The 121,896-nt window shown below is 39.7% G+C and overlaps 1 protein-coding gene across 1 annotated transcript; it reads left to right on the top strand.

The window, feature by feature from the left end:
- The first annotated feature begins 10,990 nt into the window (after positions 1–10,990).
- Positions 10,991–106,415, top strand: CRLF2 (cytokine receptor like factor 2). The gene is made up of 8 exons (XM_080375353.1): positions 10,991–25,943; positions 32,749–32,860; positions 33,593–33,765; positions 35,344–35,483; positions 36,217–36,379; positions 38,376–38,490; positions 39,540–39,624; positions 40,841–106,415. Exons 1-8 carry the CDS (start codon positions 25,868–25,870, stop codon positions 41,111–41,113), a joined length of 1,137 nt encoding a protein of 378 aa, XP_080231479.1. The 5' UTR covers positions 10,991–25,867; the 3' UTR covers positions 41,114–106,415.
- The last annotated feature ends 15,481 nt before the right edge of the window (positions 106,416–121,896 follow it).

Raw genomic sequence — 121,896 nt, 5'->3', positions numbered from 1 at the left:
GACAATCACTACATTTGGGTCTTTTTTATATTATTTAGTTTGTTTGATCTCACATCAGGGCTTCAGTACTTTTTTTTCTGGTGATGGGAAGAAACAGCATTGAATTACTTCTTCATCTATGTACCCGTCTTCCTACTGTGATCACTTGGTCATTCTTTCTTATTCCCTTTACTTCAGGGTAATTTTGCACCTGCACATCATCATTATGATTACGACAGCCCCTCAGATCAATACAAACTAGACATATTTGTATGGCAAGCCTTCTACCAAGACAAAGGCTGCCTTGTGTGGAGAAATATGCAAACACCTGTACCCAGATTCATTCCACTTAAGTGAGGTGCCTCTGTTAGAAAACCAGAACCCCTCTGTAGCCCATGGAGAAAGACAGACACCTCCAAAGGATGTTGCATTTCACCTGAGGATGTCTGTTTCCTTCTACTTTTCTCCCTGGGCTTGCAAGAACTCCCTCCCATGCTCCCTCTTACTGCAAAGCCTCTAGTTCAGCACTTATGTTGAAAAGAACTGAGGAAAAAACTTTATCAAAGATGTAGCAGCACAAATAGAAAACATAGTTAAAAGGTAGGAAATGGAAAGACAGGGAAAAGCAGTGTAGTGGTGAATAAGAAAATGGCTCTCAGGTGCCCTGTGTTCTCAGACTTGTCATCAGAAGGTGCCCTGTCTTGACCATGTATATCTGCTAATTTGAAAGTTCTGTCATTTTTATAATTCTTCTTTTGAGCAGATGCAAGACTGATAACCATCACTGAAAATGTCCTCTTCTTTGCTTGAAATAGCCATTTATGCACCCTCTAAAGTCATTTCAGAACAGTGGGATAAATTTTGGACTCATTAGCTGCTTGAAGGCTGATTGACCTAGTGTCACAAATACTGTCTTTGCCTTACTCTAAACTGGAGCTCAGAACATGAAGCATGTGATAGTAAGCTGATTTGATCTGTGAGATACAGCCATAAGCAAAAAATTATATCCTTCCAAATTATCATGTGGTTTTTTTTGTTCCAGACTGGTTATATGAAGCTGAATTTGGTGTTTGACTGCTGAAGTAAAACAAATGAGCACTGGAACAAAAGAACTCTATGTCCTTCGCCTATGGGGATCCTTTCATGGCTATGAAGGTTGAATGAATTGGCCTGACACAGACTCTGCCCTCTCCCTTGATGACTACTTCTTTAATGTTTGTGAACACTGAATATTTATTACTCTTTTACCTTCAGCCAAACGCTGGCTGAAGCTGGCTAGCAGGATTAAAAGGAAAAAAGAAGAGGTGGCTGAGAGGTGTAGGTCCATATACACACACAGTATGATCAGTCCAACCTCATTTACCTACTAAATCAGGCTCAGAGTTCTTGAAGATACACTACTACTCTAAAAAGTGAAATTATCAAAATACTAATACACCATGCATAAGATCTGAACTTCAATGAAGATAGATAAATCTATTGAACTAAATTAAATTAGTCTCACACATACTTAGAAAACTTCAGCTAATGTGCTCATTGATATCGTTCATATTTAATAATAACTTTGAAGACTAAATTATATTTTTGTAATCAATAAGGTGTAAAAGAATTCACAGACTCAAAATGCAGAAGATTTTTTGCCTCTGTAAAAGAAAGCCTGTTCTTAAGTGAAGCGGATTGAAAAGGGTCTCTAAAAAAAAATCAATTGTTTTACAATGCACATAAAAGCATGACATTATTTGTCAAAGAAACCAAGTGAGATAAACACTGAGATGTTTGGTAATAATACAGGTTTATTAAATATCTGATTGAAAAAGCATAGAACTCATAATTGTGGTTGCACACATCCTAAAGAGGTGTTCAGTTCTCTGCAATTAAAATACAATTTTTGCACTTGCGGTGAATGCGAATCAAACTGTCACGTAAATGTTATGAGTGCACACCAATCTTGCTCCAAAACAAATCAATAGCAAAGTTCTCACTGAGTATATGGAATTTCTTTATTCTATTGAAACACTGGGAAGTGCATACACGTCTTGCACAAAACCTGGGTGTTTAGCACAGCAAGGTAGAGATTAATTTCAGAGTCCATGTCATTCACAGAAGAAGGTAGAGGTAGATGCCACCAGAGTATCACATCAGGATGAAGATTTTTTCCTTGGCTTAAAAAACCATTACAATTATGCAAGCAGGTACTATTTCATAACAAATTTGAAGCTTATGAAAAAAAATATTATTTCAATATTACAAAAATCACATAGGAGACAAGATTAAAAGATACTAGTTTTGGTTGGGTGGCTGGGGTTGTTTGTCTGGGGTTTTGTTTTGTTTCTGCTTTGTTTAATTTTTTTTTTGTCAGAGCCAGATGACACTTGATATAAAGCAGCAATTTGATCTGCTGGATCACAACACAAACATCCTGTCAAGGCAAACTGATGGTCTATCTAGTTTTTTCCTATGTAACATGTGGGTGTGTTTTTATCTGTTTATTTATTGGTTTCAAGAATGCTTGGAATTAATAAGAAGGTAATAAAAAGCAGTAACCCCCAGAAAATATTATAATGACATTGTAAAAATTCCAGGTGTATCAGTGGCTCAAAAACTGCATGCAGGTCTGCTTGTCCAACCTAAAAAGAATACAATGAATCGGGACAGCAAAAGACAAGAGTGGTGAAAGGTGTGAAATAGCTTTCACCTGGGAAGGAAATAGGTGGTCTAGGATCCTTCAGCCCGGAGCAGAGGTAGTTAAGGGAAGGAATGATTATACTGGTTATAAACTAAGCAAATCAGATAAATCTTTTCCAACAAAATACATTCTTGGGCTGTAAAAATCTTTGCCAAGGAGTGCTGTGGATGTTGATGATCAACATGGGTTCAAAAAGTGATTAAAAATATCTCGTTCATTAACCCTTGATTCATCAAGAGCTATCAAGTGACGTCTGTGACTCAGGAAGCCCCTGAGCTACAGACAGTCGGAGAGGGGAAGGCTGCATGTTACACTTGTCCCCTTATTACACCCTTCCCTTGGCCTCTCGAGGTATGCCAGCTGGCGGAATGGTGGGGTTGGCAGTGCCAGGTGCCTTCCCCACCTGCCCTGGGACCTCGTCCCTGGCATGTAGTCCTCCAGACTGGATATGGAGGGGTTAAGGGGCCTCCCTGTCTTCCTAGGGAGGAGTGGTCTTTGGGAGACCAAGGCATGCTCTCCCTGGGAGAGGAGGTTTAGACCTGAGCTTCTGCCTCTTCTTTCTTGTGCATCTCTTGGCAAGGGGAAGAGAACATAGCCTTTGAAGTGTAGATAAGCTCATCACCTTTGATAGGGGTATGACCCATATCTTCTTTCTGGTATCTGTTCACTAAAAAGGCTATAGAAAGCTCCTAAAAATAGTGAACAAGGTTAAAAAAATAACCTGGCACAGTAACAATGTCCTACAGAACAGCCACCCATGATTTTGGGCAGGTGGGCATGACCTTCTGGAGGCACGTTTTAATGGCCATACTGGCAGAGCTATGACCACTGGATTGTGGGTGCAGGCACAACACAGGTTACCACAGCCCCCATCTCTGTATGAGGACACATGCCATACAAAAGTGTCATCTACAGCTGGTGGGCACTTCTCATGTTTTGACTCCCTCCTTCATCTTCTTCCTCCCCCCTTGGACAGAAATACGCTTGTCCAAAGATGCTGTCTGAGCATGGATGTAGAGCACAGAAAATTCATTTTGTTCAAAACAAAACTTTAAACTTGCTCAGTGTGTTTTGCTATCTCTGCTTTGCTGCCTGATAAAACAGATAATGAAAATGGAGATAAGAGAAAAGAGAGGCCTATCTTGATGTGTTTGTTTTTTCCCTGTAAGTAGTATGTATTAGGTGTCACTAAACTTTGTTTCTCTTGCTTAATGTGACTTTGACTTCAGCAGAAGTTACTAGTCGCTTTTGTTACTTGTCCATTTTATCATCTCTACTAATTTGGATTTGTTCATCCCTAATTTAAGTTTGTATTTCAACACAGAACTGGGACAGAGTGTGAGTCTGACTGACAATTTGCTTCCTATGGTGAGAGGGATGGCAGAGATGGGCTACAGCCTGGGCTGGCTCTGCTGGCACAGCTGCCAGACCATAGCTCTTCTTACAGAGTAAGGTGGGCTTCATCCTTCAGTGAAAGAGTGAAGAAAATCTTGTCTTTCATAGTTTTGTGGTTGATAACTGTTAGATGGGGAGAAAACCTGAAAAATTCCATTTCACAGGCTCACACTGAAGACACCAATTTACACCAGGGGAAAGCAGGATAAACCCTAGGCATTCTGTTAACAGTGATTTCCACTTATGCAGAAGAGTGGTGAATTAACGCCTGTGTTACCAGGCACTGAGCATTCAGTCTGTCCCATTCTTAGCTGTGTGTGAAGGTTTTCCAGCTGGGTCCATTTGGCACACAGGTGAACCAAGAAAGCTTCTGCTCTGAAAGCTACACAGTTAAAACAACATTGGTGGGTTTATATGGGAGAGGGCCAGTGCAAAGGAGGAGAGGTGGAAGGAGGTAGGAAGCTTGTATTTATTACTCTTAAATCACTTAAAGATAGAATTTGCTCCGTTTGGAAGTGCTTTTCATCAGCAATGCAAATTGATAGAGATGTGACATACCAACCTCTTGTGAGTGTATGATCCCAGGAAGTCCTTTTTACTTGGTTTCTCCAAGACTAGTTTTTCTGACTACTCCGTATCACTGAAGCACCTTCTGTTGTAAGCATGTAACTCAGACTGAGCGATGAGTTGGCTCAAACATTATTTCACTGCAGTTACTCATGAATTGCTGAAATTCTCTGTAGCTGAAAGGACTTCAGAAAAGAAAAGCATGGAATATAACTGTGTAGCTATGAAATGTCAATGTAGCATAAAAACTACTTTGCTTACTTTCCTATGCACAGGAGCTCTGTCACACCTAAACATCAAGTCAAGGAGAAAATTTTCAGAGAAAGCAGATACAACTTTTCACCATGATTTTCCACACCGGTGCTACATTTTAAACTGAAATAAAGAGAAAAGGTCATCTTGAGAAGAAGTTCTTTTAAAAAAGCAGAATCCTCTTTTCCAACCAAAACAATATGATCTTTCTATGAGCCCTCCCAGCCTCTTGTTGCCCTTTCCAAATTGCCTTCTAAAAAATACCAAGAACAAAAAAAAAAAGAAAAAAAGAACCTAAATACATGTTCTTCCCCTTTAGATCTAATTTGATAAAACCAACCACCCTCCATTCCCCATATGCCTGCTGGTCATGGCCATCACAAAGTTAATACTGTTACCAGAAATGAGCTCAACTTAACTCAAAACATGTGTTTGCCTGTATAACAGCATTTTAGAAAACTTTGCTTATTTTCCCCATCCTCAGCTTTTCTATGGTTTGTTTGTTTGAAAACAACATTTGAAATTCAATTACATTTACTGCAATTCTGAGAAGGGCCCCTGCTTCCTTTTTAAAACAACTCACGGAGAAAACAAAGAAAACAAAATGGGGGCTGTCAGGAAAAAACACAAGCTGCTGCTGGTGCAAGAGACTGTCTGCAAAGGTTTTCCCCTTCTTCCTTTAAGCAAATTTATCTATTTAAGAATATTATCTTGTGCACACCTCACTTCCAGTTAGTCTTCTACCAAAGGGTCCTCTCAGTAGTCAATAATAACTGCAGCTGAATTGTATGGGAACAAAGCAAGATGTCCTGGCTGAAAAGTTCCCCCCGCAGCCCAAAGGAAACTGATATTTGTGAAAAAAGTACAGATCCAAACTCTACCTAGACACAGTGACCTGAGATATCACATGGCTTTGACCATGAAGTCTTGTTTTAGAGTATTTTTGTATGATCATTCTTCCAGGTACAGTGAATTTTCTGTGTAATAAGTCATTAAAAGGCACAATAACTTTTTGGTATTAGCTCAAGACAGCAAAAGATGAATGACATGAACCATATTCCCTGATGCAAAATCCTCTTCCCTGAGGGCAAAGGATTACCAAATGTCCAGAGTCTAGCACTGCACCTCCAACCCCTTTACTGTAGGATCTTCCACAGAGTATATAAATAAGCCTCTGAACTCTCTCCTCCACACATGAGCAGCTCTCCCCTCAAGACCTGCTTTAAAGCTTCAGTACTACTTGGGGCACAAATAATATAACAGTGACAGAACAACCACCTTCTGAAATTTGAGGTTCTGATACAATCTTCCAGAAATATGGTATATTGGGGCCTGAGGGAGGAGAAACATCCTTAGCTAATTGTATGATGGGCAGCCATTTGGTCAGTGCAAGGGAATATCATTGAAATGTCCAGTGCTTGCTTTCCCACTATGAAGTCTGCCACAGTTGCAAAGAGCCTAAGCTCTCCCTAGGCCAGTATCTCCCATTCTGGTATACTGGACTAAGCTAACGGCAGGCAGGATAGAAAACTCACACAAAGCTCTGTCTGTTAGGTGTTGTGACAACATCACTTTCAGGAAGACCTCAAAATTTCAGATGGATGAACGTGAGATGGGAGTTCTTAGTAAGTCATGGTGGGTAGATGTGTGTATGTATTCACATCTACACATATACTAGAAATTTACCTCTAATCAACATGGGAAAGAAAACAAAGAAATGAAATCTTATTAAATAAAGTATTTGGGGAAATAAGATAATTTAAAAAAAAAAGAGGCATAAAATACAAATCCTGAATTCCAGTCTAGACTTTAAAAAAATACATCAGATTACTCTTACTTTTTATGGCAATGGAAAGAAAAAAATACGTAAAAGAAAAAAATGCTGGTGTTGAAATTTCATCACATTTTTCATCTTCTGTAAAAGTTTAATTTTTCTATTATGGGCTGAAACAAATAGGCAAATAGTTCAGGTTACAATTAGTTGAGGGATTTTTTGGTTCAAAACTCAAATCAGAAGAAAGACTGAATGTGTCAAGTTAACTTCCCTTTGCAATTTTGTGTTCCTAAACTTTTACATATATAGGTTCACTTGAGAAGAGATGAAAGAAGTAAAACACCACAAGACTGACACGTATCAATATAAATCTGCATTAATTGGTAGCATATAAAAGAGAAGTCTAGGGCTTGTGAAACCTCGACACTGAAAAAAGTAAGTTTCACTAAGCATTTCAATTTTCATACTCTCTTTATTACTTTAAATAACACTTTTTAACCATTTAGAACTAATTAAAATATATGACTATAAATAGATATGCAGCACTAAACCAGAGCTCTTCATCAAACAAGACACAGATACACAGAAGTTTATGTGTAATCCTTGCACATTTTCATGAAGGCAACACTGCTAGGTAAATATAGATGTCTTAGATGTCTGAACTTCTCCAGCCAAAACCCAGTCTGGAAAAGCTGTCAAATAACAAACCCAAAAGCTGTAGCTGTGTATGTACACTTACCAGGGTGGCACTTTGCAAGTGTTCAAAACATTTACCTGAGATCAGATCGATCACACTTAAAACAATTCTTTCTTTGTGAAAAACACAGCAATGAAAAATGTTGTAAAAATTTTTTTTAATATTAAATTTGTCATTTTTCTACACAAAAATTAAGAACAATGGCAGTTACCCATGAAAAAAAAATAATTTCTGACATACTCCTATTTTTCACAGGAACATTTTAATATTAAAAAAGCTTTGCTAGATCGATGCACAAATACACACTGACACGAAATTTGTCAGGAAAAACATCGTCTTTTATGAAAGCAACTCACAGACCTGGAAAAAACTCTGGGAAGCTTTTAAGCACACAAACCTTTTACAAGACTGAAGTGGATTCAGCAGACCTGAGGCTGCACAGAGGCTGCAAGTAAATGCTATGGGTTTAATGTAAGTACATTCATGAGAAAGTTATAGTGAAATGAGATGTACCACAGGAGGAAGTGATAAGGTCTTAAACCTTGTCATACAGAGAAGGATCTGATGTCAAATATGAACTTGAAGGAATAAACCAGATTGACTGTTGAAGAAATTAAAAAAAGATGACTAGTCTTTTCTAAAACCATGATAAACCAGGGTGACTTATTGTTTCCTTTCATTTGCATACAGATGAAATTAGGATTTCTGCTAATCAGACCCAATATGTTTTCCTTGGGGGATAGGGGAGGGCAGAGGAGAATAAAGAAGAGGGGAAGGCAGAGTAGTTTAGGGGTTTTGCTTTGCTTTGCTTTGTTTTGCTTTGTTTTGTTTTGGTTTGGTTTTGCTTTGTTTTGTTTGTTTTGTTTTGTTTTGCTTTGTTTTGTTTTGTTTCTTGTTTTAGATCATTTCCACATCTTTGGGAGCTCACCAGCATTCTGAATATGATTATGCAACATGAATCTCAAGAGCTGAAACGCTGGAGTATATGCTGTCAACACCTGGGGCAGAAAGGAGGACAGTTTAGGTGACATAGTTCAGGCCTCCTCTGCTGAGTTTTCCATGGGGGCTAAAGGATTGGTTCCAAAGCCTTCTACCTTGTCAGATATTCAGGGGAGTTAGTTTTTGCCAACATATTCTCTTGGTTTTACAAACACGAAGAATGTTAACTTCTAAGAGCCAAAATAATTCAGCTTTAATCAGGACCTCCAGGCAATTTCCTAAATGCATGACTTATCCTCCTGACTTGCACACACAGCCTTACTCATGCAAGCAGTTCAATTGAAAGTAATGATATATCCTCAGTGGGAAAAACCAAGTTGGCAAGATTGGGTCTGGAAGAGATAGCTTGCTAGTACTGTGGACTTGATTTGAAAGTTCTTCAGAATACTATATTATTAACGTTATCACTTGGAATAGTTATAAATGTTTATAAAATATCTAATTTATCATTTGAAACAATTATAAATAACTTCTATAAAATATGGTATGCAAATAGGTTTTAGAGTTATGAAATAAGTTGGTATGGATCTTCTCTTTATATTAACATTTCTGTTTAAGAATTATCAATACCTAATCAGAAGTGGAACTACAGATGAAGCCACCACCAGGAGCAATTAAACGCAAGCTTTTGCTTTTCAAGCTCGCAAGTGCATATTAGAGCTTCAATTATAGCAGAGGTTATAACAGAATTGAGGTTTTACATATGCATGCCATTTTGAGACTTAGAAATCACCATCAGTCCATCCAGTCCATCCAGTGGTCAAAGCACTCTGAAAAGCTCTGGATGATCCAAGATTTATCGCCACTGGGTGGGTGACGTTGTGGCACCAGCTGACAGCACTTCTCAGATCAGGCATAAAAATGCAGCCTGGCAGTCTAAGGCTGCCAAGCACCCAGAGGTAGAAAGCAGCAGGCATCACTCTGGCTAAAATTTTGGTTTCAGTGTGTTGGGTCTTCATGCCCTCTTCCACCCTACAGTATGTGGGACTGCTTAATCTACCAGTGGGGCAACCAAAGTTCAGTAGAAAATCAAGAGCTCTCCACAGATAACTCTCCTTCCACAATATTTGCCCACCAAACTCGAAGAGTGCCAAAGTAATCAAAATGACTGTTCGTATGCTTAGCTAGGCACGTGTCTTATTTTATTGAGCTAATTTAATTTTCTAAATCACTTTGGGGCATAAGCTGGTATAAATGCAAGAAATTCATATAATGAAACTAGAATTTTCTGCCTAGGAAAAATGCCAAGATTCATAACCATTCCCCCAGCTAAATTCTACTTTGCCTGATTTTCTGAATTAAGTGGTGGTAATTATGTGCCTAATATGCATTCCTAGTTAACATGCTTGTCTCTATAAATTCAGTAATTGCTTATTCAAACAAGGCAACAGGCATGTAACACATAATTGGCATGCACAATTACCTCATTTGCATCAGCAGTCACTGTAGTTTCATGTCACACTGATTATGCATGAAATCATGAGTGTATTTTGGAAGACATTTGAGACCCAAATGCAAAACAGAGACACAACATAACTTTCTAAATCAATAATCTTTTCCTCTCACCTTTGAAAATATTTTCCTTCCATGGCACTATTCCTTATTTTTGTGCCTTTACTTGTGTTTGTTTATTTAATTTTTCTTTCTGTAGCTCACTGTCCTGTAATCAGGTCTGTAGAAGATTGTGAACAGCTAGTCCCATGAGAGGGACAGAGCTCCTGTGTCCCCCTGTGTCAGCTAAATGGTGCTTATGTTCTTCCATGTGTGTTCGCAGAGGCCTAACATTTCCAATAAGCAAAGGCTGAAGCATTTTCATCCAGGCATGGCTACCTTCTGAAAAGGAAAGTTTTCTCTGAACATAGTTGATATTTATTCATGGCTGTGTATTTGGCCCTCCCAGTTATTGACATCCTTATTGCTATTTTTGATTAAGCCTCATTTAAATACGTTGTTGCAATTATGATTTAATTTTTCATTTAATGAAATGGTGTCTTTGGAGAAATTACCATTTTCACTTCTGAAAGCTTTAGAGTTGGAAATTTAAATACTTTAATAATTTCAATAGATATAAGTTTAAATAATGTTTTGCATATAAATTTTGTTTGCTAACTGAATAAATATATTAAAAAAAAATAAAAAGACTGAACCCCTTGATGGAAGATGTGCTCCATTTTTCACTGTGAAATGTAATACAGGGGGAAAGTAGAGCACTGAAGTAATTTAACAAGGTGAAACACAGGTAACTGTAGCCTGGCTGGTGTCTAGGATGGGAGAGCTGGAGCTGAGTCAGCTTTTTCAATACCTGTGCCTGGCTGTATCACACTTCTCGGTTCAGCTCTGCATGAACTTAAATGTTCATTTCTAAAATGTAGCTGGTTTTCAACTTTTCAGTTGTTCAGGCATTCAGAGCCATTTTTCCCACTCAGTATTCCCCAGAATATACCCATTTGAGATCCATGAAGCTGCTAATCATTAGTTCAACAGCATCTTACCTTAACTAGTGATGGAAGAGTATTATAAACTTAAGTAGATGCTATTTTCTCTAAAGAAGTGGAACACTTTATCCCCTCGCAGTTCATCCCCATTCTCATACTTGAGATATGTCTTCAAATGGCTGTGTCCTGCTGCAGAAGAGGCCGAGCTGGAGCTCTCGCCCTCCCAGAGCTGCTCCTGGCCCCACCAGGGATGGGGTCCTGAGGAGCATTGGGCAGAGGCTGATACCAGTGGACAGTGCTGCCTCCCTGGAACCTCCCCGAGAGACTGGGACTGGCACAACCAGTAAGTCAGGACACTTGTCAATTAATGCTTAGCTTCTGGTTAAATCTTGGGAAAAAATGTCAGATTTGGGTTCAATCTGTGATGCTTAAGGTATGGAGTCAATCATCTGAAGGCACCCCTGTGCAGACAGAAACTCCACCTGCTATGTGAGTTCTCTCGTTTTCTGTGTGTGTATAATTTAATACAAAGTAAACCAACCCCAGCAGGTGGGAGTGAGCATGGAAGCAGACTGACTGCTGTGTTAGTCTTCCAGGACAGTAGAAGGTATTAATTATGCAATATTTTGAGGGGTGCACTTTTTAAAGTAGTAAACTTCTTAAAAGACGTAACTTTAAAAATCTGATTTCATTGGATCTAGACATATGAATGATAAGTGTCTGATTCATCCCACTGTGAAATGATAATATATATATATATATTCATACATATGTATAGCAATAATTGTTATGGAATAGGAATATGCATGTATGTATATGTTTATATAGAACTTATACATACAGATGCATGTGTGCATGCACACACATATGCGCACACATACACACATGCTCAAGAGCACAAAACCACCAGGAAAGCATTAAAGGTCTTTGCAGTTAGAGTGATAAACAATGCACTTTCTTTCCTTCTTGCCTGTGACAGAGCTGCAGGGTGCAATGTGGAAGCTGCCTGCTACAGGGTAGCAGCTTTGGCATATTTTATTTCCCACAGTGATTAATTTTTAGAAAGCAATTTATTCTGTCAGCAGCTGACTTTCATACTGCTCTGTGCTGAAGGTGTACAGCACCAAACAGGTGATTGCCCACAAAAATGGAGCTTCCTACTGCCATACACAGGAGGTCAGGATGGATTGCAGTTGCTGGAAGTGTAATGTGTGGTGTCTTCCAGCTAATTATGACAGCAAATTCTAGTCATAGGTTTTAGGAAGCTGGCTAAAAACCTCAGCATGAGTTCACCTATCACCTCAAACAGAAAAGCTAATTAACAGTGGATTATGTATTTACCAACATGGGAGTCACATTTTCATTATATGATCTTCAGGGGTATGCATGGCCAGAGGAATCAGATGCAGCTGCATGTTCATACTGAATGGCTGTAGTCCCTGTCTAGAGACACTGTCAGGGCTGTAAATTCCTGTATTTAATCCCATTAAATGATCTTTAATGCTCAATTTTCTTCTGTGTTTAGTTAACTTCCAAACTGAGTAATGGTTTGGTGACCAAGTGAGCTTGGTCTGCAACTGAATGGAGAGAAAACAAGAAAAATTACCTACTCAGGAAAAAAAAAAAAAAGAAAAAGAAGGAAAGAATAATCTCAATAGCATTAGAGGGTTACTTCATAAATGTGAGCAATGTAGAAAGATATGACTTAAAAGGAAGAGCAATGAAAAAAAATCCAGATATAAAGACATGTTCTTCTTGCTGCTCTAACTGCTATTACGGAGCACCTTTGAACCATTTAAAATGAATTTTAGCTGGTTTTACCAACCACACCCATTTAAGCAAAAACTTTTTAACTGAAAAATTCAAGGCTATGTATCTGTCACTTCAGTGTCTGGGAAAGTCAAGTTCCTGTTCTTTGATTTCAGGCCTAAAAGCCAGAGTTCTTCATTTTATATGCCTTATGCATTTAGAGAATATGTATTGTTTATCCTCGTTGATTCTCACTTGGCTCCATCTGGGCACCCAGGTACTCTGGCAGTACAATCTGTCTCAGAGTCTGGAATATATAATTCTAGTGCTAAAAGTGGTGCAGTTGGTTTTGGGGCTGCTGATCATGTGCATGCTCTGTCTCTGTATACAGGTGTCAGCTGGGGCACTGGTCACAATGTGATCCATATCCAGAAGCTGCTGATGTGGAAGGCAGTGAAATGTGAGGTGATTTCACTGTGCAGAGGAAAAGGGCTGCTGCTGACACCCTGGCATTTTCTTTTCTGATGAGCCATGTCAAGAACCTCCAGCGGAAAAAACAAAAGAAAGCTTAAATTCTCACACCCTGTCCCTATCTTCATGTGTTCAGGTCACCTGGAACCCACCTTTGCTCATGTTTATTACTGCAGAGAGACAGGTACATGTGGAAGAGCAAATCTAAAACTCAAGAAATAGACTGGGCAGAAACACAGACCAAAGCCAGATGATACCATTGGGTTGTCCTTCATCTTGTGCTGACTGCAAGGGTCAAATAACTTTATTCTGTGTTTGCAATCAAAAAACTTCCTTGTCCCTGACATAATGTGGAAAGATGTCTGTGCAGTTTGGGATGCCTTAAAACATCCAATTTTTAACACATAGGGGTTGCAATTTCTTGGGATAAATTATAAAAAGTGGTCATTTTGCATCTTTCTTTTGTGAATATTAGCAAATTTTACTCTTGATATCTTAGTTTAGACCAAACCTGGCTGGCTTGTGAACCAAATTTACAGTTATCATTTATTAGAACCCCCTTGAGACCCATCAGAGTCCAAACCTGTTTCCCTTTAGCTTGCCAGATGCTGGAGGCTTGCCTGACTATTGCTCATCATTGGCAGACATGATTTCTCTCGACCCTTGCCATGACAGCTCTCACACCAGCCTGCTGCTATATAAGAACCTCTGCTCCTCCTTGGACAGCCTCAAGCAACACTTCAGAGAGCTGAGCATTTGCTGGGGCTGCCTGAAAAGTACTGGCTGTTAGTCAGATCAAAATCACCCTGCGTTAAATGCAGGTTTAGTTGAAGTCAAAATATGTCTGTTCTGGAGGGTATGTTCAAAATAGCTGATGCTTACAAAATAATTGTGAGAAGTGAAGAAAATCAAGAATACAATCTTCCCAGAGCAAGCACAAAACTTAGAGGCTTTGTTTCTCTCTCTTCAGGTGCCATACGGTAGGTGCCTGCCCAAGAAAGCATCTCTGCTCCTTGCTTGCTGCTCATTGCAGATAACAATCTTCAGAGCAAACTCTTTCCTCATAAAAATAATGAACTTTTACGGCTAATCTATAGCTCTTCTCAGGGTCCTCCATAGTTTTTGCATGATTCAGTTCCCCTTCCCAAAGCTCATACTCTAGCAAAACCCACTAGTGTTCAAAGTCCTGGAAAATAAGGACTGTTGCTGTCTGTAGCAAACTCTGCTTGTGCAGTGCAGGTGCTAGCTGCACGAAGGGATCTCTTTGTAATCCCTTGACTCAGTGAGGGACACAAATCCACCACTGTGACCAGGGTGTGTTTTCATCCTGGAACCAACATCAGCATAAAGAGATTCTGTTCCCTGCATGTTTCCCCTTCATGGTCCCCTGCTCTTGTATTCTGATTCCTGCACTGCCCTGTAACTGAACTAAATTCTTTGTTGAATTTAATCTTAATTTAAATTAACTCAATACCTGACTTCAAGGTCAAGGGAACGCTGTTCGAAATATCTTTGATATTATCAGATTTTGTGCAAGATTTAAATGCAAGAGCACTAAAATATATTCAACCAATGACTGCAGCCTGGAATATTTTTAGGACAGTGTCAACAGCAATGGTGGAATGTGGTAGTTTTCAGGAGTAGCACATTCAGTTTGTTCATGAGAGATTTAATCTTTTATGAAAATTAAAATGAACTGTTCAGTGCATCAGAAGTCCACAGGGCTCAGTTCCAAGTACCAGCACTGCAGATCTTTCTGTGACTGAATTTAGGATGCTAGAGGCGAAAAATGCTGATTCTTAGTCAAACTCCAAGTGGAAAAAGAAATGTAGTGATGTGAGAAAGCAAATAAAAATTATCAAAAGAGAAAGTACCAACAGAGATAGGCTCCACTTCTGAAAATAAAATCCTCTGTTCCTGGAAGTCCTTGCTCAGGGGTTTCAGAAGAATGTAACTGTTAGTACGCTGTAATTTTTTGACAGTTTAGTCTTGTGAAGAGTTAATCTTATCTAAAAAATTATAAAAGTCAATGTAATAAACTGCCTGATGAATGAAATGAATGTGGTACCTACATCTTTCAAAACCAATTCCTGAGACAAGGATAGAAATGCTTTGCAAAGATAAGAATCTGCAGTCATCTCAGTACATCATGAGATTACTTACTGCTCAGTCTAACATTATTTCACACTGATCAGTTTATTCTCTTCTTTTAAATGTGTTTGGTTCCAGATACCACAAAAGTTTGTATTTCATATCAGTAATGGGTAAAATCTAGTGGGGTTTAGATTTTTCAGGGTAAGTCAGTGCATGTTCCAACTGGAACCCACTTTCTTGAAATGAACTGCTAGCTGGAGGGTTATAAGCACTGGTTTTGCTATCGCTGTGGCTTGCACCATTGCAGCCATAGAAGATGCCACAGGAACAATCTGTCACCTGGCCTTTTCTAGTGGAAAGCCCAAATGACTGTAAACAACAAAACTGATCCATTTCATTAATCTAATTTGACTCAGAATGTCAAACCTGGCACTCAACAGCAGAAAAATCCAACAACTGCATTTTGTCATAACAACTGCATGGAAAAAAATAATTCTTAATGTTTTTATCTTAGTTTCAGTATCTCCTATACAATTTTGTGTGCAGATGCTTCTCCGGAAGAGCTCTTAAGCTGAATCTTTATCTCCTCTCCATCAATGTCTGCAGCAGTGGAGAGAGGAGGGGGAGGGAAGCTGTCTGGAAATTCCAGAGTGCTTTTCATGGAGTTTCCCAACCATCTGGGACTCCCCAGTGTGCACAGGAGCTTGCAGCACCTTAGAAGAACACAAGCATGAAATCAGCACCTGGCCAATGATAGTTTTGTGGCTGTCTTCATGCCCTAGTGATGATCTGCATATTGAAGGCAAAACCCTCTTGGCTGTCAGCCTGCTTTCCTCGCAGTTTCATCCCTCACACAGCACCCTTGGGGATGGATGAGTGTCTATTCTCTACAAACACAGAAGCAAGTCAAGATCAAATCTTATTCTTTCCCTTGCTAACATCTTCACTTCCATTGAAATCAAGTTTCACATGAGCTTGCTAAATAAGAACCGAATCCCGTTACGGGCTCCAGAAACTGAAATGGTGACACTGATAGTTATGAATCTCTGCAATAAATAGGTCAATGCACAGTTTCCTTGTGTGTGGGACATAAAAGATTCAGAAACAATGCTGTTTCTCTCACGACTTGAAAGGCAGGCCACAACTTCGGTAGTGAATCCTCAGCCAGTGAGTAACTTATGGGAGAGGCTATGATCCTGTCTCGAAATGGTAATTTAACCCCCAGGTCTTCTCCACTCATTCTGCGATTTCTAAGATGTGTTTCGCCACTTTGCCTTGCACATTTGGAACGTGCATGCGCAATACATGGGTGTATTCCAAAGCAGTTCAAACTCTGAAAGATTAAATAATGCCCTGATGTATTCCTGGTGTGGTCCTCTGCCTGCTGAATGCAGCAGGTGAGGACTCGGGGACAAATGAGATACATGGGATGAAATAGCTTTTTGGTGGCAGAAGGAAAGATTACTGGGTTTGCATTGGCTGCATTACTTGCACTTCCTTTTTAGCAGTGAAAACGCTGGTAGCTAGTTTGAGGAGTTTGAGGATGCTTATTTTCTCCTCTTTTTTTTTTTTTTTCTTTTTTTTTTTTAATGTAGGGAAGGTACATGAAGAGAAGGATATACACACTTTAGTAAAACTCACTTTAGTAAAACCTGTTTTCTTCCAGTTTGCAAATTAATATTGCGGGAATTTAGGTTTCCTCATCTCTCATGTATTCTGCCATAATTTCCTACCTATTATTGCTTACATATTCTTTAATAAGTCAGACCTTTATCCCATATATATGTGTTCACTGTCGATTCAGGTTTCATTCCTCTCAGCTTCTTTACCATTTTAGGAAATAGGTATACAAGTTCTTTGGCTGCAATGCAAGATTGTTCCAGGATGACATGAGCTCTGCCCTCTACCAGGAAAGGTCTAGGGAAACTGTGTTGGATATTTTGCAAAGGAATGTGCCCGACAGTTGGAAATTTCAAACACCTGTCAAAATATTCAATGATGGGAGATGGAAGAAGCAGACTTCTTTGAAGAAGAGTAACTGGAAGTCACAGAAATTATTTTTAGCCTCTAATCTTTCCTACATTGCAGCACTGTAATACAGTAATCACGTAATTACAAAGTCTTGTTAATTATTATTATTAATTTATATTATCAGAATCTTGATTGTACATAATCTTAAGGATTATGTAATCAAAAGACCACCACAAATGCACTTGTACATAGCTACTCTCCTATACATCTTCTATAGGTTGTTTTATAGAACATATGGTAAAATTTGCTTTGCCACCTTTTCAGTTTATATGTGGGAGCAGGGTAGCAGTTGACTTGCAATTGAAGGGCCCCACGTGTGATGTTAACGTAAGTATATGGGAAAAGAGAAAGGGAGTAGAAGTGTAAGCAACTGTTAAGTTTCCATTTGATGCAAAATACTCCAAAAAATGAGGATGTCCCAAAAAGAGAAATGGTTTCAGCTGCATCCCTGAACTTAGAATTCTAGTATTCTCTTCCCCAGAAAATAAAAGCATAATACTAAGAACAAAAATGTAGTACTTATTGCAAGTGCATTTAAGGATACATATGGCAAGGATGAAGTCTAACAGTGGAATGTTAAAAAAAAATCAAACATGCACTATTGAATTGTTGCAGACTATCCATTAAAAGCGTTTTCTTTTGTTTATAATAATTCAGTACTTTATACTTGAACTATTCATTCTTAAATTTTTGTAATGTAAGATACTTTCTTGTGTCTGATTTTTTTAAAAAAAAGATGCTTAACTTCAGCCACAATATTTTTTTTTCTTTGAAAGTTCAGACTTGACATTGTGAAACATTTCTTTACCAAGAGGGTGGTCAAACACTGGAACAGACTTTCTACAGAGGTGGTCAATGCCCAAAGCCTGACCGTGTTTAAGAGGCATTTGGACAATGACCTTAATAACAAGCTTTAACTTTTGGCCAGCCCTGAATGGGTCAGGCAGTTGGACTAGATGATTCCCTTCCCTTCCCTTCCCTTCCCTTCCCTTCCCTTCCCTTCCCTTCCCTTCTCCTCTCTTTTTAACTACTAAGGCATTTTTTTGCTGACATTGAAATATTCCTGCCGACACATTGTTTTGCGATGGCCAAGCATGCTTATTCTTTTAGGTAAGAACTTGAAATTTATATGGGAGTTGTTAACGTCATTAACAGAACTTATCAAAGTGAAGAACTTCTATCGTGTAGACAAATGCCCTGCACAGCACGGTATCCTCATCAGGACACCCTCCTCTTTATTTCTGTGTCACCCAGATTTCAAGCAGAGTCCTGCAAATAAAAGACCCCATGACCCAGGTGTGATCCATTCAAAAAAGCAGCTTCTTTCTGCTTTCTGGATTCCTCTCTGTGGTTCAGTTGTATGCAGCATGCAGACAAAAGAAGTTGGATAAAGGGTTTTATCCATCACTACTGTAATCAACTTTGGGATACTTCAACTTGCAGCTCTAATAATGACCTTCTGAAATAATTTTATGTGAGACAGCTTTACCTACTGATGCAGTACATGTGGAATCTGGTTTAATGGTACCCTTCCCTTGGCATAGCTATTGTCACCAGTGGCACCTGATTGCCAGGCAGGTATAGGACAGTCCTGAATGAGAATGGCACTGGTACAAACGACTGCAGGCCAGGCTTTTATACACTGCTCTCTGCAGTATTTTTGGTGAGTTCGGTTTTGGATGCTTGCTTATTGTGGCCACTACTAGCTGACAGGCAATGTCTGAGAATGAATGAAAGCTCAAAGTTTCCAGTAAGCTCAGAAAATAAGTACCGTTGGGCAGATTGTAATGTTATCATGCAAACAAGTATAAAGCAACAGGAAACTTTCAGTCCTCTTTAGCGATAAAACTCCATAGTGCGATCATTTTATTAAGCTTACTTGCATTTTAAACCTAGAAAAGCAATGTTCTTGCACACACACACAAGTTAATCATTGCTTCATCTAGAACAACCTCTACTTTCCAACTTCAGGGCAAATTCCTGTGACAAAGAGATCAGCCTGCCAATTTAAGACAGTCAGATTTTAGTTTGACTGTCCATACAAATTGCTTGGATCTAACTGTTGCAGATCCATTCAGAGAAAGAAATATGTTTGTTGACTTTTAGACACTGAATATGCCCACATTGCCAGTCCAGGATTTATGGGATAAAATCGACTGGGGTTTTGTATGTAAGAAGTCAGATCTCTTGATTATAATCTGATATTAAAATCTATGACTAGGTCCCACTTTGTGCAATTTGTTCCTCTTTCTTATCCATACTGATTAAAATTTCAGGTTCCGGAGCATGCCTTCTCTGATCATGTCAGGTTCTGTTTCTTGTGAACTGACATGTGATGTTTCTCTTTCTTTCCTCTTTCAACCACTGCCTACCATCTCTTATTTCATGCTTATTGGTGTTGGCTGTGTCAGCATTCCTAGACCTACCAAAAGTATAGTATCAGTTGCCAAACTGCAACTTGCTCACTATGGAGCACACACCGTTTGAAGATATATTTTCAGAAATAGTGTTATTTGATATTTGCTCTAATCCTGCTGCCTCATAACTTCATTTATGAAGTCAGGAAGTCCCACTGAGAAAAGGCTGTCACTCCCTAGTTACCATTTCATTACCCATGAACTTGTAGACCTTTATCAATTCTCCACTCACTCATCTTTTCTCCAAGATGCAAAGCACTATCTTTCAATATTTTCCTCTTACGAACATTGCTTCCTGTCCCTGCCTCTGGTTTAATTTGCAGCTCTTCTCTCTGTTTTTTAACTCTACCACATCCTTGGGAAAGGGGGGATCGGGAGGTACCAGAACTCCAATACTTCAGATGTGTATGTGCAAAGTGATGTGACATTTCCTGTGTTTTCACATCACAGAACAGGTGAGGTTAGAAGGCATCTCTCAAAATCATTTAGTCCAATGCTCCTGCTCAAGCAGGGTCAAATAGAGTCAGTTTTGGGGTTTGAATATCTCCACAGAAGGAGACACAGCAGCTTCCCTGGGCAACCTGTGCTAGTGCTCAGCACCCTCACAGTAAAAAGTGGTTTCCTGTGTTCAGATTGAATTTCACCATTCTAAATTTCTGCCCATTGCCTCCTGTCCTGTCAGCGGGAACCACTGAGAAGAGTCTGGCTCCGTCATCTTTACTCTTTTCAGCTATCTACACACATGGATGAGATCCTTCTGAACACTCTTCAGGCTGTCAGCCTCTCGCTGTATGAAAGGTGCTCTGGTCTTTTAATTATATTTATGGCCCTTTTCTGGTCTCACTTTACATCTTTCCTGTACTGGGGAGTCCAGCAGTGGACCCAACACTGCACATGTGTCTCACCAGGTCTGAGTAAAGAAGACTCACCTTCCTCGACTTGCTGGAAACACTTTGCCTAATGCAGCCCAGGAGGCTGTTGGCATTCTTTGCTGCTACAGTACATTGCAGGCTCATGTTCCTCTTGTACATTGGGACATCCAGGTCCCTTTCTGCAGAGCTGCTCTGCAGCCAGTCAAGCCTCAGCTTGTATGGGAGCCCAGTGTTATACCTCCCCAGTCACAGGACTTTGCAATTCCTCTTGCTGAGTTTCATGAGGTTCCTCTCTGCCCAACTCTCCAGCCTCTTGAGGTCCCTCTGAATGGCTGCACAGCCATCTTGTATATCAGCTGCTCCTCCCAATTTTTTATCCTCTGCAAATTTGCTAAGAGTACAGTGCGTCCGATCATCTAGGTCATTAATGAAGATGTTAATCTGTATTAGCCACAGTACCAACCCCATGGGTACTCCGCTGGTTGCCAGCCTCCAGCTGGACTTCACATCATAAATCACAACACTCTGGGCCTGGTAGTCCACCAGTTTTCAACTCACCTCAACTCTTACGTAACCTGTACTCCATCAACTTGTCCATGAGGGTATTGTGGGAGACAACGTCAAAGTAAACAGTACCCACTGCTTTCCCCCCATCCACCAAGACAGTCACCTTGTTGTAACACTATCAGGTTGACTGAGCATGATTTCATGTATTTGGAAATGGTTTCCAGGTTTAGCTGCTCCATCACCTTCCCAGAGATTGAGGTGAGACTGATCACACCCGATCCTCCTTCTTTTCCTTTTTGAAGATAGGAGTGATAGGAGTTTGCTTTCTTCTATTTCTCAGCAGTATTTCCCATCTGCCAGCTCTGTCAGTACCCATAGAAGCATCCTGTGAAGACCAATGGATTTATGTACGTCCAGTTCGCTGAAGTGCATACTAACCTGGTCCTTCCCTGCTAAAGGGTGAATTTTCTTTGCTCCAGACTTTCCTTCTGGTGTCAGGGCCCTGGGATTCCTGAAAGTTGGTCTTGCTAGTAAAGACTGAAACAAAGAAGGCATTGAGTACCTCAGCATTTTCTGTGTCATTTGTCACCAAGTCCCTTGCTTCATTCAGCAGCAGGCCCTTGTTTTCCTTAGTCTTCCTTCTACTGCTTATGTACTTGTAGATCCTTTTTTGTTGCCTTTCACATGTCTTAAAAAATTCAACTCCAGGTTGTCTTTGACTTTTCTAACCCTGTCACTGCAAGATCAAAAAGCAACTTTATCCTGCTAGGCCATCTGCTCCTGCCTCCACCTCTTGTGCACTTCCTCTGCATATCCGATTTCGGATAAGAGCTTCTTGCTCATCCATGCAGACCTGCCACCTTTGCTTGGTTTTTTTCCCTTTCATTGCTTTCCTGTCATTCATAAAGAAGGCTGGGACAGACCGAGCCATGGTGATATGAGGAAAGACCAACAAGTGATGTTTTTGAAGTGATTGCACAAGAGCATGAATTTAAAGAATGCCAGGGACCCTTGAGGATTAATTCGCTAAACTTTGCCCATGCGTGGAAGATGGGCCCAAAAAGTACTTTAGAGGTCTTTACACATGCGCTTTGCAGCATATTACAGAAGGGAATCAGGTTCTCCTGTCAGAACAACGAGCTGCAATGACTCAAGTTGACTAAGCTGATTTGTCATGGAGTGATGGGACTCACTGTTTTCTATAAATGCATCATTGTTCCCTTTAACTCATTCTCCCAAAGCACACCAACATCACTTCCTGTTAATGCTAAAAATTACAGGGGATCATTGCTGCAAAACATAGATCAGCTCTTGCTATTTTGGGGGAGTCTGTTGCCAAGGCCATGAGCGAGTAAATAACATGAAATGGAAGTTACTCGGACTAATGGTTGTTTAGTTTCTAAGTGAAAGAAAAAAATAAACTGAGACAATTTGCTTTGCTGAAGTGTGTGGCTATCAATGACCCATTTTACACCACTGATGAAATAATAGGAAGGCAAATAAAAAGAGAGGAAAGAAGCTGATTAAAGTCAGTAAGGGTGCTGGAGGTTGCAGCTGGCAAGTGAAGCCACCTCTGACAGTCATGGGTGGAGGAGCTGGCAGAAGGCCAAGGGCTGTTTGTGCACTTTGATACAAAGTGCAAAATGAAGTCAAAAAGGCTTCTTTCGATTTACTTCCTTCACTTGCATCGCCTTTGTCTTCTGGGTATCTTGTTAAGAGTTTTCTCTACTGGCAGTCAAAATCACAAGCCCTGGCTGCTAGTTTTCAACTCGTTCCCTCTCTTTGCTTTCCCTGTTCCTGCATAAAGATGCAATATTAGGATGGATCTTGTTTTCTCAGGCCAAACCTGCTAACGCTGCACTGCATGTGAGTCCTGAAGAGGGGGCACACTGTGCCAATGCTTCGTCCTTGTTCTCATGGGAGCAATGACCCAGAGGAGGGGGGCAAGTTAATCAATTACACTCCTGCAGGCAGGCAGAAAATACCTGGGGGAGAGCAGATCCCGTGGCTCACAGGCAGCTTTTCAGTTCATGGACTGGGATCATCCATATTTGAAAAAATCAAACCAGGTAAAAAATGCTGGCTTCCAGAAAGCGGAACCTGAGGCAGGTGGTTGGGCCAGTGTCTGCCTGCACAGTGGGGAGGTGGGAGGTGCCCAGACCCTACATCCCTCAAGTGCCAAATCTAATGTTTCTTTCAGCAGCAGCAAAAATATCTCGACAGTGCATCAACTTTATGCAAACATTTTGTTTGACCCAGTCACTGCATTTTATTCCCCAGGAGCTCAGCCCTAGGTTTGGTTTCAAAAGTTGCAAAAGGACTAATTTTGTTTGACTTCAAGAGGCCCTCAGTATCTTAAAAGGAAGTAGAGACTAGTGGCAGGAACAATAACTTGAGGTACCAAAATACCGGGTAGGAGGAAATGATCTGTGAAAATGTGCTGTTGCCACTTGAGAATTAGACCTTGGTTTAACTGTAGTGTCTCAAAATCAGAATAATTATAAGTCAGAAGGTATTTTAGATGCCTTTTATTTGCATGTTGTCTCCCAACACCCTTTCCTTTCAAAATGAACCGTCTTGGGAGGTCTGCAGTCCAGTGTGTTTTACCTGCGTAAAAAGCAGACAGGCACAAATTCAGCTCCATTACACTCAAAACATATGTTCTGGAACAAAAATGTATTTTCAACTCAAATGGGGACATGTGGGAGTTACCATGTCCTGGGGGATCAGAGAATTTTGGATCTCTGCCTTCATTTGTTTATCTCACTGGCTTCTACAATGCTGACTGTGGAAACCATGAGCAATTTCAGCTTTCTATTAACTATCACCTACGACCTAGTTTAGTATTTCAGTTCTGTGTTGCTTGTTGTTTTAGTTCCAGGAATTCATGCCTCCCTGGAGGAACTTGATCAAAGCAGAAGCTAGACAGTTAACAGAGTACTGTATGTGTGTCAGACAGCCATGCTGGCGTTTCCAAAAGTCACGGAGATTTGAATAGGTTTTCCCTGGGACATGCAATGGATAAGCCAGTGAAAGCAGCCAACCCCAGAAAAGTGAATAGCCAGATCAAAACTGGTATCACATCACCTGACTGGAGATTTTGATGGTGTGATAACATTGATAAAGGTCTTATCTGACAAACAGTACTGTTGGGTTAAAAAGAACAGTGAACATGTTAGAGAAGGCTCTGAGAGGAATGAAAATAAGCCTAAATAGAAATCATGTCAGCGCTTCTGAGTGTATTATCAGCCACGATCCAGCTCCCTACCTAGTACTATGTGCAGCAAGCAAACTTCTACTCTCCTTACTTGAGAAACTGGAGGCAAAAAGTAGTTTAGATAATGAGGTCTCCAGAAGGCAGCATGGGGTGTGCGCCCAGGCCACTTTGCATGCAGCATGACTTGAGTCATTCATCTGCCCAGGCATGGCCCTCCATGAGAAGGTGCCTGTGCTTTCTCTGATGTAAGCACAGAAAAAGCTTGAGACCAGTTAGGAAACAGAGATAGAAATTGAGGTCTATCATTTATGTTTTTATTTGTTGATTTCATGGAGCAGCTTATTTTGTGTGATGCTTAACAAAGGCTGGATTTGAAATGTGTCGATGTGCTTGCCTGTTTCACAGATCCCTAGAAAAGTGAACTGTATCCCTTTACCAGGATGTGAAAGGAGCAGATAGAAAGCTCAGAGAAGAGAGCACTCAGGGCTGTCTTCCTGAGCTCTTGCTGGACAAGAGCAGCAGACTAGGGCCACACTGACTTGTCAGTTCAGATTAGGACCATTCTTGTGAAATGAATCTCCCAATCACCCCAATACTTCTGTTCACAAAGTGGAGTACTGTGTTCCTCTTGGGTGAGTCCAGCCCAGAAGATGCGCTCCAGCAGGGGCCATCTAGCAGGCTCTGACTGCTAACAGGCATTGAGCCCATGGGACTGAGCTAGTGTTAGTCTGTGCAAAGCTCCGCACTGTCCCCATGCACACTGTGTGGCTTGAGTCCTCAGCACCAACTGCTTCATCCCACTGCTTTACTGCTCCTGCTTGGTGCACTACTCTGTGGATGTAGTCCAAGCTGAGTTTATTGCAGACCTAGAGATAATAGGTCTTCTTAGGCATGATAATTGTGATTATTAAAAGATTTTAACTTCTGCTTTTACTGAGATATATTTATCTTAGTCAAAACAGTGTTCTATTTCCCATTTTCTATGTATAATTGTAGGCATATGGATATATAAGGTATGGGTATAGTATTTTATAAATATATATATAAGTGTATATAGTTAGGTATATGGATGCATTTGGAAGCTATAGCAGTATGTATGTGACCAGGTAACACAGCAGGAAATTCATCCTAGTGCTATCTCTTGTGTAATAGCCTCCAAACCCTTAGCAGTTCAGCTTTCTGTCACAAAATGGTCCATAACTTTTGCCTCTGATCTGGGGACAGAAGTGCCTCAGGTTAGCTGAGGAGCACCAGGCATATGGAGTGGCAGTATAAACATCTTCTAGAAGGCACAACTCATGATTTGTAAGTGGGGAGGCAGGCTGGTTTTGCATCTCCTACTCTCAAGTCACTGGGCACTTTTGAGGTCAATGTCCTTCATACATGATATGATGTGGTCATGGATATGCACAGCTACCAGGTCCTCCTCTGGATCAGGGCTATGTTCACCTCTGATTGATACAGCTGTGAAAAGATAAAGCAAAGCGCTGACAAGAGACATACTCGTGTTCTGAGAACTTAGTGTGTTTTTTTTTAACATGAATGAAGGTGTGTGTTCTGAAGTCCTGGACTTCTGATTTGTTTATAGCTAGAGATATGACAATTTTTCATTTCCTGTAGTCATTTCCTCTAGTTGTCTCCAGCCTCTAGTATAAAGTGATCAAATAGTAAAGTCCAGAGATTACAATTACTCATTTCTTCACAGTCTGTTGTATCATTCCCACCATGAGACTCATCTTTCAAGCATGTTCAGTGATGTTTACACTGGGTAACCTGGTGTCTCCTCAGTCACAATCTCCTGGTAAGTTCAAATCCCCAGATATTTATTTAAGAAATTGATATATTAGTTAGCAATATTTCTGTGAGTACTTTACCTCATGTATTATAATATTCAATATTTTTTGGGTGAAGAGAATCAACTAAATAGAAATTGATATCCAGAAGAGGTGAAAGTGGATTCTAAAAAAAAACACAAAAAACAACCCAACTATGATGATGATAATTACAGATTTCTATGAAAGTTTTGTAATTAAAAATCAAGACAGAACTCACTAAGAACTCCCTTACCTGTTCTTTAAGCAGGACTACTTACTGTGTAAGGCATAGGTTATAACAGACTAGAGTACATCCAAAAAAGACTTCAGATTGAACAAGGATGGATAAAATGTATTCCAGGTAAGACTTCAGTGCTTAGTATTCTGGAAGAATGAACACAATGGAAAAATATTCAGCAATATTTTTCACTGAGAAAACATCAAGGTAAAAGTATTATTAAACAGCAAAAATAATAAAGACATTAAAGACTGGTTATTTGGCTACCTAAATATAAGAACATCTCTAGCTCACGTGTTTGTTTGCAATGCCATTACTTATAGCTTGCCAAAGATAAATGGATTATTACAGAAATCAAACATAGACCAATAATGTAATCTCCACTCCTGTTAATTTATTACATTTCCTGTCATTCATTTTATAAGGAGAAAGAAATACTTTAAAGTTATGATTCTGTCTTATCAACTTGTAAATCATCTCTCTGTTCTACTGTACGTATGGTAAGTACCATTTTCAACAATGCAGCACCACATGACTCTCCAGTTAATTGCTCCTCTGAGTCACTGGCTCTCCTGTGAGGGGATACAACTCCTCCATGTCCTGAGATGGCAACCACATATAGCGGTGCTGTACTTATGGCATGACTGTGAAACGAACGTTGGAATTATAGTCAAGGTGCTTAATTGAGGCAAAGTGTTGTGATGTCTAGCAATGGTTCATGATCTTCTGAAAAAGAAACCAAAACCACTCAGTTTGATAGTGGTTATAAGTTGTAAGAATTATGTTTTAAGAATTATGCTTTGTCTCAAAATATCTATAAAAAACTCCTTCTTGCTGTCTTGTTTCTTTTCTTGAAGAGCGGGTTTTTATTCAGTCTCTCCTGTGCATTCAATTCAGCAGTGTTGTGTGCAAGGAGCTGCACTTTTGCCTACATGTGTTCCTATTAATGAAATGAAACTGTTTCACAGATCAGTAATATAAGTGTAACTGCAGACTGTAGGCTCGGATCTGGGTCTTGCTCTCCACTAGTTTCTATACAGTGTGCTGCAACTTGTGGAAGTTCAACATGTGGTTACTTATCAGGTGTCATCAGTATAAGGAAATCAAAAGTGGTTTTTCTTCTTATGTTTCAAAGAGGTTACAACTGTTCCAGTACACGCATGTTCCATTCTGTTATCTTTGTAGATTGACATTCTGCCTCTTCTTTTTCTCTTTTTTGTTCTGTTCCATGGCATTCAGCCTTTTCACAATGTTCCCCTTCAATTGTATTTTTTCTCAGTAATAAACTTTGAAAAGTGGCTTGGAGGTGGAATGTACTTGCTCATATTCTTGCTCATGGTTATGTCTGCATAATTTGTTGCTCAAGGAAATTTCTTCTTTTCCCCCTATGAAAGTACTTTCTCCACACACCATAATGGTATTTTCCCTGCTTCTCTGTCCTGAGTAAAGCTAGGTGCCCAGCAGTGCCTGTGAGGTTGGTCTTGCATGGAGCCGTACCAGTTCCCATCTGGTTTTACCAAAGATGTAGAATTGGATAATTATCTTTGAAGCCCATGCTCCCAGGCACTGGTATGTGTCCTACAACACTGCAACTTGCTGCATGCCTAGCTAGACCAGCAGGCCATCCTAAGACAGAGTTGCTGCCACCCCTGCTTAACCCAGGGACTGCCTATTCATAATATTTTTGACCTTTCCATCTACCCATTGTCATAATACAAAGAATAATGATAAATGTATTACTTTTTGGTCTATTGTGTGCTTCTAGGGTCATGAATAGGAAAATGCTTTAAGCAATTACAATTACCGTGGAAGAGCTAACACATTAGCTTAGAACAATCCATGGTGTTACAGGTGGATTAATAAAAATTCCATATTAAAGAAAGAGAGAGAAATGGTCCCGTCTATTCTCATTCTCTCTGTCTTTCCATTAACAAAATAAACACCTTTTCAGTCAAAGGCAAAGGAAAGATCATCAGAAGGAAATACCTTATTTCAGATAACATGTACATGGCCTCAGAGGATTTTATGTCAATTTAATCCAAACTTTAAAAACCTCACTTAGGTTATGCATCTTTTCATGTTGAAATGTGAATCATGCAACATATACATGCTATCATTTGAAAAGGTGCACACAAATATTTACTGAACATTTATACAAAACACAACTCCTATTACATTCAAAAAGGCCACAAAACTCATAAAATTATGAAGCACAGTAGAAAATTGCCCTGATAAGAGCTCTAGAAACACAATCAATAATAGAAAATTTATAAAGCCTTTTCTGTCTTACATAGCTAGTTAATTATGTTAAAGCTGATTTCTTATGAAGTTTTCAAAAACTAGAGCACAGGAAAGAATATGTACATATCACCAGATAGTTTATTACTATTTCTGTTCCATTTCTACTAAATGGTTCTATTTATTGTTAAAGTATTTAATAATATATTACCTTCCATTGTATACATAAATAACTGCAGTTGCTGATGTTTATATTTAAATGTTAAAATCCCAGAGTTTCAATTCATAATATATAGGGGTTTTGCAGAAAAACGTTTTGATGCTAAAAAGATTTATATGTGTTGTTAAGCTGGTGCACTGTGAGTAATCCTGCTGAAGTCAAGTGGGCTACTCAGAGTGTGTAAAGTCCATCAATAAATCACGGCAGGACTGGAGCCAAACTGATGTTTTCTGTCATCCAAAAAACATATGCATTGCTAAACCCAAGATATAGTGTGCATCTCTGAATTTCAGCCTCTAATAAGTAGCATAGAACTATCATAATGTAACTGAAAAATAAAGCATAGTAAGTGTTTCCAAGATTCAGAATGAATTGGTGAATTTTGTTGCCTTCCAACAGACTAGTCAGAATAGACCCCCAGGTTTTACTTAATGTCCACTCCTCAGCTTGTGGAAATCCTGTGAGGTCTGTCTGGTTTCCTGATTATCCATCTCTAGAGCCAACCACACCTCAACTAACCCACCGCCAGTTTGAAGAGACTGAACAACCCATTAATGTAACTTTATGGGATTCAGGATTTTGATGTTCATGCCCTTTATGCATTGGAATTGAAGGAAAATGTGTCACCCTAGAAAAGGATTTCAAGAGTTGGCCTATACGGAGAGGGAAGGCTGGGTTACCACGTTACCAAAATCTTTTATTTCCTTGCAGGCAGTGTCAGTGTTGTGGGATACATAGTCACAGGTTCAAGGAGCTTCCCAAGCACGCATCACCTCTTTGAGAGGAAAATTCAATCTAAATATTGGCACCATAGTTTTTCCCAGGTGTATAACACATGTTTTCATGAGTAAATTCTGTATACTCTCTCTCACAATTAATGAACCAGTGCTATCTGTGTTAATTCCACCACTTTCCCTATAAACATAATTTACAAAAAAAAGTTTATTTATACTGCCCAGTAAGAGAAAATTCATTCAGAAAGACTAAGCAATACAATATTATTTTACCAGTCTGAACTTGGAGTGATAAAACTCATAGCTTTTCAGTATTTTCCTCTTGGAGGTATTTAAAACAAGCTTTTACTCTCCTTTCTTCTCTTCTTTTAATATTGCCTATTTATGTTATAAACTCCCTTTTCCTCTTCCCTTTTTCTGTACCTGTACAGCCCTTGTGACCAAATTGACTGAACAACTTGGAGTGAAGCCATTTTTCATTGCACATTCTACAAGATCTCCAAAAACCTCTACCAACCATTTGACATATGCAAGCACCTACTTTTCACCAGTAAAGTTACCTCTTTGCTTTACAATCCCCTTCAGACTTCAGCTACTATCAACTCTACAGCACTGAGCAACCTGAGACTAGTTTCATGTATAAACCCAAGCCACGCCATTTGCTTTATGCTAGAAATCAATGCAAGCAGATCTTTCACATCCTGGGCCAAGTACTGCAACCTCACAGCCAGGGAGCAATGGGATAAACACTGGGCGTTGAGCCCACCCTCCAAATAGTGGAAAAAACACTGCTGTGTTTTTCGGTGGGGCTGCCCATGTGCCCAGGTCCAAGCAAGGTTTTTGAGCTGGCACCTTTCATCTGGTAAAGGTCCTGGCAGAGCCTGGGTTATTTATGCCCAAGATAGGACTCTCAGATACCCACGTTTTGTTCTGTCCTACTGACCAGACTGCATGTCTCTGCTTAGCACACAGCTTACCTGAAATCGTTCTGTCAAGCTCAAGAAGATGGACGTGTGTGCACAGCTATCTGCAGAGACGTTAAGCCACCTTCTGAGATTAAACTGACGAATTTTGCTCATGTTTGACTTCAAAATTGATTCAAAAACGTATCCTAAAAAAACCCAACATTTGGCCATCCACAGTTTTCCAAACTATTGTGCAACAGATACAGCATCAATAATTAATTTCAAAATTATCCTTGAAATTATGTAATGAAGAAAGCAAATGCTCTTCCTGTTTTTATTTTCACAGCTGAAGCATGGACATTAGTAGTTCTTTCTCAAAGTGAGAGTATGTGCAATCAGACTAATTATCAAAAAGTGGAAAGTACATATTTTGTCACTTCTAAAGGGAATTGAACAGATTCATTCTATATCCATAAAAATGATCTCAGGAGAGTACAGTATTATCCATTCAGTAACTTTACTATTCTTTTTTATAATGTTAGTTTTATTTAAAGGTGGAAAATATGTAATTATACACTCAAACATGCATTAAATACACATTTAACTATGTTTATAGAAAATCGAAGTCCAAGTAGTCATATGGATTTCAGTCACACTAAGCATAACACCATATACTGCACAACCATGCTAGAATTCAGTCCATAAAAATTAAAATGTGTTAGTGTGATTGCAGACCAAGAATTCACTGTTAGGCACTTTGCCATCATATTTTTTAGTGGCCTTAGTTAAAGACATGATCATCTCTTAGACCTGCTGAGGGGACTTACAAAGGGATTGAAGAGTTAGGAAACAAGGGCTAGGTAGTCTCTTGTAACAGAGGTAGAACTGGCTGGATAAACTCCCTTTTATGATAGCTTTTGAGGTTTTGAAGTTCTGGTTTTGCTTCAATGTGTAATAGTACTGACTTCTCTATTCTTCAGAAAAACACATGAGATTTTCAGTTTGAGAAAACAATATGGAACAAGCTCACAGGCATTAGTTAGGAGATGGAGGAGTTAGTTTCAAGTTCTTCTTTTGATTAAGAGCAGAATGGTTTTTTACCAGAGCTCTATGAATCATGAAGCAGGGACCTGCAGCTACATCTACCCAGTGTCTCTTGGATTTCTGCCATAACTGTCTCTTAAATGATTTTGACAAAACGTGTTACAACACAATTACACCTATACAGAAATGTTTTGGCTAACTCAATTACAGAAGTCATGAAACATCTAGATGTAGAGATATAACCATGAAAATAGACAAAACAGTTACTTGAACCCACAGGTCTTTCTCACATTCTCAGTGTTGGTTACAGAGCAATAGCTAGAAATCAGGAGGTTAGTTAGGCCTGATTCCCATGGACATTCAGGATTATTGTATGTGACAAAAAGCTCATAAGAAATATTTTAATTTTTTTTCCACATTAAACCCCTTCAAAAGTCTATTGTAGCATAAAAAGTAGACAGCAATTAAAGCAAAAATCTTCTATTCTCCTGCTAGGCAGGAATATTCCAGCAAAAGTTTTCAGTTGTAGACACTTCATGTCTGGAGACAGCAGCCTGCAAATTTTACCCTGAAGCGTTTTCTTGCTGATATTCAAGACACATTTTGTTCCTCTTTGTTATTCAAGTAAATATAATTTCACATCTTATAGAATGCCAAATAAAAACATTGTCCTTCTGCTTGATATAGAATGGATTTCTAATCCTTCTACCTTCTTAATTTCTCCATTTTTCAATGTCAGATTTATCTTCAGCATCTGATTGTGGAATCCTGGTGGACACAGAATTAAAATACCTGTGTCCCTATTAAGAGCTATGACAAGGAGAAGGACAGGAGATGAAATAATATCTGTGTGCAGTCAGAGGACATTAAATGATCTTGCTTGTCAGTAAGGTAGAATTTGCCAGAACCACATCTATCAAATCTGTACACCTACTCGTGCAGATTTGTTCTGGGTTCTTATGTGTCTTGATCTCTTCTTGACCTGTAGCATTAGTCCCTTGTTTCTTACAATAAATATTTGACAGTTTACACACAGGATCCATGTGGCATTAGCTCCCAAACAGTTTTCCTTAGCAGGAAAACCTTAGCAGGTAACGTGGGAAATCTGACATCAAGGTATTGTTCCCATAGATTGCATAAGCATGAACCAGTCTATACCTTTTGGCTCAGGGACCATGGAGTGCTCTCTAGTGTTGCTGTGCATGCTTTCATTTTCCTATTTTGAAATTCTAATTTCAACCTCTCTAGGTTATTTTACTCTCTTCCCTTGTATTTTAGATATTCTTATGTCTTATTTTATGATCATCGGGTCTGCTGCATGCATGTCTTTGAAATACTGATTGCCTACCCATGTCAAAGGATGCTTCTCATACTCACTGCTGAAATCATGAATTCTGTCAATGTTCTGGGCAGGTTGGAAAGATACCATCAGCACCACAATAATCAATTTCAATAATGAGAAGATGCAGATCACATGGGCAGCAAGAGAACTATTTCCTGGCGAGAATGTGTCATTTTCTTATACGTGAGTATTGATGATGCCTTTTCTTCTCTTCTCAAAGGATTTACTTCGAGAAACTGAAATATCTAAGTCCACTTGAGTCTATTGTGAACTGTACCTGAAAATGCTTCTAACATTCGTTAATCATCTAGCAAGAAACCTGTTTATATTCACAACGTGCTACAGAAGTGTACAAATCAATAAGCCTGCTGAATAGTCACTAACAGACATTATATGAAAAAAATGACCCTCTTCAGTCTTTGTGCGAAATGCTATGCTAATTACACTATTGAAAGGGTTTTTTCCACATATGTGTGTATATTTTCCTTATGAACTGATGTCATTAATGACTAACAGAAATTTCATGCTTTGGGTAAAGATAGTCATAGCGCTTGATTTTCCCTATCTGGATGGTGTATGTGAAAAAACTTTTAGCAGTACAATCTTGGAAACTGGTTCATGAAAAGACCTGTTTGCACGAGTCATTCTCTTAGAAAACAACAAGGACAACAACGTGAAGAAAACAATAATTTCAGACTGCATCAAAACCCAGGGTTGGAAAGTCAATGAGATTTGGGTAATTAATTCCCTCACACCGCTATGAAATTTGCTGCTTCAAGAAATTCCATATGCAGAATTCACTTGGTAGGAGTATTTGAAAAAGAAAAAAAAGGAAAGAAAAAAGAAAAACCAGTAATGAAAAGGACTTGTGTTAACTGTTAAGTGTTCCATTCACCAATATTATCTAATTTATAGATTTGATGAAGGCAAGCACAAAGTTTGGAAGCCATGTCCCACCTATTTATTGGATCAAAATTATAATTCTGGATGTCTTTTTAAGACAGAAGGACCCACCCTTGCCATCTCTATCAGGAATAGCAATGGAAGTGAAGAGCTTTTTTCTAAAAGACTAAAATCTGATTTTTATAGTAAGTATGTAAAATCACAATTACTTTGGTCATCCTAGTGTCTTCACTGATTCTCTAGTTGTTCTTAGTTTGCGAAGAAATCAGTTATATTGGTGTATAAAATGTTATCAGTATGTGTGTCAAAGCCAAACTATAGTTACTTCGCATTGATTTTCATTCCTTGCTGTCATCAGTAGTTACACAGGCCTGTGTGCTGCTGCAGCTAAGTGAGATTACATGGGACACTCAGATCTGTCCCAAAACACAATTTCAAAATCATCATGATGTGCTTAGCGTAGTGCAGGCCTGCTCATTATTCATATCAGGAAAATGAATAAAACTTAGTTTCTTGTCTTAGTGGTGGCCGTGTGACGTTCCTCATATTGTGAACCTTCCATTCTTTTGCCATCTTCCATGGGATGTGAGGCAGAAAACTACTTCTTATCAAAGAGGCTGTCATAAAACCATCATCAGATGTCCATAGAAACTAGCTGAGTGGCTCTGATACAGTCTGTCAGTGTAAAAGAGACATCCTCCTACTAGAAGAGAAAATGTTTCTGGTTCTATGAAATCCCTCCTTCCCCAAAATACATATTTCACATCTAGTATGAAATTAGTTTATCAAAATCTTCTGGAAATTCACATAGTTACAGCACTTAAAGTGGAAGGATCTTTTCTGATAAAAATAATGCAGAAAATATACAACACAGAATTACCTGCAAAAATATATATTTCAAATACATTCTTATTATTTATTAATAATGCTTTAGCAAAAGAGAGTCAACAAAAAACTGTCAAGGCATCTAAATTTGAGAATACTTTTATATCTCATAACTTTACCAGTATCTGTTAAATCATGGAAAGATGCATCCTGATCCTTGAATTATGGCTATTAAACACCCGCTGATAGTAAAATGAATTTCAAAAGCGTTAGGTAACAAAGCACAAATATCAAGGGTCAGACTTAATTCTGATCAAGGTGGAATTTCCATAATACAGAAAGGCAACTGGAAGGATGGAGAAAGCAGGTAAGTCTTTTCACCCCTTTGTTTCCCACTACTGGAGACTAATCAGCTACATAAATCATACCATTGCATGTTCTTCAGACAATCTGAAAACAGTGAGGGGTAGATTCAGTTGTGCACAGTGAGGCACCCAGTGTTTTTTGAGATGTCCCACCATATCTCACATAGCCTCCAGCAGCTGCACAAGTGTGTTTTGTAGATCTTATGGTACTGAATTTGTCCGTCTCTTTCCAATGAAGGAAAGGTCTTATGGTACTGAATTTGTCCGTCCCTTTCTTTCTTTCTCTTGATTGCAGGGAGTATGAGGAAACTAGAGTCTTTCCTTAAGTACTTGCAATAGGCTCCTGGCATGAGGTAGTATCTACCTTTGAATGTGGCACCTCAAATGGTGAGCAGTGTCATGGTGTCAAGCTCCATTTTGATGTTTAATTTGGAGGTCAGCTACAAAAGTGAGCTCCCCAAGAAGGAAGTCCACCTTCTTCACTTATCAGAGAAACACTGAGACAAGGAAGAAGTAACTGCAAAGTACTGCTTTTTAAGAGACTGTAGCAAAATTTCTTTCTTTTCTTCTTAGTAAAGCCCAATCGACCAGAAAATGTGACCTTCTTCTGGAAAGAAGACACTGTTACTGTAAGCTGTAATAAACCAGAGCGAGCTGTGAAGTGCTTGAGACTTGAGCTTCAATACAAAAGCAAGTTTGACAAAGAGTGGCAAGTGAGTTGAATGTGACATTTTTAGTCAGCATTGGAAGGAGTTGGAAGTAGAATCTCCATATAATGGAAAATAGAGTTGTTTTCAAATTGTTCTCCCACCCTATACTTGCAAATATAGCTGGCAGCAGAAAACAGTTAAGATTTTTAGGATCTTGGATCCCTGCCATAACAGAAATAATTTAGGTTTTGAGTTCTAACTAGTTGCCATCCAAAGAGCTGAGGATAATCTAAAGGAAAGGTCATACATTTGGACTAGAAGAGTTTTGGAATATAAAAGCAGAAAACAGAGTAGAGAAGAGTAAAAGGGAGGAAAAACCCCGCAAAATAGAATGAAAGAAAAGAGATGACATGGGATTTTTATTTATTCTAAAGTTAACTCTTAGAGTATTTCTGATGTTATTTCATTGATTTAAACCTTTCCAGTCTCATATATAAATTGCAAATATTTTGTGGATTGAAGTGACTTTACCTATTTACGATATGCAACTGTAGCATAGTGCACTATGCTACACATAACAACGACGCTCACCTCAATATCAGACAGTGATGAATGGATATGAATAGTGAAGAGTCAGTCAAGAAACAAAATTCCTCGAAACTTAGAGAAGTTAAAAGTCAGTTCTGAGGTTTTGGGTTGGCCTATTCCTTGTCCTAGTTGTGACCATGACTGAGTGTAGCATTCTGAAGCACTGTTTTGAAAACCAGAATTAACAATGATGTGCCTTCCTTCTCAGTCCAGAACTTCTAAGTGTTGCAGTGTTGGAGATCAAGGATTTGATCCAAGAAAATGCTATTCTTTCCGAGTCAGACTGAAGAGGCTAGTACCGTACTGCAATGTAGTTAATTACAGCAGTGACTGGGAAGCAGAAACATTTTGGATGAATGGCACATTATTAGGTAACAGCTGTGCTACAGTCCTATCTTGTCAAAGTACAAATGGGGAAGGGGTGACTGCAAAAGAGGCTGGGAACATGCAGCAAATTAATGTTGCACTGTTGTGCTCCATCTTCTGTTATAAAAGAAAGTTCCTGTGGATGTCTAACTGCCCATATCTAACCCCTGTCCACTTTGTTCCTGATGGCCCATAACACTATAAATCAATGCCATAATCAGCAAAGTTAAGAGTGTCCTTATTATTTGAGTTACAATAGTATATAGGGTCCAACAATGACAGTAATGTGATGTGGGAGGTGGGGGTGGCATGGGAGGAGGGGTGTGGGTGTAGGGCAGTGGTTTCCACATATGATATGTGGACATCAAGCCTGAACCCTAAGAAAATCCATAATGCCTCATGTTTGAAGTCAGTTTGTTTTGAAAGTACATCCACTTGAACTACAGGACCAGAGGTCATAGCAATCTGATGCTAATACATGCTGGATTGACGTAAACGGGGAGGATGAGTGAAAAGAGATGAAATGGAAGCAAAGTCAGTATCAGCACTGCTTTCCCACCAGACAGACACACTTAAGTGAGTGTGATTGACTTGAATCAGATCTTTGATGGAAATAGTATTTCTACTGGTTATCAAAAAAAACTCCAAAAAACAACCAGATTTGCTGTAGTAAAGACTGTACACCATTCCAACATGTTTGTATCATATCAGCTAAGCACAAAATTCCACCCTTTATCAGGCTTCATCAGAACTATGTGAGACAGCCAGATTTCCAGTGTACCCAGATCTGAGTTCTCTAGAATGCGATGGGCTATTAGCTCACCTGAAGAAAATCTGTATGTACAAAGGCGGGATGAAATCCTGGAGCACAGGTATTTGTAGCCTGTGCACTCGCAGTAGCCACAGTGCTGACCTCCAGAGAAGCTTCCCCTACCACGCAAGCTGTGAGCCTGTAAGCACGTCCTCAGGGGTGCCTGGCAAATGCCCTTGAGAAAACACAGTGGACAGTGTCTCCCCGTGCGCCTCTGAGGGGCCAGCATGCAGCAGCCCTGTCCGGGCCCTTTGACCAGAGGCTGCCAGCAGGTAGTTGCGAGGAAGGCAGGCACAGGGGGGACAGTCGCTTTGAGTGCCCCTGGATCAGAACTGACGTTGGCACAGCCCCTTCACCGTGGCAAGCACTTCACTTCAGGACTTCAGTGAATTATTATTGCCTCCAACTCCAGTACCAGAGGGAGTCACGGACAAAGCTCTGCTCAAAAAATTTCACAGACTCTGAATACCTTACTTGGGGATCACAACTTTTGTGGCTTTCTGGCAAAGTGAAAAAAGCAGGCAGGTGGAACAGGCTGGACAGTTGCTCCTGTATGACTAAGAGCAGAAGGTCAGTAGTAGGAGGCAGAGCTTGAGGTGACATTAGAAAAGCTGCAGAAAAAGCAGAGAATGCCAAAAGTGCACAAACACATTGGTTTTATAAACCTGTGTGTTAGATGTTATACTGCCACTAGTTACTTCTACAGCACTTACGGTTTGCTGGCTTTTTGCTTCCTGCGATGGGGAAGATGTTTGTTTTGTTGTGGGAAATCAGACATTTAGGCTACATGTAAAATTGTACTTGCAGCTTTGGTGATTGTAAGTAGGTGGATGTAATACACATCTTAGCACAAAGTTGTATGACTGTCAATGCAGTGTGATGAATATAAGAAATACTCCATTCATTCGTAACGTATCTACTCATTGCCTGTAAGCCCACTCCTTTGTCCTGTACTAGGTCAATTTAGATTTTAAAAAGCACAATTTTCTTTTGTTGCAAGGTTTGGGGCAGGATGCCTTTTCAGTTTCAATTGAACAACTGAGTTCATGCCTTATTTGTTCTTAAAAACTTTTCAGTTTTCTCTTTTTTTTTTTTTTTTTCTAAAGAGAAGTCAATGTTCTAGCATGATTAGGAATTTTTACTGTTAAAGCAAAATTTTTTTTCACATACTTTTTTGTGATTATTCTTAGATTCATGTGATGATGATATAAAACCTGAGTCCAATACAATAATTGTTTTAAGCTGTTTGCTGGCAGTACTTCTAATGATGCTTATCCTCCTGATTCTTCTGTGTAAATGGCAGAGGTAAATATAATTTTCTTGGTTACTACTAAATAACCATGTCATGAAAATAGAGCTATCATTCAGGCTCAAGTCTCATAGCACTCAGAATTATTATCTGATAAATGAAGCCATCATGAAGATGTAAAAGTCAGTAGCTTAATTACTATTTGAGGAATAATGCATCCTGGCCTTCCAAATACCAAGGATTTTGATTTTCAAAAGCAGAACAATTCTGGTAAAAGATGACGTTTCATGACAAAATTATGTCTCTTCCACTTAATTTTTTCTCTTTTTGTTAAATTCTAAGAAGCCAATTATTTTGGTTATTTCTTCTGAACTGACATTCTTTTGTACATCTTTCATCAGACTCAACGTCTGTTTTCAGTAGGCTTTGCAGTTTGAGTGCATTCAAGTTTAATAAGACTATATAAATCTATAATATTTGAATTTTTAGTGAATGAATCTGCTTATTTTTAGAATCTAGTTGTTTGGGTTTGGTGGTTTTTTTTTAAAAAAAAGCCACTGAACAACAAACAAAACCTGCAAAGGCCCCAAACTTTGGTGAAAAAAAACCCACCCAAAAATGCAGTATTTTCAGAGCTGAAATTATGTGGGACCCTGACAACCTTTTTAGATTGAGTTTTTTCTCGTGCACTTCTATTGTTCAACCTTACATTTGTGTTCACTACATCAGGCAATACAGCTCGTTGCTGCACCATCTTCCCTGTGAAGGGGAATGCAGCCAGAGAATGTAAAGCTCTGACTACTGCATGGAGCAGAATCGCACTTTCTGACTAGCTGGGAGTTTGTATAGAGTCCAGATTTTACTAGGATGGGGTTGTTGAAAATCCACCAGAAAAATCACCCGTAGCCTGATGGTGTTATCATACTGTTATAACTGCTTTTTTACTTTAGAACACATTTAGAAGAAATCAAGCCTAGAGTACTGTAATGTAAAATATATTTGTAGCTACAGAAATGTATATATTTGTATATATAAGTTTTTGTATAAAAAACATGTATATATACACTAAAAAAAACCTATTTGTGTTTTTCTTTCTTCTTTGCAGGCTTCAGAAGTCAGTCATGCCTGCTATACCAGATCCAAAATACATATTTGCTGATCTCTTCAGTGATCATAATGGAAACTTCCAGGTAAACATTCCCTTCCTAGGAAGAGTGCAAAGTCTACAGTGTTAAGAAAAATTTGAAAGTAGCTACTGATACTTGCTCTGAAAAGATATCACCACAAGCACTCTCTGACCTAAGAGAAAAGCCCTTCCCCTCATGCAATATCCCCAAGAGGATCCACAAAGCAAATACCAGAGCTCATACAATCAGCATAGTGCTGCTTTGGCACTGTGAAAAGATGCTACAGAAAGAAACAAAGAAATTGCTGGAGAAGAATTTAAGGATGTCCAGAGCCACAACATCCAGTGACATGCCACTGTGGTGTTTGCATCTACTCCTGCACACAAGAGCTCAGGGAGCTTGTTTCAACCTGATCTTGTCCTTTGTGTTTGTGGAATTCTGTGAGACTTAGTGCTGAACCAGTGACAGCACTCATGGCTCTGGAGGCATCAGACACAGTAGGAAGCATCCTCTCTTAGCCACAGAGGTGTATAGTTGCTAAACCTTTAGACACAAAATGGTTGTTAGATGAATAGTCTACAGGTTTTGGGTTTGTTTTCGAACTGCTTCTTGAGTCCATGACATCACATATGTGATGTATTTTTCTGTATTAATTGGGCTGTCTTTATTTTAGTTACTGCTAGGTTTCCTCGGTATTGAGACAGGTCAGATATTTACAGTTGCAAACCCAGTGACAATATCAAAGAGCAGTAATAACTCATCATGACAAACTGAAAACTTTCTATATATGATAGCTTTAAACTGAAACTGAAGAAGAAAGACAGAAATGCAAATTAATACTGAAGCTTTAATACAGAAAAGGTATGTTGCCTAAATCTCCATGTAAACTCAGTCTTAATTTAGATTAAGTCAGGCCTTGGGTCAAAGAATACATGAGTCTATCAAGGAGGGAACACCAAGTATTTTACACATCCAAGGTTTTCTAAAAGCCCTGATTAAATACAAGGATGTATTTAATGTGGATGTGTTTAATGTGGTCTCAATAATAAGCAGGAGTTTGTATGCATTTGTGGAATCCTATCTCCTTTCCTGCTATTCTGCCTTTCTTCCATCCTGCTATTTTATGTCCTTCTTGCCTATATGGCTTCCTTTTCATCTTCTCCATTGTGGTTTATGCTGGAAAGATGCCATTACTAAAGGAAAATCAGTGTCTGTACAGCCAGGTTTCTTTTGACTGATAGCTCAGTCCCTGCCAACATCAACATTTTCATTTTCCTAGGAATGGATAGACAAAACTGATCATGCAGTGGTGCAAACCAAACTAGAATATGAAGAGCCAGAGAGCATCATTGAGGCAGAAAGCCAGCAAGAAGACGAAAAGAACAGTGACAAACAGGGGCCTCAGGAGAAAATCTTCACTTTTTCAGGAGCAGCTGAAAGTAATGACTCCAAAGCAGCTCAGATTGCCTGCCTGATGCCAAGATCCAACACTATAGCTTCTTTTGCTGACTTCCAGATTTTAATAAATGATGATGTGTATGTGAAGTTATAAAATCTGTATAATGCAGAATTTATTAGGAAATAACATAAAAGATCTTGAAGAGTTTAGGGGAGTGGCTGAATAGAAAAGATTGTCATGAGTAGACTTCCACCAAGAAAGACACTAGGCTATGTTATCTGGTTGCCGTTACGATCACTTGGGGTGGCTCAGTGCTGTTTGAAACAAATCCCTGATACTTTATACAGTTAGGGTTTATTGTTCCATTTGGGGTTTATCTCTAAGACTAAACTGAGCTTCATTTTCCTGCTATGGGCAGAAGAAAACGAGCTCCTCCATAATACATATTCACAGAGCTGAGACTCAGTCCTTGCACTTTCGGAGTATATGGAGCAGTGCAAACTACACTGTTACTCATCCCAAATGAAGAAGGAAAATAAAGGGATTTTTCTGCCAACAGTATCCCACAAAGACCAGACCATATACTGCTAATTTTCACAGTGACAGGGTACTGCTTTGCAAGCCCTCCTTAGACTGAAGTGCTTGCTTTTGTAAGCTGCTTCTCCCACTATAAAACTTCTTGCTGCACGGCACACACCAAAGGTTTTATAAAGAGAAGGAATAAGCCAAATGCCTCAGAACAGAAGAGTGGGATGTACAGTACTGAGTCACATTTTATCCTGCAAGCAGTGCTGTGTAGGCAGCTTCCTCCAGAACAGCAGGGCTCCTTCACAGGCCTCATCTGAGGTCAGGTCCTCAGTATCTTATAGTCCTTGCACGACTAAGCAACTTTTAGAAAGCTGAGGTTTATATTTAACTGACACACTTATTTCAGACTATTTTTTAGTGTAATCAACAGCTTTAGACCCAAATTAGGACTTCTTATTCACATTGCATATACCAGCCTGTTGTTCTAAAACTATGTTCTAAAATTTTCTAAATATACCATCTATTAATATATGTTTAATTTAAAATTTAAAATTCAATTTTCTATGCAATTAGACCTCAGGAAAAAAATCGTGACTATTTGAGTTTCCCTGTATCACTTACATTTACCTGTTATTTGAAAGAAAATTTTCTAAAAAAATTTTAGTGGTAAAAGCATCTATGATATGTGTAAGTTCTTGTAGACATACTGTGATTACATGCTGAATTAGCTTCAGTTACTTACCTGAATATCAGTCCGTTATTAAATGACTTTAACACTTGACTAAGCTTTGCCAATTGCATACTTTCATTGACTAATTTATAGTGTTACTTGGAAATTACACATATTGGGAAATTACAGTAATTAGTAAAATATTTTTAATACGATGATTAAAAAAACGCAACTCCAGATCTCTTTGAGAATAGTAAACAGTAATGCAGATCATTAGGTCTCAAAATCTCTTTCTAGGTGACACAGTTTGCTGTACAAGGGAAAACCCAGAAATTTTCTGGCCAGTCACTGGGAAACTTAACTGGAAGTATAGTTCAGGCACATTCCCCAAGTTTTTCTTGACATTACCTTAGATTTGATTGTTCACTAACGAGATTAACATGGTAACAAAGGATTTACCATAATCCTGAAAACATTTCTGCCTTTTTCTATATAAAACAGTTGTGTGCAAGTTTTTGGGGCTTTTTCTACACCCCACATTTTTGGAAATTTTTTTTATGAAGGTAACCATGCAAACTTTCAATGCCTCTATAAGAATGCAATAGATCTTAAACTAGTGCAAGCTGCATATAATTTGATTAGCAGAATTTAGCTCAGCTCTTCTTATCTGATACAAATTGACATTATTGCACGAGAACCAAAGAAGTTACAGCAATTTACAACAAAAAAGATTGTGTTCCAGTAATGATTCAACCAAGAAAGTGGGAAGTAAAGCCCAGAATGTATTGCTTAGTTACTTCATGTTTGAACCACGCATACATATGGCTGTCTACAGAGATAGTTAGATACCTTAATTAAACCACTTTCTGTTGAGCAAATACTTTTGTGTCTGGATTCAAAATGTTTGAGTTCCTGAACTGAAAGGTTATAGTCATTTAAGTTTTCAGTACCAACTATAATATCTTTTATTGTATTTTATAGACAAAAAGGTTCTTTTTGTGTAGGTATACAACCATATTCACATTCAACATACTAGAAATAAAACAAATAAAACACCTATATATCTCAAGTATTTATTTTTAAAAATCTCATTATGAAGGAAATAAAACATAAGGAGTTACTGAAATTCAAAACAAAGCATTTTTCCCCCCAAAACCCCTTCCATTCTTGGGGAACTCTAGAAAAATATCTACAGAATTATGAAGAAGATGATTGAAGCAACTGGAAAGGTCCTCCTTCAAATACTGATGAGGATTCTGTCAAACATGCTACAACAAGACACATAGCAGATTAGCAACACTCATTGCCTGTGGGTGTTGGGGGTACTGGGAGAACCCAAGCCCCTAAGCTCTGCCCTCCTGGCACCTGCCATAGCCCATCCGTGGTGAGATGTAGACCCTGGTAGCCCTCAGCTACATCAGGCAATGCTTCTCCAGGAAGGATGCCTGGTGCCCATGGCATCCTCTGCCCCAGGTGCTGGCATGAAGAGCTGGGAGCCAGGACTCCCAAGCACACTGCAGCTTTGGGCTGAATCCCTGCTCTGTGAAAGATAGGTGAGTTGGAGTATGAGAACTAAAACCTGTGTGAAGGGTGGAACAAAATGTCTTTATGAAAATATGATTGTATGCTTTCTACACCAAATCTAAGAGGGTTTGGATGGATCTGGCACTTCAGTGAGGAATATTAGCAAGACAGGTAAGTTCAAGAACATAGTTACCTTCCAGTTGCACTGTATAACCAATCACCCCATCTTCATATCAGGATTAGTTTCTCCTTTATGAAATATTGGCTGCAATAATAACTTTAGCTTATGCAGGTTATAGACTTGCAAGAGCATCACTTTGGTCCCAAGCCATTCAAGAGAATAAGCTAAATCTTCTAAGACTGTGACTAAGCGCCACGTATTACCTTGCTGTTCAAATAAAAGGCACTTTCTTTACATTATAAAAATTAAGTTTTTTCATACATCTAATGAACCTAATGTTCATTTTGCATAAGAGTGCTGAGCAGTCCTGTAGCAGAATTCAGGAGCCTTTGCTCCACATGGTCTACTGAACAGAAAAGCAGGCTGGATTGCTGCTTTCAATTACTGCCACAGTGACAAGTTGGAAAGAGTAACGTGAGACTTCCATAATCGCCCATCTGATTTTCTGTTATTTTGTCATCACTTCTTTTTTCCCTCTCCTCTCCTCTCCTCTCCTCTCCTCTCCTCTCCTCTCCTCTCCTCTCCTCTCCTCTCCTCTCCTCTCCTCTCCTCTCCTCTCCTCTCCTCTCCTCTCCTCTCCTCTCCTCTCCTCTCCTCTCCTCTCCTCTCCTCTCCTCCCGTTCCTCAGATGGTCATGCAGCTGTGCAGCTCATCTCTCAAAGCAGGCTTCTACAAATGAGCAAATTAAATGGCCAGACAGAAAAAGGCTTGTTCAACTCCCTATAGTGAGAAGACGGGTACATGGCAAATTTCACATCTTCCTTCTTATTTATTCAAAAGTTGTCATGTTCTTCAAAGGCATGAGTCCCTCAGATGCTACATCTTGTACCTAATTATATCTCACAGAAAGGGAGAAACTATATATCATATGGTAGTCCAGACTAATTGAATCCTATTTTCTCAACAGCAGAACAAACAGACTGTTTATTTATTCCTCATGCAATTTATGTGCTAGCTATACCAGAGCCAATTTACATTGATAGATTGAACATCTACACTGTTCGCTTTGCTTTTGATGTCTGATCTCAGTGAGAGGAAGAATAGGAGGAAATTGTGGGGTTTTTTTAAACAAATAACAGGACTTACTGAAGCCAGTCTTGTAACTTCTGCTTTCCCTTTTTCTTGTTGTTTGGGTTTTTTATTATGTTAGTGTTTTTCAATTTATTTGGAAATACATTTTGCACAATTAATGCATAATTTTGAGCAGGAAATGGTTGCTTCTTTTACAAAGAACCTAGAATTTTCTTACAGTGTACTCATAAAAGCTTTCAATAGAATCCTTGCTTTTTCTTTTGGTGGCTTACATTTTTACAGTCACTAAACTGAGACAAGCAAAACCTAGTTTATTTTGCTTTTCCCTTTTCCTGAAAATGTTATGAGCTGCAAAAATGAAAATGGAGGTTCACACTAACTGAATGCTTGAAAAAATGGACTAGGTACAATTTTTTTATTATTATTTTCTTTTAAAGACATGCGAGTCTAAACTCGTCAAAATGCCAAGGGAAAACAGTCAGCATTTTCCATGGGAAAAAAAAACATGACCCTAATTGACCTTTTGTCACTGAGTATCTAAGTAGGCATCTGTCACCAACTAATCTAGTGGCCAAAAGAGTGGTGTTATGCAATAAGAGAAGAAATGCAATAATAACTCCTAGTCTCCTGGAGATTTCTTGTAACTCTTATGATTTGTCAGCTGGATTAATGTCACCTGCAGGGTCTGCCTCTGCTCAGTTTCTTACTGGCAACTGCTGGCACAAGGTTTTGTGGATAGGAAATAGCAGGTGTTCATTCACCCTGAGCAATAACTGGTCTCCACATGCATCCATGCTTGTCATGTAGCAAACTTGGAGAAGAGCCCCAAACCTTCAACACAAGAAACGGCAGCTGTTTGGGGTTCCTCTCTCCCCTGCACCTGGCTGTGGCAGGGCCAGGGGAGCAGGTGGAGGCAGAGCCCAGCTCCCCTCTGTGCCCTGCAGCCCTGCAGGGAATGCTCTATTATAGGCTGCAGACAAAGTAGCCTGTGATTCCTTCCTAGTGAAATAACACCATTTCTTTCTTAAACTGAAATCCCTGGGATTAGTGATAGGATTCAGGTCTACCTGCTCTATGGCTGGAGCTTTTTGTTTCCTAGTCTTAGAGAATAAGTGTGAGAAAGAAAAAATATGCACCATATTTAAAAAAAAAAATCTCACCATATATATCCAGGCAGGCTGAAAATGTTATCAGAAGAGGGACCAAAGGAATATCTTTACCCTTCTGAATTATACAATATTATAATTATAGAGAATAAAAGAGGAACATATATTGTCTCATTGCTCTATTTTGCTTTCTTTGTCTCTGTTTTCCTTGCATTAATAAGCCCAAGGATCACCAATTTTTGATAAATGTTTTCCTACTCTATATTGCTCTGCAATAGAATTCTGTTAAAAAGTAGCCTCTATCACTGTGTTCTTAGGAGGTTATTAAAAGGAAGAATGTAATCAGTACCGGCATTTTAACAAGAAAACAAGATGAGATGATAAATTTTAAGCAATAGGTTTTGTAAGATCAAGAGACAGAGCGAGCTATATCCTGACATTAGCCCCCTGCACTACTAGGTAATTATACAAATAAAAGGAAACTTTTCGGCATAATCACCTTAGAAGATGAGATCTTCTATGTATGTATGTATGTATCTATATGTATCCCTAATACACTTACAGAAGCTTGGATATCCATATAAAGCATATGACTCTATTAAAAAACGTCCTTAGTATACCTCTTAACAGGGGAAGAGCTTAAAGTCACCAACAGTAAGATGGAGAGGGACATCTATTACCTACACTGCTGTGTCTCAGCACAAACAGCTCTGCTTTGTCCAGTGATGCTTTAGTGTGATGAGACCCATGCAAAAAGGATCAGCCTCCCCTTGTGGTGGGCATCTGTCTTTCTGGGCTGCAAAGCCATTATATGCTCTTATCCCTCTGAGCCAGCCAGTCTGGAAGAGTTTTATTTTTGTGAAAGGGTCAAGCTTCAAAAGAAAGGTGGGAACCACACAAACGTACCATGGTTTTAAATGAGTATAGGAGGTCCTTCTTATGAAAAAGAAGAGCAGAAAGACCCTGACTTCTGCATGTCCTGTGAACCTTCTAACTGCTGAGCAATCAGGCTAAGCAGGGAGAGCACGAGGAGAGGGTCACTGGTAAGATGATGAGGTGAAGGGGAAATTTCAATTTTATGTGCACAAGCAAGGCCTAAATTTCAAAGCTATGTTTGGTCAACAATAACAGTAAATAATGCTTTTCAACTTAAATTCTTGTGGGGCAGATTTTCGAATATTAACTCTATCACCACTTCAATGCATTCATAGAGGCAGTGGGAAGCCACTTACCAGGTCATACAGGCGCTGCCTAGCATGTCCTGGATATCCAGGCAAAACACAGACCAGGACAGCAGAACCAGGCACACCAGGCTGCTAGGTAATCACCTTTCCAGTGCATTAAATTGTCAAAGACCAGATGAAACTAATAGATACAGGCAAAAGTCTGCCTCTACTTTACAGGAAATCTTGCCATGAGCAATGATGTTACCACTAGAAAACTGGTATGTTTTGAGATTTCTCTCTCTTAAGGTAGCTAAGACCTCAATCTTCATTTCCATCCAAAAAATTCTTCATCCAGAAGTTGTGAAGCCAAATCAGGCTTACTGTGAGCCTACTACTAGCTGCTCCGCTTTTATGTTACCTTTGTGTATTGAGTTAGCCCAGGGTTTTTTACATAATAAACAAGGAAAGAACACCCCAAACAGCCTGCCCTCAGGTTTACATATGAGTCACTAGAAAGGCACTATACAGCAAAGCCACTGGAAACAGATGGTTTTGTTTCCTATCATATTCTGCAGATGTTGTTCATAAAAAAACTAAAGCTGAGTTGGGGGGCTTCTTGTGCAATTTTCCCCCCATTCATTCCAAAATATTTGAACTTCAGTACAAAGAGCAGCAGTAAACAAAGGGTCTAGCAGATGGTTGAGAGCAGAGTTATCGCTCATGGTATCTCAATGCGTGCAAATGTCTCATGTCTCTTGCACGTTATTTTGCAGAAGGTGTTAGATCACAATCAACAACACAAAGGATTTGAACACCCAGGTACCGGTGAAGATCTCCACATCAGAAAAGTCTCAGTGGGTTACCGCCCCCCAGACTAAAACAGGTAGCACAGCTAATATGGTGTAGATTAAAAACAAGAGGTAAAAAACATAGTCAAAAGAGAGTCTTTACTTCTTAATTTTAGTTAAACCTACAACTATAAAGTTATCCCACAGTCAAATCAGAATTGTTTTCAACATTTACATCCTGGCTGAGGTGCTGCCTCCGCTACCATGGGACTCGGTGTGAAGGCTGTCCTCAGCAGTGAACTCAAGGGAATGGGGAGAAAGTGTGAGCATCAAAAGTGTTACAGCTTTAAGAGACAAAGCTCCGACAACTGAATGGTGTGTTTCAGCGGTATGATTTTACCTCAGATGTTATGTATCAGCCTTTTAGAGCACCACTTATTTTGATGTGAAAGTGTATTTAAAGAAACCAAGCTAAATCTACCTCACTATTAACAGGCTCTGCTGTATGTCAAGAAGGAATCTGGCAGCATTTCCCCATATTCTGCTGGGCATTTGGCAGAATGTGATATCTGTTGAATGCTCAAAGAAAATCCACTTGGTGATTGTTCTGTTGCAAGGTATTTTGATGTGACTCTTTGAAGCTGAGAAACCAAAGGAGTTGAAAGACAGAGAACTTACGCAACCTTTTGTTCCAGTGCTGCTTATGTGCAGCAACAGGAAAATTCATAGAAAAATTAATTGACTCTTTTAAGAAAAGGAAGAGCAAGCTGTCTGGAAGGACACTTTCAAAAGTGATGACTAGAAGTCTTGCTTATATAAGCCTCTATGTGATTTTGTATTGCAAGTACATTAATTGTATCACAGTCAGAAAATTTGTAACCAATGCCATGCAGACATCCTCCATTAGCTGTTAAAATTTAGATTTTATTCCAGACTTCCAAGTATTGTTTAGGAAAGACACTGAGTCAGTCATTCCTAGAGAATAATAAAACCTGGGCAGAAAAAAAGAGGGATGTCAGCAGCTATGTCCTTTTTCCTTTCTTCCTCCTTCTGCAAAAAGACAAACAATCTTTTGTTTTCAAACTTATGGCCTTGCTTAGCTAGAACAGAAATCACAGATTCACACAGAATCACAGAAGGGCTGAGGTGGAAACCACCTCTGGAGGTCATCTAGTCCAACCACCAGCCACAGCTGGTTGCCCAGGACCACGTCCAGTTGGATTTTGAGTATCTCCAAGGATGGAGACTCCACAACCCCTTCAGGCAACCTGTTCCTGTGTTTGACCACCCTCAGTAAGAAGTGCTTTTTTATGTTCAGATTGAATTTAATCTTTTTTTGGTTTGTGCCCATTGCCTCTTGTCTGTCACTGGGCACCGCTAAGCAGGCCCTGACTCTTCTTTACTGCCCACATTTGGGTATTTATACACATGGAAAAGATCCCCCTGAACCTTCTCCTCTCCAGGCTGAACAGTCCTAGCTCTCTCAGCTTTTCCTTTCATAAAAGGTACTCCAGTCCCTTAATCATCTTTGTGGCCCTGCACTAGGCTTGCTCCAGTATGGCCATGTGCCTCTTGTACCGGGGAGCCCAGCACTCCAGATGTGCCTCACCAGCGCTGAGCAGAGGGAAAGGATCACCTACCTCAAAGCTTTGCCTAATGCAGCCGAGGATGCCATTGTCCTTCTTTGCTGCAAGGATGCATTGCTGGCTCATGGTCAGCTTGTTGTCCACTAGCTTTGCCTTCCCTGCCAAGCTGTTTTCAGCTGGTCAGCCCCAAGCCTAAGCTAGTGCCTGAGGTTGTTCCCCTCCAGGTGCAGGACTTTGCACTTCTCTTTGTTGAACCTCATGAAATTCTTGTCACCCTGTTTCTCCAACCTTTCAAGATCACTGTCTAAAGATAAGCAAATTATTTTGCACTGGTGACACTTCTGTGTAAATGTACAATGTGTGGTTTATCCACTTTTTTGACATGCACAAGTGTAACAAATAGTACATTGTGGAGGGTGGCAGTTATAACACCCATTGCTATAACAATAGCATAATAAATTATTGTTCTTCAAGAGAAAATGGAGTGTGAGATGCTGTTGTACTAGAGACCATGCGGAGTACACAGAATTATAGGCAGCATCTACAAAGAGCAAAAGGCTGAACTAAAAAAGAAGCAGGGAGTTAGGTGGGTGAGGAAAGGATAGCACATACTGAGTAAATGTAGTTCTCAAATAGTAGAAAACAAACCTGTTTGATGTCTTGATGTGATTTTACTCTCAGGCCTCTGAAAGAATCAAGAGTTGAAGGTGGAATACAAATGCTCTGACGCCATTCACACATTCTGTCAGCATTTACATAGGCATTTGCAGCTCAGTCTTTGAAGACAAGGAAGAAACTTTGCAAACAAAGCCAGCCTGAGGGGTAAAATAATTTAGCAAATCTAATAAAAATGTGTCCTCTAAGATACAGATAAGCTATTGGACCACACACCAGCATAGAAAGCATCTTAGTAGTATCAGATGTATTTCTGTCCTTGTAGTACTCTGATGATACAGTCAGCTGCCTCCGGGTATTTTGGAACAATATCATTATCACAACATCCTATGTTATTTTGCATAGAAGTTCAGTTTATTGCTTCAGTACTTAACTTTTTAAGTGCAAGAAGCCTTGAGGGGTCTTACAGACCAGATAACATGAGCATGCACATCATACCAAGGAGGGCTATAAAAAGTGCAAGACAGCTGAAGCCAAAATAACCTTGCTGGTCAGAATAATTGACACCGAAAGTTACAAAGTTTGATGAAGACAAAGAGCTAGTTTGATTTCTGTAGGTTTCCAGAAACACTAAAATTTGCTTAAAATATCAATTCAGTAACCAACATGCACATCATATATTCTCAAAATAGAATATTGCTTTCTCTCTGTTTACATGATGAGAATAGCTTGAAGCAGTCTGTATTTCTTCCACCAAACCCAACCTGATCACTCGGGAAACTTTCCCTCAGAACATCCCCCAAACAGGTGGCTCTCCCTGGTGCAACAAACAAATCAAGTGCAATCAAATCTTCAGGGATAAAATCTTTCATGCTGCTTATGTTTACAGTCCAGTGGGACATGACACAAGAGCACTATCTTTCAGTTTCTGCCTGGCTTAATACTATATACAAGCTATATAGTCGTGTGAAACAAGGTTTCAAGTAGAAAAGGCAGCATAGTGCTTTCTCTAGACAAATACTGAAAAAATAAGGCCAAAATAATCTTTCAGGTGTTTACAAATAAGAGAAAATGAGCTCTCCATTTTGTCTAGTTTTACTTGTAACCTTCTCAAATAGTGAGAACTATGCTTGCTTGCTATTCTTCCCCTTTACTGTATTCCAGGATAATATTTTTTTGTTGTTGTTCCTGGATCCCTATTATTTACCTTCTTTTTCAAAGCCTCCAGTAAATATGTCTCACTGACATAATCATAGTATCTGGAAATAGAATAATTTGTTTAAGAAATTGAAAAACTGTATAAAACTAAATTCACACTGCCTATTCTAAATTCAGGTTAAGGTATGAGTGTTAACAGAGTACCACTTCAGCCTACCTGGAAGATTTTTCACCTATCTCTGTAAAACATGTATTAGTAACAGCAGAACAGGCTAGCAAAATTTTATGTTTGATTCAGTTTGATAATCCCTATATTCTTGTTTGTTTTCAAACACTGGAGAGTGAAGGTAGTTTTCCATACACTGTGGTGAGGCACACAGTTCAGATACCCCTGTGGATATCTGTCAGTCTCACAGGACCCCATGCAATGAGCAACTATCTTTCTTGCTCATTAGAATCTGCCATCATCTGAACACAAGTTTAAAAAATCTGATTGATAAAAGCTACATAAAGATTCTCTGGGATTGTCTTACTGATGCTCATGAGCCCATACACAGCCAAGTGAGGGAGAGGAAGCTTCCTGAATAAGTAGCAACAAAAGGTAGCAATTGTTGCTTGAATTAGACCCTACTGTTTCCTCCCTGAAGAGGTTAAGGACTGGACAAATACAGCAAATTCAACTTTTCTGCTGAGCTGATATTGTAACTTTTAGCTGCAGAGAGAGAGCAGCTGTCATAGCCTCCCTCACCATTTTCAGGATTGCCAATGCCTCTGTATCAGAAACTCTTTGCAGAGTGCTGCTGGGTGGGTGGTGGTCAGAAGAGGTGTTCATACCGTCAGATGTGGCCAGCTCTAATGCAGACATTACCTCATAGTTAGTCAACCTCCACCCTCTTCATAGCCAGTACAGAAAAAACCATCAGGTTTAGGGAGCTATCCGTTTAATCCTAAAGGAAACATAAAAAGTAGGTCAGGTGAATTATACTCCCACGTCTTCCCTCTCTCTTATGTTCGTGTAGGCTCAGAGCAACTAGCTCAGATGTGAGCATGCATCTAAACTGAGCTGGGATGAGTGCTACCTAAGGTCACTTTTTATGCAGTATGTTTTCTCAGGATCCTTGTGTGTTTCAGAGGATACTTACACCTCCAGAATCAACAATTAAATGACAGGCAAAGGAAGTTTCTTCTTACCATCAGGTGAGTAGTGAAGGTCAGATTGAGCAACAAGCTGCAGGTATCTAAATGTAAGTGTCTGAATGCAGGGACTGGATTTAATTGTACACACATAGGTATCTGGCGTGACCTGAAATGCCCATAGTGTTGTGCCTGGTCTCCAGCTGTCACACCAGATTTCATAGTTCTTCAAGAAGGAGGAAATAATCTACCTAAAGTCTAATAATAAATGTCAGTAACAGCCCATGAGCTGCAGTAAGATGGCTTTTTGAGTAGTACTTTTCCCCTTGATGTCTAGGAACAATATCCTAGACAAATACTGTGATACCCTTAGCAGTTTCTCCAAAAGCAAATTGGTATGAAAGCATGGCATTTAGCTTGCTGAGTTGACCAAGTGTTAGCTGTCTCACATCCACTCAAGCGAATCATCTGTTGTCTCCCTATGAAAAGCAGCAGATATCTCTAAGAGCTGTTCACCCCATCTGAGATATCTAAGTCAGTTTGGATAACTTCTGGGGGTTCCTGTTTGTCTCCATTGACTAGAGTGCAGCTAAGACAGACAGCTCAAACTAGTCCACTAACTTTTACATGGGTGAGTGTTGCAGCACGATCAAACTAGTAAACTGCAACAAGGCTTTACCTCGGAGTAAAGGAGGAGGAGGAGCAGTGTCGTCTGACCTCTGGAGGAAGGAGATACAGCACAGACAGTAGAATCTGACCAGCGGTAAAGCCTTGTTGCAGTTTACTAGTTTGATTGTGCTGCAACAATTGGTGCCCGGTGTGAGGCTAAGTTGGACTTCAACTACAACAGGTCAGTTTGAAAGAGATAAATCCTGCCTGAATGTCCAACAATGCAGTTGGCACTGTGGGGTTTGTGTTTTGCTTTTTATATAGAAGGGACTGGAACCCTACACAATCACATTAAATACATATTGAAAATGGTCCCATATAAACTAAGAGGTTATTGGGGGCTTTTAAGAAATACACACAATGAATGTCGATTGCCAATGCACAAATCTTTAAAAAAAGACATTCCATATACAACAGCTACTCATTGAACAGCCTTTTAAAATATGCCTACCCTCATAGGTAAAACAGCAAAGAAAGCATATGGAAATGTCAAACTTCCCCAGGTCTGTCATTAGGTTTGTCCATTAGAAAGAAAACTTCCCAGCAGTCATGTGAAAGAAGTTCCTAAGTAATCATTCACACATAGTGTGTGTTTTGCCTCCATCCCATCTTCAAAGCATCCCCTGGTGGTCCCTTTATAGGTATGAGATAGTCTTTTTCTCCTCCCTCCACATGAAAGTCAGTCCCAAATCTCAACCAATAGCTTCCATGTGAACATGGGATCTGCCCAGGGGGGTACTAGCAGAAATCTAAAACAAGCTTTGATGTTCCAATATGATAATATGAGACCACACGGACAATTGCCCCTATGAAATATTAAATGCAGATTCTTTTGATCTCAAGAAATAAGATACTATTATAATTTAATACAATTCTCTGAAAGATGAAAATAAATAATAGTGAATGAAAACATACCAGATATGAATATTTTTAATGTGGGTAGAGACATTCCAGATTATTTTTACTTGCTTTCTTTTGAGGCAGAACTTTTCTGGTCTGGGTTATTCAAAAAATATTTTTATCTGAACAATTCGTTCTTTCAAAGTTTTTATAACCATTCAGAAATTTTTGAAAGCTGAATATCTACTTTTCTCAGTCTGTCTCCATATTAGGCCATCTAAAATGAGGTCCATGACATCATAGCTGGAATATCTTTCAAGCTTATTAAAAAAGTTGCTGACCAAAAAATAAGATCAATAGGTCTATACAATGTTCAGTGTAACTTGTGTGACAGATCTTACTCTTGCAGAGTATAAGTGGCATGTTCATATGTTGATTATATGACTTCATTTACTTTATAGTGTTGCTGTGACAGAGGAACCAACGCAGTTTATTATGATGAGGGCATGGAGCATTTTGCTAAACCCAGTTTTGAACATACGAATCAAGAACATGCCATCAATGGGCAGGTCTTCACTGAGTACTTATTTAGGCAAACATCTGTCACTGACGTTATTTCATGGCTTGTGGTAACTATACAAAATAGGACCAAAAATTCTTCTTTAGTTTCTAATGGAGCTCTGGTAAAGTTTAGAGTGGGTTTATAGTGCAGGAGGTATGCTACATATATGATGTTACTAAAATTCACATCCCTACACAGTTTAAAACTCACTAGCTGTTTATAGATTGGCAAACTTCAACTATATATATAGAGAGAGAGAGAGCTGAAAAACCCCATGCCATAGGACTGCTGAAGGAAGGTTTCATTTCTGTTATGCTTTTTGGTTTTTAAGATTTTTGAATAACCGACATTACTTTATTGTTCAGCATATATGGTGCAGCTACTTCTGAGAACGATGCTACATAAAATATTCTTTAGATCACATTACAAACAAAAGAGGAAAATTGTTCTGGCTCCTCCAAAATTTGGTATAAAGTTCATATTAATGTAAGGACAGTGCCTTGTACTGTAAATTTCCCCAAATCTGTCCAAGTTATAAACTTGTGAAAAATCATACACCCCCTACCTCTCTGAAACTTTATACATAGTCTTGTCAGTCTTGTAACTAAATGTGATGCTGCTTGACCATGTGGCTGCCACTCCTTGGGAAGCTTCACTCCAACTGCAGCAAACCATGCTCTGCCAGCACTGGTCATGGATGACGCCACAGGCCCCCACTCTGAGCCCACACCATGTTCTTCTGTCCCTGCAGCATGCCACGGGAGAGATGCATTTGGAAGTGGAGTAGGAAATGAGGAGAGGAGTGGGGTAGTGGTTTGAAGATGTGGTGAAGAAGAAGGTGTCAGGATCTGAACAGACCTGAGAGATGGAAAATCCATCCCTGAGAGATGGAAAATCATTAAGGAGGTGGCATTAAGAGCAGATAATGAGAATGAGTAATAAGTGGTAAGGCAAAACACTGGAGGAAAAAAAAAAAAAAAAAAAAAAAAAGAGAGGAAGACCTGGAGCTAGGGAAGAGAGGGAACACAGGATGTATTCCATCTATTAGGACATATTTCCCTTAGGACCTGGGTAGAGGAGAGCTGGGTACAGCTATATCCAGTGAAGGAATGATGAAGATACTACATAGCTGTCCTGCAATCAAGAACATATAGAATCATAGAATCACAGAATCGCTTAGGCTGGAAAAGATCCTTAAGATCATTGATTCCAACTGTTAACCTAGCACTGCCAAGTCCACCACTAAACTATGTCCCTGACTGCCACATCTACATATCTTTTTAAATACCTCCAGGGATGGTGACTCAGCCATTTCCTTGGGCAGCCTGTTCCAGTGCTTGACAACCCTTTCAATGAAGAAATTTTTCCTAATATCCAATCTAAACCTCTACTGGTACAACTTGAGGCCATTTCCTCTTGTCCCGTCACTTGTAACTTGGGAGAAGAGGCCCACACCCACCTTGCTACAACCTCCTTTCAGGCGGTTGTAGGGAGCAATAAGGTCTCCCTTGAGCCTCCTTTTCTCCAGGCTAAACAACCCCAGTTCCCTCAGATGCTTCTCACAGGACTTGTTCTCTGGACCCTTCACCAGCTTCGTTGCCCTTCTCTGGACACGCTCCAGCACCTCCATGTCTGTCTTGCAGTGAGGGGCCCAACACTGAACACAGGATTCGAGGTGCAGCCTCACCAGTGCCCAGTACAGGGGGGTAGCCCTAGCCCTGCTGGCCACACTGTTTCAGATATAAGCCAGGATACTGTTGGCCTTCTTGGCCACCTGGGCACACTGCTGGCTCATGCCCAGCCAGCTGCTGACCAGCCCCACCAGGCCCTTTCCCACCAGGCAGGTTTCCAAGCCTGTAGTGTTGCGTGAGGTTGTTGAGACCCAAGTGCAAGACCCGTCACTTCTCCTTTTTGAACCTCATACAGCCCATGGATCCAGCCTGTCCAGACCCCTCCTTAGAGCCTTCCTACCCTCAAACAGATCGACACTCCCACCCAAGTTGGTGTCATCTGCAAACTTACTGAGGATGCACTTGATCCTCTTGTCCTCATAATTGATAAAGATATTAAACAGAACTGGTCCCAGTACTGAGCCCTGGGGAGCACCACTTGTGACCAGCCATCAACTGGATTTAACTCTATTCACAACCACTCTTCGGGTCTGGCCATCCAGCCAGTTTTTTCCCAGTGAAGAGTATGCCCGTCCAAGCCATGAGCAGCAAGTTTCTCCCTGAGAATGCCGTAGGAAATGGTATTGAAGGCATTATTAAAGTGTAGGTAGACAACATCCACAGCCTTTCTCTAATCCACTAAGCAGTTCACGTTGTCATAGAAGGAGATCAGGTTAGTCAAGCAAGACCTGCCTTTCATAAACCTCTTCTGACTGAGCCTGATCACCTGATGGTGCTGTACGTTCTGTGTGATGGCACTCAGGATGATCTGCTCCACAACCTTCCCCAGCATCAAGGTCAGGATGACAGACCTGTAGTTCCTTGGATCCTCCTTCTGGCCCTTCTTGCAGATATACAACATATTTATTAACTACCAGCCAACTGGGACCTTCTCAGTGAGCCAGGGCTGCTGATCAGCGGTTGAAAGTGGCTCTATTAGCACTTCTTCCAGCTCCCTCCGTACCCTTGGGTGGATCCTATCTGGCTCCATAGACTTGTGTGTGCCTACATGGTATAGCAGGGTGCTAATCATTTCCTCTTGGACTACGGGGGCTTTGTTCTGGTCCCTGTCCCCGTCTTCCAGCTCAGGGGGCTGGGTACCAGGAGAAAAACTGGTCTTACTATTAAAGACTGAAGCAAAGAAGATGTTAAGTACCTCAGGCTTTTCTTCAAGCTTTGTCACTATGTTTTCCCTCGCATCCCATAAAGGATGGAGATTCTTCTGAGCCCTCCTTTTGTTGCCAATATATTTATAGAAACATTTAAAATTGTTTTTTACAGTGGTAGCCAGATTCTAATTGGGCTTTGGACCTTTTAATTTCCTCCCCGCATAAACTCACAGCATCCTTGTATTCCGCCTGAGTTGCATGCCTCTTCTTTCCAAGGTCATAAACTCTCCTTTTTATCTTAAGTTCCAGCCAAAGCTCTCTGTTCAGCCAGATCAGTCTTCCTCTGCACCAGCTCATTTTTTTGGCACACGGGGACATCCTGCTCCTGCACCTTTAAGACTTCTTTCTTGAAGAACGTCCAGCTTTGCCGGACTCCCTTGGCCTTCAGTACTGTTTGCCAAAGGACTCTGTCAACCAGTGTCCTAAAAAAGGCCAAAGTCTGCCCTCTGGAAGTCCAAGGTGGCAGTTCTGCTGACCTTCCTCCTTACTTCTCTGAGAATCCAAAACTATCATTTTGGATATCACTGTGCCCAAGATGGCCTCCAACCATCACATCATCCACAAGTCCTTCTCTGTTCACATACAACACGTCTAGTGAGGCACCTTCCCTAGTTGGCTCACTCACCAGCTAAGTCAGGCATTTATCTTCTACGCACTCCACGAACCTTCTAGACTGTTTGCTTTCTGCTGTGTTGTATTTCCAGCAGAAATCCTGTAAGCTGATGTCCCCCACGAGAACACAGATAGCGATTGTGAGATTTCTCCTAGCTGCTTATAGAATATTTCATCTGCCTCTTCATCCTGGTTGGGTGATCTGTAACAGACTCCCACCATATCTGCCTCATTGGCCTTCCTCCTGATTCTTATCCATAAACATTCAACTCTTTCATCACCATCATTAAGCCCTAGACAATCAAAACACTCCCTAACATACACGGCTACCTCATCGCCTTTTCTTTCCCATCCCTTCTGAAGAGTTCACAGCTATCCATTGCGGCACTCCAGTTGTGTGAGTCATCCCACCATGTTTCCATGATGGCAGCTATGTCATAATTTTCCTGCTGCACAATGGCTTTCAGCTGCCTCTGTGTGTTGCCCATGTCACGTGCATTATTTGTGTAGATGCACTTCAGTTGGCCTATTGATCCTGCCACCTTTTTGGGGGGGAGAAGCCCTAATTCCTACATGATCATTGTCAGGCACTTCTGTGGTATCTGAGACATCAATAACCCTCGTGTCTTTGCTGCCACATGGATCTCCATCCCCTATCTGCACTGAGATGGCAGATTGAAAGACCATCCCTCAAACCTTGACATGGTGCCCCCAGGCTTATCACTAGCAAGCCTGATTTTATCCCTTTCCCCCTTCAAATCTAGTTTAAAGCTCTTTCAATGAGCCCTACTAACTCCTGCACAAATATCCTTTCCCCTCTATGAAACAGATATACATCGTCTGTCGTCAGCAGGCCTGGTGTCACACAAACTGACCCATGATCAAAAACCCCCAAATCCTGCAGGTGACATCAGGCTCATAGCCAAGTATTAATCTGCTGGCTCTTCGTGTTTCTTCTCTCATCATTCCCTGCAACTGGAAGGGTACAGGAGAACAATGATCCTTATCCCTTAACCAGTCATATAGTACAGGTGTATAGTAAAAGGGGAAAATAAGAATGCCACAACTTTCCTGCTACTTTTCCAACGCATCCACACCTCTTAACAACTCCATCTGTGTAAAATCAACATCTTTTGAATCTCAATATTTCTGCTTCGTTATGAGGCTCCAGAATCACTGGTCAAATGCGTTCCTCCACCCCCCTCTAGTGGGAGGTCCACACAGCAAGTGTTTCCTCCCTTTCCCAGTTTCCACCATACTTTGAAGAATAAAGGGCTGCTCCGCACACCCAACAACCCCGGTTCTGCTGCAGTAAGTTTACTTGTGTGGGGACACATTCATACATGGGAACTATTCAATTTTTATTTTTTCCCCTCACATTTTCTGTGTTCAAATTATTTAGTTCTAAGCCACAAGGCTACAATGAAAGAATCTTTAAACTGCAAAATTGCCCAGAAGTCCAGCATTAGAAAATGTCCAAATAAAGTTAAATTCAATTCATCACTATATGAATGTGTGTTATGCCTGAGGATTGAAATTAAAGATCATAAGACTCCCACTTCATTAAAAATATGGGATGAACAGTGCTTAGGCGTGAATCAGTTTTGTGTCATGTCAGAAGATGACTTGATGCTTTGGAGATGGGCACTGCATGAGGCAGATGAACAAAAATGATTGTGAAAAAAGTCACTGAATGTTCCTGGAAAACCAGATTTCATCCTGTCTTTGTCAGAGAATTTCTTTGAAAATCGTATAAATTCTCTATTCTCACACCCTGGACATACAATGTGTGACCCTGCAATCTTTTTTGAAGAGTCGCTGAGCTTTTGCAGAAGTCACTAAGATAAATAGAAGCACTACTCTGAGCATACATACTGCTATATACTCTGAGAAATCAGACCTCAGGCATCTCAAATTATCACCCCAAATTAGCTGGCACTTTTTACAATTCCCTATCTGTAAAATGGGGAGAATGATACCACAGGGCCATTATGAAGATAAATTCATTAATTCCTGTTAATAAGTAAGATACTATGAAGAAAAAGCACCAGGGAAAAGTTCATTAGGAAATTAATAATTATGTATTCAGTGTAATGTTTGGACAGTGTGCAGAAAATTAGGCATGGGGACATATATTAAGTGATGAGAAGAAAAAGAAATACTGCATGGTTGCTCATTTTTTGAGTGCTGTCTGCCTTGTGGACTGAATGAGGAAGGGAGTCCTGTGGGTGGACACAGCTGTGTAATTAAAGACTGCATGCATAATGCATGCACACAAGGCCACAGTAATTTTCTTATTTCTCTCTTTGCATTGTGACTTTGTAATCATAACACTTCTTTACTAAGTATACTGTGGGTTGATAAACACATATATAGAATATGAAATAAACTGCTGAATGTTACAGGTGGGAAATGGCTAGCTCCCAGCTTAAGGGATGTCAGGGTTTCCCCAGGTTCTTTATCCTGGTAAAGCTTGTGGAGAACCAGAAGGCCCACCACTCTGGGCACCACCAAAAATGCTATGTCCTTGCACGAAAGTTAATCTTTTTCTTGCATGAGTATTATCTGCTTTGTGAGCGAAATAAAGCACAGGTCAGCCTGTACCTAACTGTGGAGTCCAAGAAATCTTCATATTCCTCAGAAGCTGAGCCAGGTGAGCAGAGCTGGCATGCAGATGGTGCCACTCCGGGCACTCAGTGCATTCTATGGAAAACAGAGGTAAAGAGTTCTCAGGCTGGAGTTCATATGAGCCTTATTTTAATAAGCATGTGCACACAATTACTCAGATTAGAGAAGCCAATCTCCTAAGATGTTCTGAAGAGGCGATTTCCAGTGCTTTATAGCCTGAGCAGATATGAATTCATTTCCTTCTTTCCCCAAAGAAAACAGGAATTATTTCTTAGGTATAATAATATTTTCTTCAGAATTTCAAGCCATGTCACAGACTAGAAGTGGGAAAGATAGGTTTTCTTTTCAAATCTTTGACAAAACTTTTTACAACATTTCTCATGCTGAACTGTCTCTATCAGATTTCCCAAAATTTCTGACTGAAGGGGTGTGGAAGCCTGGGCAGAAGCCAGCTAGAAAAAGTTTAGCAAGCTTCAAAGTGGCTGAAAGCAAAAGATTCCAGGGAAATGTAGTAGATATCTATAATTGTGCTACTGCCAGTGCTACCTGTAATACAACTGTTGCGAAATGTCACAGAAGCTTTCAGACATGTATAATGCACATCAGGTGCATCTGAGGTCTTCTCAGTAAATAATAGTCATAGACTCATTTAGGTTGGAAGAGACCTTTGAGGCCATCAAGTCCAACCATTAACCCAGGACTGCCAAGTCCGGCATTAAACCATGTTGCTAAGGACCATGTCTACATGTTTTTTAAATACCTCCAGGGATGGGGATTCAATGTGGCTATTCTGCCAGCATCTCAATAGTTGATTGCTTTGTCAAGCTACCATATGATTTTTTTTTTCAAAATCTGCCTTAAAGTTGTCAAGCAAGTTGATTCAAAACTCACTGTAATCGGTAAAAAAGTACGTTAAAATTGGCTTCACTGCAGATAGTATCAGTTGGCACTGATCTGCTCAACCACAGGGGCTGAAGGAGCTCATCAGCCATTCCTACATCAAGCTGGTAATGTCTGCGTGGCATCTGGCTATTTATTTTCATGATACTTGGAAAAGACAAGACTAAGGCCAGAAGGTCATCTTACCTTCTTCTGAATAATGGATAGTTTAGGTTGCCAGGCAAATCATAATATTTTTTAGTTGAATAAAACTTTCAGGCAGGAGAGACTTTACAAGGTGGTGATTGTGCAAGTGGGTTCACAGTAGATTTTCAGTCCTAAATGCTGTGGACAAACAGTTTGAATTATTTTTTTTTTTTTTTAATTTCTGAGGTGCTGCCCACTGTCAATCTGGGTAACACTCTCTCCAAAACATAATGGGGACAAATTTGCTAATACGAGTAAGTATCTAAGCATGAGTTACCTCCTGGGTGTAACAAAAGCCCTTTAGAGAGTGAAGCTGGTTAAACACTTCTGGAAATCCTCCTTGACCTCTGCTTATACTTTTAAGTGACTGAAGCAATTGGGAAATCTAGTTGTTAAAATGTTTTCTGCATGTATGCTCTTCTCAAATTGCTTACACCTGAATTTCTTATGTTACTGAAAATGCAACCAATTTCTCAGCTAACCTAATAGAATCATTCCTAGAAAAATTATTTGGCATGAGTTTTGGTTTTTCTTGGGAGGAAATGAATTTACTTTTGTCTGCAAATGAATGTGTGTATGAATGCATGTTAGAATGTGTATGTGTGTTTATGCATACACTTTATATCTAAAATTCTTAATTTCATCTAATAACTTACTAGTTAGTCATCAAGCTTAATAAAGATCATGCAGTCCACACTGAAGAACAGCCTTTGTTACTTTGGGTATTAGCAGCCAAGTTAAGTACCTCTGGCAGTTTGGATGGCATTAGACTTTGTCAAAATAAATTCAAGACAATATAAGCCTGACAAAGGCAACTGTTGGCTGAAATGTGGAAAGGTTGCAACAGGGAATGACAAACATAGTAATTTTCTAACATAAAATGAACATTTTTTTAATTGAGTTTCCTGATTAAGCAAGTTAGCACCAAAACAATTTGCCTAGTAGCATGCAGGGGAGGACTTTGTTTTTGTTTTAAACTTATTTTTGTTGTTTTCTATTTGGTAAGATAGGGGCTTCTGCTTTATATGAGGTTTCACCCTGTAAACAAGTTCATTTAACAATTCTTTGCTGAGTGGCATATTTCCTTTGAATGATCTCTATTTCTAATGTGACATGGTGAAAGTTATTATTTTCCACTTTGTCAGGAGGCTGTATAGTGGCAGTCATCAGTGCTTAGTCATATAATGCTAATTCAGCAAACAGCAAATGAGACAAAACTTTTGCTGTGTGTACAAGGCCACATAAAACTGCTGCATTAAGTGCAACCAAACCACAGGAACAGGCTAAACCCGACGGTTGTGATGAATGATGTGACAAAATAATCTAACTAAATAAGGGGTCTGTTCAGGAAAAATTAGGCTCCAGTGCTGCTAATGTTTATTAGGGTCAGATCATCATCTCCAATCTTAGTAAAACCCATTGTTGCAGAGAAGGGAAGGAGGATGAAATTGGGTTCTGTTACTTTAGGGTGAGGGAAATTGAGTTAGCAATCCTAATGGATATAGTTGTCAGCATGGGAACCCCAATTTGATGAGGAAATAGTGAGAAGATGTTTGAAGCCCTGCCGTACTTACAAAGACGGTGAGCTACGCTGCCTCTGAGAGATGAAGACCAGTGGCAGCTTGCTATTGTTGTCCATGAAGAACCGAGATGCTCTAAAATGCCTCCTAAGTCCCTCTTGGTGCATGTTGCACCAGAAGGGGGGTGGCAGGGGCTGAGAAAATGTGATCCACAATGCATGTGTGAAGCTGATGTGGCCTTGTAGCCTCTCTTGCCCTTGCTCACACAGTGCTTGGTGTGAGCATTCAGCATTCAGAAAGGACCACCAGAGGTGAGGTGCGCCATCTGGGAGAGATATAGTGATACCTGCTGCACAGGAGAAACAGAACATTTATGTCCCAGCAGTCAACCAGGAACTTAACTTTTCCACATCAAACCCTTTAACTGTTCAAACTGGCCATTCTGAATACCTGTTTCAGCATTAAAATTTTCTATTACATTGACACCACCTGAAGCTTGGTCATCTACTTTCTTTGTTCTAGAGTGGGTTTCTCAGTGCTCTGGACATTGTGTTGTCACTTGGAGATAATTTTATATTTCCTACAAGAACTCTCATGATTTTGTTACAACTGTGAACACTGATGGTTTTCAAGAATTGCATTTATGCTTAAATACATGCAGCAGTGGTGGTTTCAATGCCTTCTGTATATTTATGAAGAAGGAAGAAAGTGGTAAATAATTCCTTGATAGGGCACTAATGGAGTTAAAATTTCAGTAGCTGTGTTCTAATATTGACATGTTAACAGTGAATGTATTTTTCTCAAAAGTATGCAATTAACGTAAAAGCTGTATTACAGGCATTCATTCTTAAACCAAAAGAGAAGATACTTAAATACAGAAAATATCTATTTTCTCAAAATTAATATTAGCCCAACACTCACCTGTTTTTCTCCTCCACATCATTTCTCTTTCAGGATTCTCTTCCAGATTTGGAGAATAAAAGTTGCCAGTTACGCTAGCTTGGAGATATTTTGCAATAGGGGACATTAAGAAAAGACTCTTCACTGAGATGGTCAGTCACTGGCACAGGGTCCCCAGGGAAGTGGTCACAACGCCAAGCCTGTCAGAGTTCAAGGAGCATCTGGATGACACTTCTAGTCACATGGCTTAGTTTTAGGTAGTTCTGCAAGGAGCAGGGAGTTGGACTCTATGATCTTTATGGGTCCCTTCCAGCTTGAGGTATTCTATGATCCGATGAACATGCAGGAATTTCACAAAGATGCAACAAATACATGCTCTCTTTCCAGCACAAAGAAAGAGGAAAATTGTTTGATACCCTCTTAGAGGCCAGCAGATAAGAAAACATTGAATTCTTATTTGGGACTGCCTTATGGCAGAGCAAGAGAGAAACTACGCAGTGAAATTGAAGGCACTCACCTCATCCCAATTGCAGAGTCACAGATTTGTTAAGGAATGGTGCATGTATCTCTTGGAAAGAGCTCAATGACTTTTTTGTTCAGGCAACTCAAGAAACAGCACCAAGTAATCCTACAAACACACCAGATAACTGGACAATTGCCTAAGGCTGAAGCTATTACAAGTTGACAGAAGAAATCATTGGTGACAAGTTTTCTGAAGTTCGAACCATCTCCACAGTCTAGGAAAACTTTATATCATCCATTATGACTATTAGTATTCAAAGTATCTTATTTGGGATTTAGGTATACTGCATCTACAGTATGTCTTGTGCATCCTACAACAAACATTCCATATTTCTAAATATCTGTGCTTCTTTTGCCTCTTCTTTACAATTTGCCTTGACAGAACCATTCCTTTAATAACAGGATATCCCGTATAATATTCTCATGACAAACAGGAGAGAGAGGGTTGAAAATTTCCTTACACGTTTGAGCAGCATCTTTACCAGAGGTTATTCACCGAATGGTAGCTGATTTTAATTGTTTGTTTGTTTGTTTTCTAATCTGCACAAAGTGAATTTCCTTACATGAGAGCTTAGGAGACCTGTAAAGATATTGTTATTCACTACATTTCTCTCCAGCACGCTTGTACTTATGAGCATAACCACCAGAGACAGAAAAAGGAGCTTCTTTCTCTACAGCTATTCCAGAGAATTGCATTGCTGATAGGCCGTTTGTTGATCCCAAATGGATAAAGCTTCTATTGGCATATTATTTCATACTATTTTCTCTACATAAAACAAGTAGAAAATGCATAGTCTTAGTCCAGTTGCATCTCGGTATCTTTCTTAAGATCTTCCAAAGTAATGTTCTGCTTAAATCTCCCTATTCCCTTCTCTTTTTTTTTATTCTTTTCTTTAAAAAATAATGCTTTTTCTCTTTAGTTATTTGTATAGCTCAAGAAGAGTGCTTAAGTAAGTTTCAATACACTTTTTTATTATTTTTAAAATTCTTATTTGAGAATATTTGAAAGGAGACTTTTTTTTTCCCCTTCAAGGGGGTCATCAGAATTTTCTTGGTAAGAATTCTTTTTACCGAAGTTAGTTAGTATACATGAAAAAGAAATCTCTTGCAATTATTCCACAATATTCTAATAGTTTGATTAAATTACTAGCTTTTACTTTTTTACTAATCAGGTGGTTTTTTCTCTCAGCAAAAATCTAAAAAACCAAATTCCTTAGGTCACTTTGCTCCACTGCATACCTGTGAATAATGTTTAATCCATTAATACATGGATTTATGTCATTCTTCAACTGAGCTGTATGAAAGGACAGCTCACTAGGCTAAGAAAGGTGTGAAAATGCTCTTCTTTGAACATTGAACATCAGTATAAAGCAGTGTTCACATGCTTGGTCATACTTTGCCACTCTTCCAGGTGACATTCATATCCACCCTTTAAAGACCCACCTATCCATTATACTTAAAGGTCAATGTTGACAGGGAAAAATAAATTTAAAAAAATAAATTTCCTGTAACAGTATCTGCTCTTTCCCACTGAAAAGACCTTTCTTCCCTCACATTACTTAAGGCCTTTTCTTTTAAACCAGCAACAGGTATTGGGAGAAGTAGTTTGTCAAAGCATCTCATTTCCAATGTTATCATTACATCATGGTTAGCCTTTGACACTTAAAACAAAATGATTGTGGTCCTCATGAAAGATTTTATTTTTCATAATATGGCAAATAAGGGTTAATCATAATCTCTTCAGAAGGATGCAACAGGTAGAAGAGCAGCTTTACATGTAACCACGTTCTTATTGCATTTTTAACTCAACTGAATTTGTAGTTTTTCTTAACTGTTTTTCCATTCTAGTTAAATTTCCATAAAAATTCTGCCATCTAAGTTTTCTGGATTGTCACTGTTTATATTATATTGAGAAGCACAGCTAGATTTACATGTTTGCAGTACTATTACTTTTAAAGAAGAACTTGACCTTGTACATATAATCGTGTGACCTTCGCAAATTGAACTGCCATCATGTTCCTTCCAGAATCCATGCTCTATTGCTTTTGTATGAAAATTACTAAAGCTGATGATTCTAGAGGTAGCACAAACAACTGGTGAAAATATTCATTACTCTTATTATATCTGAGATTTCCATTCTCTACCACAAAAACACCAGGACCTCTATAAAAAGCAGAAAAATGCAGCTCCTCATTTTATCTCCATAATCTTTAAAGAATTATTCATTTTTTTTACTCCAAAGGATTTTTCTTCACAATAGAATATCCCTGAAAAATACACTTTCAGTGTTTCCAAACTTGTTCATTTATTTTGCAGCTTTGTACTCTGACAGATACCCTCCTTGCTTGGAAGGGAAATAATTTGTTCCATTAAACCATCAACTTTCTCAGAAGTTTGTAAAATTTTCTTATCACATTTATCTTCATGTTCCCAATAACAATGTCCTGTATAATACAGCTCTCCAGAAAGTCTCTATTTTCTATTTGTAACTAAAGCAGTTATAAAACATGACAACAACCTCTTTCCCTGGCTTCCAGCTTTGAAAATTTTATATCCACAGAATTGCTCAAAAATACATATTGTCTCTTTTGAACGAGTGTCTTACTATCTCTAATTGAAATGGTTGCCAAACCAGGCATTTTCTCTGATGCCCTATTGTTACAGATCTTCCTGCCCTTTTCTTTCTCACATTCTTTGTTTTAACTGTATCTTAAAGTTTGCTCCATTTTACTAATTTGCAGGAGGTTAAATTTCTTCTCACTTCCAGTAATTTCTTGTAACTGTTGGACACTCTAAACCAATGCCAGAATTCTGTCTATTCTTAGTTCTTGTTCTCTTTTTTTAAAAGATGGCAAACTTCAACAGTAAAGCTTTGTCTCATTACTGCTTGCCAGAAACCCACAACATTTTTTAATCTATTTCCTCTGTAACATTTTCTATTAGAAATTTCTGAGAAGCGCCTGTATAATTCTTGTACTTTTATGAGGTCACAGGATATAGTGCTGCTCAGTCTCCATCTGTACCATTTGCTTTTTGATTGCCAACATATTAACACCAAATGCAAGTGATGATGGCAACTGACTGTTGAGGAGAATTCGGGAAGGATGATATCCATATATTTTGTATTGTGGCAGTGAACAGTATGTGTGAGTTCTATTTTCGAAGTTCTTCATTTTCCAAATACTGTTCAGATCTCATGTTTCTAACACTTTACTAGCTCTTAGTGTCACTTCTTTTGTCCAGTTTTCAACTCCCTTGACCTACAAGGGGCAGTTTATGACATTTCAGCTGTCTCCTTCTCCCTGAATTTATTAAAATACCTTAAAAACAATAAAAAGAAATATAATTTATTCTGCCTATGGCTCATAGGAAAACGGTTACTTTTCATTTCTCTTTAGATGACCTTCATCTGCCTCTTCATTCTTCAGATTATTGCCTAAAATAAAAATGACTTTTAGCTAACCAAGTGACTCATTTTCTCAATCAGCTCTTGTAGAGAACAATGTACTGTGCATGTATGTTGTTTCTAGTTATATTTTATCCCCAATTTGCAAAGGCTTTTCTTTTACAATATATTACCTGGTATATCTACCTGTATTGCTTGTAAAAATGTTTTCTTGACAGGACTATTTGGACCTTTAACTTTTTATAGATACAATTTTTATTGACTCACAAATCCATAGTTTATCAGCCCATATTCTCTTAACTTTTTTTGTTTCGACAGTGTAATTCCAACCCTGTCAGACTAAGAACTGCCAATATAGTGTCAAACTCTAATACCAAATGTATAGCTTAAAACTGACTTTCACTTTTCACAATGAAGAGATAATAAATTTCCCGTTTGTTCCTCAGTCTCCCAATATATACAAATTACTTTTTAGCTTCTTTCATAATTTTATACAAGCTACCTCTAAAATTAACTTTCTTAACCATAGTCCCAAACAGATAAATATGCGTCCTCACATTATTCCTCAGCCCTTGCTGCCTCCTCAGTTCAAATGTCCATCTATGTGGATCCTCAAATAATCTTTTCTAAAACCCTATCTTCCTTTACCCCTAAACAGGGAAACTCACCCTCCCCCTGTGATGGTGAGGAACACCTGTCCCCTCTTCACCTTCAGTGTGAAGTCCCACATGGAGAGTATCAGTCTGCCACCAGGTTGAAGATGCAGCATCATACTAAGACACTGGTGTTTGGGCAGAACTCGAGGAGGATTGCTCCTTGTTTCAGATCATCGTCCTCCTCGTTTCCTGTGTTAATCTATACCTAGCTCTCCTTCCTTTCTTCTTGAGTTTAGAATTATGCTTTTTGATACCCACTCTATTCCTATTCTGTTACCAGCAGTAGCACTTTTACTGTTTTAGATATCATTGTTCAGTTTTACCTAAATTGTCTCAAACAACCACAGCTTCACGATTTTTATTTACCACTTTTCCTTGCCTTGCCATGTGGTGCCTTTGCTTTAGATTAGAAATTTCCACTTCTCTAACATGGTGAAGCATTCAACTTTCTGACAAATTTCTCCTAATTTTCCAGACCATTTTTACTAACTTCAGTTTTTGTAAGATTGCATTCCTTTCTTTTCCCTCCTTTCTCAATGTGCTTCTGTTCTTGGTATGCAAAATACATTACAATGTGAACTGCATTGAAATAAAAGTATCTGTCACAGCACTCTCCAAACTAGCCAGCTGCTACAAGGTCTTCTACCATCTCATACCAACATACTCTTCATACCCGTGCCATGCCTCATCTAGGGCATGTGTTCTTCCTTTTGCTTCTTCATTCTCGGCTGCTCTCTCTTCATTGGCTCTCAACCACTTAACAGAACCAGCCACAGCTGCACCTTATCTACACCAGCCAACCCACCGCCCCTGAAGCCAGCCCACAGCTGTATATTATCAATGATAATTAACCCAGCTTCATTCCTCTACAGGTGTCTTCTGTCTTTCACTTTATTTAAAGATGGACAGTAGTCTCATTCAGTTCCTTTATTTTCCTCATAGTAGGCTATGGTCATGAAGTAACTGTGCCTCACGGCCTCCCAGACTAAGATTTTCAGAATCATTTATTTTGAGTAAACTTACTATCACGGTCATAGGTATGTTTGAAAAGGACTGTGGACAGAGGCAATTTGGAGACCCCTGTGAGCACTGTCCTTACTGTTGCTTGTTTTCAGATGCAGAAGACAGCAGATCATTACTTAAAACAGCTGAGAGAATATCTCTCTTCTCCATGGCTGGTGGGAAACAGCTAATTTTTAGGTTATTTTTTCATTTGTGTTTTAAATCCACTTGATTTTATTTTCCAGATCCCTAGTTAATTATAGTTTTGCAGTTTATTCAGTATCTGCATATTACCAATCTATTCCCAGTTCCTTCTAACTGATCTGTTAAATCCTGATTGCACTGGCAATTTTGGTATTATATTATCAAAGTTAAGCCAGAGAGGAAGGGGTAGTGCATTTTCTCTGGGATATCCAATTTTAGGGGTTGCAGGTTGTGGATTTTTCTTCAGCTTTCAGTCACAATGTATTTGCTTAAGTGGTATGAAGCCACAGAAGCTCATTTTTGTATAATTCTGGCAGTATTTTTCATTTCATGCAAATCAGTAAGTATTTAATAACAGTTTGTCGTATCACATTCCCCATGATTTTGTTTACCATTCAGCAAAGAATCAGAGAAGGGATAAAAGGAGAGCACAAGAGAGAGAACACAGCTTGCTTTATAAATTGCAAGACACAGAAACAAATATCTTGATAACCGAATGCAGTTCTAGTTTGACCAACTGCATTCAGTACAGTCAAACAGAAAAAATGTTTTACACAATGTCCTGGAAATGTGTATGTCTGACTACCCCAAAATTGCTTGGTGGCATATGAGACACAGCTACAACTCTCTCATCCAAATTCCATATTTTCAGATTGACTATTTAAAGTTTCAGCTGTTACAGTATTTTCTCTTTTCTATTCTTTCTGCACAAAAGGAAAATATTTCTCTTTCCCTCAGTCCCCAGCCCAAGCTAGCATTCTTCTGACTGAATGAAGACCTCTTTGCATCCTACTAAACTCCTTGTTAAGCTGATGGGGGGAAACAGGAACTTCTAGGACATGATACATCAGTTCTTAATGGAGATAACTGTAGTGAAGCAGGTGAGAGATGGCTGAAGAAGCCCATATCTCCCTCTTAATTCTAAGGAAAGAACAGGGTGTTCAGAACAGCCATAAGCTGCAAGGAGAATCTCCCATATATCTCAGCTATACTTATATCCACAATTGCTGATAGATGCACATGTTCTTGAAACCAGAAAGGATCATTATAATCACATAGTGATTCCCTGCTTAATCCAGGCCTGGTATCTTACACGATAATCCTTTCACTGAGAGAAATAACTTGTGACCAAATGAAAAAAGTTCATTATTTCCTCGCCTGCCTTCCTCTTCCTCTAAGATCAAACTCTTAGACCACCTTAAATTTTAAGTCTATGAGCAATGTTAAAAATCCTAGAGTCTAGGGCATTTCTATGGCACAATTAGTATGTTTAGTTTCTGCCCACAGTGTGCCTCCTACCCAAAAATGTGTACTGCCTACTTATTTTATAGCCATCTTTGTAAAACAATATAGACCAGTACTCAATGCCCTGAAAATCACTTCATATTTCCAAACTTAGGGGAAAAGTAAGATTGTTGGGGTTTAGAGTTACTCTATTTTTGGTATTTTATATATATACATTTCACTATATTGTGGAACTGCTTTTATTTTGTCTTTTTATTGTAGTGCTAAATTTGGCATTAGGTTTTAATAACTGTGCAGTTCTTTGAGACCATGCTGAAAGGTATTTTATCAATTTAAGTTACTATTCTATTATTACTTTGCCCCAAGGCTCACCTCAAAGCCCACTCATTTTTTTGTGGAGTCATCACTTTTCCCCTCTGTTCATTCACCCTCCCTTTCCCCCAGCCTTTTTTTTTCTCATTGAGAAGGGCCAAACGAACAGCACTTTCTAAAGCATGGCTCCATCTGGAAGATTATTCTGCATTGTAACTTGCCATTGTAACCCTTTTCAGAAGCCAAAGGCATCAAGTAACATACCTGCAGGTACCCTGTCTCTAGGCAATTGGAGTATACGAGACACATGAAGGTCTGCAATTGGGATTTTATATTGTGTTCCAATGTACCCAAAATATACATCCAGACTTTGAAGTATTTCATCCCTGCTTTCATGAGTCTCCCAGCTACCAAAGCTAGACTTTGGTGGGAGAGTGTTTGATTTATCAGTTAGAGGTGAATTCCTTACATGTCATTTGTGTTTGCATGGGAGAGGAGACCTTTCCAGGCCCTTGCCTTGAAGCTTTTGACTAAACTCTCTTCAAGTTCACCTCTGGGCCTATAAATTGTGAGCTCTGCTGTGGTCACTAAAGACACAGCTTTTCAGAGTGAAGATGAATCTTTGAGAAACAGGGAAGCTCTGTTTTAGCACTGACAGCATGGGGCATGGTATCATTCTGGATGAAAGTTAAAGTCAGTCTTATACTATCAGTCCGTCTTCAAATAACATATACTGAAGGTTAAATACAAAACAATGACAAAGATCAGAGGCAGGGGTACAGAGGGTAAGAAAACCTTCCAACAAAGGGTAAGAGCTTTTAAAGACCACAGAAAAGAGGAACCACAGAAACAGAGGCTGGGAAAGTTCAAATCCATTACAGAAAGCAAATAGCGTGTTTGGGCCCATCAGTCATGATCATCATCAGTGTAAATACAAAATCGCTTTTCAACCACATCAGTAACATTGGGCTAGTTTAATTGGGAAGAGAATCTATCAGATAAGAAAAAGCCACAATTCTTTAATTTCTTAACTAAAATTCTCTGACATGACTAAAAAGTCACAGAATGGCTGAGGTTAGAAGGCACCTCTGGAGGTCACCTGTGCTCAAACGGGGCCACCTAGAGTCAGTTGTTCAGGACTATGTCCATATTCCTTTTGAATATCTCCAAGGATACACTCCACACCCCCTCTGTGCCACCTGTGCCAATGCTTGGCCACCCTCACAGTGGAAGTCTTTCCTGATGTTCAGATAGAATCTCCTGGGTTTCAGCTTGTGTCCATTGCCTCTTGTCTTGTCACTGGGCACTACTGAAAAGAACCTGGCTCCATTTTCTTTGTACCCTCCCTTTGGGTATTCCTTTACATTGATAAGATTCCCCCCATCAGCCTGCTCTTCTCCAGGCTGAACAGTTCCAGCTATCTCAGCTTTGCCTCACATGAGAGATGCTCCAGTCCCTTGATCATCGCTGTGGCCTTTTGCTGGGCTCTTTCTAATACGTCCATGACTCTCATACTGGGGAGACCAGAGGTGGATCCAGCACTCCAGGTGTGGCTTCACCAGTGCTGAGTAGCGAGGAAGGATCACTTCCCTCAACCTGCTAGTAACACTCCTCCTAATGCAGTCCAGGCCACGATGTGCTCTGAACAGTAATGGGGTCTGACAACATGTTATAAACCAAATTTTGCTGAGGCAGTAAGAAAGATGAGTAACGACATGCCTTCACAGTGACTCATCTGGTCACTGATAGCAAACATAGGATCATAAGCAATGCCATGGCTCAGGTAGGCTGTCAGGGACACTTAATGTCCAGATGATCTGACAGCAGCAGTCAATTGTGCAAATGGCTTTTGAATGTGGGTAAGAGTCATGTCATTTTTTGGCTCCACCATCGGTACTGTGATTTGAGAGAATCATACCTCACATGGCAGTTGCGTGCCCCACATCTCATTTCAGATGATGTGTGTGGCATTCTGCCTACATGCCGGTGCTAGTCGAGGGGTAGGGTGTCAAGGGGCAGGGTGTTATACCTTTAGCTTTCTTTGCAGCAAGGGCACACTGTTGGCTCATGTTCAACTTGATGTCCACCAGCACCCCTACATGTTTTTTCTGCAAAGGCTGGACAACATCCAGTGTACACTGGTGCATGGCGTCGTTCCTCCCCAGGGCAGGACTCTGCACTTCTACTTGTTGAATTTCATGAGGTTCCTGTCAGGTTTCTACAGCCTGATGTGGTCCCTCTGAATAGCATCATGACTGCCTGGCATATCAGCAACTCCTTCTGGTTTTGTCTCATCAGCAAACTTGCTGATTATCATCCAGATTATTAATGAAGACATTAAACAGGACTGAACCCAATATTGACCTCTGGGGTACACCACTAGTTACTGGCCTCCAACTACACTTCATATCACTGATCACTACCTTTGGGATTTGGCCATTCAGATGGTTTTCAATCCACATCACTGCTCATCCAGCCTATATATCATCAGCTTCTCTGTGAGGATGTTACGGAAGACAGTGTTGAAAGCCTTGCTGAAATCAAGGTAAACAGTATCCACTGCTTTCTATATCAAGGGGAGACAAAAGACTTTCAGAAAGTCTTTGTCTAAGTCTCTGATGGAAGCAAATACATCAAATAAACTTCTTTTATGGTGCAGAATAAAGAAAGAGTAATTATCTGTTATTGCTGCCAATAGTCCTACTCGCCCTTCTTAATAGAGAGAGGGAGAAAGGTATACTTTTCCAAGGTAGGCTATTTATAGTATGCAAGTGGGACACTTAGACCGGATTACTTACCTTCTACAAATGCTTTTCTTCCTACAACAGCTACGAAGATGGCCTAGAATACAGTTATATATTTGGACCTCAGCTAATTTCCTAAAGCTAGATTGGCTGAAATCAGGCTAAAATTAAAAGTGCATTTTCCACCACTGCATACCTTAGCATTTCGCTGCCTCAGCGTGTTTGAGTAGAACTGTTTAACATAATTGCTAGTTGTTTGGGTAGGATGGTGAGTACTAAGATGGTAATATTTGCAGATGATGCAATTACTTAAATGACCAGGACTGAATTATCTGTCACTAGCCTTTCTTGAAACAAAATATGAACTATGTAGATTGCTGATCTGACTTGGCATTTGCTGTACAGTGTACTCGCTGCCTGATGCCTATACTGAGCTTTTATCACTGTTGCATAAAATCCATAAGAAACACCAGCAACAGCAGCAGGAAATTGTTCAGTGTATTTCATGCATTGCTCTTACAGAATCAAAGTCCTGCCGAAGAGGAGACAGAAGTCTGGGGTAATTAGGATTTGAGAAAATAAGAATGTAGTTGTATTATGAACATGACTTCTGGTCAAAAAGGTGACCTTTCTCCCAAGAGGAAACTTTTGAAAAGTTTCCTGATCTTTGCTGGAACACTGTTCTATAGCAAAGTCCCTTAGCTGCTTTCTCTCAGCCAAGAAAACTTTATTCCCAGTTTTCACACATTTTTCTCTGGATTCCTGGCTTAAAGAGAGAAAGGAAAAGAGGCTCAACCACTAAATTTTGTCCAGGGAAGAAAGATGGCAATAATCTTCTTGCAGTATCTCAATACCTGTGCACCCAGTGCCAGCCAGAAAACAGAAGTTAAAAGCCATGCAGACACTTATCAGTCTTGAAAATGGATCTTCTCCATTTTTTTTTCTAAAACTTTAACAACTCGTGAGCTTATGAAGGAGCTCTTATTTTATTCACATAACTTTTCAACTGTCAAAACAAAATTAGCTGCCAAGTCAAGAGCTATGCAACACTGGGCATTTTTAATTTGCTGCAAGTCCAAAATACAATGGGTTGAGAACTAGGAGAATATGTCTTACTTAGTCTCCACAGCTTAAAGATGGCTCTGTCTTTGGCATGGAACGAGCATGGAGTAACTTTAATAACAACACAAAACATAGTGCTGTAACCCAGGTTCATAAGGTTCTTTTTCGTTGCCTTCAACAAAACCACCACTTAAATCAAACTCTCCTTAAGAAATGCTGATCTGCAGAATATTACCAGATGGGTCTCCTGCCTTCTGAAGAAAGGGGGAAATGAGAGCGCCTCATGTTTAACGGCATATGAAAGAAGAAATACAATGTGTAAACTTTCCACTGACGGATATAATAGTGTTCTCACTTTTAAAGAAAAACAGTACTTCCTAGCAGGAGGCCTGCAAGAAATTTAACAATTACTCAAGATTTAGTTGTACAGCATGGCATTTTCAAACATGTGCAGAGTCTGTTATTTTTTGTAATTAAATTAATTTAAATAATAAATAATGTAATTAAAATACATTTGGACTGTGCAATCCCTAGGGCTGGAACTGTGTGCAAAGTGATGCATATTCAATGTGAAGTTTAATGAGTAAGAAAATGCAGAATCCTGGAAATCTGGTAATGCGCAATGTAGTTTTGGCACCCTCCCCCTTCTTCCCCATTCCTTTTCCGAGTAAAAGAGGGCCCAATTTACTGAATCAGGCTTTAAATCATTCACAAATCTCTTTTCCTAAAAAGGAAACATTGCTGGTGTTTAGGGTTTTTTTAGCACAACATGTGGTTACCCAAATGTTTCCCTACAATAGTCCTAGTGAAAAGTGATAGGAAATTGACTCTGTAACCCTGTAATAGCAATGTTTACTTTACCCTCATCAGAATTTTACAGACTATAGGAAATCATTACTTGTCTCTTTGTTACAAGGCTGACTCTGATTAAAAACTCCTGCTGAGATTTTCAGAAGAGACTAATGCTGTCAGAGCTTTGCTTTTAGGGATCCTCACTCTTCTTGATTTTCTGAGGGTGGATGCCGAGTGTTTTCTGAATACCAGTGTCCATTAAGCTCTGCAACAAAAATTGGGAGTCCCCAGTCCCTCTCCCTAACTCGCTGAAGACTTTTGATGTTGCCTGTCAAAGAAATGTGGTTTTATCTCTGTGGTCCAGGCTGCTGATCTTGTGCAGGACTTGGCTCTTCAGGCATGGTTTTCCCCATGACTGGATCAGGCACAGAATGTGACCCCGACAGCTCTACCTTTGGGCAAGGGGCAGCGTCCATCTTGGAGGCACAACAGTGGCTGGAGCCAGGAGATGCGAGGACCTACAATGCCTAAGCAGGGGTACAAAATTCCTCCCAGGTGCCAGGGTTTGTTCCTTTGCAATAGGGCAACAGGAACCTTACGTGTGGTGTCTTGCCTTCTCTGGTGGCTGGGTCATGATGGCAAAGCTCATGGGAGCCTGAGCAGCCAGTCTGAGCCAGGGCTGCTGCCACCCCATGTAATGAGACAATATCCATGATTAAATGGCAGCTTAAGGGGGCTCTAATATTCTGTGCACTTTGGTGGGCTGCAAAAAGCTTACGCTTATGCTGCTGACTTTCCTGATTTCATAGCTATGCAATATTTAACATTTTCATGGGGGTGGGGGGGATGTGAATGTGTGTGGCTTTTCCCCCCTTAAAACCCCAGTTCCTGCAGCCAGGTAATCACACAAGAAGCTGAGTTTCTCCTAAAAGTTGTCTGCCAGGGTGATTGAAGAAAATTTAAAACACAGAACTGTAAAGGTTCAAAAAACAGATGAAAAATGTTTTTAAAAAACACCTTACATCTTTATTGTTGTCTTAAGCACTGATGATCATAAGGGCTGTCTAATGGTTTCAGGAGGCCTGAGTCAGGGGTTTGAAATCATTAGCAGTATTGATGTCTCTGAGAAGTGAATGCTTAATACTTGTGGCTGGCCAATATTACTGTTCAGCCTGCTACTTTGCTTATAGACAAAAGAGCCCTTATTTCAAGTGGTGAAGGTCAGGGGTTTGGTGCTGAAGACCCAGGAAAATATCCTGATAGATGAATATGGTGTACACATATGTATGTGGCCACTTTCTGTTATATTTAGCTATTATCAGTATTTACATACCAGAGTAATTCAAGGTTTGAAATAAGTGATTACAGAGCAGCCAAGGGATAGTCCCCCTAAGTGTTTTAAAACAGGAATAGGCTGTTCACACATGTCCTTTTCCATCCGTGCCATGCCAAATATTACAAACTACAAACTTAAGAGCTTCTTAAGAAATGAAGTAGTGATGGGTTTAAAGTTCTTGTGTTTGTTCAGAATAAGCTGGATCTTTTGTCTGTTTCCAGTTTGGGGCATGAGACACAAAAGTATTCTGACTTCTAACACTAAGTGATCTCACTGGAAACTTTGGGTACCTATACTGGAGCTGGGCGTGGAATGCTTTTCTATATTACACACACAAGAGTGGGAACCTTTCCCTATATATTTCAATCAATATTGTATTCATTCCAAAGTTATCCGTGTATTTTTGATTAAAAATAATATAATGTACAGCTGTAGATGACAGAAGGATATTTTCACCGTTTACTGAAATGTAGCCACTTTGTAGCCACTATTCCACAGTGATGTTTCTGTGTTGGGGACCTGAAAAGATTTCCAAGTGATCAGAAGGTGGCAGCAGATCTCTGTTTCATTTCTCCTGAGATGATTTCAATCTGTAGCAGCCTAGAAAGAGAAAAAAAAAAAGGAAGAAGGAATAAAGATTAAGATTAACTTGCTGAGGAGAAAAGATATCTCAATTTTAATGCCACAGGTAGCTACGACAGGACTGGCTCTCATCTCTGCTGATCACATTGCATTAATTGAATAGCAGGTCCCTCACCAAAAGCCTTGAAAACTCAGAAGAGAAAGGAAAGCATCCCCACCAGGCTAGGAGAGCAGTGTGAATGGCAGCCTGGGAAGTAGCCAGCCAGTGGTTGGCCTCAGTGAATGCATGAATAAGGACAAAAGTGGCCTCGGCTCTCACATCAGACACAGCAGCATTGTAGTCTTTACTTACACTGAACAAATGCAAGTATACAAGCCTGATGCAACTGTAGCTGAGCCGATGTGTTGGGTAATGCAGCTCTCATCCCTTCCAAGAGCAGATCCCCCCATGCCTTCCCATCCCCTCTGGAAGCAATGCCTGGGCAGATGTAAAGGGAGGGCCTCTTTTATTCAAAGGGAAAAGTTGCTGCTTCTTTCTGTGAACAGTGTTGGGGAAGTCTCCAGGGTGATCACAATGGATCCTCCCCAGATGGGGAGCCTTCCCTTCATGCAGGGCTCCCCAGGCAGTGCCCAGGCCCTAGCAGGTGCCTGTGGCAGCTCATCATGCTTGCTTTGGGTGCTCACCTGCTGGAGAGATGCCTGCAGCCTTCTCATCTTCCCCTAAGAAGGCAGAGACTGGTATGATTTAAACTTGCACATTTCGGGGAATCCTGATGGCTCTCCCTGCAGAACCACCACCAAACGATCACGCTAATAACAGGGACAAAGAAAAAGGATTCACTGCTTTCCTGTCCATGTGCTCCTCTCTTCTGTCTTTGCCCCTTTCCAGCAGACGTTTTTTCCCCCTTTGATCTGTAGATACTACTTAGACGTTACAACTGCTTCAGTCTATAAGCCACTGACACAGAAGGTTCACTGTTAGAAAAGGAAAAGAATTTGAAGGGGAAGAAGGGAACTGCTTAATAACAGCACTAAAAAGGTCATAATTAATGATTTGGCTGTAAAACTGAGAAGCTGAAGCCCAGCATTTACTAAATAGTTTATTGTTAGAAAGGGAAACTTCATCTGTGGTAATATTTTTAAGCAGGTGAGGTGGAGCTTACCAATGAAAGGGAAGCTTTCTTTTTCTAAGTTGTGCTTAGGTGTCAAAACACATTTTAAATGAATTTATTTCCACTGGTGCAAGGCAGCCACTTTGGTTTGTTCAGGGACTGTCTCTGATTGTTTTACTTAGTTGCTTTGGAAATAAACCAAAGCACCAGGCTTCTTTCATGGATCCTTAAATCCAAAGGGGAGTGGCGTGAGCGTCTCATCTGACCTGGGGCACAGCATAAGACACACTTTTTCACTGCATCAAGTCCAGTGATGTGGGTGGTTAAGTTGGAATATATCTGTTAGGAAAATAACCAGTTTCACTTAAGGACTGCATGTGAGGTAGTGTAATAGTCCTGGTGATGAGTTGCCACCACAGGTAAAAGTTGTACCTTACTTCCAGTATGGATGTTCCTAAGTGATACAGGAAAGGCAGCAGCTATAGAGTCACAAGAAACTGGCAGTGACTTGATCAAAAGAGCATGGGATATCTAGAGTAGGAAAGGGAAAATCTTGCCCATCCATCCGTCAAGATATTGCCATTAGAGTGCACCATGCACTCCACAGATTTCTTCTGTGTTTGTGTTTGCCTCCTACAGAAATGCATCCACTGCGAGGAAATCCTTGAGTCTTCAGTTTGCCAATATTCACAACTTTGTTACAGATATGAATACATTTCACCGAACAATATTAAAGAAACAAATCATAATGGACAAGGGCAAAGCATATCAGTAAGTTGATAGCTGTCTTTTCCATGATCAGTTTCTCATGTTAAGGACCCCCCACCTCCCTTCATTTTCAGTGGATACCATCCAGACCAGCAACAGTGCTGTCAATGAAGCTATGCCACATGACTCTTTGTTCACATAACTAAAAGCAGACACTAGCTTTTACTTTTAAAGTCTTTTCATTCCATTTAATTACAATGTTAATTTTTATGATGGTTATTTTAATTTACTGTAAGTATAATTAAATATAGAATATACTTTGTAGCAACTATTATAAAAATTGTTTTGCCTCCTTCCTGGGAAAGTGAAAGTTCAGAAAGTTCAGAAAGACTTTTTCCAGCAGATCATTTTAAAACATCATCTCAGTTGAAACGAAGGAAAACACACAGAAAGCCCATCCACTGGCAAGAAAAAAGAGGCAAATAAGAGACATGCAGTTCTTAGCAAAGGTTTCAAAGGGTTGATGAGGCTGCGCTGGATTAGTATTACAGAATGTTTCAGAATAACTTACAGGAAGAAGCTCATTTTTTAGGAAGGGGTTGTCACTAGCAGAAACAGTGCCAGTATTGTAAAAAAGGTAGTTGTGGAAAGGAGGTTGGAGTCTAACCATGCAGATCCTTGAGGTAGGAAGAACACAGGGAGGAGATTTGGAATAGCCTTGTGCCAAACTAGTCAACAGATGGCTCGGGGCCAGGACTCAGTCTGTAAGGATATTTTTCTGGCTTGGGCAACACTGGCCAGTCAGCAATAGTCCTGATCCTATATCATGTTGTAGGTGGGAGAAGGTGCAGATCTGGGTTTGGTCTGGTCAATTGGAGCAGCGCTATAGCAATATGTCTATATCTGTTTGGCCCCATAGCACCTGGCAGGAAATAAAAATAGGTTTTTAGGATATGAAATTTGGACATCCATGCTTAAGAGGATGAAAGTAACCCCAAGCAGGTGTGAGGGGCAGGCTCCATGGGACACTGAGTGCACCTCTATAAACTCTAACTGAAACTGATGTGAACTGAAGACATTTTGGCCCTCTAGGGATTAAACCTGAGGTAAAGACCACACCTTTCCTAGTGCCTTTTTTTCCAAGCTGTTTTATAAGACTAAAGGATGTTGATTTCTCTTTGCATTATAAATATGACGTGGAAGCCTTTCTATTTACAAACCCCCTAATTCTGAACTGGTAACAACCTGTGCTGATTGCTACTATTATATGTAGACTTACTCATACTTAATTATTTGCTTTTTAAGTTTGACTAAACTCTGCTTGGCTGCTTTTGTAATTTCATGTTGTACAAAAAGAAATTCCCACTGTGCTTATTACAAGTGGCAAGAGAGGTACTATTACACTCATAGCACCACAGAGTAACTAATACAAACAAAAGGCACAAGTTCAAATTAGGCATAACAAAAGGGTATTATACTTTACACTGGTAGAAACAACTTGTAGGTCAGCCTGCTGTCTGTTCATGTCATGTTGTGTTTAAACATGCACAGTTGCATTGACTCCAGTCACATTTTTCCTGATTTACACTTATGCTAGAGAGTAACTGTTGTCAAGTCTATCAAACTCTCCAGCGTATTGATGTCAGTGCAGATCACTGCCTCTGGTGTATTGAGAAGGTAAGAAGTAGCACAGAAATTCCAAAATGCATAGAATAGTATCTACACTAGTAATCTGAAACATTGCAGACTAAAGATAGCACTGCTAAACCCAGAGACTGAAGAATAAAAGTTCTGAGCTTTTCAATATTAGGAAAGCATGCACAGCAAATATCCTCTCTGAATAGGATGACTTCAGTAGTCCTTTTTGAAAGTGTTGATAGCCCATCAGAAATTCAACATTTTTTACCTGGAAATTGAGAAAGCACTAGGAAGTCCTCAGTACTTCTTCCAAGCTGTGATGTTTAAGCTACAGCACCATGCTGTACTGTCCACTGACAAAAGGCAAAATGATTTCACCAAAGGGCCCTACTGAGGAATCTGTTTCCTGCCTTAGTTCATCCTGATCTGAATGCATCCACTTTCAAAACACACTGCAAAGCCCATCTTTTTGAAGTACATTTTCTGGAGAAGAGACACCACCTGGAACAACAGGGCAGAAAGAATTTTGCTATTGCTTTTCAACTACTGTTGTTTTTGTCTCAGGACTAGGTTGTTTAAAAGCAAACCCTGGTGATACAGCATAACAAAAAACAGAGTTGGACTTGTTAAGGTAGGCTGTACACCGCTTCAGTGAGGGTTGGACAGATGAGGAAAACCACAAGAAACTGAGAATGTCATGGTAAATCAGATCAAAGAACCATTCTATCTAATATCTTCTAAAAAAAGCATAAAAAGGACAAAATTAATAAATGTACTTTTGTGAAACACATTCCCAGTCTCTATTGATTTATGGCTCAAGAGCTCCTTTGCCCATGGTGGTATCTTTGCATTTAAATGAAAAGAAAGCTGTGCAGCCTGCAGTGGAGAGAGTGGGCAGGCATTTAGAAAAAAGATGGCTAAGGACACGGTAGAGGGGTCGAGAGCATAAGGAGACAGCAGGTGCACATCCTGGTTTCAGTAAAATGGGGACACTGACCTCAAGCACAGGAAAGATGCACCTGTGAGCTAGTGAGAATTGGTTTGGGCTTTTTTTGCTCATATCATTCAGTAGTTCTCTCATAAACCCTTGTTAAATCCAAGGGAGCATCTACAGAATGCAGTATTACTCCCTTACTGTAGCAGGCTCAGAAGCTGTCCTAAACAACCAAAACTTTTCCTGAGTCCTATGGATGACGTAGCTTGGACTTTTCCTGATGTCCACTTGAGATGATGTCCATTTAAATATGCTCTTTTATATATCTACCATTTGCTAGTAAGAGTAATATTTAGAGCAGGGGAGGACTGGTGGTGCCAAGAATGTTTTACTTCACAGTAAAAAGGAAATATTTTAAGAGTACTTTATATGGCAGTAAAGCAGGGGCTATTTAAACATGACATCCATATTTATAATGAGTGCACTTTGATCTGTAAACAGTCCTTAAAAATTAAGTAGGGATATTGCTTTTAATAGTGCATTTGCTAGTCCTGACCTACAGGTGTGCACAAAGAGAGCACGTTTCCTACTGCAGTCAATTGACTTCCCTTGATTTACAGCATTTTCAGTCCCTGCTCCATGTGCTTCAGAGCTTTGAGTTCCATTTTCTATTTGGACCTGACTTGGATTTATTGTATTTTATCCCCCAACCAGTCCAGGCAGCAAGATAAGAATTACTTTCACACATGACTCTTTGTTTGCATAACACTTGCTTCCACTTAGTAAGAAATACATGGTTATTTCAAGTTACATTTCCTTTGAAAAACAATGGTTTAAATTGAGGCATGAAAAATTCCATTGAAGTCCTTTTATTTCAACCTTTTTTAATGTGGAGCTTCAAGTAAAATCTAAAGGACTGACTCAAGTTTTATACCTACTCCTGTTTGTGTATTTGTTGTTTATCATGAAGTTTGTACTAAATGGTCATTTTTAGAGACAGGTTTCATTCAAAGTTCAGTAGCTCTGTGAGAGGGCCATGCACCACTTTGTGTGCTATCATTCCCCTGGGGACTGTACAGATATGAGTCTCAGTGCTTTAGATGGGTAGAAGGAAGAACGAGAAGGTGGGAAGTATGGGCCATCCCTCTTAGGCCCCAGAAACTCACTGATAAGGAATCTGCGATGAATTTGTCGTGAAATCCACTCTACTTTGGGAAACACTTCTGAGCAAGGACTCTGGGACAACTACGGACTGAGAAGCTACTGATAATGCTGTTTGTCTATATAATCAGAGACAGAACAAAAATGATGGGGAAGTAAAGGGAATCTACCTCACCAGCTGTCTCCAGCAGTGCCTTCTAGGCAAAACAGATAACCTTCTGCAGCTCCTTACTAATGTTAAATGCCATTAACTTTACCTTTTTTGCTCCTGCAAAAAGAATTCATGGGAAATCCCACAAGAGAAACCTGGTAAGATGGTTCAATATAGCACAGATTTTTCCAGAAGGAGGTATGACTGTTGTTCTTGCAAAAGAAATTCAGAGTATGGGAATTACTCTGCAGCCCCACACCCTCTTACCAACAAAGCCACTGGCAGCCCACTGCCTGCAGAAGGTCCCTTCTGTAAATCTGAAACCCAAATCCAAGAATACCAGAATACAAAGCAGCAACTTTGATATCTAAGCTAACTTTAAGCAAGTTATCCCACTATGAATAGCTGTTGAATTGTAATGGAAAGGAGGTCAGCATAGATGCTACAGGGCTCTCCGGAGTGTTTTTTAAGCCTCAGCTGACAAAACCCACATAAACACAGGTATAGTACTGTTGGTTAGGGCAGTGGTGAGTTAAATCCATCTCAGGCACACCTGCACCATGTCCTTGGACACGGTATCTGTGTATCCCTACAATGCATCATCACATCCTGCTCCTCTTGCGTCCTGCTCCTCCTGGCACTGACATTTCATATTGCCTGTGCTGGGAGTCAGTGCCCTGTACCTACAGGTTTTCTTTTGTCTAAGGATCCCAATACACTTTTTAAATACAAGGTCTGAGCAGGATGAACTACTCATAGCTGAATGTAAAACCACCTGCAGCCCAATGTTCTGGTTGAAAGAGAAGATGGGACTGTTATCAGTGAAAATCTCACTAACTCAGATGAGCAGTTGGAACTGGCCCCATTTTTCCTGCAAATGGGCTTACTTTTAAGTGACACACAACTTGTTTGCTCAGTCTGCCATGCCTGACATAAGTTGGTGGCAGAGGGTTGATTGAATATGGCACCTAAAGGCTCATGAGAAAGAACAAATTTTTAAAGTGCTTTAGAATCAAGAAACACATAAATAACTCCTTCTTTATAAAGTTGCATAAAAAAAAATAATTTCAGGCATCTCAGTTTTACTTTTCATAAGAAGCCTTTCAGGAAGTTAAAACAGAATCACAACTATGGGAAATCACAACCAACCTTTTTGTATGAGTATCAAGAATTATTTAGAACGTTACTCCTTTAAGTTAAAAAAAAAATACCTTCAGCAAATCTTTTTAAATATTTGGAAATTATTTTTTTGTTGAATTTATCCTTCTTGCATATTTATCAAGCCCACTGAACTTTTCCTGGCATGATGATAGCACATTTTATGTATGCCTGGTCTGCATTCACATCAGTACAGATGTGGCAGTGGGTGTGTGGTTTCCTTCTGAAATAGTTAAACTGGTACAAGTCCTAGTGGATTGTTACCCTAGGATGAACACACTTTTTCTTGATTTCATTACAGCAGTCCAAACTTCTACAGCAGATAAGGCCTTAATATGCATAGTAAACACGCAAAGCTGACTTTAACAGGTCTTAATCAGCCTATTAAGGACAAGCTGCTCTTGCCCCTGATTACTTAATTATACCTTACTGAAGAAAAATATCTCTCTCCAGCTAAAGTCAAGACAAACGTTCATAAAAAAAGAATAAATACCTGTGAGCTACAGACTGTACCTTGGGGGAGGTCCTTGGGCCAGGGAAAGGAAAGGAGAGGAATAATGAGGAAAAAACAGGAATGCATTTTTTTGTCATTTATCATAGACATCAGAAGAGAAAGAAGTTAAAAAACCTGAAACCTAAAGCAGTAGCTGTAGGCATGGTCTTGCTAATTCAGATTGTTTTCTATTCCTCTCAATTTTAATGACTCACTATGGTGTGTGACTACAGCTGGCTATTATCCTTCTAATAATGATCTTTCCAAGACAATACCTGCGTTTAGTGCTCTGAAAATGTAAACAGAAGATCTTTTGTTATGTTTTGCATAGTTTTATCTATGCATTTCATATCAGCCCACTCACAACACAGCTTTACCACTTTTTCTCAGACAGGTGCTATTTGCTTCCCTGTAGGGACAGATACATTCAAAACAGGGACCTAGGAACCCCATCACCAAGTTTTGCAAGTTTATTCAGCTCCCAGAATGAAATATTGAAGACAAATTGGACAACAAAGCACTTAAATCAACACATGCAGAATTGGATGTCTTATAATGCTGGTAGATGAGGTGGAGCAGGGTGAAGGGCAATGGAGGTGGGGGGCAGGCAGAGAAAGAAAGAAGCAAAAGGAAATCTTGGACTCCAGCCTAAACATCAAAAGCTTTTCCTTTGTATTTTATTCTGTGATTTCTTGATATAAAGGAGTATTTATGTGTCATTGGATAAAATGCATAAACAGGGCACTCCTAGGAAAAATGGAGATGTTGACTTTTGAATCCTTCAGACAGGCAAAAATTGAACGTGGGCCTCCTGCATCCTGGTGAAATATTTTCTAGCTATCACCTTACTGTACAATGACTGTGCTCAAATCATCTCCTGCTATGGCCACTCTGATCTGTGATGAGCTTTTTCTCCTATCCAAGTGCTTTTGGTGTGCTTTTAGGACACAGGCTTGATTGGCACCTTCAGGGGCCTTCAGCAGAGGAAGACTGCCCTCTGAAAATCCTCCTCAGACTTTGCTGTGAGATAGCACCCAGTTAAACTGTGCTTCTTCAAATGCAGAGAACTTTGGTATCTCAGGAGCCTCCAGTGAGAAAAAGTTGTGGTCTTTTCACAGCTAGTATTTTCAATCATTTTTCAATTTACCTCATTTTAGAACCTGTGTTTGCACCCTTACTTTTGGACGAAGGAGAAGGAAACCAGACCGAGAGTTACAAGTTTGAGAAGCAAATGGAGAAAGAAAATAAAAGAGTATGTTAGGCAGTAAATACAGAGCTAATTAGATAACGTTAGATGTATTTCAGTTCATAAGCTGTGGTTTAACCATCTTGTATTAACCATCAATTCAAATACTCTTTTGGACTCGTTATGTTTGAGGCAAAAAACTCATAAATTGCAGACACTACTAAACTGCATCTGTTAGTACCATTTCCAACTTCAACTAGAAAGGAACAAGTAAAATCATACGATGTGGAGTTTTTTCAACACAGTCCATGCACAGCTGTTAGTTATTCTGCTTGCAGCTTTTGACAGAACATCAACTACAGCCATTCTGTAGCTTTAGGATGATAAATCAGAGGGGCCTATGGAAGGAATGGACATCAGTAAGATGCAGAAAATAACAAATGAGTTCCCCTTTTAACTTTCATGTTGAAATCTGCACTGTTCTGTTCCCCAAAGCTACATAACAAGGACACCAGGCACACCTCTGCCAGAGCTTTCTAATTTTGCAAGGTGTACCTCTGCATATTCCAAGACAGCAATGAAGCTACAAGTGCTGTAGAACACACAGTTGACTAAGAAAGAAAAAATAATGAAATGTAGAAAACCTTGTCTCCTACGAGAGTATAGAACTACATAAATCAGCTACTGAAGACTCCTCACTGGCATCACTGGCATTTTATGTGTAGAAACAATTTGTGTCACAGAAATTTAGGAGTCACAGTCAAAAAAGGTATGGCTTGCTTACAAGGGTTTGTCCTCTGACAAGGAAATTGCTGCTGGCAATAAACTTTGGGGTTTGTTTTGGGTTTTGGTTGGTTGGGGTTTTTTTTGGTTGGTTTGGTAGGGTTTGTTTTGGTTTTGTTTGTTTTTTGCTTTTGGTTTTTATATATATATATATGTATATATGATAATATGTCTCAGTAAGGTAGAATCATTCCAAGTTTCAAAAACTACGGTTTTAAAAAGTCCAAGCAGTGCTTCATAGTCCCCCACCCTACCCCAACACACATTTTCCCACCATATAAAGAAATCCACACCAGATTTTTTTTTTTACTTCTATCTTTTTACCAACAGATAAGATGCTCTTTACTGTGCAAAATAAAACCTATTCTGTCTTCAGGTGTTTGTGGTCTCAGGTAGCTACTTGCACATCTAATTCTTGTTTCTCCCAGCATTCTGAGACAGTGATCTTTCATCTTGTAATCCATTAAATTAATCAATCAATAACTTTTCAATAAAAAATGCTTCAATATAGGAACAAAATATCATAAGGCAGTGCACAAAATAAGCATGGAAAACAGCCTCATGTCATAATACTTTCTGAAGACAGACATAGCAAGAAAAAAAGTTTTGAAGCTTTTTGCTATTCACAGTCATTTCTAAGTCTCTCTGCATTATTTGTTTCTTCCTCCTCTGGAACATCTGCCTTTTGCATTACAATATTATTCCCCACTTGTACCAGTTTTCTCAAACTGATCCTCAGTTTATTTTGCCCTGTCCAGATGCTTATCTCCCTCTTTATTATTTCTCTATTGTTTGTAACTTCTTTCCAATTTAGTATTAACTGTGAATTTAATTAAATTGTGGTCATTAACATTCATTTTATATGCCTCACTAACAGAATCCTTCTTCTAGTTCTTAATGACACTTAAATAAATAAAACCTAACAGAGATCCCTGTGGTACCTCACTAGACACCTTAACCTAGTTTGATACTTGCTACTTAACTGTTTACCAAGCTCCTCTGAATATTCTTCAAACCACAGAAGAGTATGTATATTCAAACCAAACTGAACTATTTTTTTAGTCCAATTTTCATGAGACTCCATATTGAATGCTTTAGGTGAATGCAAATAACTTGGAGTTCTCACTTTTCCTTTTATCTGTGGAGGCCCTGACTCTTCAACACTTATGATCCTGCTTAATTTTAAGCATGTGTTTAAAGTAAGAACAAGTAAACACTACTTGCAGTTAAATGAGTCATGCATGTGCCTGCAAGCTGGTGGCTTATTTACCTAGCTCAGAAATGGTTACCATAAATCTGGGGTCTTACTGTACATCAGCTCTTTATATCCAGAAATATTATCCCTCCACAGTTCAATGCAAAGAGCTACATATCATGCTGAAATCCTCGGTGACAGAAAAGTTTCAATTTTGCTTAGTAGTATATTTAAGGAGAAAAAAAAATCAGAAATAGTGCAGTAACACAAGATATAATGACAAACTTATATACCAGTAATCAAACTTTTTACAAAAACTCAGGAAGAAAAAAACCCAGCAAAAGCCTTTGAAAGGCTTGTACAATTCTTCCCAGCCTAACTACTGGTTTAAAATTACGTTCTCATATCAGAACATGCAGCTGCATTCACACCAACATTAGTGTTAAACTTCTCAAAAGTGAGACCAAAATTTTAAGATATATGTCAGTGCTAGTCAGGCTTTTCATTTTCTGGAAACTTCTACAACAATTTTTCCAGTTTCTATAGATTGCTTGGCCCTTTCAATTACAGGATCAGGAAAAAAAAATTCACACTAGAAAAGGAATTTAAATTTGTAAATTCCTTTAAATATAAAATGTGAGAGTAAAAAGTCCAGGTTGATTAAACTTAAGATGCCTTCCAAAGGGGAAAAAAAAAATTAAAAGAAGCAATTAAAGGAAAAAAAAAGAGGTTCAGAGTTGGGATTTACTGTGGAAAAAACCAGAAAATCATCAACCAATTTACAGGTGACTTTGTTCACAGCCCCTGCCATCTTTCCATTTCAAAAAGCAAAGTCCAAATTATCCTTGTTCTCCAGCAGTGGATCTGACATCTTCAGCACCAGGACTGACTGATGATGAGCCATGTCGTTAACACAGCTCCTTTTGTTGCAATAAATGGCTCATGGCAGGGATGCTGGCTGAGATGACGGATCCCCTTGCATCCTATACAACAGGAAGACTAGTACAAGCTTTTGAAGCTGCCTGTGAACGGAATCCTTACGAAAATGAGTAAAGTAAAATGTTTAGTGATGGTCAGAGAAATGAAAGAATGAGCACAAAGTGCATCTGGTTAGACACTAGATACTGTCCTCAAAACTTTAAGTTGCCTGTGAAGAAATATTGTATGCATTATATATTTATAGAGACATCTGGGACAGGTACGTTTTTCTCTAATGGAGGTGAGTAGCTTAGTTACGACCAACAGTTCCTTTAACCAAGTGTGTTGAGAAGGAAGTTTGCTCTTAATTTGAAGACTAGCAAAGAGATTTCCTCAGTTAAGACATTTACCTAAATAAAAATAAGGCAAATTAAAAGAGAAAAAACAATGCAGAAGGAAGAAGTAAAGATGATATTACTTTAACTGGGGTATCAGAAGAGACTATTTTTTCTGTTCACAAGTACCGATGTAATTTCCAAGAATCTAGACACATATATATATTTACATAAATATGTGTGTCATTTTGCTTGCAGTTGTCTATGTACTTTATAAATAGATAATATATTATATATATTCTAATATAATTTAATTTTATCCTACCTTCATTCTTCTAAGGGAAAATGTGATGATGTCTTATTTGAACTCTTCATCTTTGAATCTTACTTATGAGGTTTCCTATAAATGATGCTTCTCTATCAATAGCTGTTCAAGCAGATACAAATCTATACCAATGAAGACTGCATATGTTACAATCTAATCTGTTTATACTATATTTCATTTACCACACAAAATCAGTTATCTGGACTGCACTATCATAGAATCAGCACCCAAAGACCAATTTCCTATGTCTTACACATATTTATAGAACTTGAAAACTTCCTGCATGTTATACTAATTACTATATGTTTGATCGTTTAAACAAATCTCTTACCCTTTTTTGACAGCTAGCATGGCCAATAAACCCATAATTTTATAACTTTCAGAGGATTCTTTCCTAAAGTATGCTCTAACTTCACAGATGATACAAAAGCGTACCCCAAACTGTCGTCTCCCAGCAGACAGGACTGACTATATGTTTTGCATAGTGACTATATTGGCACATGCCTAGTCTTTAAAAGAGGCCTTGTTAATGGGAAAGAGCTTGTAGGTATAATAAACTACTTCTACTACATTTCCTGTCATCGAACAGTGATACTTAGGAAACCCAGATAGTAATACAGAAATTTGGTCAACCGCTACCCCAAATTCTCGTTATTAAGGCCCCAGCAAATAATTACGCTAATGCGAAATAAAATTATTGAATTAATCAGTGTAATAACCTTTTATAAGAATTATAAGAATTGTATGGATAGCAAGTTGCCCATGAGCCAGCAGTGTGCCCTGGTGGCCAAGAAGGCCAGTGGGATCCTGGGGTGCATTAGGAGGACTGTGGCCAGCAGGTTGAGGGAGGTTGATCCTGCCCCTCTGCTCTGTCCTGGTGAGGCCACATCTGGAGTGCTGGGTCCAGTGCTGGGCTCCCCAGTGCAAGAGAGACAGGGAACTACTGGGGAGGGTCCAGCGGAGGGCTACAAAGATAATGAGGGGACTGGGGGCATCTCCCTTATGAGGAAAGGTTGAGAGAGCTGGGCCTGTTTAGCCTGGAAAAAAGACTGAGAGGGGATGTTATCAATGGCTACAGATATCTTAAGGGTGAGTGTCAAGAGGGTGGAGCTAGGCCCTTTTCAGTAGTATCCAGCAACAGGACAAGGGGCAACGGGCACAAAATGAAACACATGTAATTCCTTCAGAATATGAGGAAAAATTTCTTTACCTTGAGGATGACAGAGCACTGGAACAGGCTGCCCAGAAAGGGTGTGGAGTCTCCTTCTCTGGATACATTCAAAACCCATGTTGACACAACTCTGTGCAACCTGCCGTAGATGAACCTGCTTTCTCCAGAGGTCCTTCTAACCCTGACCACACTGTGATTCTGTGATCTGTTCTGTATGCACTTGTATTTGTTAATCATGAAAGTACGTATTTTCAAATTTTTAAATGACCAGAAGGGGTTTGATTTTCTCCTGAGATCTGAAAAAAGCTTTTTCCACTTCTTATCACATCAAGTGTATCTTTTAGGACCAAATATTAAGAAAGGAGACACTGCATAAAACATTTCCTTTTGTAGATTAACATTATTGACACAAGACTCAAAGTAACAAACTGAGATTGCAAACATATGTAGTCCAAAGTCAACATGGAAAATGCAGTGTTTTCCAACATGTTGTGTTTTTTGGGTTGTTTGTTGTTTCACCCACACAGCCCCATCCTCCCCTGTAAATAATTAAGCGGACAGTGACCTACCAGAGTGTTTAAACACTTAAACATGTAATGATATTCACTATCTTTAGTAGAAACCTTGCAAAAGAAACAATATGCTCCTTCCAAAGCATTTATAAATATTGAATTAACCTCTTCCAAGCTTTTCAGCCCTGCTACAATACTCAGCTGGGCAGCCATGATAACATCTCTTTGGCATCTGAAAGATAAGCACCTCTCCCTCCTCAGCAATTCCTTGCCAACTCAACATGATACTTCAGCATCTTTCAACACCACAGTCTTGTCCTCATCTCTCCCTTTTGCATGTGGCACATAGCCTGGAGAGGGCCTGCTGAGAAGTCATGAGATCCTCATAGTCTCAATAGCCCAGGACTTGACCTCTCTCAGGAACCCTGCTGCTTTCAAATCTTCTGCAAGATGAGCGTGGAGAAAAGAGATACACTCTAGCTCAGAGAAAGTCTGGGAGTAGCACTTTTTCCTATCATTGTTAAGCCTCCACTTCACAACAAATAGCATTAGATAAAGTATTGTTTTCTGTTATTGCACTGGAGTACTGGTCCAATGGCTTTTTGTTGGAGGGGATGATCAACTTTCCTGATTTTAATGGCAGTTTAAAGAAGCTCTGAATCCTAAAAAGAAGGCCCAAAAACCATTGACAAGGTTCTCTTTAAAGGCTTTGGATTTTGGTTTTGGCTTTTCTTCTTCTTCTTTTTGTAATTTAAACAACAAAGGCAGAGGCTGAGATGCTGGATTCTGAGATGCTCTCAAATGCTATCTTTTCATTAAAATGAGATAAAAAGCAAAAAGTTGTCAGCGAATGACATAAGGAAAAGAGTAGCTCTTAGACAAGAAAATTTTTAAAACCAACTCATGGGACTCTGAAAGCTTCTGTCTATTACTTTTTTTTTTCTGTTTTACAATTTATACATTCTTTATTTTAATTTTATTGATCTTTGCTTTACCAGGACATTCAGTAGACTAGCTGTGCTCAAAACCTCATCACATCAATAGGAAGTCAGTACGTGAAATATGAATACATTATTTTTCTATATTGTAGTAACAAGCTAATGTCCTGTAGTACACACTGACTTGTCTTTTTTACATTAACATTATCCACACACACTTTACTTGGGGTCTTGGTCGTTCTTCTGCTGAGATTAATTCACCGATATTATGTTTCATGACACCAAAATAATACAATGTACAGCTTGCTTGCTTAGGGAAGACATGAGTATGAATTGCCTTTGCATTGCATGTCTGCTCCAGTTCCCACTGGCTGCACTGAAGCGCTGGACAAAAGTGCTATATGGCACTTTTCTGGTCACTGTTGAGGACAAGAAAAACATTGTGTCTCTTTTTCACCTTGCATGCTTGTGGGTTTTTTTCCCTGGTAAAACAAAACAAAAACTGAACAAAACCTCACCAAGGCTCAGGAGAAGTTCATGTGCAGCTGGGTGTCATGCTAACCTAAAATTGTGGATGGTTCAGAGTATGTTTCATGGACCAGTAGTTGAGAGGCATTATAGGTGCATGCTTCAGGCATAACCTCTGAGACTTCATCTGATGTCTTATTATACTGAACACAGTGGTGTACGTACACTCAGGCAAGCTGGCACTGTAAGATGCTAATAGGGCAACCATATGCTGCCACGCTGTGCTATTCTAGATAAATATTCCCTGAGCTGTTCCAGTATGATAGTATCCAGTTTTGACTCACAACTGAAAGGGAATTATTTTTAAATCCACCTATACTTTGCAGTGAATAATGTCATCTAGAGTCAAGTTTGGTCCTGCTATATCTGGTAAAATGGAAACACAAGAAATCAAACTAAGTAGTAACTACCAGGAAAGGAATTATTAGCGCTACTTGCAGTCCAAAGCAGAAGTCTGCTAATCATCTTGGGTTAGGTAGGTCCTCCAATTGCCTTCTGTAGCTGTTGTTTGGGAGTTGCTCAGGAAATGTTCTTTAGTACAAGGTAAATTATGCCAACAGCTTGAGATAGCGGAAGATTGCATTTTGGTGCTATGAAATGTTACAGGCACCATCTAATTTATTAGACCATGCACTCTGCTTTCCTCCTTGCTTTTCCAACAGGAATAGTCTTCCCTCCCAGTGCCAGGAGTGTTGGGCTGCTGTTTCCTGAAGCCCTAGCCTCTCTAATAGGTAAAAATGCAAAATACCAGCCAACAAAACTGATCTTACTGTAGTAGAATGAGACTTTGTTGCATTGTCTACCACAGGGATGGTTAAGCTGTGATCTTGCATCACATGCCACCCTTGGGAAGTTACAGCAGGATGACCCAGCTAAAGAGTTACATCATATGATGGGCATCAGAGCATTCTAGTTTAAGATGAATACCTAAAAGAAGGAGAGAAAGAGAGAGAGAGAGAGAGAGAGAGAGAGAGAGAGTGTGTGTGTGTGTGTATCTTTGTGTGTGTGTGTGTGTGTGTATCTTTTCTTCACTATTCCTTACAAATACTAACTTATACCGAATATCCACAAAACAAGAGAAATAAACAGTGGCTTGCCAAAACCATTATGACTTTCTAATTTCATATCTTTCATCCAGATCTTTGATGGGATTTCTCTTCCTGAGTCATATCAGCAAAATGAAGCATTGTATATTATAATTATAATGCTGCTCTTTTTTTTTTTTTTAATACATATATATGAGTATACTTTACTACCACATTTATTTCTACTGCAGTACTGAGAAGTTCCAGTTGGGAGTTGGATACCAATGTGCTAAACCTACAGAAATACATAGGAAGAGACAGCTTCACCTGAAGAACCAACAGTTTTGGGCAAAACTAACCATGGACAGGAAAAATAGACCCGGAAAATTGTCTAAGGACGAGTAACAAGGTGAAAATCAGAACCAGTCTGCAAGATGCCACTTGTTGATGGTACCTCTCAGAAACAGTGGCTGCCAATTCAGACATGCTAGTTATGGCTGTGCAACCTGCAGACTGCTGCCTCATAAAAGTTTTGCTAAAAAATTGCCCACAGACACTGCATGAAGTGCTCTGAATGGATCTGATGCTTACTGGAGAAAGTGCACCTTCTACTTCATTTACCTCCAAGCCGAGAAAGAAGAATGTAATTGAACATGCTTCCCTCTTTAGTGCAATTTGTTCATGAACATTGCTACACTGAGAGCAAACGGGCATAAAAAGCACTCCTTCCTCAACCAGGGAAAGAATGTGTGCACATTCTTACACAGCCTGTGTACAGGAAATCATTCACAAACCTTCAAAGGCATTGATGGGGGAAGGGAGGAGGCTGGAATGGCATTCCTTGGGTAAGAGCACATGAAAGTCTGGTCAGATTAGTGTAATATATTACACAAATGTGACACAAAAATGTTCATGGATTACACTTCCTTCGCTGTATCATATTAGCACCTCATCATCCCAGCCTACCACAAACAGATGCTAACAAGATATGAGAAAAGAGCTAGAATATGCTGAGGTTTCTGTCTCACATTAGTATTGTGTGCAATATACTGTGATTCCGCTTGCCAGCATGTGATGCACAAATTACTAATACATAATTTATGAAAAAAAACCAAAACCAAACAAGACATTACTATGAAAAGTGTGTTTACAATGTGCTGCAAAATGAAGTCGTGTGCTCTGTGGGGAAAGTCTCTCCCACCTCCTGCAAGGTCACCGAGATACAGAGGAGCATGTTAAAGTCCCTAACTGGTACTCACTAGAAATGCACTGTTCCCTTTCAGTGAGTTTCTTAAAATGCTTTTGAGAAAATCCTAAAGCATTGATTTTCTCAATTGTATTATTTTAGCAGGGTTCATCTGGTTTATATTTAACTGGATCTTTTCTTTGCAAGTAAAGTTGGCCTTGGTGTTGAATCCAAGGGTAGAGAAAGGCATCAGTCATGTGCCAGTCCAAGCTCCAGCGAAGCCTCTGGGACATCTCAACTCAATTGACTTTCTTTCTCACATTCAGTCCTATGATTCATTAAATATGATGATATTACACATACACAGCAGCCTTATTATACTGGCTAATTACCTTTTAAAGGGCCTGAAGACTATGCAGATGCAAATGCTTGCATTTGCACACTAAACCCCACTTTTGCCCCACAAAGCCTCACTTGCCATGCAAAGACAAAATCAGGGGAATAATGCATGTGCATATTTGAAGATGCGATTTTTTTCATGAGCAACAGATGAAATTCACAGCTGCTGAAAAAACAGCCTTCCATTTTGCCAGCTTAAATACTTTACTGCACATGAATATGTGGGAAATTAATATTATTAGTATTATTGTTATTTTTGTTGTTATTGTTATCATAATAAAAATAATTTTTTAAATTATAACAATAATACTAAAAAGGAGTGAAATGCATCTTATATAAACTGGGTTAAGCTCTGCACATTACAAGTTTATTTTTGTTTTGTTTTGATATATTTACATGGGTGAAATAAATATTACAGATAAAATCTCTTTGGCTTTCTCTCTCAAAACAGTAATTATGCCAGGCCTTCAGTGCAGTAAGGTTATGATTATACAACCCTGTTTCTGGTTTCCTCTAGACGTATGTGCAATATATACATTGCACATAAATTGGCTCAAGCTAATTATTTTTAAATAACATGTATGCTTTTAAAAATAGCAAGCAAAAATGGAACTGCCTAAATCTATTGTGGGTCATGTTTTGTTTTTCCCCAGGCATTAAAAACCTGTGTCTGATCTTTTCTTGAAAACATTTTTGAAGGGGGGCAGGGTAGGGGGAAGATTTCCTCCCAGGTTGAAAACCAGATATACTTTGCCCTGTTCTGTGTCCATCACAGCCACTCTGCTCCAGTCTGAACAGAATCTCATCTGTTAGAACTCAAATATGAAGAAGTAGGATTTTTTTCCCCCACATGATTATAAATAGGGAGTTATAAGGGATGTTTGGACACAAACCTGTTTTTATTACTATGGAAAAACTTGCCTGTCAAACAGCTGAAATATAAATTTTCAAAAATTTGTTATATGTCCTGTAAACCATAACACATTATTTCATAATGCATAACAAAGATCTTGTGAGAGGAAAGCTGGAGCTGCTTGCAGCACCACAGTGAGTGAGCATGATGATGGCATTTCAGGTCCTGATAGGTACTTTCTTCAGGGGCCTTTAAGGTGTTGGCAACAGCAAAGTCACTACAAGCATGTGGAAGTGCTGGGAAAGGTGTAAAGAAAGCACTGATGTCTCAGCACTGCTGTCCTCTATCCACAAGAGTCTGATGCTCCTCAGTGTTTCAAGGAGAGGCTGGACTCCTTCCATTACTTCTGTAACACCATTACTGAGGTGCATCTGCTTTTTCCTCAGCTAATTTCACTGTTTATAGCATCCTGTAGCAATGACAGAAGCTCAAAGAGCACAGTTTGGCAAAAGACAAAAACACGGAATTACTGAGAACTGATGAGCCCCATGTGATAAAGTTTATGCATCTAACCACTAAAGCTGAGTATCTTCTCCATGATCATAGAGCAGGAGAGTGGCAGGTGGTGGCCATGGAGGAGAAGAAGCCAGAAATACTGATTTTCAGTTCTCTGCTCAACCCCAGGGGTCCAAATGCTTTACGCACTCTTTTTTTGTAACTGGTTCCTATTTCACATTTAACATATTTTTTTAAATAAAGAGAGGAAAAAAATGGTACATTTATGGTATTTAATTGAATGACATGAACATTAAAAAATGAAGCTGTTCATCACCATGACTCAGACTCCATTCTCTCTGTCACCCAAAAAAGGTGGTGAGCAAGGAGTCCAAGGCACACTGCCATGTGTGCTCACTCTCAAAGGCTTTCCTATGGAGAGCTGCATGGGATTAGTCTGAGTTTTACTCACATGTTATTTGTTTATTTGACTATCCTTGGTTGACATTGTGTCAGCTGGTTAATGAATGAATCTGGTTTTATGGCTTTTGCACATGTGCCTAGAGGTCACTCTAGGCATATTTTCACAAATTAGAAAAATAAATTAATTAATTAAACTTATTTTCTACTGGGAACCTGTGCACCTGAAATAACAAGTATTTTCTCCAATATATTTAGTTGTGCTCTGCCAGCAGGCATTTCTTCCCCACTTCTTGGCTGAAAAACTGTACTAGCCAGTAAGATGCAATCAGGCGTTTTTGAGTAATAAGAACTTTATAAGCTTGTATATACACAGCTAGCCACAAGTTACCAGCTACTTCCAAACAACACATTTTAATTCTCTATCTATATTAGGCTTCTTTTTCTCCTTCTTTTATGCATACATTTTGCAAGTAACATTTATCTGCCTGTATTCAGGCCACCTGTGCAGGTGCAGAAGAAAGATGCTTATCTCCCATGCAGAGTTTCTCCTGCTATGCTGCCTTCTCACTTGAGGCCCATCGATAAGGCCAGGCAGTTGGGCAACGGTGGCCATTGGTGAAAGCTTTGGAGATTTTATTGTCTGGGGAGAGGGAGATGGATTAAATCCCCATCTCCTAGGTCTATTTTATTTCAGAAAAATCCCCACTCTTAGTTAACCTGCTTATGGAGAGAAATGTAAAAATAAATAAATAAAAATTAACACATATTTAGTACAAATCAGAAACCTTTTTTATTTCCTCAAATTTTCTAAGACTCTCCTCTTGGACTTTGCTTTTTTTGGCTGCATCATTCTCAAAGAACCATGCCCAAGATGATAATGCAGCAAAACCCTTTCTCATAAAATAAGATAACACCTCCTTTGACTTACATATGAAATTCACGTCAGACTTAAATTCAACACCCCACCTCCCCAACTCTCCTCCAGCACAGCTTTGTATTGATTTTATGTAACTCTCTGGTCACTTTTTACAGAAATCTGTATATGTAATCTGCTTACTGTATAATAAAGCCAATTTTATGTCCTGTTTTCTAGATAATATCTAAAGGGATACAGTTATTTGTAAAACTGAGGTGTTTGTATATACTGTGAATATACTCAGCTACAACCTGAGTGCAAGAACACAGCGAGAAACTGCCTCCTTGCTCCCTTTTTTTTTTTTCTTTACCATTCTAATTTGACTTTTGCATTCTTCTTAGGAGATTTAAAATCACAATGCTTTCTCCAAACATGTAGATCAGTCTGGGAGGGAAGAGGATCCATAGCACGTTCCTGAAATGAACAGTCATCCAGGATGAAACAGGAATCCCAGTACTGAAAATTAAATCAAGGATGCGTGATTTGGAAAAGTGCATTGTTCTAAACACCAGTTCTGCTTGTTAAAAAAATTCAAAATATACCTTTGAAAACATTCAGCTGTTCTGTAACCTTATATAATCTGATAGTGCTGTATAAAGCAATTCATGAAAAAGAAAAGTAGCACGCAAACTTAAAAGCTAAAATAGTAATCTTTCTTATAAATGGAGACAAGGTAACTAAATGACTTTTTTGCCTGCTTTTCACATTTTCTGGAAACATTTATTATGATTTTTAGCACTATATTTATTTAGCCTCTCTCTGAATAATTGTTCAACAAGGAGATATTTTATGAAGCTATAGATTAAATCCAGATGAAAAATTGCATTTCCTTAAAGTTACTGATTGTTTTGTAAAATTATCTTAAAAGTGTACTTCTGTGTGATTTTTCTTGCTTCCTTCCTTTCTTTCAAAATACTTTTAAAGATCTGTAAGTATATTTGTTACTATCAAGGGACTTTTATGATTAATGCACATTATTCATATTCCCTAAACACCGATTTGACTAATATGCTCTATACTTGCTGCCATCACACTTAGAAATGTACATTAACTGAATGCAATTTAAAAGAAAAATATTCATAATCTTTTCAATAAAAGAGTGAATAATTGGCAATAACTTCAGTATTTGGTGCACTTCACCTCTTTTTCTGTACGCAGAGTTTCTATAGTTTATGATTTTGGCAGTTCCTTTAAGTAATTTTCATAAATTTTGTTCGATCCATGACAAAGTATTATTCATTTGCACTGTGGCATAACTGAACAATGTCATTAGTGATTATTGGTCTGTTACGTGACACTACTTTTGTCCTGTCACTACATAACTCTTGAGCTCACAGAAAAGAAATTAATTTTCCATTGTATTGAAACACGCTAGCTTCTTTTTTTTTTCTTTTGATGAGCAAACTAGATTGTACAAATGTTCATGTAAAGCCAAGGCAATAGGGGGATAAAAGCAGATGAAGACAATTCATTTGAAAATCAAAGCAACGCTCACAGAAATATGTTGGCTGGATTCACCCAGCTCTATTTCAGAGTTGTTTAAACACCGTATAGAGCAGAAGAGGAAGGGGAGTAATGGTTTCTCCTGGAATCAGTTCAATCAATTAATCTGTCTCTTTTTTTTCCCTGGCTCATTTAATTACCACTGCGAAAAAGCAGGGGGAATTAAGTCACAAAATAACCATTCAAATAACATGATGGATCTAATTGAAGCCTTTGTAAGTGATCAGATCCTGGGGTAAGGCTGAAACTGCCTCATCCCACCCAGTTGTGTGCTGGCAGGGTGCGCTGCACTGGCTGCTGACTTTGGATGAGAGTTTCTGCACAAAGATCAAATTTTTTTGCTTACATGGCTAAAAACAGCCCTCTCATGCAGCCAGTGAAACTTGGCAGTGGTGGAAAGGAAGGGGCACTGCCACGCAGTGGGGTGGCCACGGCCCAGGCAGCCTCTGGCACTGCTGCGCTCCTCTGGGTTGACTCTCTCTGGGCAGGGGAAGAAAATGTGGGCCCACTCACATGCAGGCGGTGCTTCCCCACGGAAAACACATGCCTTTCCCCCATTTTTAATTCCCTGTTTTTGCTGCTGTGCACTCCCTGTCCTGCCCGGAGGCAGGCCGTGGGTCCCTGCCTCTGCAGCAGGCAGGAGGCACTCTCCTCGCCACAGCATGCCTGGGCCAGCCTCCCCCCGGCCCGGCTGGGCTTTGGACCAGAACCTCTGCCCTCCCCAGGTCCATCGTCACCCTCCTCCCAGCCACTCTGGCTGGGGCAGGGGCAAGGGAACAAGAGGTGCCATGAGTGGGCACAGGCCCATTGCAGGCAGCAGGGCAGAGTGGGCCGCACCACCCCAGTGTGCAGCTCTCCTGACATCATCTTTCTTGCCTTTGACCATGGGTGGCAACCCACCTTGCCTTTGTGCGTGCCCGTCCCCCCCGCGGGATGGGACTCAAGGGTGTTAGTAAGCTCATGAGGCCCAACACAGCGCCGGCCTCCGGAGCTCACTTGTGAGGCTGGGGGTGAAACTCCCACCCCCAGGCAGCAGGGCTGTACTGCGGCAGGGTCTGCCAGGGACAACACCGGGCAAGGCTGAGGCAACACGAGGAGCGATGGTGGGGGCAGAGGAGCCTGATGCGCTTTTCTCCCCCTCCCTCGCTGAAGCAGCGCAGCTGCAAGCCACACCATTGATTTCCTTCCCGGCTGCTGCCCCGTGGAAGAACTTCGCCATTAATTAGTCTTGTCCATTCTCCTCTGCCCTTGTGTTTTGAGGCAAAGAAAATGTAGGCGAAGCGCGTAAAGCCCCCGGGCGCTCCGCAGGCCGGGCGGCGGGCGCGGCGGGGCTCTCGCCGGCGGTTCCCCCGGTAGAGGGCATCCCGCCCACGCCGATCCGGCCCGGCCGGGGCCCGGTGCGCGCCGCCGCCGGCGGTACCGGAGCGCTCGTACGGCCGCCCGAGCCCCGCTCTGCGAGGGTGGACAAGGGTTTATATTTTGTATTAATATCAAAAGACGTCTAGTCAGAGGTCCTTTGTTGTTCTTGGGGTTTTTTTTCAACCGTAGGTACCAAACCCCACCCCCAATCCCCCACCCCCAGGTAATCAATTTCCTGAAATTCTTCAAGACTTCATAAGCCGTAACAATGAAAATCATAACCAGCAAGTCTTTTAATTTCCTTATTGTGTTATTTAAGCAATAAAACATGACAAGGTTTGTGTTATGCTGGGATATCGCCGTGCCTCGGGTGAGTTGTGTTAGGCAGGAGGCCGAAAATCAAGAGCCGGCCGAAGCCACCTGGAAAGAGGGGCTGCCCTCGGACACCGCGTGTTTCACCATTGTCCAGGGGACCTGTATGAGCAGGCTTAGGACTAAAAGAAAGAATTAAGGAGGAAACAGAACGAGACAAATAATTGTCTTTTCATTACACCATAAACAATAAAAGCACATCTCTTTGTTAACCTTCATTTAATTTCCCCCCTCTACCAGCTTCCAAATGAAAAATAAGCAATGTAAATTAAGTAATATTAATTAATTCTCTAATATCCTAATTTTACAACTTTTTTAATATCCTACAATTTCATAAAACCTCCCTAGATTTCTAAACCAAACATATGTAAAAAAAGACCTAATATGGTTTAAATCTTAGGTTTCAACTTCATCACTAAAATTCTGGGGTTTTTTTATGTTTTTCACTAAAAAAAAAAAAAAAAAGCGGTTTTCACAAATGAAACTTTCCTCTTGTCTTTGCTACAGAATATTTTACTTAGGAAAAGGATGTTGTTTCATGTTTCTTCTATCAGCCATTTCATTATATTTCTTATTGTCTGCTTTCTATCTTTTATCACCTGATGGTTAGCAATGTGTATCCCATATTTGTCTCTGAAACATTCCTTCTGGTTAAATTGCTACAGCAACAGTAAAATCAGTGAAATGTCCTGAAAGAGAAACCAGAGGAGTTGTTCCTCTGCATCAGTTTGCATCAGCAGAGGTGTGAGGAGTTTCCCTGTGCTGCGAGCACATTCTAGGGGAGGAATCCTCTTTTTAGACAGAATTCGCTTTTAAAGCCCAACTTTGAAGGTGGCAGCACATCGCGCAAGTTACACAAGGCACTATTACACCAGGGCAAGAGAATCCTTGACTCCTTGTTTGCAAAACACCCAGTTGAATTGTATTTTGCAAAGCCATGCCTTAAACCAAGTCTCTCAGCCTCAAGCCATAACAGACATAGCTCACAGAAAGTTACACATGTGTGGAAGTGTCTGCAAAACAAGGTGCTTGACTTTTGCAATTTTTTCCAACTATTCAGTTTAAACTCAAGTGCTTTAGGAAAACAGAAGTTAGGAGTCTGGCACTTAGTACCGAAAATACTCATTGATTTCAGTGAGCTGGATATGCAAAAATACTCAAAATGAAGCCCACTAGAAAAAGCCAGACACAGATGCAAAGTATGGAGGGAAAAGGGCAGACTGGAAAAGGAGCCCTACAGAGAGAAAAGAGGGCAAAGGGGGGCAAAGGGAGAGAAACATACATAGGGAGAAGAATGCAACAGCAAAAAGAGGTGGGGGGGGGGGCAAAACCAGTCCAACAAGATGATGTATGAGATAAAAGCTAAGAGTGTTATTAAATATATAAATATAGCTGGTCTTTTTTTTCCTAGAAATGTAAGAGAAGGGTTGGATAAAGTCAGAAAGAAGAAGCCTTGCTGGAAAAGTTTGATTACATATCACATTTCAATGAAGTATATTAAAAAAAAAAGTCAACACAAAACCAAGAAGCCACAGTGATATTGAGCAAATTACAGACACCCAAAGCTGAAGGCTTGGTCTGTTTCATGGGCATTACCTTGCTGTTTCAGTGAAAACACACTGATCATCCACATAATCAAATGGAGCAGAAAAACAAGTAATTTGGTCTCATAAGACAGGATCAGGATGAGGTCCGTGTCCCTTACCACAGCTGGAGCTCTTAGGGCCACTTGACATCAACTTGTGAGAGTGTTTGGATGCTATTTGTGGAGAAATCCAATAATTTTAGATAATTTATCTCAGCATGCAGGAATAAGGAATTGCTTCTGTTGTGCTGGAATCAAAATAACATGGAGAACTGTACTGGAGGCTCTCCTGACAGCTATTTATGTTAGTCAAAGACAAAGTACACTATGTACTTTTAATTATAACTGTGCCATTCTTACTGTGATAGATGAAGTTGTGTCAGCACTTCCATTACAAAACCCTATTTTTAGGGGTTTGTAACTCAGCTGTTAAATTTCGCTTTAGGCTGAAACTTGGCATGCAAAGCCTCAGCCTGCAAGCCCTTTTTTTTTTTTTTTTTTTTTTTAAATAAATAAAAAACCCCACCAACTTTTGGTCACTTTTGATTTTATAGGAAAGCATATTTTAACACTCAGTCATTTCTAACTCTGAAAAAGTTTCATTATTTGAATTTTACAGGCTTGTCCGTTATATGTCATGCTGCATTTTTAAAAATAGCATTGCTTTTATTCATGTTGGCAAATTGGCTACTGTCCATGAGCAGTAACTATTTTTAATCACGTTTTTTAAGCATATATCCATATTTATATTGTTATGATCCGTGCCCCGGACTCTGTAAGGAATAGTAAATGACAGGCCATGCAGTCTTGAGTGCAGAGAAAGAACCACAACAGCTGTTAGTTTGCAAAAACCACACAACTTGGAGTGTAGTCTTCAACTCATTAGCGTAATTAATTTTTAATAATTACAGCATTCATTTGTTGCCTGAAAAATAGAGCCTAGGGCCTTCTCCCATCAGTCCTTAGTTAAACAGAACTCACTTTGCCTAAGTTTTACCCTATCAGTGGAAAAGGGCTCATGTCCTTCACTATGACTTGTGAGCAAAATTGTGCTTTCTTGTTGTTTGTGTGGTTATGCCTCAGGACCTACACAAATGACCCATAGGGAAAAGAGGTTCAGGCAAGTGTGGGATCCCTCCCTGGGTCCTACTTTCGTACTTGTTTTACAACATACACCAACAGGGAGATACTTGTGGTATCTCAAAATGGCCCATAGAGGGAGATTCTATGATTCTGTGATTCTATGTTTCTATGACTCTTCCAGCCTCAATCCACTAAGTGAACTATAAATCACATTCTTTCACAAGATTATTCTGCTTCAAAAACACCGTAGATGATCAAGGAAGTAAGATTTTAAAATAGATTATATGGCTTATCTTTGGTGGTGTCTCTGTGTACTTTTAAAACAAAATCTGAAGGATGTATTCTGATCTGTAAACCACAAGTTACTTGCTAGCAGATTTATACTGCTTTACCTCAAGACCATTGATAAAATTGAGCTCTGGGTGACATTCTAGGCTACAATCATGATGCATCTTTAGAAAGCAGCATGTCAGTATAGAATTTGGCCTGCTCTGCTAAGTAAAAATGAATAAACTTTTAAAAACCACCTGATCTAAGTTCGTATCTGGTCAACAGCACTGATTCCATTCATTTCCTGCCCTTGCCTCTCTTTTTGTAATTTGGTTGAATGGTTATTACCTTTAGCTCAAGAGAGGCAGTGGAAAAAAAAATGAAATGAAGACCCACCAAATCACAATATGTGTATGGGCTTGTAAACATGATCATCTTGATCTTTGAGTGGCTATCGAGCTAGAGCTCATGCAGACTTCAGAGGAGTTCTAACTTTGTTTTAAAAGTTCTAACTTTTGTTTTAGAGGCTGCCTGAGAATCCAGTCCTTTGAGCGCTGAACTGCAACAATCTTTTTCCACTGAAAGCTGATACATCCCTGCTCTGACTGACCACTTTTGCTTTTACTCATTACAGCAGTAGGACTTAACCTGTGCGATTTGTGGCTTGCAGTTTTGACATTGCTTTAAAAAGCATTTTGAACCGATCCTTTTACATTCCAGCAAAGCAATTATGGCGTGTGCTCGGTACCATTCAAAGAGGATGACATAACCCTCTTGACAAAGGGCATGCCCATTCCCCCACTTTTTCACCAGCTGGCAAACATGGATCTGCAAGAATCCAGGGGAGTACAAACATTTCTTCTTTTTAACATGGCTGTAATACATACTAGAGAAGGGAACAAAAGTAAACTCACAAGAGCCTCTAGTACTGACAGCCTAAACTAGAACCTCCTTGGATACCACAATGGGCGGGCAAGAACAGGTGACCAGGTAATTAGTCCTAGCACCCACAGCCAGCATACTGGCACAGAGCATTATACCCCTCTTCTAAATAATATTACCACTGTCACCAAAAGGAAAATCAAAATGGAGCCAGGTTTTATTACTGAGAAGGCGCTCTCCCTCTCCACTGCAGACAGGAAGGGGAGGAGTCTGGTTATTGTTGCAGATTTTTTCCCCCTCTTTCTCCAGGTCTTTAATCCCAGACTTGGCTTGTTGCGCTTCAAATTGAAATATCCTGAACAGATGTAAAAACACATGTGAGCCACTGCTCACAAGCTGTGCAAAGCTTTGTTTCATCTGCTGATGATGTGAGCCTAAAGGAGATCTTTTTAAAATTTCATCACTATTCAAAAGGATAATTAATACGTACCCCCAGGCTTTGATTATGCTATACCCAGTGTGTACTGCTGGTACAAAAATAATGAGCCTCTCATCAGGCTGAATGAATACTTGCAGCAAACATTCAGTTTCCATAAGAAATTTAAGATTCAGCGGCGGTACCATGTAGGTGGCTTAATCTAATTTTAATTTGTAACACAATACAATAGATAAGATCATTTGTTTGTAACCAGCACAGGCATTTTGTTTACATGAAACCCCAGTCAGCATTCAGCAGATGGTCTTTTTAAAGGCTTAATTGAAGTTTTCTAATCTAACCTTTCTTCCCTCCATTACGAAGGGGAAAATAAGGTAAAAAAAAAAAAAAAAGGAAAAGAAAAAAAAAAAGAGAACTACAAGTAAGAAGAAAAATAGCTGTAAAACCCTTTTGCAGGGAAAGCATGGAAGAGCATTTCTGCCTGCTGTCAGATGCATGTTCAGTCAGAGCCAGGAAGATGCTGAGGTCAGAGTTTTTAGCAGCTCTGGAGGTGTAAGGATAGGGCCCTTTGCCCCCACCTTTGTTGCTAGTGTGAAGGTCGGCAACAAATCACTGCCCCTGCCACAGCAGCCTTTCTGCCTTCACCAGGCTCCTGAAATTAGCTACCTGAGCCTTTCCACAGATCAGGCATCTCCTTCTCACCCCTGCTTTCTCAGAAGCTCATTATTAGATTATAATTTCTGTGTACTTTCTGCGTTCAGCTGTTCTGGTTTCAGTCTCCTTCTGGTCTGTCCCTGCTGCCCTCAATATTACCACACTGACCACAATAAACACTTTTCTCCTCACTGGCTCCAGGCTGCCTCTGGCAGCCTTCCAGTGATGTGCGCTGGAATACAACCTTTCCCAAACATTTAAATCCTCCTCACATAATGTGTATTCGAAGAGTTTGGCTCATTGGTGTTTCTAATAAAAAAATCGAGTGAAGCATTTATTCCTCTTTTCACAGGCCATAGGGAGCACACGGAGGCCAGGTGCCGGGCTTTGGGTCCTTCAGGAGCAACGTGCTGCCAGAGTTGCCGGTGCAGAGGAGCTCCCGTGCTCCCTTGGCATTGTCCGTGCCTTGGCCTTGCTGGCGTGGCCGTGGGCTGGGAAGGGCAGGCACCACAGGCAGGGTAACTCCCTGACTACCTGTGTTGATCCAGTCTCGCTACCACCACCTCTGCAATAGGGGTGCTGCTAATGTCCCCATGGCACAGTTGCAGATCTTTACTAGCTGAGTTGTAGAAGAGGTGAGAAACTACATCACATAATAAAGAAAAATGAGTTTTACTCATGGTAAATTACTTGAGAACAGAGGCTTTTTTTTTGGGGGGGGGTGGGTGTTTTTGTTTTTTTTTAACTGGACAGCTATTCACCATTGAGGAATAAGCAGGTGCTACATGCTTGCGACATCATAATAAAAAATGCTGTGGGTTGGATTGCTACCTGGTGCTTCGCAACCATAAGGAGCAGAAATCAAAGAGGGCAATCAAAATAGAAATGAACTACAACTTATAATTCCACTAGCCTAGTTTTCCTCAGGTACAGCCCACACCTACACAGCTGTACATGGAGAGAGATGCATTCATACCCCTGTGCCCCAAGCCAAAAGGAAACAAGCCATCTTCAAGTCAAAAGCCGTAACGCTGTGTAGGAACAGTGAAGGGGCCAAGCCAATAGCACTACATGTTATAATGATATAATGACCATCAGTGTAAGTGGAGGACTGTACATGGAGTGATTTATATGCTGAAAGAAAACAAATATCAGTGTCGGGATAAAAATATCCTCCAAGGAACCCACAAACCAGCTGGGTTTATAAGGTCAGGTTGAGCACTGCATTCATGCAGCTATGTGGGTTTTGGCAGGGACGGTTAAAGTCCTGCTGACTCAGAACCCACCATACAGAGGGGAGACTAACAGATGTGCCCACACAACATTTGGAAAAATTCATAAGTTCTCACAGAAACAAAAAAAAACCTCAGGGGCTATTGATCTATATTCTAAATCAATGTTGTTCTAAGTCCATATTCTTTTCCTACAGAGAACAGGATTGCTGAGGAAATGCTGTTACTGTTGAGGTAAATTTGACTGGGCTAGTCATTCAGGAAAAAGGCACAAATGTCAGCAGTGTGCACACCTGGAAGCTGACACTGTCATTAATTGCTTACTGGGGCTGCACCATGGAATCACCTCACTCTCAGTGAAACAGTACTGATTTACGGCTGATTAGATCTTGTCTGTGCTTCACCATGGCCATAGGAGATTCTCCTCCAAAAGACACCTGTAACACCTGAACTGATAAAGAATGTCTCTTTAGCTGTCAATCATGTTTGAGCTGACTTTATATCCTCTTTTTAGGCTGCCCTTACGAATTAAGATTATTATACACACTCCAACACATCTCATTCCTGGAAAGAACGGTGACAAACAGCCCAGATAGGATGCCATGGTTTATAGGTGCAGCAGAAGGATGAAGAAAAAGAAACACACAATAGTTACAATGATTTTCAATTATATAAATGGAGGTCTCTGTACACAGTGTGATTTAGACACTGGAAAAAAAAAAATTAATACCAGTTTAGGATAAGGATTTCTCCCAAGGAGATCATAAACTAGGGAGCATTTCTTGAACTACTTTTCCGAAATGAAACACAGCAGAACCCATTAACCATAAAACATATAACCTGATTGGGCTTTTTCCTAACACTATTATTTTGGTATGCTGTAAGGACATTCAAATAGAGACCTTGATGTAAGATGTTCTATATAAGAACAAAGAAAATATCTTTGGATATAAGGTTTCATTTTGTTAATTTCATCATATTTCATCAATTTAACCTTCAAAGACTCTCAGCTGTGCAATACTTTGATACTATAATGTTCACTTTAAACCTCATATTTTCAAGGCAGTGTGCAGGGATTTATCCTCATCCTAATGAGTTATATAATTCACTATGTAAGTTATTTGAAAGCACCGGTACAAATCTAATGCTTACTGTTCCTGTAATTCTACCAGAATGTGGGAAATAAAGGTATGGGATGCAAATGTTTATTGACTGAAAAATGTATATCAGAGATAACCAGTGCTATGCTGCTTTCCACTAGCAGACTAGAGGGGAGGAGCACAAGAAACACAGAAGTGGGCTTCTACATTTGCTTGCATAATGTAGCCCCCAAAATATAGCTTCCTCTGAGCAGCGGGCCTGCCTGGTGGAAGTATGGAGGAAGCCCCAGCAAAATTAAGAGTGCAGATGAGAGACCATTGCCTTTTCCAAACCAACCATTAAAATGGAGCACCATTACAAAATACTTCCATGGCAACACTCTGATATAACTTCAGAGAGCATGGTTTCTTCTCTGTCGTTTCATGTGTCTTAAACCCACAATTTAAGACAAATTACCTGGACCTCAAACAGGTGTCACTCTTTTTAGCCTTTTGCATCCCTGTCTAGGCAATACACCTCCAGAATAGCTGGAGGCACAGAGTTCCTTTGAAGTTATTCATTTAAGGGCCTTATCCATGAAAATAAGAGCCCTACAGATTAAATCTGTCTGACACATCAAAGAGGCATATCACCCTCGTTGTTTTATGCAAACCATTGGATGCATGATCAGAAGAACTCAGCTATGTAGTGTTTTCTGTAGTATAAAGAGCAGCAGTCATTCACAGAGTCATAGAATCATAGAATGGTGTGAGTTGGAAGGGACGTTAAAGATCATCTAGTTCCAATCCCCCTCTTATGGGCAGGGACACCTTCCACTAGACCACATTGCTAAGTCCCATCCAACCTGGTCATCTGCTAACTAAGCAGGAGCAGTTCATAACCAGTTGCAAAGTACATAAGAAAGTATGTAAGACATAAAATTACTGTTTTCTTTGGTTGTGCATATATTGCACACGTAAGTCTGTAGATTTAGATTGAAAATTATGTTCCTTAGATAATACATCCTTCTAGTTAAAGGACATTGGCTCTTTGGGGACTGGATTAATAAGGGACCATAGCTTTTTGCATGTGCAAGACTCATTTTACATATCCTTCTTGGCTGTGAATCTTAAGCAAGTTGGCATTTTCACACAGCTGTGTTCCCCCAGTTGAATCTGAATGCAAACCCATCACCAGGCTGGGATTCTGTAGCTTGACATCTGTTCATGTTGGTTTGCTGGTAGACCTGCACTGAAGGTATAGCATGGAATCATAGAATAGTTTGGGTTGACACTATTCTACAAGTTGGGTTGAAACTATTCATCTAGTCCACACCCCCTGCAATAAGTAGGGACATCTTCAACTATAACAGGTTGCTCAAAGCACCACCTGACCTTGGACACTTCCAGTGATGGGGCATCCATAGCTTCTCTGGGCAACCTGTTCCAGCTTCTCACCACCTTCATCATAAAAAATGTCTTCCTTATGTCTGATCTAAATCTACCATCTTTCAGTTTTAAACCAGTACCCCTTGTCCTGTCACTACAGACCCTGTGATCAAATTGAGATACAATTGTCATGTGAGATAAAGAATCATCTGAGGAATTCTGGTTACTAAGCCATTGAACCTATGCAATTCCTCTGTAGTCATTCAGCATTTTACATGCAACTGCCCCAATCAGAAACATATAGAACAAGTCAGTTATTTTTAAGATGGAGGCTTTCACAGGTAAGTTCATTGCAGGATGTTTGCCTTCAAACTAGCATGTCTAGCAATTAGTTACTCTTAACTGCCTAATTCACATGCAAATACCCTGGTACTTCGGCCACTGAGACATGACTGATCTACCGAGGGACTACAAGTGATATGACACTATCTGCACTACGCAACGTAAATTGAATAACCAGGTTTGCATTTAGAATGCACTGGAAACAAAAACCTGACAAAGTTCAGAGCTGAAATTCCCTGGAAATGGAAAGTTGTGAAAAAATACTCCAAACTACCTATGGACAGGAAAAAAATTAAAGATCTCCCTGTGGCTGGTAGGTGGGAAATAAGGCCACAGCTGAGTACAGATACTTTCCAGTTGATGACGAAACAGTCCCCCAGATTTGAATATTGTTTTGTTCTTTATATTAAAAATGTGGATAAGCAAGTTGATGTGCACACAAACCAAGCATGGGAAGAGCTGCAAACCAAGCCTGCATGGAGGAGTTACAGATTTGCTATTCCAGTGCTGTGAGGTTATGAAACAGGTGACATCCTTCCTGTCTCTGAAGGATCTATACACCATCTCTTTTTGCTGAACCTCAGGGGATGCTCTGCATGAGGCATCTTGGAATGAGCACTAATAAGGTTGCATAGGAAAATGTTACAGTGGCTGCTGGTTGGGTTTTTTTCTGACACTTAGAAGCTAAATACCCTTGTTAGTATTATCTTGGTAATGAACAAACTGTACTGTTCTTATTTTGCACAGTATTGTTCTTTTTAATGTCCATTGCTTTATACACACATGAAGGTGATGAAACACCTACTACAAGGCTTTCTGTTGAGATCCCCATGAGCTAAAACTCATTAGAGCCACCACTGGCTCCACAGGCACCCTTGGGTCACTTTTAGGCTGCAAAAGCAACAGTTTTGCTATTCTGGAGACCCTAACACACAAGGATGTGAAAGAGACAGCCTTGGTGAGACCTGAGTCATGAAACAAGAGACTGTTTTTTGGTTGGTTTTTTTTTGGTAATGTACATATACACAGAGAGTAAAAGGACTGAACTTGGTCTCTTATTCCCAAAATTCTTGATAGGTACCAAAGATGATATAGGGGCTCCCTGATGGAGCATGACTCTGAAGCAGTCATCTGAATACCATACTATCTACTCTGGTCACTGCCCTGTGCTTCTCCCTTAACCAGCACCAGCAGACTTGCGTGAATGCACTGGTTGTGATGCAGAAATAAATATGCTTATATGTCGGTCAGTAGACTTTGAAAGGTCACATAAATAATCAACAGGCACTAGGAAAGACAATTGTAAAGGCAGTATCAGAGGCTGATAGTCTAAATCACACTCCAGGTGTTTGGTCTACCTGCTAAAATGGTGTGTGACAGGAACTCTGGCAATCATAATACCTGGCATTAGGCATATACTGTAGGGGAGGATCAGAACATGCCACACAGATGTCTAGCTAACATGTCTGGGCACAACTGCAACTGGCCATAAATATCTGCAGCAGGGGGTAGGCGGTGGGGATTACCTCTTGGAAAAGCACGTTTGACTATGAAAGTCAGAAGTTAGTCTTCTGGACATCTAGCATGTCTTCTCCCACTCTCTTTGCTATGTAAATCAGCAATCTAACTTCAGGACATCAGTCATCAAGATGTACTTACCATAATGAACAAAACACACAAACAGAGGTATCTATGAGAAAAAAAAAAATCTGAAGAGATGTTTCTACTTGAAGGGAAGCATTCAAATTACCTCATAGTGCATGCTATTTGGTCCCTTTGAGTGAAGACAGGTATGGTTTCAGGCTTGACATTCAGATATCCATTCTGCAGTTGATCTCATTTGTTTCTTCCAAACAAAAGAACATTTTGCAGTCCTCTCCCTCCTTTACCCCCACACATTCTTCTACTAAGGTAAATGATCAAATCCAAATCCCGTGTTAATGAGTGCCAATCATAGCTTCAGCCCCTTTTCTAGGCTTGGCAACAAGTTCCCCGAGCCTTAGCAAACAATTATCATTCAGCTACTGTAGAAATTGATTCTTGGGTTGACGAGAGCAGTCCTCCCTCGGCTGGTAAGGTCCTGCCATGGGAAGCAATTACTGCAAGATGCCAGCTGACAGACTCATTCCGTGGAAAGTCAGGTTGTCTTGATCCTCAGGCACTCTCTAGGCAAATTGTATCCTTACACTCATCTCAAACCTCTTACGAACTGTTGGCTTCTATCAGGAAAAATGGATTGTTCCCTTTGTTTCTGTGGCATTTGATAGAATAAAACTGGACATCCTGCCTCACAATACGGAGATTTAATTTTAAAATTCTCACACCAAAATACTGCAGTATGATAAAGAAAAAGAGATTCATAAAGCAATGAAGATTGCTACTTGCCTAGGGAACAGTAATACAGAGCAGCTGTATGACATTTTTTGTGTATAAAAAGACCCAAATTCCATTAGCAGTGGCCTGTCTTTACTGATCATAATTTTCTTTTCCCCCTAATTTTCAAATGGTTTGTAGTAATGCTTTCACAACATTTTGTCTGACATCTTTTGTTTATTAGTTTTGCATTTATTTTTTTTAAAATCTTTGATATTCCTAGGTGGCAACTGGGAAAAAGCAAAGATTTTCTGCTTAATTAGCTTTTGTGACAACATCTGAATGGTGATTGAGATTTTGCCAAACACTGATGAGACAGAGACACATAGCCAGTACTAGCTAACAAAAGAAGGTAGCATTTCAAGTCAGCTGAAAGCGATTAGTCTTGATATCTATGATTAGATGATTGAAATGAAAGACCAGGTAAACAAACAAACAGTAAACCATGCAATCCACTTAAAATACTGTCAGTGAGAAAGAACAATCTTTTTCGTAAATCCATAAAATAAGTCTTGGACTAGCATATCTGTTGTTGGTTTTGCCAGAAGTTCATGGAAGGTTTATCCCTGACTTTAAAGACTACAAACCCTAAAACTACCACAATATATAAAGAAAGATAGTAAGAATAAGAAAAAAAGAATATGTTTCTTAACCTCGCCCAGATTCTAAGTTTAACCCTGAGATACCTGGACAAGTGCTGGAAGCAGCATGGGTGATGCGAGCCTTTAAGGAGACAAATATACTATAAATGGGCATTTGCAGTCACAGATACCTGAGAAAACAGGGAACCCATGATGACCAATTTAAAACGTGTTTTGATTGAGAAGTGCCACATCTGCAAAGAGAGTCTAGAATGTCTCCAGAGAGTCAAAAAAGGTCACTTAGAGTAATATCAGTTAATGTTGTTATTATTGCTTACAGCTATTAATCCATCCATTCTGGTAAAACTCTTAGGGCCTAAGAAGATTTAAAAAATATATTTCATGACCAAATCTCCATCTTTATAGCATCAAGCATGCACTGTGCTCAGTAGAGCTAAGCAGGCTTAAAAAGCTGAGAATTGGGCTAGGCTTTCTCAAATTCTGATGAAACATTTGTCAGGATTCTTCCTAATTAATTTTCAGCCTTTTTAGACTCTTTATTCACCTTGAAAAAACCTTTTACAATATATTTTCACCTTTTCTTTTTGCATTAACTGTATTCCAGATTCACTGTGTGCTGAGAACACCCTTAGAAAGCCTTTTAACCTGGCTGGTAAGTTAAAACTCTCTAAATCTCACATGCCCACAGGGTTTCCCACCTTAATTAATTAATAACCCCCTCCTTGTCCTTTTAACTGGGTCATGAATTAATTTTAAAAGTTAATTATGCAATTCTTTTCTCTCCCTTTACTTATGCCTTTCATCCCTGTCTCCATTGGCTATAAACAACGTGGAAATACAGCCATATAAGTAGGGATGGATGTCATAAGCTTTGGACTGCTGGAAAAAGAGAAAAACCAAACATACCTCATCTCTATTTTCCTCTTCTCCTTTTTTTGTTCTGCTTTCTATAGCAGGCTGTCATGGGATTTGTGGAGAGCAATAAATACCACCAATCACTTTAGCAATAAATTAAGGTTGGTTTGGTTTTTTTAAAGAGAGAAAAAAGAAGTAACTGTAGATGCAAGTAGGCCTGTGAGGAAGCAGAGACTATCAGGTGCCAAAAAAAAAAAAAAAAAGCCGAAGGCAGCAAATGGCTTTGTCATTCCCTTCAGCTGATGTACTCACCACATTATTTAGAGTGTAAAGGGGGTTACAAAAAAGAACTGACTCTTTCATATAAGATATGTAGGTACAGAACATGCCTGTTTTGGTGTGTTTATTTCTAGGCATATAGAAACAAGTAGGATAACTGTCTACAAATTATTTTTATACCCTGCATGAGTGGTATAGAACAAAAAACCCCAACCTGTTGGATTGTATTTTTTATCATTTCTTTAAAAATCCACTCTGAATTTTAACTGTCAATGGACCTAAAGAAAAGGTGTACCCGTTGTTTGATCTTTGTCACTGCCCAATAGATTAAAATGAACTGTGAGACTGTCAGCTTCCCAAAGCCTTGCAAATGCATCCTTAAGGATGGACCTTCAAACAGAGACACACTGAATTATCCTGAGCAATAACTGCAGGAACTTTTCAAGAATGTAAGATTGGAAAGTACTTCTTAGGTCAGAATGTTCAAGGCTATTACAGTCAGCCAACAAAATAACATATCATACTGTGTTCAGCGTTAATTTTAGTTAGTATAATCAGAGAGCTTTGCCATCCAGTCCCTTATGGGTTCTTAGTGTGTTTTACCAACTTATCTAGGTAAGGTGCAGAAAACCCCCTAGGACTTAGTTAACGATAATGTTTCCTCTTTGACAAGTGAGGTTGCTGAGACACAGAAAAACGTACCCATTGAGACTATGGTGCAGACAGGAATAGGATCCGACATCTGAATCCCTCTCCATAGCTGTAGCCACCAGATATATGGCAGAATGCTTCTTTTTAGCATTACTGTTTCAGAGATTAATATTTCATATAACCATCAAGACAAAGGACAAAGGTGGCCATAAGGCTGCAATATTCTGTACAGGAAGTAGTATCTACACAAAGAACACTTGCATCAAATCTAACATGCACAGCAGGGACCATTTATCTTGGCACATTGCCCATTAAAGCCATTGCTTGCTTTATCTTTTCATTCTTCTTCTTCTGGAGTAAGTGACAAATTTCAAACAGTAAGAACACCTTATCTTTGTAAGCAGATAACAGGAAATATGACTATGAATGAACCTGCTCTGAGGATTAGCTGAGGTGATACACATTGAAAATGCATAAAGGTTTCAAATGTTACTCATGTCACTAAGGGGATGCTGCATATTCATTAAGGTATCACAAGGAGCTCATTTCATATTAATGGTGAGGTCATACATCCTTCCAGAGGAATTCCATTGCAAAGCTGCACAAATCAACGTGCTATTACTTTAAGTGTTACCAATTTAAACGTCTCCAAATCCACAGAACAGCCTGAATTTGCAAAATGATGCAGTCACTAGGAAAAGTGTTAGTGACTGTTTTCCATCTTGAAGAGGTATAACAGGAATGTAGCAAGTGCCTTTATATATGGAAACTCAATTGAAACTGCACGTTAGGTATTCCCTTTTGGTGCTCAGGAAAGCGTTAAACATTATATTTATAATGTCATATATAAATATATATATAAATATATAAATATATAAAATACCAATATACCATATACACCTATATACATACATATTACATATATATATATATATATGGTATTAGTGCTCTGAGGCTACTTTTTTTAACTGCAGTGCAGGCGTTTGAAAGTTTGGGCTTTTTTACTGTTCACTTTTGTAATCCTTTTAATGTTTACACAAGTTCCGTTGCACTTTCATAACAGCAACAGCCAAAAGCTTCAAAGATATACACCATGTAAGGATCTTTATAGCTTATTATTTTGATAATTAAAGAAATATTCAGTACATACAAATTTGCTTCCATGTGTTACATAATTTCTTGCCCCTGCTTTTACATGTTGGGATAATAAAGCAGTGCTGGCTACAACACAGATCTAAATCTTTCTCCCCTTTGCAGGATGAAAATACTGCAGTTTTGTATGTTACCAAAATATATTACCAAAGGAGCTAATTGGAAACCATTCAAGCAGAGTACGTGCAATAAGGAAATGGCACTTCACTGAACCAGCAGTGCTTTGCGTTTGAGGAAGAGCCTGGAGGTCACTTCTGGTAGCAGCGCAAGGTGTCCACATGTTCCCACAGGTGGGCATATATTCGTGTCCACATTTGCCAAGGGCAGTGAACTTTTGTTGTCCACCCATTCTCATGGATCTGTTGTTGTGAAGGGGCTGCTGGCTCTCTGAACACAAATTTCACATTTTCAAAATGTCAGGCTGGCTGTCCCTCCAGAAGAGTCTCTATACCCTAGCCATGCCGCCCTGCTGTACAGTGGCCCTGCTTCATAGCACATCAGCATCACTGGGCATTAGTGCAGGCATAACCAAACTGCCTTTAATCTCTAGGGGAGGGGACAGCGCTGCTATATCTGTGAGTCCAGAAGCCAACATATGATAGTCAAGGAGTGGTTTGTCTGCTGGTCGCAGTTTGCTGCAATCTTGCCTGAACTGCTGTTGAGGCAGACTTGGTTGTGACTAAGCTGCAGCACGAAGGGTCCAGCTGCCCTGGATTTCAGGCACACATGGACCCAGAAGTTTTGGAAGTCCAGATGCCTAGGGAGAAAGGAGGAAACAGAGGGATACAAATGGAATTGACTGAAGCCTAAAACCTACAAGCCTGGCAGCTGCCAAGGAAGGTGGCATGAGCATGTCAGTGCCCGCAGCCTTCTGCTGAAGAGCAGTTATGAAGCTGACTAGAGTCAATGCTTCTTTCAGTAGCTCTCAGTGGAGGGAAAGGTAAAACTGAGGAACGATCTTAATTTAAAAAGCAATGGTCACATGAGTTTCTTCCATGAAATTTTTCAGAATTTCCATTTTGTGATGGGTTCTGAATAATTGGAAATTGTGATAAATGAGAAACAAAACCAAAGTTGTCCCTGCCAAAATTTCCTATGAAAGGTAAAATTGCATGTTTCAGCCAGCTGCAATTTCAAGTAGGTGTTCTTGAGTAAAGAAACTTTTGCAACACATTTTTTATATAAGAAGGAAAAAAACAGTCATGGATTAGTGATGGAGTCCGAGGTCTGCCAAGATGCTTCAGGTATGTTCTGACCCAAGACAATTCCTCAGACATTGTTAATTGTATGTACTGTTCCCTCAAATTTTGTCTGTTTTGACTTTTACTCCATCCTCTCATTGGTTTTCCAACCACCACCACCTCCTCTCTGCCTGCCTGCCCCCACCCCCCACCCCCCCACCCCATCTTCCTCTCCTTCCATTCTGCCTTCTGGGTTTTGCAGCTTGTTGGGAAATGAGACCCTCCCACACAACGGTTATACAGTTAGGAATATATTTGAATACACATTTAGGAAACATAGTCTGTGTCATGCTGCTATGATACCCAATTCAAATTGTTTAGATTAATGACAGCTACATGCCTAATTTATTACTGTAATTATTGTGATAATTTAGAGGAGATAAATTGAAATCTATTAGAATTTAATGTAAAAAGCTGTAATTAGTCTGCTTTGGAGAGGGGAGAAAGCCAATGCACATAACTGAAAATCCATTAAGCCAATTATAATGTTACTGAGGCAGAAAATATGCAGCCATCTAAAATATACCCATGACTTTAGCATAACTGTACCCTAAGCATACAAGCCCATGTGTCAGATTCCTTCATTAATTTAATAAACACATCAAGGCAAAAAAAAAAAGGGAGAATTCCTTAATCATCATAATTAATGCACATAGTTCAGACTGAGAGTTAGGGTGGGAAGATGGGGGAGAATAAAATTTTGTTGCCATTGAGCAATTACCATGTAAATAAAACAGCAGCAAAAGCATTGGAAGGGGTTTACAGGAGAGGAGGGTACACTGCTAATCATGGCAAAGGCTTTCTGAGCTATTCCCAGAAGTGCTAAAAGCTGTCCTGGTGCAATTAAAAAAATAATAAAAATAATAAAAAAAGAGAAGACAGCAATTGCTATCACCTATTTACTGTCAAATTAATTCAGCTGCTCCTGAGATGCCATCTGTATCAGGAGAGTGAGGGTGTCACTAGCTTTACGATCCATCAGGAGAAGTGAGAGCGCTGTTCTGTTTGATGGCTCTGATAATGGAAAGAAGCTAAGCAATTGTAACAGATACATCATAGATTTTCTCATAATTACCTGACCTGTTACACTGTGTCACTCTGCCGCCAAACACACTGTTTTTATGTCAGAAGCTGTATGGGCATTCTTTACTTTGATCATTCTGTATTCTGCAGATGTCAGCATTACTGTATTTTAATTGACTCTGGGGTAGCATTAAAAAGCACCTTCTATTTCGGTTGCTTAGACCTGAGGAGACTGACAACCTGGCATTTATGAACATTAGGCCTTCATGGTAACTGTGTCAGGAACTGTGTTTTTCCTAAATCCCCCAGGTACGAATAGCAAAATGATGTTAGTAAACCAGTTGAAAAAACAGTGCCTATGCAAAGAGCACCTCTGACACTCTGTAGCCATAAAGATGGCAAACCTTTTCATTAAATTAGACTCTGGAGTCAAAAGTGCATGTTGTATCCCAATCTGCAATTAGGAATTGATGACTGGTATGTTGAAAGAAGGCTAGAGATGGTGAGGACTGAAGCTGTGGGTAAAAGTGTTGGTAACCTCAAAACAAGAATTTCTTGACAACTTCCATATTCCCAGCATGCCCCATTTGCCAGTATCATGTTTTCCTTCTCCTGTAGGAAGAGACAGGTAGCTTTTTCACTACTTAGCTTTCTTGCAGCATTCAGTGTAATCCTCAAAAATGACAGTTTATATAGTAGAAATTTTACAGGCTGCTGTAGTGGAACTACTTTTTTTTTTTTTCTTCTTCTTTTTAAGAAATATTCTTGGTTGAGTGAAAATAAACTAGACTGCATGTGAATCGTCCATATTTCCCACTGAGCTTTACCCAACAATTCATTTCCTAAGAAACCCACAAACTCTACAGTTACCACCAACGTGTTGAGTTTGTTGCTTGACTCACTGTCAATAGCTACCAATAATTGCAAGAGAAGTGGAAATCTAACTCAGAGCTTCAGAGTTCAGTTCTTGCCTCCTTCACTGGTGCTGCTTTAATAAATTTCGAACAACAGACTGTGAAACAATTCTTGTTTCTAACACACAAGCCTTTCCCCAGTGCTCCTGCAGACATCAATGTTCCCCTCATTCTTCCTGAGGTTCCAATGAACCTGGTTGGAAAGTATGTTTACTGTTGAGGTCCTTCCACTCAGGTACCAATAAACCTGGGTGGTTGTTCCTCTCTAAGTCCCAGCAGTATCACTGTATTATCCCCTTGTTATTAAACTATGTCAGAATACTTCTGAGCTGGAGTAAACCCATCTACCTTCAGGCATTAAAAAGTTATTGTATTGTGTGTATATTGACAGATGGGTCATGTGTAACACCAAGTGGTATTATGAGGCACCTGATTAGTACCTTCATTTTGAGTCTTTGTTAAAAAAGTTCTCCTAAGGCCTTCCATCAAGTCAACGGAGCAACACAGGTGCTTGTAAAGGTTATAAGATAGAGATTCCAGTTCAGTTAATGTATACACTTTAGCAGGATTACCTTCCAGAAATCTTCAGGAGCACTCACCATTTTCCATTAAACTTAGGCCCTTCTTTCAGGTGGATGTACTCACCAGGGTCCTAAAATGAATCTACAAACTAGAAGTCTAAAGTAGTCATTTAGTCATCTAGGTTAGTTTCCACTGCAACTTTCCCACAGCTAGCTCTTGCACCTACCTATCAGGATCACAGAGGATTGTGTTTTTGGCATTTGCTTTATGGGTAACTTTTGAGATGGCATTTGTAAAGTACTCGTATGTCACTGAACACCCCCAGCTGGTCTAGGGGGCTGACTTTGACCTAACAACAAGGAAGGTGTCAGTATCAAGCAAGTAACACCCTCTAAATTTCACAAAAAACATCACTCCACTTGCATTATGTATCTGTAGTTCTATCTTTGATCCATTGTTGTGAAATGAACCAAGATCAGTTTTGTCACCTAGAGATCAGAACAAGCAAACAACAAGCTCTCCGTTCAGTACTGTAGTAACAAAAGGTATTCCCAACCTACTCTGTAAAGATAAGGAGGCTGATTTACAATTAGGGTGAAGCTGTAAGTGGGGTGAAAAACCCATCCTGCAGCCCATAGTTTGGAAAGAATAATAGAAATTTGAAACATCCTCACATATGAGCAACCAGAATGTTTAAAGACTCTGAAAAATGTTTGCTATAAGAAGCAAAGAGCAAGAAGGAGAGAGACGTTTTAAAAAATAAGACTGAGAGATAGTTTGGTTACAAAGTATAAACCTCTATAGGAAAGATATAGCAGCTCCTACCAGACTCCACAGTCTTACTAACACAGGTCTTACAGCAACCACTGGCTGGAATTTGAAGGTAAAAATATTATGGCATGGTTTTTTATCAGTAAGTGGACATCTTTTGCTTCCTAAAAAGCAGCTTTTTGATTTGTGAATTACTGTATTTAATTCATGTTTATCTGTGCAGAAGTGTGGGTGCTTGGCTTAGTCCTCCTGGTTTAAAGTCTGGCTTTTCTCTTTCTCTCCTGCTCACTCCCAACACCCATGTGACACAGCATGTGAGGAAATCCCTGTGGAATCATTCACCAGGCTCTCCCTTAGGCTCACAGAAACCTAAATGAGCATCTTGGAGCTCCTGCAGATGAAAAAGTTCCTTGCCCATAGTGATGAGACTATTCAAATTTAAAAGCAAAAGAGACCATATTTTAGGGAACATATTTCAGTTCACAGTCAGTTACGATATTTCACATAAAATATATAAGAATGTCTGGACTAGGTCAGACCATCTAGTTATATATCCTGCCTCTAACAGTGAAAGATATCAGCTGTCTGGGGAAGGTAATGAAAATCGGAACCTATGTAATGATGCTTCCTCCCCAGTACAGACTTCCAGAAAACAGCTGACTGAAGCTTGAGATCTTCTGAGCAAGAACTGGTATTTTTGCACTGCAAAGATTTGCACAAACTTTCTTCTTCTGCAGCTAGTTGGAACCCATGCATGCTTTCATATTATTTTCCACACTCTTTGTGGTAACAAACCACATTTAGCAAACCACCCATT

This window comes from Falco punctatus (assembly GCF_963210335.1).
Source record: "Falco punctatus genome assembly, chromosome: 2".
Lineage (NCBI taxonomy): Eukaryota > Metazoa > Chordata > Aves > Falconiformes > Falconidae > Falco > Falco punctatus.
The sequence above is the reverse complement of the archived record's forward strand: the minus strand, read 5'-3'. Positions and strand labels throughout refer to the sequence as shown.

Bases quoted from the DNA above. Each gene is read 5' to 3' on its own strand.
- CRLF2 (XM_080375353.1), top strand. From the start codon at position 25,868: ATGAGACTCATCTTTCAAGCATGTTCAGTGATGTTTACACTGGGTAAC. The intron at 32,861-33,592 runs GTGAGTATTGAT...TCTAATTTATAG, and splicing joins AATGTGTCATTTTCTTATAC to ATTTGATGAAGGCAAGCACA. The intron at 33,766-35,343 runs GTAAGTATGTAA...TTTTCTTCTTAG, and splicing joins ACTAAAATCTGATTTTTATA to TAAAGCCCAATCGACCAGAA.